This window comes from Zingiber officinale, chromosome 4A (assembly GCF_018446385.1).
Source record: "Zingiber officinale cultivar Zhangliang chromosome 4A, Zo_v1.1, whole genome shotgun sequence".
NCBI classification, from domain to species: Eukaryota; Viridiplantae; Streptophyta; class Magnoliopsida; order Zingiberales; family Zingiberaceae; genus Zingiber; species Zingiber officinale.
Genome location: NC_055992.1, coordinates 161,468,985 through 161,612,384, shown reverse-complemented (window position 1 = coordinate 161,612,384; position 143,400 = coordinate 161,468,985). Strand labels below are relative to the sequence as shown.

The window sequence follows — 143,400 nt, the reverse complement described above, 5'->3', positions numbered from 1 at the left end:
GAGAGCCGAGCCGATCGGCTATAAACATCCGCGCCGACGAGCACCGTCGTTAAAGATCGAGAGCCGCGCCGATCGGCTATAAACATCCGCGCCGACGAGCACCGTCGTTAAAGATCGAGAGCCGCGCCGATCGGCTATAAACATCCGCGCCGACGAGCACCGTCGTTAAAGATCGAGAGCCGCACTGATCGGCTATAAATAACCGCTCCGTCGAGCACCGACGTTAAACATCGAGAGACGAGCCGGCGTCTATAAATCCCCGAGCCGAAGACCGACGAGCACCGTCGTTAAAGATCGAGAGCCGCGCCGATCGGCTATAAACATCCGCACCGACGAGCACCGTCGTTAAAGATCGAGAGCCGCACCGATCGGCTATAAATAACCGCTCCGTCGAGCACCGACCGGCTATAAATAACCGCGCCGTCAACCACCGACGATAAATATCAAGAGACGAGCAAAGGATGGTTAATCGGAATTAAAGAGGCAAACAAGTTTGCGCGCTGAGCGGCTGATCAAGCGCGGAATGAGACATTAAAGATAATTCGCTTGTCTGGCATAGCGAGGTGCCGAGCGGAATGGTTATAAAGAATACTTAGTAAGTTCTTGCCACAATAAAAGGTGAAAGGAACAGAAGATCATCTACTACGCAAGCTAAAAAAGTCATTACAGAGATAGTCCGGGCCGAACGGCTGGAATACAAAAAAGTTTATAAAAATGCTCCTCAGACATCAAAATCAAAGAGAGCGTCGGGGATGGTGTCCATCACGCTCGCTATATCTTCGGGGGGGATGGTCAACTCGGCAGACAGGTGACCTTTGGTCTTTAGATATCCCACCGCCGCCTTGATCGCCTCCTCGAACGTGAGGGATATCTTGTCAGTGAACTTCTCTCCGAAGTCCTCCGAACAAAGGAACGCTTTCCTCACCTCGTCAGAGCGGGCCGACTCCCCCTCCTGGTATTCGTTGAGCGCGGCATGGGCGGCTTGGAGCTCTGCCAAATCTCCGTCGAATCTTTGGAGATCCGCCGAGCGGCCCTCCTTCTCGGTGGCCAACAGGGCGTCCAAGTCTTTGATGCGTTGTTCCAACCCCCTGATCTCCACCTTCATACGGTCCATATCATTGATGGCTTGTTGCTTCCGAGTAGTCGCCGTTTTGAGCTCCTTCTCTCGTTGCTTGATCATCGTTTCAAGCCGAACGACTTTGCTCGCCAAATCGTTAGCCCTTTTCCGTTCGGCATCCAGCGATTTTTTGGCCTTCGCCAGAGCGGCAGTCGACTGCCCGTTACCCCCCGCGGTTTTTTGTTTTTTCAACTCGTCCTCCAGCTCGGCCAATCGATCGCTAATAGCAATCTACTCCACCCAGTTCTACCAACAAATGTCCACAGGTTAGAAACCTAATTCGAATATGCAAATAAAGAAAAGGAGAGCATACCCCGGTGGCCTGTTGAAGGTTGCTATCGCCGAGCTGCCCGGGAGTCATCTTGGCTATGCGACGCCGAGCATCTATCCAAGCTTGAGCAAGAGGGCCCGTCAGAGTAATCTACTGCTCGGGGACCATTGGCCGATCAGCAGCAGCCATGTACGCCTCTGAGGGGAGGCGCAGAACGGTCTTTATCAAATTCTGGCCGCTCGGCTCGCTCTGAGAAGCAGCGGCCTTATCGGACGGCCCACCGGTAGAAGAGGAGGGAAGCTCACCCATACGCCTGATACGACGCGGAGTTGGGGTACTCTCGAGGAAACCGTCCCGGATAGCACCGGTGCGCCCGCACTCCGCTCGGGCAGTGGCTCATCAAGGTTAGCGCTCCGCTCGGGCAGTGGCTCATCAAGGTTAGAGGCAGGGGCAGATTCTGGTCTTCGGCGCTTCCGAGTGCGTAGCGGCACATCATCGGCCGAACGGCCCCTACCTCAGCCTCGGGAGGAGGTTCCAGGTCACCCGCGGCCTCATTGTGAAAGGCAGGGACATCTGAGGCTTCGGGGACAGTTGGTGCCCCCTCACTTTCTCCACCGGTCGGATCGGATGGAGCAAGGCCCCGCTCGACGGCCTCCTTGTTCGTCACCTCCTCAATCTGAGCAGTTCAGTTTGAGCTTCTCGGTAGCCTTGGCACGCCACATGACTTCAGCTGCAGAAACAAAAATAAATCAGTTAGAACAAAAGGAAACTTACTCATGCTGTAGGGCAGATCGGTGGGATAGAAGACAAGCCGAATATATGCATTACTCCCGGAAGGAGCATCTCGTCAATATGATAGCGCTGACCGACTAGCCGCTCGGCTGCATGGAGATAGTCCGCATCACCTCTAAACTTGCCGAGCTCCGGTTGCGCGGGCATAGCCGTCTGCCACTTGGTGCGGAAAGTCGGCCGCTCGGGAAAACGTATATAGAAAAAATGCTCCTTCCAATGTTTGTTGGAGCTCGGCATATGATCAAAAAGCACGAAGCCTATCCTAGACTGGAAAACAAAGGTACCCCACTCGGCTTGCTTGGGATAGTAAAAGTAGTGGAATATTTTTGGGTCCAAGGGGATGTTGTTCAGCTTAAACAAAACTATCACTCCGCTCAGCAGCCTAATAGAGTTGGGAACTACCTGGCCGAGCGGAATGCGGAAATAGTTGCAGACTTCTAAGAAAAATTTGTGAGGTGGAAAACGCAGTCCGACCAGAAATTGGTCTCGGAAGAAAAGCACTGTGCCGGACGGCGGTTCATGAGGCCGAGCGGCTGGTGTGGCTAACACTATTTGGTGGTCGGTCGGCAGGTCATAAGTCCGAACGAGACGCAAGGCGTCTTCCTCATCAAAACGGCTCTCCATGGTCGTGTACCATAGACCTGGAGCGCCGCGAGTCGACTGTGAAGTGCTAGTCATGGTCAAGGGACGAGAATATAGGATGCCGAGGGAAGGGGTGAGCAAAGAATGGAGCAGAAGCCGATTGAAGGAAACAGGTAACAAAAAGAAGAAAGCGCTGGGAACAAGAGAAAAGGCCTTACAAACAAAGAAGATGATCGACGAAGGGCCGAGGTTTGTCGAAGAGTTGAGGGGCAAGGTTGCCGGAAGAGAATACGAGTAGAGAAGTGCCGGAGGAGAATGAAGCAGCGAGGCGGCGGCGGAAGCGAAGCCGCAAGCTTTATATTGCCGCCCGGAAGCAACCTCCACCGTCCGATCCAGGTCGTCGATATCGAGGTTGTCATCGGATCGTCCGTTTCAAACGGCGGCTGTCCCATCGGAAGTGACGTAACCGCCATACTCTGACAAATGCACGGTCGCCACGTGTTTGCCGGTTACTAGCCGCATTTAATGAGCTCCCCTTACCGTGCGCAGAGCACGTGATGGGTAGTGTGGGAGAACAACGGACATCGATTCCCAGAAAATACAAGGCATGGACAAAGTGTCGCCGGACAGACAGATATCGCCGCACGGAGGAGCATCTTTATGCCTGGCCGAGCGGCCTAAGGCAATGATCATTGTTCGACAGATCGGCAGTCCAGTCAGTCGGACTTTGCCTCCTTCGACTAGACTCGAGAGGAAGGCAAGTGATCCGGCGGTAAAAATCCGGAACCCCATAAGGAGTCAACGCCGAGGGGAGGTCAAAGGGTCCAGTGGCTCGCCGGAAAAGGGCGAGCCGACCGGACTCAGAAGAAAGGGAAATCTGGTAGTAAAAGGCACCCTGGTAGGGACCAGTGGTCCGACGCTCAAATAAAGAAGTGCGTAATAACCGAGCGGAAGGAGGTGCCGCCCGGACGGCGCAAAGAATCAAGGCCGTCCGGACGACGTTCATCGCCCGCTCGGCGGGCAGGCACCCCAGTCAGACGGTGGGTAAAAGACGGAGACATCTTCTGACAGCCGTCAAGTCGTATGGCTGTGCCATACTTCTAGTCTGACAACGGGTGGTCCTGCCGTCCCATCAAAGAACATGCTCGGACTGTGGCAGCATGGTGTCAGGTAAGCTCTCTGACAAGTGCATACCGTGGTATGGGTTGCTGACACATACGCACCTCGGTGGGCGTGCATCAGTTCCTTCTCCGTCTTATATAAAGAGGCTATTACTTCGCCAAAGGTACGCAGAATACGAATTTGGCAGCCACTTTCTCCACCACTTACCTGACTTGAGCGTCAGAGGACCGTCGCCGGGACACCCCTCCCGGCTCGGTTTTGTTGCAGGTTCGCCGGAGCACTCGAGGATCCAGCAGAGAGCGCCACGTGCCCAGCGTCCACTGACTCTTGATTCGGACAGGATCACTCAAGACTATGGAATGGGCAAGAATACCATGAATAGTGGGGTGTACGTATCGTCATCCAATGAAGGAGGTGCAAGCAATGATTTTTATGGTTTGTTGGATGAAATTATAGAAGTAGAATACCCAGGGCCACAAATGCAAGTTATATTATTTATGTGTCGCTGGTTTGACCCTTTTAGAGGGATGAAAGTGCATCCACATTATAATTTAGTTGAAATAAATCATAAGAGATTTTATAAGAGATATGAACCATTTGTGTTGGCACAACAAGCAATTCAAGTATTCTATTCTTCATATCCGAGTTTGAAACGCGCTAAGATTGATTGGTGGGTTGTTTGTAAAACTAAAGCACGAAAAAAAATTGAGGCACGTTGGGAAAACATTGCATATCAACAAGAGGAAGTTTCAAACACCTTTCAGATTGAGGAATATATTATTCCAACTTTACGAGATCCCAACGGTGTAGTAATCAACGTGGATAGAAGTGAAATTGATGATGAGGAGGAGGAGGAGGAGGAAGAGGAAGGAGAGGAGGAGGAAGAGGAGGAGGAGGAGGAAGAGGAAGAGGAGGAGGAGGAGGAGGAGGATGATAATGACAATGATGACTTTGATTTTTGATGATGGGTAAGTTTTGTTAGCTTATTTAAAGAAATTTTCCATATTTTATTGTATATACTGTCTCTTTTATAATTTGTTTTACTTTATCTGTTAACACATTGTATTTGTTCCTACAGGTCATCAGAGGTCACATTTCATAAATTTTCCCTCCCCCCTTTTCCAGAATCTTTACATAAAAATTGTAAGTTTTTAATTATCCTTTGTTATATATCAGATCTGTAATTAACTTTATTAAATTATTAAAATTTCCAGCATATATTTCGACGTGGTGGACGTAGACGGTGACCACAAGACCAGACACATCCATCACCTACCAGTGAACCTATGCCACCCCCTACTCAGGCAGGACCATCCCATGTGTCTTCTCCACCGGCATCATATTCCTCTGCCAGTGTACCTATGTCACCCCTTCATCAGCCGGGCCCATCTCATGTACCTTCTGCACCAGTTTCATATTCGCCGCCGCAAGTATCATACCCAGAGCAGTTACCTGTCCACTCAGATCCTCCTGACTCAGCAAGAAACTCATTTGCTGAGTTTAGGAATGATAGAGCTCCTTTAGTCCCCATCGGTGATTCGTAAGTACTATAAAATATTTTATTTGCTAGGTCTATCTTAATTATTTAACATCGTTATTTTGTAATTTAATACAGATTTGAAAATCCGACAAGTTGTTCGAGAAATAAATAGAATCGTGAACAACCATTGGGGAGGGGATTCTATGACATATTCAAGCACTCCACAGACTACAAAACAACTTTGGTGGAGCGAGTTCAAAGTATATTTTCTTGAATTTACTTCAATTTTACAGTTATTATATAATAAAATAAATTTCTATTTCAGCGCTTAAATAATTGGGACCCGAATGACGAAATGGAGATACGAAGAATATTTAAAAAGAAATGTGGCGATCACATTAGACATGTATTAAGTCACGCAAAGAGTTGGGGGAAAAAGCCAAACTTCATCACTGAAGAAAATTGGGATAGGATCACTATATTTTGGGCAACGGAGGAAAGTAAACAAAGGAGTGACCTAAATAGAATGAATCAATCTCACAATTCTGGTGACTCAAGTGCTATATATGCGGGAGACTCCATTAACATAGATGAGCATAGATGGAGAATGGTAATTTTTTCACTCTTTCACCAATTTTTAATATATATCAAATTATTTCATTATTTGAAATAATGTTTTTTTAGACCAAGGAGATAGGGAAGGAGCCTTCTATCATTGATACTTTCACCCGCACTTTTAAAAAAAAAAGATAACACATGGAGTGGGGCGAGAGCAAAAGCAGTCAAGGTTGGAATTAATATTTATTTTATCTTAATATATGGTTTAAATTTAATTAGTTACGTACCATTATTGTCTTAATATTATATGTGTTTCTATTATATCTAATCAATATCGTATGTGTTTTACAAAACAGGAAAAATATGATCAACTCGAGCTAGCCCAAACATGCTCACAAGCTGGTATCGATAGTCAGGGGTCTGAGGAGTCTGTTGGCAATAATTTGAGTTTATAGTTAGAGGCCAGTGGAGGACCAAAAGGGGGAAGGATATTGGGGATGGGTTCCTTGAGTAGAACCCAAAGATTAGTTGGAACTTCTTCCTCCACATCAGCACTTACGACCCAAATAAATACCTTGACTGATGAGGTTAGCCATCTGAAGGAAATAATATCGCAAAGAGACCAAGAAAGGGTGCAAAGAGACCTAGAACGGGCTAATTTGGAGAAAGATATTAGAGATATGCGCCGACAACAAGAATTAATCATGCAATACCTTCAGTTGAGCTCCGCTCAAAGTCAGAATCCTCCCAATGATGACGATGATGATGCCTATGATGATAACGATGATGGTGGTTGATACGGATAGATTGAGAGGGGCTCAAATGTGATAAGGGAGAAGATCAAGGGTATTTTGGTCTTTACACTTGGTAAGGGTTTAGAGGTTATAAGGGAAGCACTGTTCATCTTCGCTTAGGGGTTTTTTTTTTTGGTTCGGGCAGGGGGCCGCCGCTAGGAACAGGGCGGGCTTCCTCTCGCGTGTCTTTTCGGTGCCGGCGCCGACGGACAGCCGCTACCCTCCTCCTCTCCACTATCCCTTTCCTCCAGCCTCTTAGCGTCGCCGCCGCCACCATGAGGCGGAAGGGCTTCCTCGTGACTGAGTTTTCAGCCGCCAGCGAGCGGAAGGGCAAGCTAGGGGGGGGCTTCTTCGTGTTCGGGAAGTCGCACTCACCCCTCTCCTCTCTTCCTCTCTCCCTCTCTCTGTAGACGCTGATTTACCGGAGTCGAGCTGTCTCCTCCTTCGGTCTCCCGGCGGATGGCGACGAGGAGCACCGCCACCGCTGCCGCTAGCGTGCGCCGCCACCCCCAGCGGGCACCGCCATCACCTCTTGCGACCATCGTCGCCAGCAGCCACCGCTGCCTTCTCCCGCGGCCACAGTCGCCGCCGGCAGCCATTGCTACCTTTTCCCGCGGCGACAGCTGCAGCCACCCCCTCCCGCGTCTACTGTCGCTATCTTTAGTGGATATCGTCACCTTCTAGGTAGCCGCAGCTTGATACTATTTGAGTAATTCTGGCCATCGCGCCGAGGTATTTTACTCTTTGCATCGTTATCATCATGGTGGATTATTGGGTTTATCCGACCCCGTGTGTCGTGTTCCGGCTTGCGAGCCGTTGTGGTATCCCGACCTACGTGCCATCTTTTGGATCCATGCCGCATTGGATTCCGAGTTACCACCCGCGGATTCGGCTCCCCTACCGACTTGCATTCATCCACCTTGCTGGAACTAGCTCACCGCTCCATCCGAGGGTGCCCCCCCCCGGGGCCAGGGTACGTTACCGTACCTTTCCTACATTTATTTCACTATTCTGTTATTAGTATTATGCTGCTTATATATTGGTGGGATTCGCCTCGAGCACCGAGGTACCAGAGGTCGGGGCGACCCGGTCGCTGGATACAGGTACTGCCGACCGGAGGACATCTGATGACTTGGTCAACATAGCTGACAGATCACCATCCGGGTCATGGAGAGGCGGTCAACATTCTGGACACAACATTTCGGCAGGTTCGTCTTCTCAGCTTCCCGACAGGAACAGTGGTGATGATTTTTGATGATTTTAATAATGTATGATGAATTTTTTTCTCATGTTTACTGTTTTACACATTAATCAATGATTTTTTAACTTATTGGAATATAATATTCCATATGAGCATATAAACCCAGCCATAGGACAACATTAACTGATTCAGTAAAAATTGATAAGATAAGATGTTTCTTGATAATTGACATAGGATATTTTAACAGAATTTATATGTAAGAGTTTACATAGTTACCATGATTTAGTGAAAGGAAAGCATGCAATAGAAGTGCAAATAGATATACATGAAATTTATTGGGAAAAAAATCATGTGCTCACTAGTAAAGTCAACTCTGTCATTTGTAGGTTAAGTCCGTTGTCTTCTTGCACCGTTCCACTGTCAATGTATGAGATGGCTTATCTTTGACGTAGACTAATCTATATGATTCTTAGTTGTGTACCAGTAACAAAATTAAAGCATAACTAGGCAACATGAATGGAGTCTCTAATACTCTGACTTTATTTTTGTCCTGAATTGATAATGTTGTTTGTGCAGGTCTCAATTTGGTGTGATCTCAGTGTAGTTGAAGACAACTGTATTTGTTCACCTCTTTTCGGTATTCCTAAGTTCATTAATATGCATTTACTGATTTATATATAAAGTTAGCTTTAAATAATTATGTTATAGTTGTTTAATTGTGTTCCTTCTTTTTGATAAGCTGCTCTTTGTTGTTTTGTCTTCAATGATAACGATGCATAAAAGTTCTGAATTTGATCTATGTACAGTCTCAAAACTATATAGATACATAAAAGTTCTATATTTCATCTAGAATTACATCACACTATTCTAAAATTCTTTACTAGATAACGATGCATCCTCCTACCTTAATATTTTGCAAAGAGTTGTTAAAGATGTGCTAAAGCTAATCATATGAAATTGTCAACTAGTTAACACAATGAAAGGAACAACTATTTTAAACATCCTTTAGTTTACATTAAACCCCAAAACACAACTACACCAAAGACAAAACTATAAATTCAGCAAATTAAAATGAAAAATAAAATTAACTAAGTGAGGAAATTTGAACCCTAATACCATACTTCACAAGATCTCTCTCTCTCTCTATATGATGTGCCAATTATATTAGGTTGTATCATAGTTACGATACTTGTACTTAGCTTCAAAATAATTCTTATAATTTTATTTACCGTTGCTATGACATGGATGGTTCATATCGTTGGTAAATAGGGCATTTATTTGAATGTTTAAGGAATTTCACAGTTATGTCTTGTTTCCAATCATTCTTGTTATATGTCCATATCGTATCATATTTACAATCTTTCTTGTTACACATGATCTGGTTTATTTGTTTGTTGTTATGTAAGCAAAGGAGATTTGATGGGGAGTGGCAGACGAAGATGACTTGATGTATTCTTAGTGTATTTACCTTCTTAGATGGATGATGGACTTATAAAACATTAGGTTGTTGAACTTTGTATCATATTTTCTAGCAGCTTAAACAAGATGGATCTTATAAACTTTGTTGAAATCTTTATATTTGTTGAATTATGAGTTGAGTTCAATTATTAATATTGTATGTTAAATTAGGATGTGTTGAATGTATATTATTTGTTATTTGATGATGGGTGTTTATGTATTTATGGAGTGTATTGCAGAAATAAATTGAATCTGGAAAAAATATTTAATATAGGGACGAATTTGGCGACGAAAATGATTTGTCCCAATTCTATCGTAATTTGGGACAAAATTATTTTCGTCCCAGAATTCGTCCCAGAATCTGGGACAAATCCACAAAATTCGTCCTAAAATTCGTCCCAGAATCTGGGACGAATTCTGGGACGAAAAGTTATCAAAGAATTTGGCAACGATAATTTAAATTGTTGGCAAGTTTTTGTTGCCAAATTCGTTGCCAGTTTTACAACAAATTTATTATTCGTTGCAAAATTAGGAACAAAAATGGCAACAACAAAAATTTTATCACCGAATTTGTCCCCAAATTTGTTGCAATATTAGGGACAAACTTGGCAACAAAAAATAATTTGTCACCGAATTCGTCCCCAAATTTATTGCAAAAATAGAGACAAATTTGGCGGAAAAATTATGTGAATTCGTCCCCAAATTCGTTCCTAAGTTTGCAACAAAAATAATTTTCGTTGCAAATTTGTATACTTTTTTGCAATGAATTTGGGGACGAAAATTTTATTCGTCGCCAATTTCGTCCCCAAATTCGTTCCCAAATTTGCAACAAACCATAATTCATTCCAAAAGTTGGCATCAACCATTTTGGGATGAAAAAATTTTCGTCCCTGATTTTGTCCCAAAAATTTTTGCAACGAATTTTTTTTTAAAATTCGTCCCAAAGTTTGTCCTAGAATGCCTTATTTTTTGTAGTGCGAGCGTATAAAAGCTAGCAAGTAGCTATTACATATTGTAGAAGTTAATATATATCTCTGGACGAAGACTCCTTTTATAGGAGTGCTCCGGGCGCCTGAATTGTGACGTTGGCCCAACCAATCAGTGCGCTACACATGACGACGAGATAAGTTTTGCACTCCGAGCGCCCAGACCACCATTTTCCAGCACATCAATTTTCTGCAAGAAAATATTAGTCCGAGGTAAATACAAATTATACTATCCTGCAAAACAAAGTGTTAGCACAATTATAGTAAAAAGGGTAGTAATTAGATTCTGTCTCACCGAGACCAGAATCGAGTCATGATCTTAACTTAGATTCCCGAAATGGCTCTATGTTGGATCGATGCCTACTGTTCCCTCGAATGGGGAGCACGTCATCACCAAGTCACTCCCCTCTAATGACTTAACTTGCCTGCCAAACATCCGGACGCCTACTTCGTGTCAGCTATCTGGTCAGCCCGTCGACCTAGCTGGGCTTCGTGCCAGCTATCTGGTCAGTCTGTCAACCTAGCTGGGCTTCGTGCCAGCTATTCGGTCAGCCCGTCGACCTAGTTGGGCTTTGTGCCAGATATCCGATCAGCCCGTCGACCTATCTAAACTTCACACCAGCTATCTGGTCGACTCGTTGACCTAGCTGGATTTCTCCTGCACACTCAGTCAAAGTGTTAGATCACAACAAACCTAACTTAACATATTTTGTCATTCATCAAAACCTGAGTTAGACCATTAGTTTTAACTGCACCAACAGTACCTTCATCCCACACACTCACAAATGTATATCAAATACAACAATAATCCTAACTTAAACCTTTGCCCAAACATCAAAACTTAAAATCACACAAATTGCTCCAACAATGACCTCCTTTTAAATCTCATTAGAGGTGCCTCCTTTGAGCCTTATCAAATCTGCAACATCTGTAGCTTATCTGCACAAAGTCTGCTGCTTATCCGCACGAGGGCGCCTCCAATGTGATTTGAGGTGCTTCTAAAAATGCGTGAGAGCGCCTCCAACTGACTCCAGGGTGCCTCCTTGCAGAGCAAACTTTATCTCCTTGAGGGTGCCTCCAACAGGTCCAGGGCACCTCCAAGGCATCTCTAGTCAGCTTCGGGGGCGCCTCTGACATTGTTCATCTGAGGCTGATTTTAGCCATTCAACCCTGCAAGTTCATGTTAGTCCAATAATAAAAAATAACATGCAAGATAAAATTAGCATAATAATAAAATAAATTTATTAATTAGATTCACTCTTTCCAAGACCAAGATCAAATCATGCTCTCAGTTTATGTTTTCAAAATAGACATAAGCTAGACCAGCAATTATAATCTCACTAGGACTCGCCCTCACTGAATCACTCTCCTCAAGGGGCTTATCCTCACTTACTATTTGCAGTCACTTGACTTACCTTTTGGCCCACCAGGTCTTTCCACCAATTGTCAGGTTGACAGATCTAACTAGACTTCGACCAGCTATCATGTTCCGCAAATCCAGCTAGACTTTCTACCAGATATCGAGTCACACCTTGACCTATCTGGACTTCATACTAGTTATTAGGTCCTCAGACTTAACTAATTTTTATCCTGGTGTCAGGTTCTTTAGATCTATTAATAACTGTACACTCGATAAAGAAGTTAGATAAACATAACACCTAAGTTTAATCCATTTGTTATTCATCAAAATATGAGTTTGACCATTGGTGCTTACTACACCAACAAAATCTAGTCATGCTTCTACCAGTGATTTTATATATTTTAATTTTGCTTCTCTGAGTGATAACCTAATTTAAAATTATTGGAGTAAACGGTATGACCCTATATTTTAATATTTGGGCAAAGGTTTAAGTTAAATTATTTATTGTATTTGATATTGTTGGTGCAGGTTTCGTTGATAATTAGATTTTGATGTATGACAAATAGGTTAAAGTTGGATGTGCTATTTATCTAACCTTTATACCAAATGTGCAAGAATTGATGGCTCTAGAAATCAGAACACTAGGTTGAAGTCCAATTAGGTTGATAGCTGACACAAAATCCAAATTGGTTGAGATATGGCAGAAGGAAGTCCATCTAAGTTGATAGCTGACACAAAGTCCAAATCGATTGAGATCTGGCAGAAGGAAGTCCAGATTGGCTGAAATCGGGTAGGAAGTCCTGGTGGGTCAAGGGACCTGACATTAAGGAAGTCTATAAATGGTAAGGTAAGTCACTGGAGGAGAGAAATCCAGTGAAGACGAGTCCCGGTGGGACAATAGGCGCAATTCAACTTAGAGTCATTTGGGAAGTCTAAACTGAGACCATGACTAGATCTTGGTCTTAGGAAGACAGGATCTAAATTATAAATTAATCATATTCTTAATGTGTTAACTTTGTTTTGTAGGATAAATATATTATGATTGCCTGGGCTAACTTTTTTTACAAGAAAGAGAAAAGCGAGAAAGAGTGGTCCGGACTCCTGACATCTAGACTAGTTTCGACAAGGAGCGCCCGGGCGGGTGCCTAGCCAGGCACCCGAGCAGTCTAGTCACTCGGAGTTGCTCCAGGCACCCGGACAAGGGAAAGTTGATCTTCGCGGGGTGGTGGAACATAATGATTGGCCGGCCCACATCAGCGGTCCAGACGTCCAGTGGGGGTTTGGGCGCTCAGAGGTGGACAAAACTTCAAAGATGAAATTTCGACGAGAGCTCGCTATGTTAACACAGTCCAGGCACTTGAGAGGGGCTCCAGGCGCCCCGACGAGGCTGTAAAAGGAAGCTTCGACCAACAACTTCAGAGCATCAATTGCTATGACTTTTATACTCACACATTGCTCCAAAAAGGTCTCCGGGATACCTAAAAGCTGCACCAATAATTTGTGCTCAAGTTTTCAAAGTTGTATTATCGGTATAATTTAATTCCTGTAATTGTACTTAAATTCTGTAATTACTTTGTGATTATAGTGATTGCCCAACGAAAGCACTCAGTGAGTGCGAGCCTTAGAGTAAGAGTCGTCGAAGACTCCAAACAAAGTAAAACTACTTGTGTTAGTATTTGTGTTTTCATGATTCTTTTTAGTTGTGGATTCTTGTGACTTTCAAAAAAATGATGAATGCTATAAACCCCCCTCTAGCATCTTTACAATCCAATAGATATGCATTGTGAATATGCAAGATGCAGATACAATAAGGAAAGTCCAAGTGAGATCTTGGCAAAGGCAAAGTCTAAGGGTGAGTCTTGACGATGTAAGTCCAAGTATATAGTCTTTGCAACGTAAGTCCAAGTGTGACTTAACGAGGTTGAAGTCTCATAAGTGAGGAGCCTCTTGGTAGGCATGTAAATGAACCAAACGGTTCGTGAGTTATTCGGAGCTCGGTTAGATAAAAAGCTCGTTCGAGTTTGTTCGTTTATCTTATCGAGCGGAGCTCAAGCTCGATTTCGAGCTTTACAGTTTTATCGAGCCGAGCTCGAGCTTAAGGATATTCGGCTCGTGAGCTCGTGAACATGTTCATTTGTAGGCTCACGAGCTAAAAAACGAGCCTTAAATCGAGCCAAAGAACGAGCTCTAAAATGAGTCAAAAAATGAGTTCTAAAATAAGCTTTAAAATGAGGCAAGAAACGGGCTCTAAAATGAGTCCGAGCTCGCTTAACAAATTAGCCTCGTTAACTATGATAATCGAGCTAATAACGAACCGAGCTCGAACTGTTCGCGAGTTTGATAATTCCAAATCGAGCCGAGCTCGAGCCTTGTAATAAAAGTTCGATTTGAGCTCGAGCCGAGCTCGAGCCCGAATATAACTTAAAAGAGCTGAGCTCGAGCCTAATACTGTTCAGCTTGGTTCGGCTCGTTTACATCCCTACCTCTTGGCAATGAAAGATCTGACAATAAGGACAAGGTCGAAGGAAGCTCTAGAAAGTAAAGTGTGAAGGATGGGAAAGCATCTAAAGGGCGTAAGGCTGATGGAGGAGGCTATAAGACAAGGTCAAGGTTGTGTGGGTGAGGATGAGGATGAGTGTATAAGTGATTGCAGTCGGGGTTAAAACCCTAGTGTTAGGGTTTACCAGTCGACTGGTGTATGCCCCAGTCGACTGGTGGTTGAGAAATAATAAGTTCAGCAGTTGGACTTCTGTTTGCTCAATGATCAGTCGACTAGTCAGTCGATTGGTCCCAGTCGACTGGACCTGGCATTAGTCAACTAATATCGAGTCGTTGGAGGTGTAATAGTTAATTTTTCACAGAGGCTAGTCGACTGGTGACTTTACCAATCGACTAGCAGTGAAAAAATAGTTTAGATATTTTCTTCCAAACTCTATATAATGGAGCTTGGGATGGTGGCTTGGGTGACAAAATTGGATGTGGTTAATCCCTGATTAGAGTCTTCAAGCTCACGTGATCCAAGTGTGCATGATTGAATTTATAGCAAGGTTTCTCCATCAAGAAAGAGTCATTCACTTGCTAGAGTTTGTTAAGGATTGATCCACTAAAGGATCGCTGGGATCGTTCACCTTATGGACACGTCATGGAGTAGGAGTCATAATCTCTGAACCAAGTTAAATCAACATGTTAGAGGTGTAAGTACCCCGTAGTAGTTTTAATGTAATCAACCAAGTCAAGTTAGATCATGTTATGTTTGATCCTTGTGTCTAAGTGTGCAAAAACTTAGAAGCACAAGAAGTCGAGCAATAGATATGGCTAGAGAGAAGGATGGCACGGGAAAGAGTCGACAGGCTCGGTACGTCTAATGGATGAGGTGCTGCGGAAGAGTACGCTGACGGACGAGAAGAGAACGTGAGACGTTTCCGAGGGACAAGAAGCCGAAGCAAAAGATTGCTCAAGATGAAGGCCATAAGATGGGTTCAGGTGAGCCCAATTTTTGATGGTCGAGATCACCCAAGTGACCGGAGAAGGCGTCAGACTAGTCAGTCAAAGCTGACTGGCCCGGGTGCTCGGACCACCTGGGTGCCCGAATGGGTTCTTCAACACTGCGGATCAACTTTTGGGCCTACGTCAGCAATGGTCCGAGCGCTCAGAGAGGGTTGGGTGCCTAGAGAGGGTATGAGCACTCAGAGATGAATAAAATCTTATCACTTTGCTATTACATAGCCATTGCGTGGAGATAGAATTTTATCATGCTGAGGGCTCCCGAAGAGAGTCAGGGTGCCCCGATCATGTCACATCAGTAAATGGTCAATTCCAACCAATGAGCTATAAATAGAGTCCTGGTCTTCTTCATTTCAAACAACACATTTGTATTTTTTTTCTTGTTTCGAATTTCTATACTCTTAATGCTGTAAGAGGCTTCTCCGCCTTCATAAAAGCGAATTTACTACTTGAGCTTTAACTGTCTTGGATTAGCAAGTTTCCCGGTTGCAAACTAAGTAAACCCGGAGTCTTCTCTTACTTTTTATATTATTAGTTCTTATTAACTAATATGTGTTTGTCTTTACTAAAGTCGAAAACAAAAGAAAGTATAAATTTGATTGTATGACTATTCACCCCCCTCTAGCGGATCGCACGGGACCTACAATTGATATTAGAGCGTGAATATCTCAGAAGGCGAGAATATCTCAGAAGGACTAACCGCCAACTGAAACAATAAGATGGTCGGTGCTAGCATCTATCCCAACATTTGAGGGAGAGTTGACATTCTGGAGACGAAGAATAGAGGTAATTTTTCGAATTGACTTTGATATAATACTTTCTATGAAATTTAGTTTTGAAGTCCCCAAAAGAAAAAATGGAAAAGAACTTGAGGAGTATCTTTGGGCTCAGAAGCAGTGCGATAAATTCATAGCAAATTGTAAGGTCGAGTTCCACCTTATGAGGGGGTGTTTAGTTTAGGAGAATAACAATCATTGATTGTCTTGTTAATATTTGGATTACATTAATGGAAATACAACTAAGGGAATGAATCCTCGTAATTGGGTAATGACTCATTCCCATGTTTCCCCTTTAATGAGCCATTACTCTATTTTCAACAATCAAAATATTTCCTTATTTCAAAAATACCCTTGACCTAAAGCTAAAATTTCTCCCCTTAATATCAAATATCAAAATATATTTATTTCATTTTTCTTTCATATCACTTTCTCTCTCCTTATTCTCTCTCATCATATTTTCACTCTCCTTATTTTATTACACATTCTCTCTCCTCAATTTCCTTCATCACACTCTCTTCCTTTTTTTAATCATCACACTTTCTCTCTCATCATACTTTCTCTCCCCTCAATCGCTCCCATCACACTCTCTTTTCTCTTTGTTTTCTCACTGTACTTTCTCTCTCATCACGCTTTCTCTAAAATCACACTTTATCTCTCCTCAATCTCTCTTATCACACTCTCTTCGGTTTTTTTCTTAACATACTTTCTCTCTCATCATATTTTCTCTCTTATCAATCTCTCCCATCACACTCGCTTTCTCTTTTTTCTCATCATATTTTCTCTCTCATTATACTTTCTCTCTCATCATACTTTCTCTCTCATCATACTTTCTCTCTTCTCAATCATTCCCATCACACACTCTCTCCTCATTTTTTCATTGTACTTTCTCTTTCTTCATCCTCTTCCATCATACTTTCTCTCTCATCATACTCTCTCTCTCATCATACTCTCTCCCATTACACTCTTTTTCATCATTTTCTCTCATCACACTTTCCCTCTGTTCATTCTTTCTCATCACGCTATCTCTCTCACCATATTTTTCTCTCACATCTAATTTTTTTCTCTTATTTTCCTTTAAGGGTAAATTTTTTTTTTTTTGATTTATTCCGATAAAAAATATTCGACTAACCAAACATTGCTTTTAAGAGTGATATCCATGCTCATACCCATTCTCATTCCACAAATACTATGATTCTCATTCCAATTCATATTTCTAAAAAAGAACCAAAAACCACTGAGTGTTCTTCCTACTTAGGAACTTGACAAAATCAACAACTACCACTGTGCAAAAGAACTTTAGGAAAAGTTCTTGGAGCTCTACGAACAATCAACAGAATCAGAATATGATTCTGCTATAGATACCAATTCATCTTCAGAAGAATCTGGATCTGAGAGATTATCGAAAAAGGCACTAATTATTGAGTACCTACCCGAAGATGACGAAAGCACCTTGGAGATGAGCATTGATGAAGGGGGAGACATTACAGAAGAAAGCAGCAATGAAATGGGAGCATCTACCAACGAATATATAGTAAGTCAAGTAAGTAAACTTTCTCCAGAGCAATTATATAAAATTATGCAAATGCTAAGTAAATCTTTATATAAAAAGAGAACAAAGTATGTAAAGTCAAATAAAGAATATGAATGTCTAAAAGAAGAATTTGAGAAATTAATAGATGAAAATATAAAATTAAAAGATAAAATATAAATGCTAGAAAAGGATGATTCATGCTCAAATTTTTTTACTTGCTCCAGAAAGAAATTTCAAATATTATCAAAAACTTAATTGGTATTTCAAATATCATAAGGGTTAAATTAGAAAATTATCATAAAAATATATTTCTAGAAAGTATTTGATTAATTTAGTAGGAAGAAACTTATATTAGGTTTTAAAATCATGCTTAGATTAAAATTCTTATGCATGTTTTAATTTTAATTTACCTTAATACTTTTTGCATGTTTAAATTTGTATTTTTTTTCATAAATTCTTAACTTTTATGAAATTAATACTTAACTTTTCCCCCCCGAGAAATAGGATTTCATTACTTCTCTATAGAAAAATTTTTAAAATTTTTTTACCGTTGTATTATTTTTTATGATTTTTTTTAAACAAAAATCATATTTTCAATTTAAAATTATTTCACAATGTTATTTTTAAAAATTTTATTTTTCTGTGATAAAATATCATATTCTCTATAAAAAAAATATTATCAAAATTTTTTACCGTTATTGAATTTTCTATAATTTTTTTTCAAAATACTAATTTTTAATATTAAAAAATCTCGACCATTTAATTTTTGACAAATTATTTTTTATGAAAAAAATTTGTTATTTTACATTCTAAAAAAATGTTGTGATTTTATGCTAAGAAACTATTTTTAAGAATTTTGTAAGATATACCTTTTTCTATAGAAAATAATTTTTTACTACTTGTATTTATTTTATTTTTTTGTGAACATTTTATCACTGTTTTGGATATATCTGTTTAACCATTACAAAAAAATTTAGAATTTTTTAATAGTTAAAAAAATTAAAATTATTTCTTCCAAAACTGGTTTATAAATCATAAAGATTCATATTTTTGAAATTTAAACTTCATAATTTTTTTAAATGTTAGTTACTATTTTTATATCCGTTAATTTTTTTTTTCAAAGTTATTTTCAAAGAATACCCCTATTTTTAATATGATTAAAGGAGGAGAATTATAGATTAAGTATAAGGGCAGATACATTTTGATTTTGGATTACATGACATATTTATTAATTGTAAATTATTTACATGTAATTTTACTATTTTTGTTTTTTAACCTTAAATTAATTTGGGTTGTTCACATCAAAAAAGAGAAGATTATAAGTAACTCATGGTAGTTTTGATGTGATCAACCAATTCAAGTTAGGTCATGTTGTATTTGATCTTTGTGTTTAAGTGTGCAAGAACTTAATGTTGGTGCAATGTCCCTCAGGTCAAGGTTGACCTGGTTGACCAAACTTGAGTCTTGGTTTGGGTTGCAATGTTTGACAATACAAGACTTCGATGATGTGGACAAATGCAGGTGCAGTTGTTCATTTGGGGAGATTATTTGGTGCAATTCCCCTCTGATCAGGGTCTGATCAGGTTGGTTGAAGAAGAGTCAAGTAGGTCAATGTTAACCGGATACTTGACTGGGAAGTCCTAACTGGGATGTTGGGCAGAAGGAAAATCTTGGTGAGTGAAGTCAGGTGAAAGATCTAGTGAGTGAAGCTAGGCAGAGAGAAAATCCTAGTGAGTGAAGCTAGGCAGAGAGAAAATCCTAGTGAGTGAAGCCAGGTGAAAGTCCTAGTGAGTGAAGGTAGACAGTTGGAAGTCCTGGTGAGTGAAGCCAGGCAGATGAGAAAGTCCTAGTGAGTGAAGCTAGGCAGAAGGAAATCCTGGTGAGTGAAGCCAGGTGGAAGTCCTAGTGAGTGAAGCTAGGCATTGAGAAAATCCTGGTGAGTGAAGTCAGGTGGAAGTCCTAGTGAGTGAAGCTAGGCAGTGAGAAAATCTTGGTGAGTGAAGCCAGGTGAAAGTCCTAGTGAGTGAAACTAGGCAGTTGGAAGTCCTGGTGAGTGAAGCCATGCAGATGAGAAGTCCTGGTGAGTGAAGCCAGGCACGGGGAAAATCCAGATGGGTCAAGGTTGACCAGACATCTGGTGAAAGTCCAAGTAGGTCAAAGGATTGACCGGATACTTGACACGAGAAGAAAAATCCAAGTAGGTCAAGGGAGTGACCGAATACTTGGCATGACGAGGAAAAGTCCAAGTGGGTCAAAGGGATTGACCGGACACTTGGTGAGGGAGTCCTAGTGGTCAAGGGTGACCGGATGCTAGGCATGATGAATCAACAGGTCATGGATTGACCGGATGTTGGTTTGGGGGCTTGGGACTTGGTTTTGGGCAAAAACCAATGTCTAGATCGATCAGCCGATCGATTGGCATGCCCAATCGATCGATCGATCGATTGGGAAGGTCCCCGCAATAAGCCTCGAGTGGGCAAGTTGCAGAGCGCAGAGAACGTCTCTGGATCGATCGGTCGATCGATCCAGAAACCCCAATCGATCAGTGGATCGTTTGGGGTGGCGCGTTTTTACGCGATAAAGGCTAGATCGATCAGCCGATCGATCCAGGCATTTCCCGCAGAGCACAGAGGCACTCTGGATCGATCGACTGATCGATCCAAAGCCTCCTCGATCGATTGGGAGCAATCTAATCGATCGGGATCCGATCGTTAGCGTCGATTTAAGTCGCAGATGTTCGATTCCTTCGGTAAGAACTTCACCGATCCATCTCAACTCCTCGACAACAACTCCACAGCTCTCTCTAAGCTCCAAATTGCCAGTTCTTGAAGGTTCTTGGAGGCTCTTCCAAGTCAAGAGGCGAATCAAAAGCAAGAAGAAGAAAGCTAGGGTTAGGGTTTCTTATATTCATTGTAAGTGTTGCTTATACTTTTGTTCCCTTTCCTTTCTTTCTGTATTGAGAGTCTTGTAGGATTTCTCTGCCTTCAGTAGTTACCGAAAAGGAGTGATTTCTTAGTGGAGGGTGTGTGAGTAGGTGTGGATCCTTGGACTAGTCACCTCTTGTGAGGTGGATACCAAGTAAACCCTCCTTGTTAGCATTGTGTAGTTTGTTTCTGTATTTTCCACTGCGTATTTCTGAAGAAACAAGCTACAACGAGCACCTAGCACGCGACGAGCTATTCACTCCCCCTCTAGCTACATTTCGGTCCCAACACTTAAGAGTATAAGAAGTCGAGCGAGGGACGTAGCTAGCGAGCTAGCGAGAACGATGATACAAGAAAGAGTCAACGGGCTCGGTGCGTCCGAGAGACGATGTATTGTGGAAGAGTACGCTAGAGGACAAGAAGGGAATGAGCGACATTTCCGAGATATGAGAAACCAAAGTGGAAGATTGCTCGAGAAGAAGGCTGGAAGATGAGTTCAGATGAACTCAATTTCGGATGGCTAAGATCACCCAAGCGCCCGAAGAAGGCACTGGACCAGTTAGCCAAAGCTGACTAATCCGGGTGTCCGGACCACCAGAGTACCCGAATGGGTGCATCGACGCTGCGGAACAACTTGTGGGTCTACTTCAGCAACGGTCCGGGCACCCGTAAAGGGTTCGAGCGCCCGAAGATAGATGAAACCTTATCACTTAGTCGTTACGTGTGTTGGGACCGAAATGTAGCTAGATGGGGGGGGGGGGGGGTTAATAGCTCTTCGCGCTCGTCGTGCTCTTCGTTGCTTGTTTCTTCAAGGATATGCAGCGGAAATACAAAAAATAACACATACAATGCTAACACATAGATTTACTTGGTATCCACCTCAAGAAGAGGTGACTAATCCAAGGATCCACACACTCACGCACCCTCCACTAATAAAACACTTATTTACGGTAACTACCAAGGGCGGAGAAGCCCTACAAGTTCACACTACAAGAAGAAAGGGAAAGGAAACAAAATATAAGCAAAAGCTTACAAGTTTGCACAAGAAACCCCTAACCCTAGCTTTCTTCTTCTTGTTGTAGATCCGCCTCTTGACTTGGAAAAACCTCCAAGAACTTCAAGGACTGGCGGTGAGAACTCTATCGAGAAGCTGTGGAAGCGCTGTGTAGATCTGAGATGAAAATCGTGAGCTCTGTTAAAGATGAATGCACGCCAACAGCTATATCCTGCGCCAACGGTCCGATCCCAATCGATTGGCTTGCTCCCAATCAATCAGGGAGGCTTTGGATCGATTGACCGATCGATCTAGAGCGCCTCTGTGCTCCTGGGAATTGTCTGGATCGATCGGCTGATCGATCCATCCCTTATCGCGTGAAAACAGAAGATCCCAATCGATCACCCGATCGATTGGAGGCTCTAGATCGATCGACCGATCGATCCAGAGCTGTTCTGTGCGATCGCGCGATTCTCCCAATCGATCCACTGATCGATTGGGAGGGGCCTGTCGTAAAGACTCGCCCAATCGATCAGCTGATCGATTGGGCATGAGCCAATCGATCGGCTGATCGATCCAGCTCATGATTTCCCCCAAAATCAAGTCCAAAGCCCCCTAAACCAACATCCGGTCAACCATAACCTGTTGGTACATCATGCCTAGCATCTGGTCACCCTTGACCTGCTAGAACTCTCTTACCAAGTGTTCAGTCAATCCCTCTGATCCACTTGGACTTTCTCCTCGTGCCAAGTGTCCGGTCATTCTTAACCCACTTGGACTTATCTCCTCCAAGTGTCCGATCAACCTTGATCCACCTGAATTTCCCGTGCCAAGTATCCAGTCAATGTCTTTGACCTACTTGGGCTTCCCAACACCAGATGTCTGATCAAACTTGATCCATCTAGATTTCCTGTGCCTGGCTTCACTCATCCGGACTTTCACCTAGCTTCACTCACTAGGATTTTCCTTCTGCCTAGCTTCACTCACTAGGTCTTCTCATTTGCCTGACTTCACTCACCAGGACTTCTCATACTGCCTAGTTTCACTCACTAGGTCTTTCACCTGGCTCCACTCACCAGGATTTCTCAGCTGCCCGGCTTCACTCACCGGGACTTTCACCTAGCTTCACTCACTAGGATTTTCCAGCAGTTGCCCCGCTTCACTCACCGGGACTTTCACCTAGCTTCACTCACCAGGATTTCCCATATGCCTGACTTCACTCACCAGGACTTTCCTTCTGCCTAGCTTCACTCACTAAGACTTTCCAGTCAAGTATCCGGCAACCTTGACCTACTTGACTCTTCTTCACAATCTATCCACATGAACAATCACACATGCAATTTTCATGTGTTGTCTACATGTATTGTCAAACTTCGAAACTCAAACATCAAGACTCGAGCTTGAACCAATTCAAGCTCAGTCAATCAGGTCAACCTTGACCTAGGAAATATTGCACCAACAACGTGTAGATAGAGTTTTGCCATGCTAGGGGCGCTCGGTGAGGGTTCAGATAATGTCACACAAGTAAAGAGTCAGTTTTGACCAGTGGGCTATAAATAGAGTCTTGGTCTTCTTTATTTCGAACAACACACTTTATATTCTTTCTTGTTTCAAACTTCTGTACTCTTAACACTGAAGGAGGCTTCTTCGCTTTCATAAAAGGAGAACGTACTACTGGTGTTAGGAAGTATACTAAAAGACTAGTTTTTGGTATAAACATTTATCTAGAAATAAGAATCACATTGGTCAAATGTCTACATTTATGATAAATGTAGTTGTTCAATTAATTTATATTGTAGATAACATGGTGTGTGGTGTCACACACAGAGGATCATGTTATCAATACCTTATAAATTATAAACAGTAGCTCACGACCAAGATGGAAAGGAACAAACCATTGGAAGGTCGTAGTGTAATTAGGTATTAGTTTATCTTAACTATATAATTACACTAGTACACTTAGAGTGTATTGAATAGGACCATTTGAGGTCGTTTCTTTTATACTGACTTTATAAAGGAACAAAGACCTCAGTTATTATGGAAGTGTGTGCTCTTAATCCTAATATAATAACAAGCACATATATTTGATATTTATTTCTTTAATTTATCAATGAGTGAGATTTAGTTCGATAAATCAATAAGCCCTATAAGTTGGGAAATGATATCACTTATAGTGTGTGTTGTTGATTATAGAAGGAAACTGTGTCCTAGTGATCTAGGTTGAGAATGTCCTCAAGAGGAGCTCATAAGGATTGTCATGTTAAACCCTGCAGGTGGACTTAGTCTGACATGACGATGAAGTTGAGTGATACTACTCTTGGAGCTAGATATTAATTAAGTGAGTTGTCAGTAACTTACTTAATTAGTGGACATTTATTATCTTAAACACAGGGAGACTAACACACTCATAATAAGAAGAAGCCCAAAATGTAATTTGGGATTGGTGCGGTAGTTCAATAATAGTTCTTTAGTGGAATGAATTATTATTGATGAAATTAAGTTGTGTGTTCGGGGCGAACACGGGATGCTTAATTTCATCGGGAGACCAAAACCAATTCCTCCTCTCGGTCTCTATCGTAGTCTCTTGTATATAGAGATTTATACCCACCACATACCCACCTTCTTACCCATCCAATTGGGTCGGCCAAGCTAGCTTGGAACCCAAGCTAGGGCCGGCCAAGACCAAATGGTTGAGCCAAGTTGGTGGCCGGCCAAAGCTTGGGTCCCAAGCTTAGGTGGCCGGCCACTAGAATATTAAAAGGGTTTTTTATTAAAATTATTTCTTATGTGGATATCATGATTTAAAAGAGAGTTTAAAAATTAAAATTTCCTTTTATAGCTTTCTACAAAAGATTAAGAGAAGAGATTAATCTCTTTCCTTATTTGTAAATTAAAAGGATGGGTTTAATTTTTATTAAAAAATTTTCTTATTTGTAAATCATCCACATGTTTAAAAGAGAGTTTAAAAATTTGAAATCTTTCCTTATTTGTTGATTAAAAGGTGGATTTTAAATTTTAAGAAAACTTTCCTTTTTAAACATGTTCATTATTTAAAAGAGAGTTTAAAAATTAAATATTCTCTTTTATAAGTTTCTACAAAAGATTAAGAAAAGATTTGATATCTTTCCTTATTTGTAGATTGAAAGAGATTTTAATTTTCTTTTTATCCACATGTTTAAAAGAAAGATTTTAATTTTATAAAATTTCTTTTTTATTAACCACCATGAAGGGAAAAATTATTTGAGAAATTTTTTATAAATTTCCGGAAGCAAATTAGGAAGTTTTAATTCTTGTGTGAATTAAAATTTCCTTGATTAAGGGATTAAAGGTGGCCGGCCATTATCATGATGAAAAGAAAATTATTTTTAATTAAATAAATTTTCCTTTTCAATGGCAAAAGAATTAAGGAAGTTTTTATTAAATTTTCCTTATTTGCCAAAGACCAAGGATTATAAAAGAGGGGGTAGAGGAGGCTTTATGATGGTGAACTCTGTTATTTTTCTCCCTCTTTTCTTCCTTGGGTGTGGCCGGCCCTTTCTTTCCTCTCCTCTCCTTTGTGTGGCCGAAACCTTCTCATGGTGGAGATAGCTTTGGTGGCCGGAACTAAGAAGGAGAAGAAGGAGAGAAAAGAAGCCTCTTTTCTAGCATCCCTTTAAGCATGGTGGTGTTGGCCGAACCTCTTCATCCTAGGAGAAGTTTTGATGGCCGAAACTTGTAAGGAAGAAGAAGGTGTTTAGTGGTTCTCATCTCGGAAGATCGTTGCCCACACAACGTCCGAGATTAGAAGAGGAATACGGTAGAAGATCAAGAGGTCTTTCTAAAAGGTATAATTAGTATTTTTCCTTTCCGCATCATACTAGTTATTTTTTGAAATAATACCAAATACAAGAGGCATACGATTCTAGTATTTCGAATTTGTTTTCGATGTTGTGTTCTTTGTTTTTTCTTTTCCTTGTGATTTGATTGTTCCTTTCGGTTAACCTAAAGTTATTTTAGGAAATTAAATATTAGCTTTCCTTAAAAGGTTTTGTCTAGTAGGTGGTGGTTGCTCCCATCTTCAAGAAGGCCATGTGCCTCGCCACGTCAGTACTGGGAACCAATTATGAAAATTAATATTTAATTGAATTAATAACTTAGGTGATTTGGATCGAACGTGTTAAGTTCCGCAGAAGATCCAAGTCAAAACCTAAAAGAATAAATAAATTAAACTTTGGATCAAACGTGTTAAGTTCCGCAGGCGATCCAAGTTTAATTTAAAAGAACAGATGATAGCTAGGAAAAGGTTCAGACCTTTGTACAAAATTTTTGTACAGTGGAACCATTAGGTTTTCCGAGTATCAACCAACAACTGGAGCTTTAACTTTCTTGGATTTGCAACTTTTCCGGTTATAAACCAAGTAAACTCGAAGTCTTCACTTACTTTTTAAGTTATTAGTTCTTATTAACTAATGTGTGTTTGTCTTTGCTGAAGTCGAAAGCAATAGAAAGTATACATTTGATTGTAGGACTATTCACCCCCCTTTAATTGACCGCACGAGACCTACAAGAGGTTTGATTGTTTTGTTTGTTGCCTCTAGGTTTTAGTTTTCCTTTGTTTGTTTTGATATTCCGCTGCGCTAACAAACATAAGAAGTGATTGAAGTGGGTGATCGGCTATTCATCCCCTCTAGCAGGGCATCAAGGTCCCAACAAAAATAACATTTCGATGAGGAAAACAAATGATGGGGACTTCATAAGGGTGTCCAAAATGAATTTAATCTGTCAACCCGACCTGAGTCGACTTGAAAAATACCAAGTTTGTGTTGGGAGTTTTTGGGTTTGGGTTGGGGTTTTTTTTCGATTGTGTTAGGATCAGATTCAGACATACCTGAATTTAGGAGTTAGTGAGTTTTTTAGGATTAAATCAAATTTTATTTTAAAAATTAAGATACTTAGGTTAGCATGATAATGATAAAGTATTGAGATTAAAAAATTAATAATTATAATAAAAATAGCAAAAAAAACTTTTTAATAAGGTTATTCGAGTTTGGCGGACTATTCGGTTTCAAATTCAAATTTAGGGTTTTTGGGTTGTGTTCAGGTTATGATCAAATTCGGGTTAATTTTTTTTACATATAAAATCTTTGCTTCAATCCGACCCGAACCCAATCAACCCATTCGAATTGACACCCCTAGGACTCCATGACACTCATTACATTTCAAATAAATATTATTTGATCACGATCGACCGTGTAGAAGTTATCATATATCTCTTATAACGATAACTTTATCATTTTAAGTTTGTTTCTTTGAGTGATAACCTGATTAAATAATATTTCAATGAGTAAAATAAATGTAGACTTTGTGACGCTTATTACATTTCAAATGCAATATAATCTAATTATGATCGAATGCGTAAAAGCTAACAAGTAGCTATTACATGTTGTAAAAGCTAATATATAGCTTTGATGGGTTTAGCGAGGGGTAATGTAATAAAATTAATAATATAGTGTAATTTAATTAATATTTCGTTACTACATTTGGTGAAAGAGTTGTATATTATGTATATGTGATTAATTTTTGTTTTTAAATAATGCAATTTATATTATTATAAAATAATAAAAAATATCTTGTGATCTCTATCATCGTCGACACCCCATGGCGACGTACGACAACATCAGTGATCGGTTAGTGTAGGAAATAGATATATTTAATATTTAAATTTTAATTAAACATTGAGTTTAAAAATGTAATTGGATTACATGTTATTGGTCTTATAATCAATATTATAAACTTTATTATTTTCTTAATCCTAATTACTTGAAACAAAATGATCAATATTGTAATATAATATTGATTTATATTATAAGATTGATTAATCTACATGTTATAAAAGTTAACAGGTAGTTTTTAGTTTTTACAAGTTAAGAGTAAATTTGATTTTGTTTTTATAAAAAAATAAAAGTTTACATGTGGCAAAAAGCGATTCGCTCATCCAAACGTCCATAGGTCAATACGGAGGAGGTAAATCACGGGTGACTACTAACCATTAGTGTAAATAGTCAAGACATGGGAGAGATTATGCTCGGTCACGTCGAGTTTTGACCCCAAGACCTCATGTGACAACACTCCATATCTTAATCATCGTATCCGTCCCGAGGGGAAAAAAAAAACTTACATGATGTTATTAAGGGGTGTCCTTTTAGTTTTTGCCCTTAAATGTTTTATTTTATAATTTAATTTTATTAATAAATTTATTAATTAACTTCTTTAAAATTATTAATTAAGCTCCATAAAATTTTAAATAAATAAGATTGAACAGGCTAATAAATTTTATTTTCATCACTATTCTTTTAAACGAGTATAACTATCTCATAAGAATAGAAATTAATATTATATTTATATATAAATGACTCACTATCCTAATTAAGCAACAATAAAATGGAAATAAATAAATAAATTTATTTATTTATTTTCAAACAAAAGCAATCAACACATAGAAAATACGTAAGAAAAAAAAGAGGAAATTTATTTGTTTTTTAATGTACAATGGAATATTTAAGGAATGAATTATCTATTTATAAGGAATAAAATAGATATAAAATATAAAAGATTATTTTCTATATTTTAAAAGGTACGTATTTTTTTGGAGGTTACAAGGAATATTAAATGTGATTGATAAATTATTGTAATTAATGCTATTTATTGGAAGCGTATCCAAATCGTTATTTGGTTACCATTCGAGGATGCTTCCTCCCCAATAATTAGCCCTAGGAGTCAACAATAATTACGAAACATACCCTTTGGCACAGGGTAATTATTAGCGTTTTTAGGGGTATTAAAGTCACATAAAATTACCAGCGGCTTCCCGATGACTCGTCGGTCGTCACTCTCGCGCGCCTTCCTTTCTCGCCTTCGCTCGCTCTCCATATAATTGATCTCCACCTCCGCCGCGTTCCTGCGTCTCTTCCTCTTCCTCTCCCTCTTCGTCTTGGTCTCCCTCCGCCGCATCCAATGGCCGTCGACACTGTGCTCGAAAAGTCCGTCCTCCGCCTCGTCAGCGGCGGCGGTTGGCGGGCGGTGCTCGTCTTCGTCGCCCTCGCGGCGTCAGCCGCCGTGCTCCTCGCTTCGTTCTCCACCTCCACTAGCGCCCCCGCATGGTTCTCCATTTATTCCTCCTCCTCGATATCCTCTGCGTCGGCGCGTCCACCGGTGACGACGCCGGCTGCCGTGGAGCCCTCCGGTGGCGTAAAGGTTGCGCCTTTGTGGGCTTACGGGGTAGGTAATTAAAGCTCCTCGCTTCTTCCATGGATACAAAGATCGAATCTTTTTTGCTTCTGGATATTGATCTCTCGCTATTTGATCTGTGTTAGCCTGCAAGTTCCGATTCTTCCTCTGTTTCCATCGTCCATAAGCCGCCTTCTACTAGTTCCCCTGCTCCTGCTCCAATTGAGAATCCTCCTGTTCCTGCTCCTGTTCCTGCTTCAATGGAGATATCTCCTGCTCCCGCGCCTTCTCTCCCATCACTCTGGAGCGAGGTAGAAGATTCGAACATCTAAAAGTTTTTATTTTGCGTGTGCAATGATTGATTTCTTATAGCAATCCAGACAGATCTCCAGCTTCTCGACGCGAAGGAACAGATCGCACGCGCTCCTCCTCTTCCGAACGACTCCGATCTCCACGCTCCATTGTTCTTGAACGTCTCTGCTTTCAAAAGGCGAGAAGAAGAAATTATCACCTCTCCTCTAGTTAAAGGGCAACCCTTCACGTCGTTGATCATTGCAGGAGCTACGAGCTCATGGAGAAGATCTTGAAGGTCTACGTCTACAAGGAAGGAGAAAAGCCTCTGTGCCACACGCCTGAACTGACCGGCATCTACGCCTCCGAAGGATGGTTCATGAAACAGTTAGAGGAGAACAAGCAATTCGTGGTGCATGATCCAGACAAGGCTCACCTTTTCTACCTTCCCTACAGTTCGCGCCAGCTCAGAACCCATCTCTACGTCCCCGATTCTCACTCCATGCAGCCATTGTCGATCTTCTTGAGGGACTACGTCAACTTGATCGCCGCCAAGTTCCCCTTCTGGAACAGGACAAAGGGCTCAGACCATTTCCTCGTCGCTTGCCACGATTGGGTACCTCGATTTCTCCCCTTAATTAGACGTCGAGGGATTACTTTTCCGATGATCTTCCGGCTGTTGCTCTTGCTTCAGGGAACCTACACCACAAAGCTCCACGAGGAACTCCGGAGGAACGCGATCAAAGTGGTGTGCAATGCGGACGTCTCCGAGGGGATCTTCCTGCGCGGGAAGGACGTTGCTCTGCCGGAGACGTACGTGAAGACGCCCAAGGATCTGCACAAGGACGTCGGGGGGAGGCCGGCGTCACGGCGGAACATCTTCGCCTTCTTCGCCGGCCAGATGCACGGCCGCGTCCGGCCGGTCCTCGTCCAGCAGTGGAAGGGCAAGGACAGCGACATGAAGATCTACGAGAAGCTCCCCGCGGCCGTCGCCCGGCGGATGTCCTACGTCGAGCACATGAAGTCGAGCCGGTTCTGCATCTGCCCCATGGGCTACGAGGTGAACAGCCCCAGGATCGTGGAGGCCATCCACTACGAGTGCGTGCCGGTGATCATCGCCGACAACTTCGTGCTGCCGTTCGAGGAGCTGCTGGACTGGACCGCGTTCTCCGTGGTGGTGCCGGAGAAGGATATCCCGAACCTGAAGAAGATCCTGAAGGGGATCAGCGAGAGGCGGTACAAGAGGATGCAAAGCAACGTGAAGAAGTTGCAGAGGCATTTCTTGTGGAACTCCAAACCAGTCAAGTACGATCTCTTCCACATGATCCTGCACTCCGTTTGGTTCAACAGATTGAACCAGATGAACACGAAAGCTTAACAGATTGTTTATTTAATCAATTTTTAGAGTAAAAATCGATCCTCGAGAAGCTGATGATTTGATATCCCACCACGAATGTTGACGTTGGATCAGTTATTTTTTTTTTCAATTAATCCTGAACAATGTTTAAGGTGCGGACATAGACTCCAATTAGGTCACAAAACATTAGTTGACACTTTTTTTTCTACAACTTAAGACGAGATTGACATTGATGATGTTACCATAAATTTGACTTTGATAGGGTTACGTTTAGTTGTTTTTGGTTAGGCTCATCTCTGTGTAGTGATTTATGGCTCGTATAATCATATTAGAGGCATTGCAGAATTGTGATTTGGATTATAGAATTGCATACTCCTATCTGGAAGTACCAAATTGCTCCTCGATCGTTTGAGATCTTCTTTTACAGTGGAATTAGAGCCGAATATATCACGTAGGATCAGTAGAATCAGTACGATCTTACGCTACAATGATTCTATACATTGTTTGTTACGGGTGCATTGTTGGCTTTTAAACCATGTTATTTTGTGATTTTTGTTTAGGACTATAGGTCCTATTGATACAAACCTGACCCTAAATCAATTATGTATAAGGTCATTGGAGAAAAAAATAATATCACTCACCCTAAATGCCCTAACATCATCAATCACACGATAAGATACATACAGTTAAATCATAAGAGACATTTTGTCCTAATAGGATAACATTTTACATGTGAAAGGTTGGCTCTACAGTAAGATATGTGTAGCAGTGTAGGAGTAATTCAACTGATCCTTAAAAAAAAATAAACATCCAATAAAATATAATAAAATATTTTACATTAATTAAGAATTGATCCTAAAAAATACTAATATATAGATATTAATTACGTCAGCCTGGGGCAACTATGAACTATGCTTTCGACAATCTAAGACGGGACTGACATGGATGGTGTAAGAGAGAAATGTGTTGAAGTTGTTGGAGTGTCCCTGAAATTTATCCTCGAAGCATCCAACCAACCACCTTACTTGAAGTGCAAACTTTTGGCCTTATTTATCGCTCAATTCCTCATGGACCTCTCCATCCGAGACGCTAATTGGCACTGCAAGAATGGATGCCTTGTGGTGCCTCTGTTTCATAGCGCTTGCTGGAATCCGCGTCGCCGGCGCGCAAGCTCCCACGGCCGGGCCGTCCCGGCAACCGCCCCCCAAGGCCTCTACGACCCCCTCTGTGGCTCCATCTTCCCCCGTCCAAGCCGCCCCGCCGCCACTAACTCCGCCGCCAGTGACGCCCCCTCCAGTGACGCCCCCGCCAGTGACGCCTCCGCCAGTGACGCCTCCGCCAGTGCTTCCGCCGCCACCTGCCACACCTCCTCCGGCGTTGCCGCCAGCACCTGCGTCGCCGGCGCCGCTAGTTTCTCCGCCTCCAGTAACTCCCCCGCCGGCGCAAGCGCCTGCGCTGGCTCCAGCCGTGCCTTCGCCGCCGGCGCTTTCGCCGGCCGTGATACCTCCCGCTTCCGCACCGTCGAAGAGCAAGAGGAAGCACCGTAGGAGGCACAAGAAGAAGAAGCACGCGAAGGCGCCGGCCCCGGCGGAGCTAAGCCCGCCGGACCCGACCTCGCCGTCGCCGCCGGAGGCGGACGTCGTCAGCCCGGCGCCGGAACCTTTTGATTTGGTGAGAAATCAAAATTATAATTAATTTAAAATACGATCTAATTCTTTATGATATTAAAAATTATTTAATTTATTTTTTCTTTCCATTTTCCAGAGTGGAAACGGCGTGAAATCTGAAGTGGAACGGTGGGCGAGGATTACGCTGACTATTTTTTATATTTTCATGCAATTTTATTAATCGAGGCTCCAAATAAATAAATAAAGATTATTTTTAATATATATATATATATGCGCACAATTGTTTTTTGATTAAAACGTCTGGAATGAGAGATGCTTGTTGTTGCTTTGTTTCTGTAATGAGGAAATTAATATTTTCTTTTTATTAGATGGATCTCTAATTTTATTTATTTTCATTGAGCTTTATTTAGTCGGAAGAAGAGAAATTAAAAGTTACTAAAAAAATAAAGAGATTATCCACTAAAAATTGGTGATGGTAAATATAAATTAACACTTGTGAATAATAATTTGGGAAATATTTATGATTTACGAGTTAATTTTGAAATTAACTTGTGAAATATTTGAGATTAAATATTGAAAATTGGAGGACAAATCCACACATTATTTTTTTTTAAAAAAGGAAAAAAATCATTTAGATAAAAGGAAATACAAATTCGTTTCCCTGTTCTAAATACTAAAGGCACGGTACGGTTACCGCACTCGGTTTTGTCGTACCAGAAAGCAAGCTACCGACGGTAAATTGGCTCACGCTATCACCGTCCATTTACTATTCAACGGTCATGGTAAGCAGGTTTCGGATCCGAGGTAGTTCCGATGATTCCTGTAACATATAAGGGAGCTCTCACCTCTTCTCTTCTCTACGTTGTTTTAGTTTCGAGCCCTCTCTGCTTCCCCGCTCGCTCCTCTTCTCCTCGTTCTCCGTCGGTTGTCAGCGACGACGAAGAGATCGTCGCCCTCTCTGTCTCTCCTTTCTGGGTTGCACGGCGCTGGATTCTCTTCTCGTGCGGCCTCTCTTCGCATCGAGGCTTGATCCCCTCGAATTCCTGCTCTGTCATCGGTTCTATCGTAATTGGAGGCGCCAGAGGAGGAAGATCGAGGATCGCGTTGGTTGCGGGTTCGATTGTTGACTTATCGACACATTAGGGTAGAGAGGAAGGGGGATTTTTGTAAGCGTGCTACTTTCTTCGCTTTGTGAAAGGGCCGGGGAAGGAGGCTTTTATGGGTTCGCAACTGAAACGACCTAACGTTTCCCGAGCGGATCCGTGAGTTTCTTCCAGTTCTACATATCATTAACTTGTGAGCGATTTGTTTTCTTGAGATTAAGTCTAGTTTGTTCGTCGTTTGGTTGGTTGGTCTTGTCGGCTGATTTCAATTTTTCTGTATTTTTTTTTGAACTGCGGAATTCAATTTTTTAGATCTTTGTTCTCTGAGAAAGTAGGATACGCAGGAAAAAATGAGTATTTTTCCTGTGCAAGTAGGTTTATTTGGACCTTGATCATTTTGTTATGATAAATGTCTCTTGGACGACCATCCTTTCACGATTTCTGTTCGGATTTGGCAATCCATAGGCATAAATTTGTGTGGATCGTGAAAGGTGGAAGAACATAAATCTTTCACTTCCATTTTAGTTATTGCTTCCTGTACTTTCCTTGCCTTCAGTCATTGCCACTTATGAGTTAGGAATGGTATGATACTATGATGTGGGCTTCAATCTGCTAGAGTTGAAATGATTTTGATGTTTTCCCACAGGTCTGGGCAAACCCATATGGCGCCAGCAGCTAATAGCACTGCTCCCAAGCTTACGACCAATGATGCCCTAGCCTATCTGAAGGCCGTGAAGGATATATTTCACGACAAAAGAGAAAAATACGATGAGTTTCTTGAGGTCATGAAGGACTTCAAGAGCCAGAGGTCTGCTATTTATCCTATGGTTTAATGACATGCTTATGTATATATGCGTATTTTACTATGGACCCTTGCAGGATCGATACAAATGGAGTTATTATGAGGGTGAAGGAGTTATTTAAGGGGCATCGGGATCTAATCTTGGGGTTTAACACCTTCTTGCCAAAGGGATATGAGATTAAGCTACCAGAAGAAAAGAAACCAATTGAGTTTGAGGAGGCAATTGATTTTGTTAATAAAATCAAGGTACATATACAATAAAAGGTTATTCTAGAATTATAATTATTGAGCCACCCACCTTGATGCATTTCTTCTATTGCAGAATCGTTTCGAGAATGATGAACATGTTTATAAGTCATTCTTAGATATCCTGAATATGTACCGTAGGGATAACAAGTCAATCCATGAGGTTCATGAAGAGGTATTATTCTGGTAGTTAGTGTTGTATTTTGTATCTACAACCAAGTGTGATTTGAACATGTTGATTAAATATGTTACCAGGTAGCTGCCCTTTTTCAAAATCATCAAGATTTGCTTGAGGAATTCACACATTTTTTGCCTGATGCGTCAGCAACATATGCATTGCATCATGGATATAGTGGTCGAACTTTTTCACGTCGGGATGACAGGAGCTATATGATGCCTACATTAAGGCATGTTCATGTGGATAAGGTACCTGCATTCATCACAAATTCCTATCCAGTTGAATTATTGATTTCTGGAAGTATTTTTTTTAAGTGTTTCCTTTTGTATATTAATTAACACTTGCACTTTTGGTGCATGTGCACGTTTTTCTAAGAAAGATATTAATTTTGTCCACATCAATTTTTATACTAAATTAAGTTCATCTTGGTTTCTAGAGGGACAGGACTCATGCAGCACATGTTGACCGTGACTTTAGTGTGGATCGTTCTGATACAGAGCATGATAGAAAGAGAAGACGTCGAGATAGGGAAAAGGACAGGAAGGAAGATAGTGACAGGAAAAATCATGAACGAGACGAGGATTTGGAGCTGGATAGTGGTGATTTAGATAACACACAGCATAAGCATAAACTTTCTTCTCAAAAAGCTGATGACTCTACTGCTGAACTGATGCAACAAGGAGCTGATGGCCCTATCCTGTATAGCATTTCGTCTTCAACATTTGATGATAAAAATGCTTTGAAGAGTAAGTCTCACATTGCTGGTCTGTTGATTGGGATATTTAATTTGGTTAATTTTCTTATGCTTTTATATTTTACCTTGTTACGCAATGTTATTGTTTTTCTATCTTCGACATCCGTGAGCAGTGCCATGTGATTAACCATGCTTGATTCTTATTCTTCAGACATTTGTTGTTTAATTCACTTGTAGATTATTATGGAGTGTAAATTCTGTTTCACTCATTATTGTCTCAATGAAAATTGAAATAATGTAGTTTAGTAGGTAACATGCCTCTCTGGATGGAACTGAGATTTGAGTGTGTGCTTTGATGTCATAGTCCATTTGCTTAATTTTGGTTAAGTCTGGCTTGATTAGGCCTGAATTTGAAAGAAAAAGTGACCAGGTTGGATTTCATTTGAGTTAAAGATGCTACCTGACCAATGCCTTACTATTAGGTCAATGGTATAATGAGACTTTATTGTGCTTACTAAAATCACTTGATTATTTTTTCAATTAGTTGGATATCTTACACTTGTCTAATTATATGTCTATGTAACATGTGGCAGGTGTATATAATCAAGAATTTAATTTCTGTGAAAAAGTGAAGGAAAAGTTGCATCCTGACACCTACCAGGAATTTTTGAAATGCCTTCACATATACAGCCAAGAAATAGTAACTAGAACGGAACTAAAGAATCTGGTAAGTAGTTGATTTTGGAAGTAACAATATGTATGGTCTCGATGCCAGTATCAGAATGCCTTAGACATTCAACAATTTTGATTTTGTAATACTCTGTCAATTGCTGTAACCTATGTCTCTCTCTTAGTTTTTAATATTTAAACTACTTGTTATCACGGTTGGCTCTTAAAAATGGCTTCTTAAAATAATACAGTGCATAAAATAACTAGAGACTATAATATATACTTGTCATCTCAATGCTTTAAGCAGATAAATTACAAATTTTACCCAACATAGAAATATTGTATGGCCCAGTCTGTGGAGGGCAATTAATGGTTGTTGGGGTAGAGATCACTTTAATCTATTTGATGTCTACCTATCCCGATATTCTCCTAATAACTCTCTTTTTATAGCCACAGTTTGTACCATCTCCAGAATTACTGTCATCACTGTATAATGGCTGCACCACTTGTCCATTGTATTGGCATATTTAGTTCACAAAAGATGTTTGTATTTGAAAGATCTCTTAGCAAACAATTAGCATCATATGTGCACCATCCTGTATGTTATACTTCAAATTCTAGCTTGTTTTTTGAAGCTCATTGTAGCTAATCCAGTAAAGAGAGAATCTAGTACATGGCAAATAAATTATTTTGTTGTTCCAAATACAGGCGCCTCTCTAGTAACTGACTTCGGTTAACTTTTATGTTGTACAAAAATGTGTATCATGCTGTGCATATACACAAAAATAGATACATATGTCTCAATTTTTTTTTGCTAAAGAATGAAAATAAATAATATAATGATAAATTTTTGGAAGGACAATAATTTTATTTTATGACTATCCTATTATGCTTGACATGCTTGCCAATATTATATATATGTTTGTTGTTTTCTCCAACGACCCTTAGCACTTGAAAAATACAGTAATTCATATCTTAAAACTTAATGCTTGTTACAGGTAACTGACATCCTAGGAAAGTATCAGGATCTCATGGAAGGTTTTAATGAATTTTTAGCACATTGTGAGAATATAGGTATCCCTGCCTATACATCATTCGAATTCCAGTCATCTAGCTATTTAGTGTGTGTTTTTTCTCAAGATATTCTGGTAATTTCCTGCAGATGGATTTCTAGAAGGTGTGTTCAACAAAAGTATGTCTAAAGGTCTTATTTCTTTCTAGTGTCTATTGAAATTATTTTCTTTCTTTTGCTGAAGAACATTTTTATGTCCACCCAAATTCAGGACTTTCGAGTATATGTTTTTCTTTCAGTTTATTATTGTTTCTAAATTATATGTGTGCAATGAAGGGCATATGGGTAGACCAGCTAAAATGGAGAATAGAGACAAAGAAAGGGATCGTGAATTTGTTGAACGAGAGAAAGATCATGAAAACGAGAGACACGCTGAAAGAGAAAGAGTTGATAAAGGCATCTCACACAAGGCTACTCTATGCTCAAACAAAGAAAAATATAATTTATGGAAACCAATTTCAGAGCTAGACTTCTCAAATTGTCAACGATGTACTCCAAGTTACCGCCTTCTTCCCAAAAATGTAATTTTTATATTGAATACTGTGTTTTTATTTATGCAGTTTATAAATGAGTTCATTTTAAATTATTGTTGAATACTTTGATTTATTGCTTGCCAGTATCTTATACCCCCTACTAGCCACAGAACTGAACTTGGAGAATCTGTACTAAATGATCATTGGGTGTCGGTGACTTCTGGAAGTGAGGATTATTCTTTCAAACACATGCGAAAAAATCAATATGAAGAAAGCTTATTTAGATGTGAAGATGATAGGTACTGACTTAAATCCTTTCCAAGTTAGTTTCTCCTTTATCTCAGTTACTCTTTTGTAATTATAAACGATGGCTTGCTACTATGACTATATTTGTTCTTTGCACCTTCTTAATTCTGCACTTGGTCTTTCATTGACTTTCATTTTCTTTATGAATTATGATGCACATGCAGATTTGAGATGGATATGCTATTGGAATCAGTGAATGCAACAACTGAACGTGTTGAGGAATTGCTGGAAATAATGCATGATCCTGCCAAATCAGATAATCCTATGCACAGTGAAGAAAATCTTACATGTTAGTATGTTACAATTTTGTGGATATGTTACCTGTTATAAAGTGGCTGAAGTTTCATTTAATCATTTTACTGCATTACTTTAACTACATGCTTCTTTTTTCATTGATCTGAATCTGTCTTTTTTTCCCTCTTAACTAGCTCTAAATTTGAGATGTATCGAACGGTTATATGGAGACCATGGTCTTGATGTCATGGATGTGCTTCAGAGAAATGCTAGTCTTGCATTGCCAGTCATATTAACTCGTCTGAAGCAAAAGCAAGAAGAATGGTCTAGGTGCCGTTCAGATTTCAATAAAGTTTGGTCAGAAATATATGCCAAGAATTATCACAAGTCACTTGATCATCGCAGTTTCTATTTCAAGCAACAGGATTCAAAGAACTTGAGCACAAAAAGTATGTAATCATTTTTTCTTTTAATGGTTATTTTTTGAGTATTTTAAGAAATATTTCATTCAGAGGAGTCTCATACCTCATTGAAGTGATAACATACATGTAAACCTTCTATATCATTTTGTCTTTCTTTTTCTTCAATCTTGTTAATGCATTTGTTTTATTGCTTGAACAGCTTTGCTGGCTGAGATTAAAGAAATAAATGATAAGATGAAGGAGGAGGATGTTCTTCTTGCTGTTTCTGTTAAAAATAAGCACCCGATTATTCCCAATATGGAATTTAAGTATATAGATGTAGATGTCCATGAGGATTTATATCGAATCATAAAATATTCAAGTGGAGAAGTGTGCACATCTTCGGACCAGTTGGACAAAGTCATGAGGTTATGGAGTACTGTTTTGGAGTCCCTGTTGGGTGTTCCAAGTCGAAATCAAGGTGTACGAGATGGACAAGATATAGACTCAAAGAGTTTTGTCAAAACCGGCATCAGAGAATTGGCTGAAAGCAATGGGAGTCCTGGAGTAATTAAGCAAAATAAAACTCAAAATAATATTCTACACGAACAAGCAGGTTCAAGCAAGGTCGGCTTAGTAAATGGAGAAGTGATCGCTGCTGAAAATCATTCTTATGATGTAGATTGTGCCATTTGGCATGGTGAAAATCTTATCAATGATCCACATCAAGGAATTGTGCAGGCTAGTGCTCCTATTGTTGATGAAATTTCTCCAGCAACTGTGCATGCAGAAGAGTTGCCGGATGGTAACAATGTTGCAAGCACTGTCGAGGAAGTCGACACTCAAACAAATCCAGAAAATATAACAGGTATAAGTGCTACTTGCAGTGACCAAAGTTTGTTTTAAACATTTCATTTTGTCTACCTTTTTCTTATTTTCTGTTTTGTATTTGGAAGGGAGTACTGGTGCATCTTTGAGAACTGTCAATGTTGGAACAGAGCTACAAGGTGAACCTCGTTCAACCAGTGAAACTTTACCTTCGTCAGAGGTATAAGTTTGTTTTTTTGTGCTTGTTTGAGTCCAAATATATGGCACTGTGCTACAAGAATAGGGCAGTATGCTCCATGTTTTGCCAAGGTCATATGCCTGTTGTCACTCAACTGGTGCAGTATGAAACCTTTCAGCTGAGTTAGCAGATTCACATTGTGGAATTTAACATTAATGGTTATCCTATCTTAATTGGAAGACACAAAGGTTACTCAATTTGTTGCACTAATTTTCAACGCAGAGTATCGATAAGAGTTACTAAAAGCTGATAAATACCAATATTGTTCAATGGTAGCTCATTGACTGTTCTGTTATGTTTTGGTAAAACTATGTAAGAATAGAACAGGAATGCATAGTTGTGAAACTGTCATTGTAAGGGTCTATTTCTGTTCTTCATTAGGTCTATGCCATGGAAAAATATTTGCAAATATTAATACAGAACAATAGATCTTTTTTCTTGTTATAAAGTATTTCCTATTTTGCTTCTAATGAGCTTTCTTTGGGTATCTTATTCAACATCATAACTCTTTAATCGCCATTTCCTTAGTTTGCATGCCACCTTATTTTTGGAAAGTGCTAATGTCCTTTAGACTTTTCTCTCATCCATGCATAGCTCTTTTCTCTGAATCCCCATCTCTTTTGCAAGTGCAGACATTTACCCTTGCAAACTCACCCCTTTATGCTAATACATCTCAATTGCTGTAAAATTCTGGCATATAACATATGGGTTCTTTCTTTGTTGTCTGAATAATTCCTTTTATAAATTAAGGATCCTTTTGCAAGAAGGAAAAAGAATAAATGCTTTAATTAATTTAACTCTTTTTATTTATTTGACAATATCTCTGTAGTCTTCATTGGAAAGTTGATACAGACACCTAAGGATTTGATTTTTGTTTTTTTTAGCATGTTATAGTTGTCAGCCATTGTGGGAATTTCAGATCTACCCGAAATCTGAAACAAATAGCTTTTGCTTAGTTTTGCCTTTAGATGATATATCACATTGGTCAATCTGTCAGCTATTTTGTTCAATAAAATGAGGTTCTTGGACCAAATAACAAATCTATTGTTCTTCAATATATATATGGATTCTGTTCTTTTGAAAACACCTGCAGGAACTGTCAACATTTGACTTACAAGTTTTTCCCGTTGACGTTCTGTAAATTTATCATGGCATTCAAAATAAATTAAATTCTTTGCATGTACTCCATTATGCATGTGGAAGGCATGTGGAAGTACATCCTGTCCATATTAAGAAATATTTTAAATTATTATATTGATAAAAATGCATAACACAACCAACTGTAATGAAATATAATATTTCAATGATGCATCTATAATCCTACATAATTTATTGCCGTTTATAATTCCACATAATAAAATTAAATACCAATCTATGGTCAATTTATTATAGAAATCCATATTGATTAACCTAAGTGATTCCTGATACTTAGACTATTTTTATATTTTCCCTCCATACTGGATTTTAAATTATGGTTTACAAGAAAGAGTAAAGCAAGAAATGAAGTGGATATTGTTGTAGATAGTTCATTAAAAGATAAAGTTATAGGAGTAGTTAGAAAAGATGATAGAATTATAGTCTTTAAGATAATAGTGGCGAAAGAAACTATGAACATAATTAGCGTATATGCACCGCAAGTAGGATTAGATAAAGCTACCAAATCAAGGTTTTAGGACGACTTAGATGAAATATTACAAAACATTAATAAAATGATTTTAATAGGAGGTGATCTAAATGAGCACGTTGAAGTGAAAAATGAGGGATGGGAAGCAAAGTATATTTAAAGAGAAGGTAAAAGTACAAATATTAGATAAAATATACAGTGATTCTAATACAACATTGGATAGGATGGTATCAAAATTGAAAATAATAGCTAAGAGTGTACTCGGTGAGTTAAAGGGGCATGCATCATTAAGTAAGGAATCTTGGTGGTGGAATGAGAAAGTACAAGAGAAAGTGAAAGAAAAGCAAATAGATTATAAGGAATTATATATTTGTAAGAACGGAAAAACTTAAGAAAATATACAATAGCCAAGAAAGAAGCTAAGAGAGTAGTGAATGAAGTAAAGAATGAAACTTTAGAACGATTATATCAAAAATTGGATACAAAAGAAGGCGAAAGAGATATTTATAAAATAGCTAAAGTGAGAGAAAGGAAAACAAGAGATCTTATCCAAATAAAATGTATTAAAGATGAATGTAATAAGGTACTAGTAAACGATGGAGAAATAAAAGAACAGTGGAAGAGATGGTTTCATTAACTTTTTAATGAAGGTTTAGGCGATCAACTTAACTTAGGTAATTTAAGTAAGTCAAATGAACATAGAAATTTAAATTTTTATCGTAGAATTCAAATTTCAAAAGTAAAACAAGCTTTAAATGGGATGCAGAATGAAAAAGTTGTTGGACCATATGATATTCCGATGGAGGTATGGAAGTGCTTAGGGAAATAAAGTATTGAATAACTTATAAAATTATTTAATATAATATTGAAAATGAAAAAAATATCTGATGAGGACAAATACTCTAGTTCCCTTATATAAGAAGGGGTATAAAATTGTGCAAATTATAGGGGTATTAAACTAATGAGTCATACCATGAAATTTTGGAAAAAAGTAATAGAAAAAAGATTAAGGAGACTACGGTGATCGAAAATCAATTTGGGTTAATGCCTGGAAGGTCGATAATAAAAATTATACATCTTCTTAGACAATTAATTGAAAAATATCAGGAGTAAAAATAAGATCTACACATGGTATTCATTGACTTGGAAAAAAACTTATGATAAAGTCCTAAGAGAAAATATATGGAGAATTTTAGAAAAGAGAGGTGTTAGCGTAACATATATGGAACTAATTGAGGATATATACGAAGATGTAACGACTAGAGTAAAGAGCGGAGTAACTGAAGTATTTCTAATAAAGATAGAATTACATCAAAGATCAGTTCTAAGTCCCTAACTTTTTACACTAATTATGGATGAACTCATTGCACACGTTCAAGACACAGTATCGTGGTGCATTTTGTTGGCAGATAATATTATTTTGGTAAATGAAACATGTGAAGGAGTAAATGCTAAATTAGAATCTTGGCGGGAAATACTATAAAGGAAAGGTTTTAGGTATAGTAGAATAATGATAGAATATATGGAATTTAAGTTTAATAATATTAGACATAATTGTTGGATCCCCAAGGTTGTTTTGATGTAATCAACAAGTTAGGTCCTGTGGTGTTTTAACCCTGTGTCTAAGGGTGCAGGAACTTAGGAGCACAGGAAGTCGAGCGGAAGACGTGGTTAGCGAGAAGGACGATATGGGGAGAGAGTCGACGGGCTCAGTGCGTCCGAGGGACGAGGTGCCGCGGAAGAGTACCCCGACGGACGAGAAGGAAGTGTGCGTTGGTTCCGAGGGACGAGAAGCCGGAGTGGAAGATTGCTCGGGGAGCAAGAGACGCAGCTAGGCAGAAGGTCGGCACGGGAGAGAGCCGACGGGCTCAGTGCGACCGAGGAACGAAGAGCTGCAGATGAGTACGCTGGCGGACGAGAAGGAAGCACGTTACGATTCCAAGGGACGAGAAGCAGGAGCGGAAGTCTGCTCGAGAAAGACGGAAGTTGGGTTTGGGTGAGCTTTATTCCGGATGGTCGAGATCACCCAAGTGAGCGGAAGACCCGGACCAAGGCGAACGGAGTCGGAGCAGAAGACTTGGGCTGACTTTCCCCACCCGGGGCGCCCGGAACAGTCCGGGGCGCTTGGAACCATTCCGGGCGCCCGGAATGCTGATTCTATCCAGAATGACGTGGACGCTGACCGTTGCGTCGGGGATAAAGCCCGAAATGCTGATTCTATCCAGAATGACGTGGACGCTGACCGTTGTGTCGGGGATAAAGTTTTATCCCCTCCCAGGCACCTGGAACCCTTCCAGGCGCTTCGACCAAGGCTATAAATACAACCTTGGTCCAGAAGCTAGAGTACAGACAAGCAATTAGCATTTCCAACACTTGTGCGCTTCATTTGTAGTTTAGCTTCTTTATTTTATGTGCTTAAATGCTGTAAGAGGTTTCTCCGCATGAAAGAGATAGTTAGTGCGCCTCAACTTCATTGGATTAATCACTTCCTCGGTTGTAACCAAGTAAAATCCCTTTGCCTCTTCTTTCCTGTTTTATTTGTTTACTTTATTTATGCAAGGGTTTATTCGAAAGATCGAGAAGGGTTATTTTTATTTTTTACAGGGTTATTCAACCCTCCTTCTAGCCGGCCAACGTGGTCCAATAATAATGAGATAGTTGTTAATATTGGAGATGATGAGTTGTTTGGAACCGAGAGCTTTGGATATTTAGGATCATTTTGCAAAATGATGGAAGGATTGAGAGAGATATCTTACATATAATACAAGCAGGATAATTGAAATGGAGAACATCGGGTGTTTAATGCGACCGTAAAATACTTGTAAAACTTAAAGAAAAATTCTACAAAACCGCAGTTAAACTTGCTATGTTATATGAAGCTAAATGTTGGGCTATGACTTGAGCATATGAGTAGAAGATGAGAGTTGCAGAGATGAGGATATTAAGGTGGATGTGTGGACATATAAGAATGGACAGAATAAGAAATTAGAGAGCATTAGAGAGAAAGTCAGAGTTACATCTATTGAGAAAAAACTCCGAGAGACACATTTAAGATGATATGAGCATGTACTTAACTACTAATAAATGCTCCAGTTAGGCGATGTAAAACTATGATAAACACACACATCAAACGAGGAAGAGGAAGACCAAAAAAAGATTTGGTTAGCAACAATAAAGATAAAATTTATTTAAGTATAGATAATGATATAATAGGAGATAGAGCTCAATGACGTAAAAGGATCCATATAGCCGACCCCATCTAGTGGGATAGAGTTTGGTTGTTGTTGTTGTTATACCGGTTTTAGATGCTAACACTCTGACATTCTGAGTTGACACTCGATATTTTATTAATTGTGTTTGCTTTTTTAAGAATAACCATGTCAAATACTTGCATCAGCATTGGATACTCATAGCCAAATCTGAGTAAGATGGAGATTCATATTTATTTTTGGAAGGATGGACAAATTGGAGAGATCTATGGTTTAGGCAGACACGTAGGCATCACTTTCCTGAAATATTGTATATGTAGCTGTTATTTGGCCACCTAAACCACTTTTTTTAGAATACGGTTTGTTTTGTGAACCATGTGTATGCGTGAATCCTTGTGATATTTACACTTATAAGAGAACTTTGATGTTATACTTATAGATGATAATTTCATCTGGAACTCAATAACTAGGGTGGACACTCTTCAAGGCCAATTGAATCTGCAAATTGTGGTGGCAGTTTTGGGTGTAATAAAGATTTCAAGCCTACTGAAAGTTCTATTTTCGTTAAGAATTCTAAGATTGAAAGAGAAGAAGGTGAATTGTCACCTACTGGAGATTTTGAGGATAATTTTGTAGCTTATGAAGATGCTGCTGTAACTGCAGCTGCTAAGCAGAAAGATATTTCTACTAGCAGACAGTACCAAGTCACGCCTGGATGTGGTGATGCTGCAGGTGAGAATAATGCTGATGATGAGGATGAAGAAAGTCCTGAACGATCCACTGAGGCCAGTGAAAATGCATCAGAGGCTGGTGAGGATGTGTCCGGCAGTGAATCTGGTAATGGTGAGGATTGTTCCCATGAAGATCATGAAGAGGATGATGCAGAGCCAAAGGCTGAAAGTGAAGAGGAAGCTGAAGGAATGACTGAAGCACATGATGTTGAAGGGGAAATTACATCATTACCATATTCAGAACGATTTCTGAACACTGTGAAACCTCTTGCTAGGCATGTACCTGCTGCATTGCATTATAAGCACGAAAAATCTTCCAAGATATTTTATGGAAATGATTCATTGTACGTGTTGTTTCGGCTTCATCAGGTTAGACAGTCTTTATTATTCTTTTAGCTAATTTTTGAGATAGTAGATTAACATGCAATCTTCACTGCAGATATTGTATGAAAGGATACTCTCTGCTAAGACAAATTCATCTGCTGCTGAAAATAAATGGAGACATTCTAAAGATACAAACCATCCTGATTTATATGCCAAGTACTGTCACTTAACACTGCCACTCTCTCTCTCTCTCTCTCTTTTTGTGTTTTTAAGATTTCTATCCACGACGACTTAACATATTTCACTTTGCAGATTTATGAGCGCTCTATTCAATCTACTTGATGGTTCTGCTGACAATACCAAATTTGAAGACGATTGTCGTGCTATTATTGGGACGCAGTCCTATGTACTATTTACATTGGATAAGCTAATCTATAAAGTTGTTAAACAGGTATTCTCTTTTTGTACATATTAATAGGTGGTTATCAAAATAGTACATCTTCCTGTTTTAAAATAGATACATCTTTATTTCTTTCCAGCTTCAAGCAATACTCTCAGATGAGATGAATAATAAGCTTCTCCATCTCTACTTGTATGAAAAATCAAGGCGAGCTGGGAGGCATTCAGATGTTGTTTATAATGAAAATGTCCGGGTTCTTCTGCATGATGAAAGTATATACAGATTTGAAAGTGTGAGTTGCTTCATTTGTTTGACAAATTTCCATTTGCAATTTCATCCTTGGTTCATCTTAAGTTGGTTTGCAAGTGAATTTTAAGTGTCATATGTGAAACTATCCTTTGTAGCATTCCCTTTTGGTTAGAGAGCAAAAACATACGAAAACATTACTCTTTCAACTGCTATCTTCCTGTACTCTGTCACTAGTTAAGTAATTGCTTTCTTCTTTCAGTATTCACAATCTTCAGATGTAACCCGACTATCAATCCAACTTATGGACTATGGACATGAAAAACCTGATGTTACTGCTGTTGCAATAGACCCCAACTTTTCATCTTACTTGTACAATGACTTTCTCTCAAGCGTTCCAGTGAGGAAAAGATTGCAAGGTGTCTTCATGAGGAGGTGAATATCATCAACAACGATCTCAAATTCTTACCATACTCCATGTTCTTACCAAAAATTTTTGCAGGAATAAGCGCAAAAATGTGGATGGCGACGAGTATTCTGCTACTTCCAAAGCCATGAACGGGATTCGAGTTACCAATGGCTTGGAGTGCAAGATAGCATGCAATTCATCAAAGGTACTTGATTGAGCTTTTAGTTGAAATTTTTAGATTAATATTGTATCAATCATGTGATTAGTTTAGCTTTGTTCCCCTCCCCCTCTCTTCCTAGGTGTCTTATGTGCTAGATACTGAGGATTTATTGCTTCGAATGAGAAAGAGAACAAGATATTCAAGCAAAGAACCCACACAAGCAGACGACACTAAAGCACATCGATTCCACAATTTTGTTTCCAGTTTCATGTCCAGATCTTAATGCAATGCCAGATGAGGTAAGAGTTAAGCCACAAAGAAAAACAAATATTCCTCAACTCAATTTCATTACCCCAGTTATTAGAATATGACCACAGATCTTAATGCAATTACATATTTTTGCAAAAGATTTACAAAATAACTATAGTTTGCTCATTTACCTCTCAATTTCCTCAAAATTTTCCATCCTTCAGGTGGTGAATTAGAAATGGATCTTGATTTTTCCAGCAACCATGATGAATTTTCTTTGCTGGACTTCTGGCACATATGTCAGCATTGTACATAGATAATTCTATGGCTGTTGGCATTACAAATTTGTACATATGTAATCCTTAATTTTCTATCTTGTTCATACTCCTATTTTACAAGGGAAACTCTGCTGTAAAAAGAAAGTTATTAGGTTGTTTTTTTTTAAAAAATTTTAAAAGAATTTTTTTGTTAAAGTTAACTAGGATTTAGAACAATCAATAAGGGAAAATCACTTAGAAAGTTATGTATTCAATTGCCTTGTTATTTACTTGGGGAAAGCTTTTATTAGCCTAATCAATACATTTCTTAATTTTTTTAATAGATTTTTTTTCCTCTTTTTTTTTTTTTTTTGGCTAATGATTCAATCAATAGTTACTTTTGATAAAGATATTGAAACGATAACCATAAAGATAGATAATTATGATACAAGTTGATGAATTGCACAAATCATAAATGTAAACAACAAAAGAGTTTCTTGTCTATTAAAGTATTTAAATATTTTTTAAAAATATAACTAATTAATGTAGTTTGATCTAAGATGTCTTTTTTTTATTTAAGAAATAAATAGGTCAATCTAATCACGATAGCAAAAGGTGAATACGCTCGTCTTCATCAATCCGTCTCAGAGTCAACACGAAGGAGGTAAATTACAGGTGGTTAATAATTTTTGAAATAGTGATTAACACATAAGGGAGATATTTATTTTGACTTTGTCAAGATTTGAATCCTAGATTTTATAGTGATAACATCTCATGCGCTAGTCATTAGATCCATCCGAGAGAAAAAAAATAGAAAATAGGTCAATCTAATCATGCAACTATAATTATTAATTATGAATAATAATTAATGATTTTTCTTTGGAATTTTATCATTTCAACAAAGTTTCTCAAGCAACCAGAACCTTTGGTCAAGTTCAACTCATTGATTTAAAACTTCTACCAAGCGTAAATAGTTATGCCTTAATGCTTAAACTGCGATTAAATAAACGTTAAGTGTAATAAGGCTTTAAAAATATAGGAAGTGAATTGATATTTAGTAGGATTATTGGTTGTTGAAAAATCAAACAAACAGTTCACATAAGTGTTAAAACACGAAGAATAATAATAAATTCAAATAAAGATAATCTTAAGATACCGATTAGTATATCAAATAATAAAATTTCCTTGGACCTATTTATTGCTCATACGTAAAACCAAATAATCATCACCTATTTATCACCACAAGCAAATTTGCAATTCTGTTAAGTATTAACCGGCCGATTAAATTGCAAGTACACAACCTTTCATATTTTAAAATAAGTTAATTTCTACAAAAGGGACCACTTTGTTGGTATGATACTTTAATTAATTTGTCCTAAAATATATATTTAACTATACCAATATTCAAATTTAAAATTATATCAAATTTTATTACCGAATTAACAGTAGTAGTCGACTTATCCTAAACCATTTGCATGTGTACAGTTTGTTTTTTTCAATAATAATAATAATAATCATTATTATAATTAGGGTTTTACGATTATCCCGAATATTAAATCAAAATTAGAAATTTCATATTTTATCATATTCAAATATTTTCATATATGTGAAAAAAAATTCGCTAAAATTTTCATATACGAGAAAAATTCCATGTGCTAAAATTTTCATATATTCTAAAAATCAATGTGTCAATTTTCATATATAACAAAAACTCGTGCTTAAATTTTCATATTTGCAAAATATTTTGTACTAAAATTTTCATATATGCTGAAAGTCATATGTGTGAAATTTTTTCATATATGCCAAAATTTTCAAATATGCTAATTTTGTACGGGGAAAATTACGGTTATTTTCTATTTTTCCCTTTATGTCTCTACACCTGAAGGGTCATACCTTATTACATTTTGAAGGAAGCTTTGAGGGCCACACAAGCTTAGCGTAATAACAAGCGGAATGTTATTGTCATCAATCTTGGGGAGGTCACAGCAGAGTTTGTGGGATATTTTCGGAAGCTATTGGGCATAAATGAGCAGATTTTATCTCTGCACGGTAAGGGGCTATTAGGCTGCAAATTGTCTAGAACGCAGGGCCAATACTAGTTCAAGCGGTTATCACCGAGCAGATACGAGCTACGATCTTTAGCATTGGGAGGGACAAAGTCTCATGTTCAAATGGATACAATACCAAATTCTACACCTTCGCTTGGGACATAGTGAGTGCCGAAGTCATAAATGCAGTACAGAAACTTTTTCTACATGGTAACTATTCAAACAATGGAACCACACACTGATAACATTGGTTTCAAAATCCAATCATACATCCGGTATTAGTGATTATTGGCCCATATATTGTTGTAAGATTTTCTACAAAATGGTCTCTAAAATACTAGAGGGGCACTTAGAGGGAGTCATGGATTGTTTATTGGATCTGGCATAAGCAGCTTTTGTCCAAGTATGAGAACATTCATCTAGCTCAAAGGTTAGTTTGGAAATACGCACTCAAGCATATTTCTTCTCGATGCATGATCAAGATGGATTTGAAAAAGACTTATGATATTATAGATTGAGGTTTTCTTATAGAGGCTCTTGTTGGTCATGATTTTCCCCTACAATTTTGTGATTGGATCTACGAATGTATTACTATGGTTTCATACTATATTAGCCTTAATGATGGCTTATATGACTCTTTAGTGGGCGGCTTGGCTTATGGCAACACGATACACTCTCCTTTGTTATTCAGGTTTTGTCTAGAGGTACTCGTAGCAATTGAAGGTAGCATCAGAGCAAGAAGATTCTCACTTCCATCCTATGTATGAAGCAACCCATGCCACCCATTTAGCATATTCCGATGATCTTTTGATACTTATAAGAGTGGATGCATCCACCGTCTCTATGATCGCCAATTGTTTGAAGGAGTTTAGGGACAAAGCAGGGTTTCGAGCTAACCCGTTGAAATCCAATATGTACATGGTGGGTGTTGATGAAAGAACAAAGGTGAGTTTATACAAATTACGGATTTTAAAGAGGGTATCTTCTTCTTTAGGTACCTGATGTTTCTTTAGCTGTGGTAAACTTTGGATTGCAAATTATGGATTCCTTCTTGATGTAGTGACTAAGAAAATTATCTCTTGGTTGAAGCACACTTTATTTTATGCGGGACGCTGGGAGCTAGTTCGATCAGTGCTACAATGCCTTGAATGCTATTGGTTATCTATTATTCCCATTCTAAGTAGGGTGATTGACAAGCTCTATAGAATTTATTGATCATTTATTTGGTCTACTAAACATCCACTGATCTCATGAGTGACTATTGGCTTATCTAATGACAAAGGAGGCTACGATATTCAGGACTTACATGCATAGAACAATGATTTATTATGTTGGACATTATGGAACATCCAAACTAAGAAGGATTCGTTGTGAGTTTGTTGGGTGCATCACCATTACCTTAGGGGTGCGTTTGGTTGAGAGTTTTCTTTGATAACCTTGGTTAATTATCCATTCAAGGTTATCAATAAAAACTCTGTTTAGTTTAGGTAATCGATGATTCCCAATTAATGTTCCATGCCCAATACGTCAGCAAAAAAAGGCATCAACCCAGAATCAGAAACCCTTGAAAAATTGAGATTTTTCTTGATTCTGAGGTTAACAAATTTTTTTTACCAAAAATACCCTTTGATAAAAACTTAAAACATAGAAAAAACATAAAAATAAAAACATTAAAAAAATTAGAAAAACGTAAACAAATAAAAAAAACTAAAAAACTAAAAAAATAAAAAAATAGAAAAAAAAAGAAAAAACATAAAAAAAATATAAATATGTAAAAAAAATAAAAAATAAAAAAAATGTAAAAATAGAAAAAAATAAAAAAAATAAAAATAGAAAATAGAAAAAATTTTAAAAAATTTAGAAAATAGAAAAAATAAAAATTTAAAATACATAAAAAATAAAAAATTTAAAAACATAAAAAAATAATAAAAATAAAAAAAATCAAAAAATAAAAAATGTAAAAAAGAAAAAGTAAAAAAACACAAAGTAAAAAAAAATAAAAATAAGAAAAATGTAGAGTTTAAATAATAATAATAATAATAATAATAATAATAATATTATTATTATTATTATTATTATTATTATTATGTATAGTTGGTTTTGTAACTAAAGGTAATATAGTAAAATATTAAACTAAATTATTCATTAAAAGCTTCTAAACAACAAGTTTTTGTTGCATTACCTATGTTGAACCAAACAATATTTAGGGGGCGTTTGGTTTAAGGGAATATGAGTAGGGAATGGGAATGAGAATCATTGATTGCCATTGTTAATGTTTGGATTATAGGAATAGGAATACAAATAAGGGAATGAATCCTTGAAATTGGGTAATGACTCATTCCCATGTACCTCCCCTTCAATGAGTCATTACCCTATTTTCATCAATCAAAATATTTCCTTATTCCAAAAATACCCTTGACCTAAAACTAAAATTTTCTCTCTTAATATCAAATATCAAAATATATTTATTTATTTTTTCTTTCATATCACTTCTCTCTCCTTGTTCTCTCTCATCATTTTATCACACACTTTCTCTCTCCTTAATCTCTCCTATCACACTCTCCTTCCTTTTTTTCTCATTACACTTTCTCTCTCATCATACTTTCTCTCTCCTCAATCTCTCTCATCACACTCTTTTTTTTTCTTTTTTTCTCATCACACTTTCACTCTCATCACACTTTCTCTCTCCTCAATCTTTCTTGTCACACTCTCTCCTTTTTTTCCTCAACACATTTTCTCTTTCATCATACTTTCTCTCTTCTCAATATCTCCCATCACACTCACTGTTCTCTTTTTTTTCTCATCACACTTTCTCTCTCATCATATTTTCTCTCTCACCATACTTTCTCTCTCATCACACACTCTTTCCTCTTTTTTTCTCATTACATTTTCTCTCTCTTCATCCTCTCTCATCATACTTTCTCTCATATCGTATTTTCTCTCTCATCTTCTCTCATCATGCTCTCTCCTATCACACTATCTTTTCTCATTTTCTCTCATCACACATTCTCTCTCTTCATTCTTTCTCATCACACTTCCTCTTTCATCATACTTTCTCTCTCATCATTCTCTTTCATCATATTTTTCTCTCACATTCATCTTTCTCTCACATCTAATTTTTTCTCTTATTTTCCTTTGAGGGTAAAAAAGGAAATTTTGATTTATTCCGATAGAAAATATGTAACTAACCAAATATTGCTTTTAAGAGTGATATCCATGCTCATACCTATTTCCATTCCACAATACAATGATTCCCATTCCGATTCCTTTTAAGAGTTATGTTTTATTTCTCATAACCTTGGTTATGTGATTATCTGGTAATCATATAACCAAGATTATAAATGATAACTTGAACCAAACGTACACTAGGGGTACAGGGTACAAATTTTTGACAATTGCAATGCAAAGCGTCGACCTTCCTTTTGATCAAGAAGTTGATCTACATTCATGAAAAAATTGTGCAGTGAGAAGGAGGTGTTGAGCAATTTGTTGCCGAAGATATTGAAAAAATTACAGAATTAAAATTATATAAAATTAATTTTAATTTATTTGTTGAGATAATCTGAGTGGATAATCTCAGGCTACTAGCGGGGTTGGTTCTGCAAAGCTTCCGGTGGTTCGAGTTGCAGAGTTGATGCGGTACGTAGTAGAATTAGGAGTTGATCGTAGAATCAGGAAGAAAATTTGCTAACTAAGATACTGAGGCCTGTGTTCAACGCAGTTTCCTTGAAACAGATTCGTCTCACCTCCGGCTGTGCTTAGAGGTTCTCTCCGGTCGTCTGTTTCCTAGGATACAACAGTAAAATCACACACAACCAAGCACTGATTGTTCGTGGCGAACTAAGAATCCACCTGATCAACCATGTTCGGGAAATGGTTGGGTAATCATATTTTCTTTCGTTGCCCAATCACGAGACAACTTTGGAACAATGTTCGAAAATGGTTGGGTATCCGATCAACCATCTACATGGTGGGAAGTTTGTTTAGAGTTTTCCGGAGGCAATCCAAGGCAAAGATCGACTGACAAAGGCTCGTTATTTAGCTGCAACTTGTGTGATCTTTCTTGTATGACAAGCTCGGAACCGATTTCGTTTCGATAGTGAGGTGTCTTGCATTGAGAGGATGTTTCTCAAAGTCTAGACTCATGTCTACCATTTTGTAGACATCTAGTGCTGGTAACTTTTTTAGTTGGGATATGACTAGCTCAAATCCCGTCGATCGGACATGGTTCAGCCAACACTCATTTGGGTGACTACTCCCGATCGACAAGACCTGATCTTCTTGAGCGGTTATTCCAAGTCACTCGTTTAGGTGGCCACTCCCGACCGAGAAACCTAGTCTTCTAGAGCTATCAATCCCTAGGTCCCGATCGACAAGGTAAGGGCAGGTCTTTTCGAATAGTTATTCCGAGGCACTTGTTCAAGTGGCCACTCCCGACCGGCAAAGCCCGGTCAGTCAACTCACGGGTGACTACTTCTGACCGATAATGCTCGATCGTCCAAAGTGTTTATTCTTCAGGTCCCCGATCGACAATTCTTAGCTTGTCACCATTGCTTTACCTTAATTAATTAATAATAATCTCATTAAGTAGATAATCCATCTGTATAAAGAAGGGGAATTAAGTATGCTAGTACTAGCTCTTAATATGTTAAAGATAAATAATCAATGATATTAATTGTGATCTTTAACACACCAATTAATGATGATGTTTAACATCAATTAATGATAATTATTAACATACAAATAAAATGTAAAACTGTAAAGAGGAATAAATTGTCATTAATACATAAAAAAATAAGTAGTAATATGAAAAAGGGAGCTGATTAAAAAAAAAAGCTTTATTATTTATAGGTGATTTACTTTCTAATATTTTCATCTCATTAATAATCTTATTATTTTATTAAAAATCTTCCCTCTTTACTAACTAATTTTGTTGAAACCTAAAATAAATTTACGTTAATATCTTTTTTCTATTCATACTAAAAATAATATCTTTTTTCTATTCATACTAAAAATAATTCCAAGATTTATTAGTAATTTCACAAGCGAAACACTAAGTGATCTAGAGTTTGAGACTTAGCTGCGGCATATTATTATGAATTTTTCTTATCATTAATTTTCTTTGGTTGTTTTATATAAAAAAATATAGTTTTTTTTAGTCCCACATCTTAGAATTGACAATACTATGATCAAAAAAATTTCTATAAATATTTTAGGTTAAAAAATATACTTTTGGTTTTTTTTTACTAAGATAAATATAATATTAAATTAAATTAATTTTTTTTATAGGGAAATCGTAAAGATGACACTCAAAAATCCAGATAATTCAGATTTTTAAAGACTTAAATAATTCAATGATTTTACTAATGACTTTATTTTAATATTTTAATGTTAAAATATTTTAATTAATATAATTTTATTATAATAAATCAATATTAAAAAAATACTAATGATAAAGAATCCAATATCTGTTAGTTGAAATAGAAAAATAAGATGAGGCAAGATTCTTTTGAAGGTCTGTAAACTTTTTGGTCGGATGAATTAGACATGTCTATTTAATAGGTAAGGTATAGAAAATCCCACCAGGGGTCTAGGACTGACCAGCGTAACAGAGGATCCCTGCCCTGTGCCGTACGCCCTCTTCCCCGACGCTGTCCGTGTCCCTCCGCAGGCAGAACCCCGGCACGCCGAGCAGCGGCCTATGGAAATGGGAAATAGGATCATAGGCATAATTTGATCATTTCCTTACCAAAAAGTGCTTCCATCGATCCCATTTGCCGTTCAAAAATTCTTCGTAACTCCCTTTCCGAAACATTCGCCGGCTGAGCAACGTCGGCGTTACTCGACTCCGAACATGAATCATTTCCTCCTCCTTGCGCTCTTCCGCCGTTTCTTCTCCAATCTATGCGCGGAGGAGAGGGAGAGAGTGGGCGATTCTGCTCTGCTGGTCGATCGTGGTTGCGAGGATGGTTCGATCCGTGTGTGTCATCCTGTTCCTCACCTTCATCACCGTCGGCATGATCCTGGGTTCGTTTCCTTTTCCCTTTTCCCTTGTCCTACTGTTATCGTTTTTTGAAATCGTGGTCAGTGTGGTCAGAATCGCTATGTATGCTATCTTTCCGGTCCTATTTATAAAGAATGCCAAGGTAGAGAGAAGAAAGGTTCCAATTTGTACGACAATGTGAACCTCTGTTAGGTACAAAATTATTGGAACTTATCGTGAATCATGAATTTTATAAATGAGAATTAAGTTAAAAAGGGAGTATGACAATGAAATTGATGCTAAGTTTTTCTTATCTCTATTATGCCTTCGTAAAATGGACATATTGTCAACATGGCCAATCTTTAAACACTGATTTTGATGTGCTGTGCGGCTAAGAGATTTAGTGAAGGAATTTGTAAGTTGATCAACATAATGCATATGAAACAGAACAAAGTTACTTGTTTTGAATTTGAGACCGAATAAACTGAAAATCAATCTTAATGCACTGATGTGAAAAACTATAGTTTAACATGGATAAAGTTATGCCAATATTATTTACAACCAATTGTTGGTGGAGCAATCAGACAGAAGCTAAGTTCTCATAGCAAGTTCTGAACCCCTTGAGCTTAGCAATTGTATGACTACAACTCTTTATTCAGCTCCAGTGGAGAAATATACCACAGTTTGTTATTTTCTTGGAGGACCAACTAATGGGGTTGGACGGTAAGCTAATTAGCTTGGAGGCCCATGGATGGAGTTAGTTGAAGAAAGACATGGTTGATGGTTTCTTTAAGGTAGCAAAAAACTTTCTTTGCACTTGACCAAAGTCGTGAAAGATACTGTAGAGCACCAATGACCTGTGAATATTAAGAAAAATCTATAGAAGAAGAGCCAGTTACCGGTTGACATGGATGAGATTTGGACAGTGGGTGTTTGGGTTTAGGTATGATGTGTGACCAGCAAACTTTGGTTCAATTTCCAAAGTTATCACAAATTTTGACACTGATTTTTACCTCCATTGAAGTTTAGTGTAGGTGGATTACAATTAGGTAGCACCCTTATTGATGTAATTGCTAGCATATTGTTTACTAAAACTCAGTTGACCGCCACCTTGGTAGTTCTTGATTTTATTGTTATTATTGGGGCCTCTTTGTATCAGTTGTTGTTATTTGATCGCTAGTTCTATTGGGCAGTAATGGTATGTGGATCGCTGGATACCTGGATTACAAAAAACCAAAAAAAAAAGGTTTACAACGTATACCAAAAGCTTGAGTTGTTAGTAAATAGACCAATTTATATATCTATATTGTTAATAAAGGTTATATTGGGTTGAGGAAGCATGTTTCTCTTATCAAAGAATTATGAGATGGGTGATATTTGTGAAATGTCCAATTTTTGTGGACTTATGAAAAGATTTAACAGAAAATATGAGCTTTCATTCATCTATAGTGCCCAACTTGAATAACAACTTCATAGTTTTCCCTGTGTGGATCTAGAGATAGTTTTAGAATAAGATACAATGATCGTTATTAGACACCATCATGATCTAATAGAGTCACTCATTCTAGATATTTTCACACTTTGACCTTAAAGATAATGTATAGAAAATCTAGGATATGTACCTCCTTTAAATTACCACCCTTCAACAAAACAAATATCTTATGAGGAAGAGTTCACTTGTATCCATAGTTCTTCATGCTTGTTACTTATACATTGAAGGATATATTTTTCTTGTTACAAACTAAACACATTCATATGTTAGGTAGGATATACTTTTCCTATCACAAAGTAAACATATAGTCATACGTTTGATATGCTAGTACCCTTGGATTGTAAGCAATACATATAGTTAGTAGATAATCAAAGTATAAATCCATGCACTTGGTTTGTTTGACTTCTAATACAAAACATAATATATTATGTAGCCAATTTATTGCTCTACATTATACTTTGATCATCCCATTTGACTTGTTTCTTGTTTATTCTTGACATTAAATTGTTGGATTTTTCGGGCCGCGAAAACCGCTATTCGCGTCGCGGAAACTCCGAATCTCCCTAGCCAACGGATCTGTGCGAAGAATAAAATTCGAAAAACTTACGAGTACGAGTTTCAAACTCTAGATCTACAGTAGATAAGAGTATTACCCTTGTAGCGAAGCCCTTCGCGTTCCCACTCGTCCAAACGGTGCCGGATCTCAAGATTGTCAACGTAGACAATCCTCTAGAAGTATCCACACGAACAAGATGTGTTCTCTAACACACAAGGATGGAGAAGAGAACACCACAAGTGTGCTAGCACTTCTTGATGCTCTCGGATGGGATTGGAAGAAGAAGAAAGGAAAAGAAGAGAACACACTCCTCTAAAAAAAATCTCTATGTGACTTTCACTAACCTTTCTTCTTGGATTAGACTCACTCTCCTTTCTTCTCCCTTGCTTGAAACCCACGACCAAGAGAAGAGAAGGAGCAAAAAGAGAGCTTTAGGAAGAAGATGATGTGAATGTGAGTGAATGAAAAATTCATTCTCATTCAAAACCAAAAAGATAACCCCCATTCTCATTAAATGTGGCCATTAAAGAGAATAGATTTGTAACCCCCATGAGGTGACACACTTTGATGATGTGGCACATCATCATTAGTCCTCCTAATGCTAAATCACTAATGATGTGGCAAATAGTCAAGTCAAACTTGACTCTTCCTCTTCCTCTCAAGTCAAGTCAAACTTGACTTAATCTCTCTCATGGTTGATCTAATCCAACCATTTAATTCAAGCCAATTTAATATAATGAATCTAATTCATTTAATTAAATTGATTCAATGAGTCATAATCTAAATTAGACTCATTGAACACATGAATCAACTTGAGTCCAACTCAATTAGCCCAATTGGCATTACTCTTAATCCAATTTGATTCATCACATGAATCTAATCCTCTTGGTTCATCATATGAACCTAATCTCCATCCACTTGTTCTTTGTGTGTGACCCAATAGGTTATTGTAACGTTGGCAATGCCCCTAAACCCATTTAGGACCATAAGTAATGAGCGGTATCTAGCAATACATCATTACTACCCAAGTTACAAGAATGTTGAGATCCAACATCACCTTGTGACTACTAATTGTGACTCCTCACAATATATGACAAGTGTCCTTCTATCCTAGACATCTAGATTGATTAATGTGAGGCATATACCGTGTCATCCTCTAATCAATCTAAATCTTGAACTCCAAGTAGACTCACTAAATCAAATGAGCTCAATATCTCATATTGCTCATTTGGGCATGGCCATGCACTTCGTGGTCTCACTCTATCAAGAATACCGATGTCTCTCCCGTCATATAGGAGGGATAGATCCCATCTACATCACTCACATCCCTCCGCATAATTTGTTACATACCCAGTAATCGCCTTTATAGTCCACCCAGTTACAGGTGACGTTTGACGAAGCCAAAGTATGCAACTCCTTATGTAGGGAACCATGGTGATTTCAGGTCCAAGGACTAATAGTCATACTAATAGCCACATGAGAAAGTATATGACACTCATATAACGATCCATGATACTTTCTCATGGCGGGTCATTCAGTATACATTCTCTAATGCATACCCATGTGTCAACTTGATATCTCTATATCCATGACTTGTGAGATCAAGTCATCGAGTTGACCTACATGCTAGTCTTATTGCATTAACATTGTCTCTGAATGTTAATACTCGACTAGGAATGATTAAGAGTAGTGTTCCCTATATAATCTCACTATCGATTCAACCAATCGATTGATATAGGTAAGAACCTTCTACTCAAGGACGTTATTATACTTAGTTTATTTGGCACCAATACAAGTAAGTATAATAACCAAAAACCAAATGCCTTTATTTATATAGAATATGATACAACAAGTTCATAATACAATCATCAAATGATTGACTCTAGGGCTCTAGCTAACATAAATTTATCTCCTTGTGAAACTAGGAACCTAAATGTAAATATCATTCATATCAGGGTCCTACTTTTAATTTTTAAATTGATCAATGAAATATAGAGGTAGAGAGGACTACTTAATTTGATGAATTAGTGATAAGCTTTCATGAACGAGCTTGATAGTCCTTTTAAAAAAGAAACTAATCAAACACATTTGAACACTTGTGTGTTCAGTTCGTTTCATTAATGTTTATGAATAAAATTCATGAACAATTCATAAATGAACTGATTCATTAATTTGTCCAAAGTTCTATCATGATCTTATTTCTTTATATTTATATATATAAAAACATAAGGCATGTTTTAATTGTTTTAACGAATGTTTGAATTTCGTCGTTCTAGGTGACATAGATTGAATTTATCATTTTGTTCCTTGGATGAAACACAAAACAAGGTGATTCAAGTGAAATGTCATACTCCATTTGCGTCGAAATAGTGTTGCCCATGGCGAGAAGGATTAGGTAGTACAAATTAGTCTTAGTCAATACAAAGGATGACTGGATGAATCAATTATAGTTTATCCCATGAGTCTTCAAACGATTTAGTTGGTCATGCAGAGGGAAAGGAGAGGAAGAAGACACATTATAAATTGAGATGAAATTAGGAATGAAAGCATACCAACAACAAAAAAGAATCAAGGAGTTGGATGGAGGAGGGAGGTACTTGACAAAAATCCAAAGGAGGAATCAAGTGATATTAGTCACGGAGTTGTGAGGTAAATTTATAAGAGGGGTTTTTTGCCTCGTCATTAGAGTCAAAATTTGCAATCATGAGTCAAAATCACCACAAAGGCTTCAGCAAAGAAGTACATGTTTCTATTTTTTTATCTCTTCCTCATCGATAAATTGACTAATGTTTGGGTACATTTCATTTTAACCTTATATCTTAGAATGAATTTCACTTTACCCTTTGATTTTAGTACAAATTTCATTAACCTGGATTTTAGGCTAAATTTTATTTTATCTCTGGATTTTAGTTTAGGGTAAGTTTTAGTTGAACCTCAAATTTTACAGTAAATTTAATTTCAATCCTGGATTTTGAGTAAATTTCATTTTAACCATGGGTTAAATTAGGGTTTTATCAATTGTTAATTAATTGATTAATCAATTTTAATCAAACAATAAAATTAAGTTATTTTAATCAATTAATATATTTAATTTATTGTAATCAGTAAATTCTTGATAAGTTTATCAATTAACCAATTTCAAGAATTAGTTTTTACTTTTTAGTACTTTAATTAATTAATACTGTAACAAATAATTATATATAGATTCTGTAATTAATTAATATTATAATTATCCATATATGAGTTATGATTATGTTAAATGGACATTTATTTCTTTCCCCTTTTCCTCAATGATTTTGATTGGGGAGACACTCTTCATGTAAGCACTCAAAGGAGTTTCACTCTGTTCTTGGGGTTCCTAAAACAATTACTTTGTCTCAAGCAACAAATGATCTTATTGTTCTGTAACGTTAAGACAATAGAATAGCTGTTTTCGATCTTCTTAATTTGCATGATTCAATCTTTAAGTGATTTCATCCTTGTAATGCCTGCAGGTGCTTTCCTCCAGTTGTTACAATTCTGGAATTTGGAAAAGTCATCTGGTATAATTTCTTCTTGAATGGGCTTGCAGTTAATCTACTCTTGATGCTTTAATTGAAGTTCTCAGGGAGCATCCTTTGTTGTATTAAAAAACTCTTAGTTTAAATACTCCCTAATCTCTCAGGTAGAATTATTTTGTGTGACTTTAGTAAGATAACCATGTAATTTCTTAACACGTCCATGAAGTTTATGCTAGTTTTTAAAGCTAACACAAACCAAGTTTCTCTTCTACTGCAACTATATATTTTGTTATACAGCTTTCCAGTATCCAAGTTTTGTTCTAGAGTGATAACTTAGGGTGTTTCACACGCTTCCTAATTATGTTAGATTTCAATTACTAGATAAGATGACATATTTAGCTAAGGAAGAATGATGTGATATGCGTGGTAGTAGTTGTCTAACTTGTCTTTACCATGTACATTAACTTCAAACTATTTCCGTATTTGTATCTTAGTCAATCTTGTTTTTTTTCTCAATGATGATTTTTCCACTGTTGCGTGCTTTTCAAAAAAATTTTTTTTAGATGAAAAGTGTTGGTCACTGTTACATTAAGGTTTCATGTTATTTTCATTCAAATGTTTTTTCAAAGTCACATAATTATTGATATATATAGTCTAGGTAATATCTAAGAATTTGTGTCCACCTTCACATACATAAATTAGAGGAATGCAAAATCCTAGTAAGTGAAAGAATTTTGCAAAATGATCTTCGTTTTTCAATGAGTTGAAGCTTTTATTGATTTAGTATCATATACTATTAGCAAAGTTCCAATCTTTCTTAACAAACTCTTTGTCCTAGGCCCTTCTCCCTGGGTGCCCAATAAACAATCTGCTTTCCTTCATCTTGGTCTGGTATGCTTTAGTTTCCTTTCAAAATGATGAAATACTTATTCACCTTTTCTTGTTGTTTACTTTTATAAAATAATTTTTGTTAACATCATCTAGCCAACCCCAAATTTTTGGGAAAAAATAATTGGGACAAATATGATGATGATGGTGTGTTTTTCCTGACTTGCGAGTACTTTTAATGACTTTAGTTTCTTGCAAAAATGACCTTCACCTTGTGTAGAGCAGATGATAAAAAGCCGAAGAACATAGTTGGTTCTTGTTTAGATCTTTAATGGACTAGATTGATTTCAAGTTTTAGCATCCAATTTATTTCCTATAATGCACACTGTCATGGGGTTCATCCAGGTCTGTGAAGCTAACTGGACAATGACTTGGTTTTCCATAATTGAATATTAGAAGTGAAAATTCTGTTCAGGCCTACAAAATTAACATGGATATTTGTCTGTCTGCTTGCTTTCACTTGAAGAATGAATTAGCTGAAAGTTGCGAGGGATTGAGTGAGAGACTGGAGATAGCCATATTTAATTTATCTAAAAACGACCAAATTATTTGAGTATTGTTGATGATATAATCATAATTAAAACTCAATGATGGATAAGATTCATATAGCAGGATAGCTAGGGCATACAAGTTCTAGTCATTGCCCCAAGAGTCGTTAAAAGATTCAAATTATCCTCCTGTAAACTAGTTTTTCTTAATGGGTCATCTCAAACATGCAGTCCTTCGATTGAGTTAGTCATCTTTTGATTGAAGGTATTGCAACCATTAGTCCTACTAAAATTGATTGACTAACCATTATCCCAAAAATCTCAAGCTTTTAAGAAATTGACCACTTTATATCTTTATATTGTTAAGCCTCCCTCTTGATGTGTGGTGGGGCATTTGACTTGATTAACTTTGATCTCCCATTACATGAGTTGATTAGATATTCATTTTGACATAGGTGGGAAGCAAACCCCCAATACTTGATTAACTAACCACTTATTCCAAAATTCAAAGTATAAGAAAGAGACCAATGTGTACATTGTATTGTTAATAAGTCTCACGCATATAAGTGTAGTAGTTTATTTTGTCTATACATAACGAGGGTATTCCCATCCCAACTGGCTAGTCATCTTTGGATGGAATGGGCTTCACCCTAATTCAACATTATATTAGCATTAGATCACTACTTCAGAGACTCCATATTCATTAGTCCTACAAAGCTAAGTATGGTGGTTGATTATGTCTATATATTAAGAGGGAGTCCCCTGATAGAGCACATAAAAGAGAATAGAAAAAAAGAAAAGAATTTACTTTCTTTTTTGATTCAGGATTGTAGATTAACATGCTTATTTATACAAAATACATAGACAATATATGGAAGATATAACGATTAATATAGTAATAGTGAATATGGTACATAATCTCAATAATAATAATGATAATAATAATAATAATAATAATAATTGTGATAATGCTGGGCATGTTAAGTCTTTATAGTTGGAATCAATTTGCGATTATGGACTATTCTTTTGTCGTCATCCTAAATCACTAGTAATTTTGGAATGGAGTAGGGCCTTCACTCCAATTCAACATGCAGAGCCAACACTACCATGCCTCTCTCATTTGATACAAGTGGAGTATATGCAGACTATCTAAAGTTGTGTAGTTCATCTACCCTCCAACATTGAATGAGACCACATTGAACTGTATGGTATGGAATGTTGAAAAATAACCACTAGTTAGAACTATCTATTTAAGATAATATGAAAAAAAATCAACAATAGAAGGAAATGTCACGATATGATATATTAAACAATTTTCTTCATTTGGATCTTGTAGTTTATTTTTCATGCTCAACTACCTAAGCTAAGAGGTGTTAGGTGATGAATAAAAGAATTTAACAATAGATCTTAGTGTTTGCTTGGTTAAGAAACCCTAACTTACTCATGGAGTTGCAACATGCTTCTACACTTATAAGGAATGATTGGCTATGACAAACAATTTTCTAAGTTACTGGCAATCTGTGGGTGTTGGACAATCTATATTTTTTGAAAGCTTGTGGTAATTTTAACATGTCTAAGCAATTGGCTAACTTGTTCTCCAATTTTTAACAACTGAAATTGTCTTTTTGACAGCTCCATCATCTTGAGTTTTATACATTTTTCCAATCTTAAAGGTTATTTAGGTCTGAGCATTTAGCCACTTGGTGCAGCTAGCCCAAAATGCTTTCTTATTATCAGATGTGTGCCAATTGTCTCAATTAGAGCTAAATTTGGGCCATAGTTCTTCTTATGGTCTTGTTTGTAATACCTATTAAATTACATTGATATTCTTATTTGTTTATTTAGGTAAAACCTGAAATTCTCAGCTGGTCACCACGGATTATTCTTTTTCGTAATTTCTTAACCATGGAGGTATCACATTTCCCTTCCAAGGATGCTTTTTTTCTCAATAATGTTTTATTTCATCTTTTGTGTATATTTAAATTTTAGATTTTCTTTTCTTTTAGGGGACGGAAATGGGATGGGGCATAGCATGTATGGTGTGCATTGCTGGTGTTAGAATTTTTTTTTCTTTTGATCTTTGTCCTTGCCAAAGTTACCAAGTTCCTGTAATCATAATCAACTTGGTTCACTAATTTCAGAAGTTGGTATTTATCCACTGTGTTTGTCCATCCCTTGTGCTATATTCTTGAAAATAAAATAACAGTATTAGATCTGGGAGGAAAACATATCTTCTATATTTCCACCTCTTCATTTCTTTATGCATTTCTGCATTTTGCTTATAAATTTTAACAAATATTATATGCATCCAATATTTTTTATGTAAATTCTTTTATTATAAGGTTTTTGTGTACACCTTGAATGGTTGGTCTCTCATTGCTTCCCAACTTAAATAGGACTTTGCCATTATTTTTTTTTTATGTAAGGTAGAAAGGCAAAAAATTAAAAGGGCACCCCTAATTATTCTTATCGTCAAAAGAGTGTCTTTCTTTCATAAATTATCAAGACAACGCCTCACCCATAAATTGATGCCCAAAATACTCCTGTGTGCTTCATCTTGGAGCGGCTTTGGCAAAGCTGCTCCAACATGGTGTAGCTTTGGTCAAAGTTGCTCCAGGTGGGTAGGTAAGATATTGTGTTTATAGATAAGAAAGAGATTTGTGTTGTTGAGGTTATTTCTTTAGTCAAGAATGGAGATGAAATTTTAGATATTATATACGTTGGTTTTTATTTTTTAGTTTTTTAGTTTTTGTTTCCTTTTCCTTCTTTTTCCTTGTTTTCTCTTCTAATTAGTGTATCAAAAAAAAAAAAAAATAGAAAGAAAAAAAAACAAACAAAAAAACAGTGGTACAATTTTGACCAAAGTTGCACTAGTTTTGATCAAGGCTGCTTTAAGGTAATGCAACTTTAACCAAAGTTGCTCCAAGGTGGAGGACGCAAGGCTAGTTAGTTCGGGAATTAAATTATGGGCAAGTACTCTTTTGATAACTTTTGAAAGAGGGGCATCCTTTTGAATTTGGATGATATGGTCAATTAGGGATGCTCTTATGATTTTCGGTCAATACAGAAATGGATATTGCAAGTCTGATTGAATTGACTTGAAGGTTGTCATACATTTCTCAGAGCTGTGTTGTTACTCTTACAGGAATGTGATTATCTTAAAACAATTGCTGAGCCTCATCTCCAAGCTTCTCAAGTGCATGATACTAAAACAGGGAAGGTAAGTTTTCATTCTCATAAAATATACATGAAACAGGACCTTCTTAGCCTTTATTTAATTTACTTTATGCTGTTTTATTCTAACACTATCTGCTATTGTATTTACTATTTGATTCTTTTGCATCATTCATCATACTGTTTTAACATTTGAGGATAGGTTATCTGCAGAGGTGGTTTAACTTCTAGATCTGACTTGAATTATACAAATATATACACATGTACATATATAAAAATGTGTGTGTGTGTGTGTGTGTGTGTGTCTTATTACTTCTTGAATGAGAAACAACTTGATAATATCAGCACCATATTCTCCGGAAAGTGCAAGTGCTGATAGGTCATGACTATAAATGTGTGGAAGTGCTGATAGGTCAATGACTATAAACACGCTTGCTGGTCTTGTCAATTTTATTTTAACAACATTTTACCCACGACATTTTTTTCAGTTGAAGTCACTAATTTTATATGTATATGGGTGTCTAACAATAAGTAGCATGACTTTCTGTTTGTTTTCTTCCAAATACTGATGTAATCTTATTTTAATTTTTTCTAATTCATACTGGCTAGGATGGAAGGATCTATGTTTTACCATCCTTGGATTCTTCATTTGCCCCCTTTATTCATTTGCCTCCTTCATACAATGCTCTTAGCCAAATTCTAACACTTTATTGATTGTGTGCAAATTTTTTTAAAAAACATCCATGTTTGCCACACATCAATACATGTATTGGATTTTTATAACCGAGTCTTGGTAATAGAGATTTTTTAATATTATTTAGTGTAAGAGTTACATATGCAATTTTTCCCATTTCTCCTGTTCTTTATCAGGATTATTTTTTTAGTAGGTTGACTTGAACATTGTTTATTGATTTATTTTGTGTACAATGTCTGAGGCCTTTTTTATTAGGTCTATTTTCTAATAAACAAATTTATGAAAATAAGAAGCCATAAAATAAGACTTCCTATGTCAATGTGTCGTTTATATCTGTTTAGGTTGTGTTGTTGAAAACCTATCAAATGTTAATGTCAATGTGTCATTTATTTCTGTTTAGGCTGTGCTGTTGAAATCCTATCAAATATTTATTTTTTAAAAGAGAAAACTATCAACCATTTATTCTGCTCCTGTGAATTTGTCTTGAGAAATTGTTCCATGTTTCTTACCTCATTCTTGTTGCTTTAGGCAGTTACAAGTGATATTCGAACAAGTTATGGTACCTTTCTAACACTTGGACAAACAAAATTCTCAATGATTCAGGTTGGTATTACTTGGAATTTTTTTCGTCTTTTAGTTTTAGGACTATCGGTCCTTAGAAATACAATTCCTCTTCCTATTGAATATGTGCTGGTAATTCTAACTCATAGATGCTTGATTATTTCACTAATAGTGTGATGGGGTATTCATATTGACCGGAATATGATCCGAAAGCTCTTTCTAACTTGATTGAATTTTGTTATAGGGAATTATTCATCACACAACCCTCTAGATAGACTCACTTACCTATAGATGTTATTAAGGAATATAGAATATTACAAATACACCCAACTTTCCTATTACATGTGGCAAAAAGGCGATTCGCTCGCCCCCAGCGCCCCCGCCAACCCGTCCCTAGGCCAACACGGAGGAGGTAAATCACGGGTGGCTACTAGCCATTAGTGTAAATGGCTAAGACATAGGGGAGGTTATGCTCGGTCACGCCGAGTTTCGACCCCAAGACCTCATGTGGCAACACCCCATGTCTTAACCATCGCACCGCCCCGAGGGGACAATAAAAATAATACCAACTTTCCTATTACAGATGAAGGTTTGAGTAGTAGATTGGTCTTTGATTAGAATGATATAGTTTTGATGTTGTGTCATGTTGTGTCAGTATAGGTTTGATACTTATTTACTTCCCGGTATAAATGCATACGAATAAAAAAGTTATTTGCTTTAATAGTTAGTTATTGCATATATATATATATATATATATATTAGTTGCATTTACTTACATGTTATACTAGTTCCATTAATGAATTATATGGTATTTATTAATTATATATTATAGATCTACTTAATTATACAATATTAATTATAAATACTATTAATTAATTGTATACAATCAATTACATATAGTTATATATAATGAAAGCATATAGTTATATTATATATGTGTAAAATATAATTATTAAAATATAAGATGAAAACTTATGAAGAATTTCATGTTGATAGGAATGATTGTAAAGAGTGAGAGAATATGCTTTATTAGTGTCATTGTGTAGAACCTTGATTATGGTGCCAAACTTGTTTTTCAATGCTGAAAGAAGAAAAGATAGACAAAGTTAGCGACACTCTTTTGTTAAAAACCACCATGTTATTCGAGAAAATTCATCTATGGAAGTTACAAACCATCTAAAGCTAAAAGTAGAATTGACACGACTTATGTTTACACAGCCGAATGAACTGAAGCAAAGGGTGTAGGGGCATGATTATAAACATTTCTATAATGCAGGATGTGTTTGCATGGTCAGAAATGAGAATTCAATAATGTTGGCACTTGCAATTGCATGACCCAAGATAGAAGCAATCTCAAATTACTCTTATAACTAATTAATTAATTATTGTAGTGGAAGCTTATGCAAGTGTTAGAGTTTTTTGATGTCACTTTACCCCGTGGAGGTGCTCCTCAGTAATTTGTGTTTACTTCTTCGACAATATGCTGATTGACATACATAAAAAATTCATAGATGTACAAATTTTCTTGGGCAAAAATTAAAAGGGTACCCTTCTTTTGATTTATTATCAAAAGTGTGTCTCACCCCATGTAAAACAACACAATTGTCCTTCACTGTAAAAGTTGTAAAGTTGTAAAGTTTATTCCCTTTATTATCTCTCCTATTTTTTTTCATGCCTAAATCAGCGTGTTATGCAACTACGAACTTATTATAGCAGCTATGGTATCGTACCTGCTATAATTGAGCTGCCACATAGTTGTAGCAGCTACGGTTTCATAGCTGCTACAACATGGAAAAAAAATTAAGACTGAAATTGTTCAGAGCTTCTGAAAAAAATTTAAACTATGTTTTTTTTTACTTTGAAACCTGATTGTTATAGGTTCCACCCCATAATAAGTTGTAGATATCTGAACAAATTTCGATTTGATATATTATGTGTCCTGTAGTTCAACTTGAATAAAAAAGTTGTGTTAAATCTTAAACTTTAACAGGTTATAACTCTTTATTTAGGTTGAACTACGGGACACACAATATATCAAATCGAAATTCGTTTAAAGATCTTCAATTTGACATGCGCGTCCGGTGGTTCAACATGAATCAAAAGTTTGGACCTCTTAAAGTTTGCCCAGCATATACATTGTACCAGTTAGGAAATCGTAACTGCAACAACTGTGTGGCAATGCAGTTGTAGCAGCTATGAAATCGTAGTTGCTACAACTACAAGTTTAACTTTAAGAGATCATAACTTTTGATTCAAGTTGAACCACAAGATGCACAATATATCAAATTGAAGTTCATTTAGAGATCTCTGATTTGATATGTTGGGCGTCTCGTGGTTCAATTTAAGTAAAAAAATTATGTTCTCTCATAGTTTATCCATTATACACGTTGTAGCAACTATGAAACCGTAGCTGCTGCAATTACAAGTTATAATTTTGAGAGGTCATAACTTTTGATTTGGGTTGAATCATGGGACGCATAATATGTCAAATCGAATATCTCAGAACGAGCTTCGATTTGATATATTGTGCGTCCTATAGTTCAATTTGAGTCAAAAGTTATGATCTCTCAAAATTTAGGATTTAACATTCACGTTGCAGCAGCTATGATTTCGTAGCTCTTACAAAGTCATAGTTGCTACAAGATAAATGTTAAACCTTAAACTTAGAAAGGTCATAATTTTTTACTCGGGTTGAATCACGAGACGCAAAATATATCATATCGAAAATCGTTCAGATATGTACAACTTGTTATGGGATGAAACTTGTAACGGTAAGGTTTCAGGCTAGAAAAAATATCGTTTAAATTTTCCGAACAATTTTAGTCTTCAATTTTTTTCCCCATGTTATAGCAATTTCGGAACTGTAGCTGCTACAACACGCCGAGTTAGGCGGGAAAAAATATGAGAGAGATAATAATGAGAATAAACTACTACTTTACAGTGGAGGATAGTTGTGTCATTTATATGGGGTGGGGCACACTTTTGATAATAAATCAACATAAGATGCCCCTTTGATGATTCGTTAAAAAAGGGGTGCCTTTTTAATTTTTGCCCAATTTTCTTTGCCTCTTTATGTAGTTCAACTTTGATTCGAGATCTGACTTATCCTTAACTTACCTTTGATATTTTGGGTACTGAAAGGCTGTTGAAAAGCGGATTGCTATATTCACTCAAGTCCCACAAGAAAATGCAGAGCCGCTTTATGTAATTAGGTAACAGTAATTCAAAATATTCTTGTAGAATGGATTGGATATTCATGGATAAATAATAATCAGGAATGCTCTGTTGCACAGGTACCGACCCACCGAGTATTACTTGATACATCATGATTATCTGCCCGAAGATGTAAGTATTTTTTTTTGTCAAAAAAGAAAATAATAATAATCTACATGTCAATTCCTTAATTTCTCCAAGGATTACTGTTGCATTCCAAATCCTCAATGCAGACACTAGGGAAGGGAGGCCAACGTGTAGCAACGATGCTTATGTATTTAAGTAATGTGGTAGAAGGGGGCGAAACATACTTTCCATTGGTTAGTTGTGATGAATTATCTCTCATCATGTTTCTGTTTGGAGAATATTTTTCTGTAAAAAATAAATTCTCTTACACACTGAAACCAAACTAATGTTAACCAAAATTTTCCACTTCTAGGAAACCAATTTAGATCCATCTTCTTGCTTTCAACAAGTTCTCAATCTAAATTTAGACCTTGAACTAGGCTAGTTCCAAGACTGTCGACCCATCTAATCCACCATTTAGTTCTGGATCTCAAACTACTACTGTTTTCATGAAACTTAAACACTGTGACCTTTGAAAAGTCTTTGCTGGGAGCTTCAGTTATGATCTAATCTCCTCCTAGCTCATGCATCAATCTGCTGATGATTCCTTTTCTTTTTCAAAAATTTTCCTCTTCAGGCAGGATCTGGCAACTGCAGCTGTGGAGGTGTGACTGTGCAGGGACTGTGTGTCAAACCAAACAAGGGAGATGCACTTCTTTTCTGGAACATGGTCCACCTTCTCACTCGTCTTTCATGACATGATCTACTTGTCAATGCAATCTATCCTTTTATCTCGTTGCTACAATAGCATGAACTCTGCAGAAGAGACATGGGTGCCTTACTTTTTTTTTTTTCTTCTAATTGTAGGGGCTCAACGGGAAAGTAGACCCAAAGAGCCTTCATTCAGGCTGCCCCGTTCTTAAAGGGGAGAAGTGGACAGCCACGAGCTGGATGAGACAGGGTACGTTCTTCGTCAGACCATAATGAACATAAAACGTACCTTGTTGAGTTGTAGGAACTGAAAATGTTCATGTGGGCATACATACATGATACATCAACAAAATTGATGCTGATTATTGAACTTGTATAATGTTACATTGTTACATGACAGGAAGTGCGAGGGGCTTTTGGAATACCATGAAGCCATGGACTTCTGATGCATTCAAACGATCCTCTACGGCAAATTAGTAGTGCTCAACGTCGAGCAACTCTTTGCTTAAACTCAATATCTGATGAAAGATCCACCATGAGTCAACAATATAATAGCAACTTTAGTCATTGCCTGGCCTTCTTCCACTCAAATAACAGGACATCACCCAATAGCTAGCTAGGTAACTCCTCTACGGAAAAAGAAAGAATACGAAGTATATATAATTTGTTTTTTTTTAATATTATTATATATTCAATAGATTATTAAATCATTTGATTGATGATTTAAATATGTCATACTTTCCAAAGCATATATAATTGTGTTGTCAAGACTTCTTGTTTGACTTGTTCTCTTGTCTTTGGTGAGAAAAAGAAGAGAGAAAAATACCATAGGGCCCTCATCTTTGTTGACCAACACTTGGAGCTGTTTAGGACAAATGAGTTTTGGATCGAAAAATTGCTCTACAGAGAGAGTAAGTCAACTCCTCTCCGTCAGTTTACTAGTCTACAAGGAGAGCTCCTCAAAACTAGAGCTTTCCTCTCCATCAACAAGAAACGACACACAGGACGGAACTTCAGGTTCCTGGAGGTACAGAGCTAACTGAAGAGAGATCTGCAGTTCCTTATTATCAAGCTCGTGAATAGTTCGATCTCGGCTTGTTATTAGCTTGATTATCATAGTTAACGAGCCTAATTTGTTAATCGAGCTTGGGCTCGTTTTCGGGCTCATTTAGAGTTCGTTTTTTTTTGGCTCGTTTTAAAGTTTGTTTTAAGGTTCGTTTTTGAACTCGTTTTTTGATTTGTTTTAGAGTTTATTTTTTTGCTCGATTTAAGGTTCGTTTTTTTGGCTCGTGAGCCTACAAATGAACATGTTCGCGAGCTCACGAGCCAAATATTCTTAAGCTCGAGCTCGGCTCGTTAAAATTGTCAAGCTCAAAATCGAGCTCGAGTTGGAGGTACAGAGCTAACTGAAGAGAGATCTGCAGTTCCTTACCCTCCCTCCACAAGAAGCTCTCAGAGGTGGCAACTTGAAGAGATCATCACCAGCTGTTGCCTCGCCATGGAATTGGCACCCTCGGACCAGCCCAGGCCAGCCTGCGCAGCCGACTCGAAGTACTGAGTGATGGGGAGATTGCTGCACTAGTCCCAGTTGCCGAAGGGTGGAATGCTCTGCCTCTTCACCACCACATCCTGCAAAGACTCGTCAAGAGATTCGAAGTCGATGATGAAACTATTAAGTTCACATACCTCCATTGATGTTTGGACAGTACCGCAGCAAGGTAGAGTAGCTAAGCAAGGTGATCTGAGTGTCAACATAGAGGAGGTACAGTTGACAGTTCCCTTCGCTACTTGAGATTTCATGTCTGTCTATCTATCTATCTATCTTCTAAGATCAGGGAAGATCCCCATTCCATGTGGGATCTATGAAAGCCCTGCGAATGCGATGCCATAAACGCCAATGGCAAAGGCTCCTCCCATTCATTCCACTTAATGCGACAGTACATGACTTACTCTGCAGTGCATTTGAGGAATTCTGGATCAAATCGAAGGACTGAACTAGGAAAACAACAAAACTGGTGGTCAGTGTTGGTAGTTTTGAGAGCATGAAAACTTAAACGAAGTAATTAAAATAATAATGCAGAAACCATAAACACTCACATTGATCTCCCGAAGAACCGCAACCGAAGACGCCGGTCGATGAAGTCGCCGATGAACCGCCGGAGACGTCGCTGCTGCTGTCGCCGAGAAGATCACCACACGGAACCTTCTCGAACTCTTCCACAAACCAAATCCCGTCCCTACGGATGTTCTCCCTTTGCTCACACGATCACATCCACTGCTCTTCTGCACACCTCTGATCGTCAGAAGCTATCCTCTGCTCACCTCGAACGCACACCATCTTCAGATTGCCTTGGACGCCACCATTTATATCAAGCAAGACATCGGTTACCAACCGATGCCTTGATGACAGCTTTAAATGGAGGAAGACGTTGCAACTGATGCAACGTCTAACATCTCCCACTCGTCCAAGTCAATCCATATGGTCACATAGATCATGTTAGTCACATAGACTACAAGGTGATCAAGTCACGAAGACCGGAGCGAAATTAGTCACAAAGACCAAATAAGTCATGAAGACTTTGTGAGGATTAAGTCACGAAGACCAGAGTAAAATTTAGTCACAAAGACCAAATAAGTCACGAAGACTTTGTGAGGATCAAGTCACGAAGACCAGAGCAAAATTTAGTCACAAAGACCAAATAAGTCACACAGACTTTATGAGAATCTAGTCACAAAAACCAGATCAGAACATCCATTCCATACATTAGGGAAAATGATTCGTGCGACAGCAAGCACAGTGAGCATTCAATTGCTAAGAAGATTGTCACACCTTACTTAGCTGCTCCATAGAACAAATCAGAGACATAAATGTCCATAGAACAAATCATAGACATAAATGGCTTGCCTTTACCCCAGATTAAATTATTTACATCATCATGAACATCTCTAATCCCTCATATTGACCATATGTCAAGAGCATGTTCAACACCTCCAATCAAACAAATTATTCACAATTACATTTTATGTACTGAACTAAAAATGTAACCGGTACCAGTGAATAAATGTCGTAGATGTAAATCAATCTTAATCTTCCTTTTTAGCTAGAATCCATTCACTCTAATCAGTTGCTTTCCTAGTTATGCTCCATAGACCGAATTATCCATAGTCAATAGGAAACATGCTAAAATAGCAGACACTGATCAGAACTTCAAGTAGACAGCTAAATAGTCACTTAGGGTAAAATCGAGATTAACTTATAATCTCAAGGGTCTCACATAGTAGAGAAGCAGGGATCCATTCTCCTACAACCCTTCTTGTCGCCATAACACATGTGGTATGAATCACATGCTACGATGTTATTCTCTTTACCAAAAAGAGCGCATGTTTTTCCCAAATTTAACATCGTACAGATTTCGATCTAGACATTCCCAATGTCTAATCCTGAATTCAACATATGAATTCTAATCTGGCTTCAAGCAGATTCAGTAAATGGTGGGTGCATTTACTCCAATCATTACACAAATGATCTCATCTTGACCCAAATATCAAAGCGACCTTAACTTATGGGTATGTCTCTATTCACAGCTACAAAAGCTGTCCCATAAGCAACGATCTTACCTCTATTCGTACTTAACAAATAGAGATGATTGTCCTTGTGAGTGGACCAATCCCAATCTGCCAACATGCTTATCGAGACTTTTATTCGAATGTAACCAAGACATATACACTGAATAGATCATGGAATTTTTTATTTATCAAAATGTCTGTACAATTGTTACATTCTCCGAAGTCCCAAAGACTTCATATGACCATGAAATGACTCTTTAGTCAATGACTTAGTAAAAGGATCAGTAAGCATATTCCGTGTAGGGATGTACTCAAGAATAATCTTTTTCTTGTCAACAATATCCCTTACAAAATTATACTTAATTTCTATATGCTTGCCTTTGCTGTGATATTTGGGATCCTTGGAAAATGCTATCGCAGCTTGACTGTCACAGTACACAGTAACAGGACTCCCACTCCTCAGATGCTTCAGGAACCTTCTTAGCCAGACAACCTCTTGCACAGCCGCTGCACAAGCCACATACTCAGCTTCCATTGTCGACAAGGCTACACAAGCCTGCTTCTTGCTGTTCCATGAGATGGCGCCATCATTCAGCAAGAAGACATAGCCAGATGTGGATTTTCTGTCATCAAGATCCCCAGCCCAATCTGCATCTGAGTAGCCACTTAGGCTCATATCTGATCCTTGGAAACAGAGGTAATAATCAGCTGTTCCTTTAAGATATCTGAATATCCTCTTCACCGCTTTCCAGTGTCTCGATCCTGGGTTTGACTGGAAACGACTAACTAAGCCAACAGCATAGCTTATATCGGGACGAGTACACAACATAGTGTACATCAAACTACCAATAGCACTGGCATATGGTTTCTTCTTCATTTCGGCTATTTCCTCAGGAGTCTTGGGATACATACTTTTGCTCAAGACAGTACCTTTCGCAATAGGCGTCTGTTCAATGTTGCAATCTGACATATTGAAGTGTTGTAGCATCTTAGTGATATAAGCTTCTTGAGACAAACCCAAAAGCCTCTTTGATCGGTCTCTAACGATCTTCACTCCTAAGATGTACTCTGCTTCTCCCATATCTATTATGTCAAATTGTGATGAAAGCCAACTTTTGACTTCTATCACACACTTTATGTCACTTCCAGCTATTAGCATATCATCAACATATAATGATAAAATGACAAGCTTTCCTTTTTCCTTCCTTAGGTAAACACAATGATCCTCATTGATCATTTCGAAACCATAAGATAATATTACTTCATTAAATCTTATGTTCCATTGTCTTGACGCTTGCTTTAGCCCATATATAGATTTCCGAAGTCTACATACTCTTTTCTCTTGGCCTTCAGCAACATAACCTTCTGGTTGTACCATATAGATTTCTTCGTCAAGATTACCATTAAGGAAAGCCGTTTTTACATCCATCTGATGTAATTCCATGTCATAGTGTGCTACTATAGCTAGGATGACACGTATTGACACAAACTTTACAACTGGGGAGAATGTCTCTTCAAAGTCAATACCCTCCATTTAGAATGAACAGTGTTTCTTACGAAGCACTGGAAAGAAAAAAAAACCATCAACTGAATCGATTCAAGTATCCTTGAATCGATTCATGCGAAAAAAAGGCATAAACAGTACTTTTGATCAAGCACTGTAACAAAAAACGTGAAGAGAAAAAAATAAATTAAAATTATGCATGCATTTTTTTCTCTTCACGTTTTTTGTTACAGTGCTTGATCAAAAGTACTGTTTATGCCTTTTTTTCACCTGAATCGATTCAGTTGATGGTTTTTTTTTCTTTCCAGTGCTTCGTAAGAAACACTGTTCATTCTATTTTTTCTTCTCTTCAATCGATTCTTCAATCGATTGAAGTAGTTTCTTCTTCTCACTGTGCTTCGTAAAAAGCACTGTTCTTCCCGCGATTTTGAATCGATTGAAAGACCATTTCAATCGATTCAATCTAATTGAATCGATTGGTTAATCGATTCAATTGATGAACAGTATCGTCTTCTTCGCAACAGAAGAAGAAAATGCGAGCTTTTTCGCGTCGATTTCCATGCTTTCAAAACTATACATGCTCTGATACCATTGTTGGTAGTTTTGAGAGCATGAAAACTAAAACAAAGCAATTAAATAAAGCGGTAACTACTCACTTGGATCTCCCGAAGAACCGCAACCGAAGACGCCGAAGTGCTGTTGAGGACACCGGTGGTCGACGAAGAGGTTGCTGCTGTCGGAAGCACGATCACGGAGCAATCGGAAAGCGCTTCAAATTTCACAAGCCAAATCCCAGCCGAATACTCTCCCTTTGCTCTCACATGATCTCTCGGTGCTCCCTGATCACCTCGCCAAAAGCTCTCCTTCTCTCGATCTGCACTTGGACGCTTCTTATAAGAAGACTAAGGAAGACGAAGGGGAAAGGACGCCCCTTCGTCTCCTTGGCGTTTACAGTAAACTGCCGTTTGCGGCAGCGAAAGGGACGAACCCTTTCATCTGCCGAGTATAACGCCCAACATCTCCCACTCATCCAAGTCAATCCATATGGTCACATATACCATGTCAGTCACATAGACTACAAGGTGATCAACATCTCCCTCTGATCCTTCAGGATCCATCTCTAGAACAGTGCTTTTTGAAGGATCAGAGGAGGATCCTCAGGAGTGTGTAGAAGATCCAGAGATGGATCTGATGGATACATCTGAGGCTGATCCACCTATCATAGAATCTGGGATAAACGGGATGCAATTACCCACTGCTCTAGCATTTATCCTAGTGGGAGTAGTGCTAGCTTATCTAGTTTATTAGTGTTCTGTTACTGTCGTTATGTACGAACAGTGTAAGCTCATCTAGTTTTTGAGTCATGTAATAATTTCTGTTGTTTTGTACGAACAGAATTATATAATAAAAGTTAAGTTATATGTTAACTAACTTGGAAATGATTAGTTCATTTCATGATATGATTAGTTCATATAAATATGATTCGTTCATATAAAATGATTTTTTCATTAGTTGGGATATGTGTAATATAATTGATCAGTGTTGATTAGATTAGAACATACAAATGATGAGTGGAAACAATGTTATCACTTGATTTTGTAAACTAACTCTAATTTACACTAAGTCAATAAATAGTTGCACATATATGAATTACACTGAAATAATAAATAATTTGTTTATTTATGTAGATCATGGCAACTAAAAACATCATAGCTGAACTCAATAAGGGTGAAAAATTATATGGGGATAACTACAAAATCTGGCACCTCAAGATACAATATGTTCTTGAGGAACAAGAAGTTCTGGAGGCTGTAAACCAAATCATGGAGGAACCGGTTGAGGGTTCCACAGCACAGCACAGACGTGACCTTGATGCCTATAAGGCATGGAAAAGGAAGGACTCCATTGCTAAGGGCATATTAATTAGTTCAATGGTAGATGACCTAGTATTTGAGTATGAGTCATTACCATCGGCTCATGCTGTCTGGGTAGCCCTTAGAGAGAAGTACAGTGGAGTCAGTCTGAGTAAGCTCCGTCAGCTGACTATCAAGTTTGATAGTTGTAAGAAGTGCTCGAATGTTACCATGGCCCAACATCTCAGGGAGATGGGTAACATGATTCGAGAGCTGAAGACTGCATGTTATACGTTGACCGATGAACAACAGGTTCAAGCAGTTATCCGTTCCCTTCCTGATTCTTGGGAAACGATGAAACAGAACCTGACCCATAGTGAGAATATCAAGACTTTCACTGATGTCTCACGCCATGTGGAACTTGAGGCGGAGAGGATTGAATCCGCAAGGATTTCGGGTCAAGCTTTTGTACCTGAAGGTTCTGGTTCCAAGAATAAGAACAAGTGGTTCAAGAAAGGAAAGGGGAAAGGAAAGGAGGTTAATGCTGTTGTTGCGAAAAACCAAATCAAGAAGAAAGGAAAGAAATATGGACAAAAACCTAGGAGCAAGTTGACCTGCTTCAACTGTGGCAAGAAGGGCCATTTTGCTCGGGATTGTACTGAGCCTAAAAAGGTAAATCCATTTTTATCTTCTTTCCACGAGCAATATGTTGCAAGTACAGTGTTGTTAGCTGATTCGTATCCTTTGTGGATTGTAGATTCAGGAGCAACGAACCACGTAGCTCGTGATCGAGCTACATATGTGGAGTACCGTCGGGTACCAGCTGGCAACAAATGGATATATGTAGGAAACAATGCAAGAATAGAAGTCAAAGGAATTGGCACTTGCAAGCTCAACCTACGTGGTGGAGGCACCTTGTTTCTACATGATGTCCTGTACGCTCCTGAGATTCGACGGAATCTGGTTTCCGTTATTTGTCTTCTTGATTTAGGTTACAATGTAAATTTTTATAGCCGTTGTGTGGAACTTCGAATTAACTCTGTGTTAATTGGATATGATTATGTAACAAATGGTTTTATGGTTCTTGATGTAGAATCAAATAATAATAGTTATTTTTCAAACATTGCTCTTACTAGTAATGCTGATGTTAATGATGAAATTTGGCATGCTAGATTGGGACATATAGGACAAGAACGAATGAATAGATTAGCTAAGGAGGGCCTATTAGGCACTCATGCTAAGATTAACTTGTCTATATGTGAGCATTGTCTTGCTGGAAAGGCGACTATGAAACCATTTGGTAAGGCTATTAGGGCTGATTCACCATTGCAATTAATTCATTCGGATATTTGTGGTCCAATGAATGTGAAGGCTAGAAATGAGAGTTCTTATTTCATTACATTTATTGATGACTTCACACGTTTTGGTCATGTGTATTTGATTTCTCACAAATCTGAAGCATTGGATTGCTTTATTCGTTACTTGAACGAAGTTGAGAATCAATTGGAACGTAAGGTTAAAACCTTGCGCACTGACCGTGGAGGAGAATATTTGTCTGATCAGTTCAAGACAATGTGTAATGAGAAAGGGATTATTAGACAGCTAACTATCCCTGGAACTCCACAGCAAAATGGGGTTGCTGAAAGAAGAAATATGACTCTTCTTGAAATGGTTAGGTCTATGATGGCGCAAGTTAATTTGCCAATCTCCTATTGGGGAGATGCATTGCTAGTAGCGACCTATATACTTAACAAAGTGCCTTCAAAGTCAGTTCCATCTACCCCACATGAACGTTGGACAGGCAGAAAACCGGATTTGAGTAATCTGAGACCTTGGGGGTCAGCTGCCTACGTTCATGATAAGACTCACGAATATGGAAAACTAGGACCCAGAGGTAAGAAGTGTATCTTTATAAGGTACTCTGAGACCTCTAAAGGTTATGTTTTTATTGGTGAGCGACAAGATGGAACCATCTCTGAAATTGAGTCAAGAGATGTTACTTTTCTAGAAACTGAGTTCCTAACACGAGGTGAAGTTGATAAGATAATTCCTCTATATGAGATAGAGGAGGAGGATAATGTTCCTTTATCAACAAATCAGGAGATGCCTGAATCTAGTCAACCGATTGGGAGTAATTTGTCACTGAATGAGTCAGTTTCTCAACAGTCTAACCTTCGAAGAAGTAGTCGTCAGATTATTCCACGAAGAAGGTTTGATATTGAGAATGAGGCATTAATGGTTCTCCCAGTTGACGATGAGGAACCTCGAACAGTTGAGGAAGCTATGAGCAGCTCAGTTAGAAAAGAATGGAAAGTTGCAATGGATGAAGAAATGGAGTCAATGAGAAAGAATCATGTTTGGGATTTAGTCGATCTTCCTCCGGGCCGAAGGGCTATTGGGAATAAGTGGATTCTCAAAGTAAAGAGGAAAGCAGATGGATCGATTAATCGATACAAAGCTCGATTAGTTGCAAAAGGATATACCCAAATGGAGGGTATTGACTTTGAAGAGACATTCTCCCCAGTTATAAAGTTTGTGTCAATACGTGTCATCCTAGCTATAGTAGCACACTATGACATGGAATTACATCAGATGGATATAAAAACGGCTTTCCTTAATGGTAATCTTGACGAAGAAATCTATATGGTACAACCAGAAGGTTATGTTGCTGAAGGCCAAGAGAAAAGAGTATGTAGACTTCGGAAGTCTATATATGGGCTAAAGCAAGCGTCAAGACAATGGAACATAAGATTTAATGAAGTAATATTATCTTATGGTTTCGAAATGATCAATGAGGATCATTGTGTTTACCTAAGAAAGGAAAAAGGAAAGCTTGTCATTTTATCATTATATGTTGATGATATGCTAATAGCTGGAAGTGACATAAAGTGTGTGATAGAAGTCAAAAGTTGGCTTTCATCACAATTTGACATAATAGATATGGGAGAAGCAGAGTACATCTTAGGAGTGAAGATCGTTAGAGACCGATCAAAGAGGCTTTTGGGTTTGTCTCAAGAAGCTTATATCACTAAGATGCTACAACACTTCAATATGTCAGATTGCAACATTGAACAGACGCCTATTGCGAAAGGTACTATCTTGAGCAAAAGTATGTATCCCAAGACTCCTGAGGAAATAGCCGAAATGAAGAAGAAACCATATGCCAGTGCTATTGGTAGTTTGATGTACACTATGTTGTGTACTCGTCCCGATATAAGCTATGCTGTTGGCTTAGTTAGTCGTTTCCAGTCAAACCCAGGATCGAGACACTGGAAAGCGGTGAAGAGGATATTCAGATATCTTAAAGGAACAGCTGATTATTACCTCTGTTTCCAAGGATCAGATATGAGCCTAAGTGGCTACTCAGATGCAGAATAGAAAATCCACATCTGGCTATGTCTTCTTGCTGAATGATGGCGCCATCTCATGGAACAGCAAGAAGCAGGCTTGTGTAGCCTTGTCGACAATGGAAGCTGAGTATGTGGCTTGTGCAGCGGCTGTGCAAGAGGCTGTCTGGCTAAGAAGGTTCCTGAAGCATCTGAGGATTGCTGAGGATAGTGGGAGTCCTGTTACTGTGTACTGTGACAGTCAAGCTGCGATAGCATTTTCCAAGGATCCCAAATATCACAGCAAAGGCAAGCATATAGAAATTAAGTATAATTTTGTAAGGGATATTGTTGACAAGAAAAAGATTATTCTTGAGTACATCCCTACACGGAATATGCTTGCTGATCCTTTTACTAAGTCATTGACTAAAGAGTCATTTCATGGTCATATGAAGTCTTTGGGACTTCGGAGAATGTAACAATTGTAAAGACATTTTGATAAATAAAAAAAATTCTTGAGAGCATGAAAACTTAAACGAAGTAATTAAAATAATAATGCAGAAACCATAAACACTCACATTGATCTCCTGAAGAACCGCAACCGAAGACGCCGGTCGATGAAGTCACCGATGAACCGCCGGAGACGTCGCTGCTGCTGTCGCCGAGAAGATCACCACACGGAACCTTCTCGAACTCTTCCACAAACCAAATCCCGTCCCTACGGATGTTCTCCCTTTGCTCACACGATCACATCCACTGCTCTTCTGCACACCTCTGATCGTCAGAAGCTATCCTCTGCTCACCTCGAACGCACACCATCTTCAGATTGCCTTGGACGCCACCATTTATATCAAGCAAGACATCGGTTACCAACCGATGCCTTGATGACAGCTTTAAATGGAGGAAGATGAAGGATCGGCCCCCCTTCATCTTCCCGACGTTGCAACTGATGCAACGTCTAACAGTCAGAGTAAGTGACAAATGGAGGGCTACGTACAGATTAAAAAGAGAACCGGTAAAGAGATCTAGGAATTAAGAAGGTCCTTGTGTGTTGTCACAGAGCGAGGGGGAAAGAGGAGCTAGGATACAAAGAGCTGAACTGAGAATTCATGTCATTTCAGGGCTAAGGATTAGATAGATTGTGTTACTATAGAAGATAATATTTTTCATGTTTTAAATATAACTTATTAATTATTCGATATGTTATGCTTATTAAGTTCGGGGAAGGTAAACAAAGACAGTAGCACTCCGGTTGTTCGTTGTTGTGAAGATGGATCACAAGAGATTTTACTGGAACTGTCTAAAGTGTGTCATCAAATCCGCTACGATTTGATTTTCGAAAAAAAAAAATGAACTATGTTGTTATGATTCCTTTGATACGACTGTGTATTTTATGGGATATGCGATCTGGTAACTATAAATTATGTTCTACGTTATTTTTCAATTTTTTGATTCCTCTTTTGCAATAACTAGAGATTTAGAGGTGGTCTTGCAATTAAATTCTAGAAAATAATTATGAGTTCTACATTTTGAAAAAAAATAATAAATCATAACAAACACTCTAAATCATCCGTCCTTCTACCATTTCATTACGGACTAGAATCTCTAAAGATAATATATTATACTTGATTACGATTCCATGAAAATCATAAATCCTAAACATATTAACCCAAATTTAAAATTTTTAATATATATATATATTTATTTATTTTTTAATGGACTCGTGGGTTGGCTCGCCTAACCCATACTTGTCATGGGTTGAGTTAGATTAGAGATTTCCTAATCTGTCAAGATGACGAGTCGGTCCACCCAGCCTCACCCCACTAAATGGCCAGCTCACCATGAGCCAACCCCCCACAAGCCAACCTGCCCTACTATGTGTTGGCCCGTTTGACAATTCTAATTATAATGCGGAGGATTAGTGAAATTTTTTATGCGTTGCGTTTAACCAAAAATATTCAAAGAAGATGTAAGACCTCATGGAGTCATAATAGGTTGCTTTCTGTTTATAGAATTAACATATGGTTTTTCGATGTTTTATAATACATCAAGGCCTGATTAAGTTTGATTAGAGGTTGATTTAAACATAATTTGATATTTGAAAATAAGAAGTTTAGTTAGGTCAAGATTGATCGGATCACTAACAGAGTGAAGTTTAATCAGGTCAAGGTTAACTAGATTATTAATAAAGGGAAGACTTGGTAGGTTAGTGAAAAGTGAATGTTAGACAAAAATTTAGTCATGTAAAAGTTGACTGAATGATTAGCAAGGGAAAGACCTAGTAGGTTAGTGAGAACCGGATGTCAGACAAAAGTCCAGACAGGCCAAGGTGACTAGATGTTTGATAGGAATGAGTAGTCTACTAAGGGACTAGTAAGTCCAAGCAAATCAAAATGACCAAATATTTGGTAAAAAACAAATCCTAAGGAGGTGAACCTTAGGTAGTAAAGTTTTGGAGGAAGTTCAAACATGAAGCATAGTAGGTCGAGTAGACTAACAGGAATGTGACTTGATCCTAAGTGAGTGACCCTTAGGTGATAAAGTTTTAGAGGAGTGACCTCTAAGTAAAAGGTAAGGCTAATATATCATATAAACTTATAGGATTAAACTAGGTTGCTTGTTTATATATGTATATTTATCTTGCAAGAACCTAGAGCTAGAAGCAAGACTGGGGGAGAAGATAAATGCAAACGAGAGGCAACCACCCGGATTGGATGGATCCGGGTGACCTAAGTGGGTCTAGGCGCTAGAACCAAGATCTGATCAAGTCGGATAAGGCATGGCTGAACTGGATAGGATGAGGCTGACATCTAGGTTCCTTGGGCATGTCTAGGTGCTTGAAGAGACTCTATAAAGAATCTTACGAATAGGGCCTTAAGAAACAATGCTCTACTACTCTTCAACTTTGTACTCAAAGAAAAACTAATGAGACGTTGCTTGTGACCGGGGAGGATCTAGGAGGGATGCACTGCTCTTAGGACTTTTGGACTGCGGCTATGAGTTTGTTGCATTAAACATTGTTGTTATCATTTTTTTTATTTATATTGTGCTCGATCAAATTGTAAGCAGTTTCTCTGCTTACAGAAATGTTCCAGAAAGGAGAAAAATTAATGGACGGGTACCTCCTGTTAGCCTTGGACGTACTGACCTTGTGGAGTTAGAAACCAAGTAAATCATTAGTGTTCTTTCTGTCTTTAAGTTATTTTATTATATTTCGCTGCGACTAACCCTGATAGAAAAGAACGAATGACGAAACGTGAGCAAACGAAAAATCGATATTCACCTCCTTTCTATTGATCGCACCGATCCCACATTTTCTTCACCATTGAATAGGTTGGTTTCTTCCTAAGGAGGGACGAAGTCTTTTAGTGACAGATGTTGGTGCTGACTGCTGACAAGAAGTCTGAGTAGGTTGCTTTCTTCAATATCTCAAGAAAATGTAGCTTGACACACTTTAGAATGTTAACTAGGATTTAGAACAATCAATGAATCATTAAGGGAGAAATCACTTTAGAAAGTTATGTATTCAATTGCCTTGTTATTTACATGGCGTTCTTGCTTGACGCACTTTAAAAGTAAAAACTCTTTGAATGTTCCATAAGTTAGGCTTTTAGGCTTGGTTGATTATTTTTGTTTAGTTTATAATTTTGTCTTCAAATGACTTAATAAGTTAAGTTCGAGTTTACTTTCGAGTTTGAAAATATTATCGAGTTGAATTCGAACTTAACAATATTTAGTTCGTGAGCTCGTGAACATATTTGTTTAGAGGCTCACGAACATATTCGTTAAGAGGCTCACAAATTTATTCGTTAAGAGATAGATCATATAAATAATAAATATAATAATTTATTATTAATTATTATAATTAATTAGCTTAAATAAGCTCAAATAAAGCTGGAGTTATTTAATTTTATTATGAGTCATGCTCGAGCATAGAGATAACGAATCGAATGACTGTCGGTTTTTTATTATTTTATTTGTTATGGAGAAATATATTTAGAAAAATAAATGTGCTATTTGATAAATATAAATTTTTTTAGTGTCTCTTTAAATAACCATCCTAAATAATATAAATAACAATTCAATAAATATTACCGTTACATTATGTACTATTTAGTAGTTAATAACATTTGATTGATTCCAAGAGTTTTTTTCGGCCCGGTTCAGTCCAGAGGCCGTTTGCGGATGAACCGATCGAGTTGACCCGTTCCGGCCGGCTTGACACACCGTATTACAAATTCGGTAAGCTTACTGGAAGCAGTTCGATTAGTTCGGAGTCCAAACCCGATGCCTTAGATCCGCCGTCCAAGGTAAGATCCAACGGTCGATACAGGATAACTGAGAGACGGGTGGGTCCGGTAACCTTCCGGATCTCTATAAGAGAACTCACCGCATCGCGCAGTTTTCCTCCGTTTGGTTTCAAGCCCTCCGCTGGCATCTCTTCTCGCGCTCGCTTCCGCAATCCGCAGGAAGAGGAACATCGAGAATTCTCTCCTTGGTCCCTTCGTCGATCCGTGGATTCTTGCAAGAAGAGCGGAAATAAGGGATTTTTGTTAGAGTGTTCGGTTTTCTTCCGGCAGTTGTTTCATGGACGGATCAAAGGCGGTGCGGGATGAGGCTTTGATGAGTTCCCAGCTCAGGCGGACAAACTCTCCTCGAGAGGATAGGTGAGTTCTTTACTCTTATTCGTAATAGTTGGTTCGTGGATTGACTATCTATCGGGGATTTCTCTCTTTACATTAGTCGACTTTGTTCGTCGTTTGTTTGGATGCTCTTGCCGGTTTCAGAATATTGCTTGTGATAGTTTTCTCTATATGTTTCTGGAACTTTAAGATCCTTGTAGTATGGGAAAACTGGATACTGAGGAAAAAATGTTCTTTTCTTTGCTAGTAGGTTTATTTTCTCGCATTCTTTTTGTTCAGGAATTCTGTTCTGGTTTGATCATTCAGTATATGAATTTGCCGTTCTCACCGAAGGTGGAAGAGGAACAAAAAAAAATTGCTCCTGTATTTTACTTATTTCTTTCTATTTTTCCCTCCTTTCCTTTTGGTCGTTATTGCCTTTGACGAAGAAAGGGTACGATATGAACTTAGATCTTTTGAAATTCTTGCTATTCAGCGGATTTTGGTGTTTTTCTATAGGTCTGGGCAAAACCAGATGGCACCTGCACCAGCAGCATTTGGCACTACTTCCAAGCTCACGACCAATGATGCCCTAACCTATCTGAAGGCAGTGAAGGTTGTATTTCATGATGAAACAGAAACATATGATGAATTTCTTAAAGTCATGAAGGACTTCAAGAGCCTGAGGTCAGCACGATATCCTTCTAATTTTATTTTTATCTTAAATTGCCTAACTCATTGTTCTATTAACATATCTTTTGTTGTGAACTCCATGCAGGATTTGTACGAATGAAGTTATTATAAGGGTAAAGCAATTATTTAAAGGTCACTGGGATCTGATCATGGGGTTTAATACCTTCTTGCCCAAGGGCTATGAGATTAAGCTACCAGAAGAAAAGAAACCAAAGTATGATGAGGCAGTTGATTTAGTTCATAAAATCAAGGTATGCATGCCATAGAATAAATTCTAAAGTTGTTTTTTTTTTGCCCATGCCTTATGCATCTCTTCCATTGCAGGATCGTTTTGAGAATGATGAATATGTTTACAAGTCATTCATAGATATCCTGAATATGTATAGAAGGGGAAATAAGCAAATTCATGAGGTCTATGAAGAGGTATTCCTTCTCCCTGTTAATGTTGTATTTTGTCAGTGGCCATGTGTTATGTGAAAATCTATACTGTTTTTGACCAGGTAACAACCCTCTTTAAAAACCATCAAGATTTACTCAAAGAATTCACACACTTTTTACCTGTTGCCCCTGCAATATCTCCTTCACATCATGGATATGCAAATCGAGAATTTGCATGTCAAGATGAAATGAAGCCTGCAGCAAGACATTTCCATGAAAAAAAGGTTTATATCTTGTCATCGTAAATTTCCTATTGAACCTGAAATGCAGATAATTCTATTGATTCACCTTTTGGTTCAGTGAGGAACAATGTATTCATCCCTGTAGCCTTTTATTTTGTTTTGTTGCTCTTTTTCCCTATGTGAATTCAGATGTGTTTCTAAGAGGAGTCAGTATTAGATTAGATTTGTAAATACCATTTTCTATATTAAATTAACCTTGCCTTGTTTTCTAGCTGGAGAGAGCTTATAGGCCACATACTGAGTGCAACTCTAGCATTGACTGTCCTGATATAGAACATGATAGAAAGAGAAGGCGTTCAGAGACAGAAAGAATTACAAGCGTAGTTACTGACAAGAAAGATCATGAACGAGATAAGGACTTGGAGCATGGAGATTTAGATAAAGCACATCATACCTATAAATCTTCATCTCAAAAGCCTGATTACCCTATTCCTGGGAAGATGCAGAGAGGAGCTGATGGCACTGAGAACATTGGCATATGTAACATTCTATTTTCAGCATCTGTTGATAAAATTGCTTTGAAGAATAAGTCTTTTATCCACTGTCATTTGATTCAGATATTTGTTTGGTTAATCTGCTTATGCTTGCATATCAAATTGTATTTTCTCCAAATGCAACATTTCTCCAATACTTTAGTCGATGGTGCTTAGAACATTGGCACATGTAGCAATACATCTGAATTCTGATGAGAACAGCTGTTTTGAAAAATAGGCACTTTTGTCATTTGCTGTTTGATTCCTATGTCTTGCATATTGAACTGTGTAGTTACCAAATGCTGCGTCGCTTTTATATTGTTATTTTTTCCGTCTTCACTATCATTGGATTGTGATTAACCCTGCTTCTTGCTTATGCTTTGTGCGTGCATATTGAATATGCTTGTAGGTTACTAAGGAGAGCAAATTTGCATTTCATTAACAACACAATTCAATGATGTCATACTGAATAAGATAAATTTATTCTCATTAAGCCCTTCCCCCCTTGTTTTATAAAATATAACTTATTACTCCCTTATGAAGAAAATGAGTTTTTTTAGTTATCTTGGGTTTGCTAGAGCATATATATTCTTAATGCTTTTGGGAGTCGTTTTGTTGAAACATATCCCCACATTTGAAGATAGGCTTCCGTTATCATTATTTTCAGTGGCTCTTCTAGTCATTACATTTTGGAAAAACATCAATATTTTTTGTAATGGTAAAGTAAAAAATTTCTTAATTAAGAAATTTATCTTTGGTAAGATTAACTATTGGAATGAAAAAAGAAGTGCTTATAAAAACACTTCTTTTCTTTCATTTCGAAATTATTATAAATATCAATTAACTCAACGTTTGGATTATTTGAGTTATCGTGTCATTAGTTTAGGGTTTACCTTTTTAACCATAGGAATTCTTTGTGGAGCAGTATGGGCTAATGAAGCATGGGGATCGTATTGGAGTTGGGACCCCAAGGAAACTTGGGCATTTATTACTTGGATCATATTCGCAATGGCTTTAGTTAGACTCAGTACCATGGAATTTTATTATGCTTGTTGCAATTTTTTGGTTAATTTTTTAGCTGGATGTCTTCTCATTCTATAATTAGATGTTAGTGTAGGACACAGTGGTGCATCTGCTGTATCTTTTTTGGCTCATGTTTGTTTCAACTTATCTGATAGGTGTATATACTCGGGAATTCAATTTCTGTGAGAAAGTGAAGGATAAGGTGCACCCTGACACCTACCAGGAATTTTTGAAATGCTTGGATATGTACAGCAAAGAGATAATAATGAGAACAGAGCTAAAGAATGTAGTAGGTTACTGATTCTTGAAGCAACCTTTTTATTAGAAATCCAACAATTTTCTTCTGCAATAACCTGTTGAAATGTGGTAATATCTTCCTCATATCTCCATCTTATATCTCTAAAAATGAAACATATCATACTTGCACCTAATAGCTAATATATTTTAAAAGTGTGAGACTTGATAAGAGTTACTGCAACTGTTATACTATTTTAACTTTAATGAATTCTTATTCTGTTAGTTATATGTTTGTTAGTTGTCAGAGACTCTTGACACTTGAAAAGCTATAGTTGTGATATCTTATGAAAGTTATGTTTTAGTTGTTACTTTAACAAATTCTTATTCTTTTAGTCGTATATTTGTCTGTTGTCTTCTCAATCAGAGCCTGTTGACACTTGGAAAGCTATAGTTGTGATATCTTCTGAAAGTTATGTTTTAGTTGTTGCTTTAACGAATTCTTATTCTGTTAGTCATATGTTTGTTAGTTGTCTTCTCAATCACAAGCTGTTGACACTGGGAAAGCTATAGTTGTGATATCTTCTGAAAGCTATGTTTTTATTGCAGGTAAATGATATCCTTGGAAAGTATCCAGAAATTATGGAAGGTTTCAATGAATTTTTGCTCAATTGTGAAGATATAGGTGAGCATATTTGTCTTCCTAGTGCCATATGCCCATCTACTTGTTATGCATCATATTTAGAAGTTCGTATAGGTTTGCTGAGTTTTCTATTTGAATCATTTTTCTGCAGATGGATTTCTGGAAGGCTTCTTCAACAAAAGTATGTCCAAAAAGCTTTTCTTATTCCTTACTAATGTTATCTGAAATTGATAAATTTGTTTTATTGGAGAAGAGAATATATATATTTATTAAACAAATTTAGGAGTTCAAAGTATATATATAATATTGATATTTGATTATGTTATTGCTTATTCTAACACTAGTTATCCGATGAAGGATACTTGGTTAAGCATGGTAAGATAGAGGATAGAGAAAGGGATCGAGAAGTGGTTAAATGGCATAAAGATCATGAATGGGAGAGGAACACTGCAAAGGAAAGAGTTGAGAAAGGCACCCTGAAGGCTACTTTTTTCTCTAACAAAGAAAAATATGACATGTGGAAACCAATTTCAGAGCTTGACCTCTCAAACTGTCAAAGTTGCACCCCAAGTTACCGCCTTCTTCCTAAAAATGTAATTTTTACCCAAAATGAGCATGTTTCATTACTTTTGCAGGTTGCGTCTAGCATGACTTCATTTTCATGATAAATATTTTTTTGTTTTTACTTGTCAGTATCCTATACCTTCAAGCCACAGAACTAGACTGGGAAAGTCTGTACTAAATGATGATTGGGTATTAGTGACTTCTGGAAGCGAGGATCGCTCCTTCAAGCACATGCTAAAGAACCAACATGAAGAAACTTTATTTGTTTGTGAAGATGATAGGTATTGTATAGATCCTTCGTATTTATCTCCCCCTCTTTTGCAGCCCAATATAGGTTGAAAACAACCTTTTCTTTCTAACTCTTATGCCGCTTTGTTAGTTCTATGTAGTTCTTGTTATTTGTGTTGTATTTCCTCTTATTGCCATCTCCGGACTTTAGTTATTGGGTCTTTCATTAATCTCCATTTTCTCCATGTGATTTCTGTAGATTTGAGATGGATCTCTTATTGGGATTGGTCAATGCAACAACTAAACGTGTGGAAAAATTAGTGGAAATGATGCAAGACCCAATGACATCGAAGAGTCCAATACACATTGAAGACCATCTTACTTGTACATGTGACAGTATTGTGGATATCATACCTTTTACAAAGTAGATTTCCCCCCTTCAAGTATGTATGTAGCTTTGACTAACTGCATTTTTTTCTTGTTTGAATTTCCCTGTTTTGCTCTCCTCCAATAGCTTCGCATTTGAGATGTGTTGAACGATTATATGGGGACCATGGTCTTGATGTTATGGATGTACTCCAGAAGAATGCTAATCTTGCATTGCCAGTTATATTAACCCGTTTGAAGCAAAAGCAAGAGGAGTGGTCCAGGTGTCATTCAGATTTCAATAGAGCTTGGGCTGAAATATATGCCAAGAATTTTCACAAATCACTTGATCATCGAAGTTTCTATTTCAAGCGACAAGATTCTAAGAACCTGAGAACAAAATGTAATTGTTAATTTCTACAACTTTTAGATACTACAGAAGTATTATTATTTTAAAAGAAGGGATTCTTGTAGCTTGTGGAAGTTATAAGATATATTTTAGGCAATACCTTTCATTCTATTTTTTTACCCTATTTAATATATTTGTTCTGCTTCAACCAGCTTTGCTGTCTGAGATTAAAGAGATCAATAACAAGCTGAAAGAAAATGATGTTCTCCTTGCAGTAGCTGCCCACAATAGGCACCCAATCATTCCCAATATGGAATTTGAGTATGGAGATGTGGGTATCCATGAGGATTTATATCAGATGATAAAATATTCTAGTAGAGAAGTTTGCACATCTTCAGATCAATTTGACAAAGTCATGAAATTATGGAACAATTTTTTGGAGCCTCTCTTGGGTGTTCCAAATCGAAGTGTTGTAGATGATTATCAACATGTGAGATGTGAGAGTCATGCTGTCTATGGAACTCCTTGTCAAACCAAGCTAAGTCATGGTGCTGAGAGCATTCTACATGACCAAGCAGGTTCGTGCAGGACTGGGTTTACAAATGGGAATGCAACCGCTAAAAATTGTTTCCACCATGCAGAACAAGTCACTCACTGTGTTAAAAATTATTTTGATAGTCCACTTCAAGGAAGAGTTCGGGGTAGTTATCATATGTTTGATGAAGTTGCCCGAGCAGCTGTGCAAAATGTACCTACAGAACATGTGCCAAATGGTAACAATGATGCAAGTAGAGCTGAAGAAGCTCATGCTAAAACAAGCCCAGAGAACACATCAGGTATGAGTTCTGTTGCAGCTTTTTTAGAAATATAAAAACATAGAATTTGATTACAATTGTTTGTTGACCGTTTATTATCATATGCTATTTTTCTTTATGAAGGAACTAATGGTGTATCCATAAGAACTGTCCATTTTGTCAAAGAGACAATAGTTGAACCTCAAGCATCCAGTGAAACTTTACCGTGTACAAAGGTACTAATTATACCTTTATCACTCTTGTTTCTGCTTAGATTACTGCTTATGAGTGACAATTGGGGTGAAATTTAAACACTATCAAAAGGGGCTCATGTTTTGTCAAGGCCATGCTAGATTTGTGCATCATTCTGGCTTGGCATATATTGTTCTTAGCTGCTGTGTTGTAAAATTAGATAGGCTTTTTTTCCCTACATTAAATAGGATGGAAGATTTTAGCAACATAGCTAAATGAGCTTTGATACAATATGATCCCAACTCTTTTGTGATGCGTTATTTGTGTTTTATATTGCCTTATTTTTGGATTACGGTTCATAAGGGTCATCAATATTTGTCCTGATAGATGCATTTCGAAGCTATGATATTTGTATCATTTTTTGGTCTTCAAAAGTCTGATTTTGCGGCCATTTGAATGTTAGAACACTAATACTGTCTAAATCTGTCATTATATCTTTGCTCTGGACTTCTAAGAGAACTCTATTTGGACTTCTTCTAGCCCTATCTAGCAGAGGCTACCTAGTTGGTTGTTTAATTAGCTCTTTGCTTGTTGACAAGTTTTAAATTGCTTTTAAACTTCTCTCTCTATTTATTTGTTGCCATTTTGTTTAACTACATTTTCTCTCATGAGGAGCAACACTGTTATCTGCAAGTCGTCAACAATTCATGCTAATTTTGCATTTATCTGAATTAGTTTTAACTTGATTCCTCATCATTTTGCTTGGTTCAGTTATCCATCTAGCAACTAACAAATCTGTTTACAAAAAAGGCATACGGAGAGTAGTTTTCTTGTTCTGTATAAAGAACCTATAGGAAGTTGGCTATGCCTGGCTTAAAATTATGAATTGAGTTCTTTAATTAAATTCATCATGTAACGAAAATGAAAATTTAAATTATACTATGTCCTTGTTCATGGCCTTGTTAAAATGCAAGTGTTGTTTATCCTTGCAAGATAACATTTCATCTAAACTTGCCCTGTGTATTTCATTTTCTACCTAGAATTCAGAAAAGCCATTTCATCTAAAATAGAATTTTGTTCCTTTCACTAGGTTGGACATTCTGGAAGGTTGATTGCATCAGATAATGATGGAATTTCTGAATATATCAGACCTAGTGAAGGTCCTGCTTCCATTAATAATTCCAAGATTGAAAGAGAAGAAGGTGAATTGTCACCGTCTAGAGATTTTGAAGAGGACAATGCTTATAATGCCAAAGCTAATGATGAGGATGTAGGAAGTGCTCCACGGTCTAATGAGATCAGTGAAAATGCATCAGAGTCTGGTGAAGATGTTTCCATCAGTGAATCTGGCAACGTCATGGAATGCTCCCATGAAGATCATGAGGAAGAGGATGATGCAGAACATGACAATCAAGATGTAAAGGATGAAAGTGAGGGTGAGGCTGAAGGAGTGACCAAGGCCCATGATGCTGGAGGAGAAATTACAGCAATACTTGATTCAGAAAAATTTCTCAACACAGCAAAACCTCTTGCAAGGCATGTGCCTGCAACATTGCATGACAAGCATGATAAATCTTCCCAGATATTTTATGGGAATGATTCATTCTATGTGTTACTCCGGCTTCATCAGGTCAGCCAAATTTCAGTTGATTTTTATGGCCCATTTTTGCAACAATAGACAATAGATGTTGTATCTTTACCGCAGATATTGTATGAAAGGATGCTCTCTGCCAAGATAAACTCATCAGCTGCTCAAAATAAATGGAGTTCTAAAGATACAAAGTCTCCTGATCTATATGCCAAGTATTATCGCATGACAACCATGAACCATCTTTTCAGTTTTCTAGTTTCCTATGCATAAAGGTTAATTCTAAATTCATGATTGCAGATTTTTGAGCATTCTATACGATCTGCTTGATGGTTCTGCTGACAATACCAAGTTTGAAGATGATTGCCGTGCTATCATAGGAACTCAGTCTTATGTGCTTTTTACATTGGACAAGCTAATCTATAAAGTCGTTAAACAGGTTTCTCTTTTTGCAGATTATACTCAACAATTATCAAAGTAATGTGCACGCTTATTTTTAATAATATGCATATCAATTGTTTTCAGCTTCAAGCAGTAGCCTCGGATGAGATGAGCAATAAGCTTCTCCACCTCTATTTGTATGAAAACTCACGCCAAACAGGAAGGTCTTTTGATATAGTTTATCATGAAAATGCTCGGGCACTACTCCATGATGAGAACTTATACAGATTTGAATGCGTGAGTTGATATATCTTTTCCTTCATTATAAGCACTTGCAAAAGACTGCTGCATGAATTTTAATATCGATTCTCAATCAATTATTTCTCTGTTCAGTTTTCACAACCTTTAGATGTGACAAGACTATCAATCCAGCTCATGGACTATACACACGAAAACCCTGGAGTGGCTGCTGTCTCAACTGATTTCTCCTTTTCTTCTTCCCTGTACAGTGATTTTCTCTCAAGTGCTTCAATTAGGAAAGGATCATTGAAGGGTGTCTTCCTGAAAAGGTAAATATTATCGATACATCATGTGTTCTAGCTATCACCAATTTTTTGATTCCATAGTGTTCTGCAGGAACAAGCGTAAATATAACAGCACTGATGAGAATTCCACTACTTGCAAGGCCATGAAGGGGATTCAAATGTTCAATGGTTTGGAGTGCCAAATATCTTGTAGTTCATCAAAGGTACTTCATTGGAGTTACTCTAAGCTTCAAGTTTAGCCTCTACATGCTAATAAAGCATTGTTGCTTTTCTTCAGACACGGTATGTCGTAGATACTGAAGATTCCTTATTCCAAATGACAAAGAAGAGAAGACATCCAAGTGGAGATACCTTAGTTAATAACCAAGCACACTCCGGACAAGTACACAATGCTAAAATACAGCGATTTCATAGTTTCATTTCCGGTTTCTTGTCCAGATCCTAGTGCAATGGTACTAGCGTAAGATTTTCCTTGCAAGGCTAAATAATATTCCTTAACATACTTTTCCTTTCAATTTCTTTAGTGTCCCATTGCACCAGTCAACACAATGATTTCTCTGGACGGATCTTTAGAATATGGCTTAAATTTGAGCTACACATCTGTACAAAGAATAAGCTGCTCTCATCTTTCGCAGGTGTAGTCTCTGACAGATGAACCTGATACGAGAATAACCTTGATGAATCTGCTTTGTTAGGCCACTTTTGCGTCGTCATTGCCATCTCTCGCCTACACATTTCCAAATACTACATGGATGGATGTCTGGTATTTGCGCCGCCATCACTCAAACACTGTTCTAGTGTTTTTTTCCCCATTGCATATTTGTAAATAGGCAAATCTCTCATTTTGTATTAGATTTTTACTACTTCGCCGGAGCAAACATTTAAACTTCAGATGTAATATGCTTATTCTTATAACAAGTGGGCTTCACTGTTGATCATCAAGTTGTTTTATGTTAACTTATTACGAGTTTAAGTCATTGCCACTTATAAAGGAACGTACGTATATTTTCGGGGAAATTTTTTTTTCATGACGGTTGATTATAAGTTGATCTTGTGATTTGCTACGATATTATGAAACTTATAAGGCCTTACATGACTATCCATTCCTCTGTCATCAATTAATATCACTTTTATTCAATAATAAATCTTTTTTTTTTGTTTTCTCAATAAAATGTCTCATATATTCGACATCCCCAATTAATCCAGCACCTTTAGTCATCGCAAATAAAGCTTAAACCTCTATTTAAATAGCCAAGGATGGATCTTTGTCTTAGAATAACTTTGTGTGCACCTCATGAGTTCTAAGTGCAAAATATTTGATCAGGCGAAAATTTTTGATCAGTTTAACTTGTTAAGCAAAATATAAAACCTTATAGAATTCCAACCAAACTCTGATATTATTGAAATTATATATAAATGATGGATTTGCTATAAATTCAATAAAAGAAATTTAGTTTAGTTCATTTATTCACGGGAGCAAGTGATATCGCTCATCTTATATTGTCCAATATCAACAGTTTCTGATAAAATACAGATAGGCTAGGATTAATTTATATATATTTATTATAGCAAAAGTTGATTATGCTTATCCTATACATTCCTCATAGTCCCTCTCTAAATTATAATATAAATCACGAGGTCATTTATAATCAACTATTAAATGACTATATTAGTTCATTTATTTTTGATGAATCAGATAACATTAAATTTAAGATGTCCAATCCTACCTTAAAAATTTTTTCATAGGTTGTCAGAATAAATTAGAAAATACTTATAATGGAAAAGCTAGAAGCCCGATATCTAATGATGGTAAAAAAGATACTAATAAATATAGTTCATTTATTCATGAACTTGTTCTTATAAATTGTTAAGCTTATTTAATTACTTTATGAAGTTTTTTTTTTAAAAAATAATATTTTTAATATTTGGAGTTATAAATTTTTTAGATTATTCATTCATTTTGCCTTTAAAATTTAAAAATATATTTAATTTTTAAAATAAATATATATAAACTTGGGAGTTTTGGTGTAACAGGAAAGTTGTTATCATATATGATAAAAAATTAGGGGTTCAAATACTGATTTTTTTTTTGTTTTTTAAACTTCATCAACAAATATGTATATAACTTAACTAATATTAATTGTATAGAGGTTTATTCCTTAATTAGTAAGATCATTAATTTATTTATTTTCTTCAAAACATAAAATTAACATTTCAAAAATGTTAAGATAGTGCTGAAATTTCAAATTGTAATTATAGCTTTAATTATCATTATCAACATATATTAAAGTTGGTCTTAAAATTTTATCGTAGATCTAAATTAAAAATAATTAAATTCATAAATGTATTTTTAAAAAGATAAAAAAAAATATTTAGATTTTTTGTGTGTGTGCCTAATATGTAATTTCGATATAAATTTGTTAAAAAATGCTTTTAATATGTATATATATCAAAATCATATGTATATCTATATATAAAATATTTTCCTATTATTTTTTGACTAATAAGAAAGCTGCTTCTTAATTTGCCTATATAAACAACGCTAGAACATTTGGGCGAGAAACAGGAAGAGGAAAGCGGACGAGGGTTCGGTTTTGTGACCTCCTCCTTCTTCCAAATCCAATCTCCATCTCTCTCTCGCTTGCTCGCTCTCTCGAACTCTTTCCGGCGTCGGCGATGGCAGCGGAGGCCTCCAGATCGGGGGCGTCGGCGGACTCCTACATCGGGAGCCTCATAAGCTTGACCTCCAAGAGCGAGATCAGATACGAGGGCATCCTCTACAGCATCAACACCGAGGAATCCAGCATAGGCTTGCGCAACGGTATAGTTTGCTTTATGCCCAATTCCTCGCGTCTTCGCTTTTCTCCACTCCCCTTCGCGCTGTTCCTCGTCAAAGGGAACACTTTTTCGAGCATTTTTGGCTGGATTTTGGGTTTCTTGTGTCCGAGGGATTGCCGCGTCACGAAATTTTATCTGGAGGAGGCTTCCAGTTTTCGTGATTTTATTATTTTATTTGGGATTTAGGTCATAATTCTGGGTTTTAGTTTTCTCTATATCCGTGACAATTTTCATGTGCAAGTGTGGTATCCGCGTAATACTTATGCACCTGTAAGCATGAAACTGCATTTTGTTTGGGTTGTTCATTATTTCGTTCTGCTGATTTCTTGTTATGTTTCATAAAAAAATTGTATCTAGCAAATGATATTTTTGTTTGAACTAACAAGATATGAACCATGTGATGCCTCTTACTGGTCATAAACAGAGGCTCTAGAAGTTCATATGAGAGTATCAGATGTTATGCATGGAATTTTTCCGTGACCTGAGCATTACACTATCCCAACAATTAAATGGATTGAAATTTTACCTTATTTTCACAAGGTGAAACAACTTCTCTTTGGTTCCATATCTATGCACATGGAGAGCGGTGATAACTGATGATTAGTTGGGTGAAAGGAACACTCCATATAAGTGCTTAGTTGTTTTGATCTGATGATTTCCTTTCCTTGTAAAAAGTGATGTAGTGTGCATAGTATAGTGAATTCATGGGCGGGTTAGCATTAATTGAAGAGAATATATTGAGATGATTGCATGACAAGTGCACATCAGGATATGCAAGTACACCTTTTAGTTCCATTGACAAGTGTAGGAGTAATCCATTGGTTAATAAGTTGGAGAGATCACCCACATTAAAGTTACTACTAAATTTTGTGGTGAGGATATTTGGCTAATATATGTTATGACTTTTGAACTTAAATTACTAGATACTCAGTAACAGCAAACTTGTGAGCCCATCCTCTCACCGGTTCCCATTATCAAACTTTTGGGCTTCTTTATTGTTGTCAATGCTATAGGCCTTCCAGTTTCATGTTCCATTATATTCTGTTGTGTACTTAACAATGTTTTTGTTGCTCTTTTGAGGAAGATTTAGTTCTGTAATTTTGCTAAACTATGGTTTTGCACCCTCCTATTTGAACTAGAGGAAATTATTATTCCTTTGACTTTTCCCTGTAGCTACATGGTTTGCAGTGATGTTTAGTGCATGGACTACTTTGCAGTGTTTGTTCTCTTCAACTTTTTTTTTATGGTTGCAGTACGCTCTTTTGGAACTGAAGGCCGAAAGCAGGATGGGCCACAAATTCCTCCTAGTGACAAGATATATGAGTACATACTGTTTCGTGGAACTGACATCAAGGTAAATGAGTGATGAAATGGCACATTTTCCCCTTCCATTGTTATACTGAACCTTATGAATTTTAATACATGATAAAGGCAATTAATTCATGGAGAACATCTTGGATTTAATGTACTTTATATATCAAAAGCAATGCCTTTCCAGCACATAAGCTCATTTTTTTTCACCAATTCAAATATTTCACTTTTAATCGGGATGATATTTAGGAAGAATCAGCCTCTTATGCCGTCCTTTGGTCTTCTTTTACATACATTGAATCCTAGGCAACTAAATATTCGAAGCAGAAGGTCTACTCCCTGAATATATTTAAAGTAATCAGCATTTTAGCATCTCTAAGAATGCATAAAATTACTTTGACCTTGCAAAAGGAAACTTTTAAGTTGTACTTTATTTTCTTAATGATACCATCAATTTTGCTCATTTGGTTTACATAGATAAAATTTGAATCTAGTTATAGTCTAGTTTAGTCTCATGGATTTAAATGTCTGACACGAAGGTTTCTACAATGGGATTGTCAAGTGTTGAATCAGTGTCCAAGCATGAGTATGAAGGTGGTAAATGTAGAGTTCAAGTATTAGAGTCAATGTTTACCCACCGAATAATAAAATATACATAGTGAGAATAAGACAACAAACATTGTAAGGATTATTGTTAGGCAAAGTGAGTCAATGGGGAAGCCAATTCACACTCAAAAACATTGTTGACGAACAATTTTGAATTTCCTCAGTGTCAGACACACTGTCATGTAACAGGAGTTTAGAATTCAAAATTTTCCTTTGAATACTTTACATATCATGAGTCCTTACATACTACATGTTTGATACATAAGGTGTCATGATGTTTGTGTAAGAATTATCAGCTCTGTAAATTTAATCAGTATATAAATAAACTTGATTACTTTTGGTCTCTTTTGTTTTATTATTTATTATATTTGAACCTCCCACTCATTTTGGAATCAAGTACAAAGAATTTGAACCTAGTGGTAGGTCAGTTGATATTAAAGATGGTTTTTAATAGATCAAAAGTAAACAATAAAATAGAAGAAGCATTAGGCATATGTAATATGTAACAAGCAAACTCAACTATCTTACTACAGTTATTTTCATTCTTTATGGGTAAGATTAGTAGATAGCTAATAAGCAATACATTAAAAACTATCGAGATCAAAGTGTAGGGTCACTAGGAGAGATAGACTAAGATGAGATAAACTCTGTTCAGAAAGTCTAGTACTTCTCATAGTTGAAAAAATAAATCAGAGTTAAAGATACACAAAGAATACATATAAAATATTATTAACCAAAAGAGATCTAAATTACTTAGGCATTATTAATGGCATGTCTTATGTGGTAATCAATGACTAAGCGGTGCAATAAAACCCATATGCCTACCCCCTAAAGATATAATCATGTAATGAAGCTCAGTTGCCCCTAGTTTGTTAGAATTGCTTATTCATGGTTTCCATGACAGTCCCATACAATGTATATTTATACAAAAAAGAATTATTAGAATCTTGAAAGGGTCACTCCATCCTTAAATGGAACCACTATATTTTTCGTTGAAAGGGTCACTCCGCCTTCATGGCTAGATTGCATATAAAATGTTAGATCATGCATAATAACACTCTCTCTTTCTATCCAGATATTATTTTTTGAAATGGAACCGCTATCGTTATCTTGACTTCAAGTTTTTACACAATGCTTTCTATAGGATTGTGCTTATTTTGGCATGATATGTTTTCTCTGTTGCTATGTTTTTGTTTTTCTTCTTTTTGCTTAATTTTGGATAACTTTGGATTCTTAAATTGTTTTTAGCCAGACATTTTTTATTGTCAAACATTTTGTGGTGTCAGTGTTTTCTGCAAGTATTACATGTATTCATGAAAATATTCTTTTGCAAGAACCATGTTATAATTTTGTTTTTTGACATAATGCTTTGCTTATTATTTGTTGTTGTCAATTATCAGATTACTAGAATCACGCTAAATAGAATATGTGAGGAAAAGGAGGGAAACACTCACAAAGTCAATTCCCCTCCTTTTTCTCATGTCTTCCATCTTAGTAATCAGACATTGAAGTACTTAGTGAACTCTTATGATGTGAAGTTTGCGTGCAATAAGTTTTTTTGAGACCATACAGCAGCAAGAATTTTTTTTTTGTAACTTTAATTCTTTTTTTTGTTTTTTCAAGATAATAATCAACTTAAGCTAAATGCAAATGTTAATCAACATAAGCTAAATGCAAATATTGTTAACTGTCAATCTACCTTTTTCTGCAGCTGTTTGATTTCTTCTGCTACTTGACGATTCCTTAACCTTATTTGAATGTGCTGGTTTTCTTTGTTCTCTAGATCTCTAGAATCACAAATAAGCACTTTTTCCTTTTTATTTGTTCACTGATGCAGTTAATGTAAAATGGTTGGACTTTTAACATTTCGATATTAACATCTTATGCATGCTCTACCTCATGTATTCTTAATGGTCAAATGCTTGATGCTCGTTTTAAATTTTTGCTGCTGCAGGACTTGCAAGTTAAGTCTTCTCCACCACCCGCTCAGTCAACTATCATAAACAATGATCCTGCTATAATTCAGGTAGGAAGATGATTTGCATATTCATAATTGTCGTCTTTAAAGTCTTCACTGATGGATATCTTAAAATTATTAACAGTCACATTATCCTCATCCTGCCTCTACCTCTACAAGTGTGCCTACTGTTGGCAGTGGAGGTGCAGCAGATGTTACTTCCCATTCGGCTCAGTTGGGACTTCCGGGCCCAACATATCAGGGCAGTTTACCCCCTTATCAGCCAGTTGGTGGCTTAGGGACTTGGGGTTCTTCACCCACCCCTCCGACTGCAAATGGCTCTGGGCTCGGAATGCCGCCAATGTATTGGCAAGGATATTATGCCCCATCTAGTGGGCTACCACAGCTTCCACAAACGGCATTGCTTCGACCACCACCAGGATTGCCTTTTCCTCATTCCATGCAGCACCCTTTTCAATATCCTGGAATAAATCCCTCTTTACCATCTGGAGCTCAGAGTTTGCCTGAGCTTCCTCCTCTGTTTCCACAAACCAATTTGAACTCAGTTCTGACATCTACTACATTGCCGTTGACATTGGATCCATCATCAGCAAGCTCGTTATCACCAGAAACATCATCCACTCTTCTGCAAACTAAAACTCCTGTTGCAACTATGGCTGTATCAACTCTTGGCATTAGTTTTCCTCTAGCCTCACCTTCGATTACTAATTTTGAGAAAGTTATACCTCCAACTACATCTGTTTTTACTGCCAACCCTATTGTTGGACATGGTTCTGCGATGCCATATTTATCTGTTTCACAGTCTGAATCTCCTGCTGCTGTTTCATCAAGTTCTAGTAAAGTTGAAAAACCAGTAGCCTTAGTGACTCCTGATAAGCTGTTGCCACCTAGCACCTCCATGCTTCCTTCTTCTCAGCCATCGCAAACAAGCAATAAAGATTTTGATGCTAGAATCGTTGACGAGAAAACTAAACCATTACTTCCTGAACCAACACTTGGTGCACCAACAGAAACCAAGGAGCCAATACTGCCACTGCCAAAATCCAACGTGCAAAAGGTATGCTAGTGTTTTGTATTTAGTTGCACAGATTTAATGTATAGTGGATTGTTTCGCTGATCCAGCTATCATTCTTGATTTGTAAAAATTATGAGAATCTATATTCAACTGTGTATGCTTTTCCAATTTTGTTTGTGGAACTCACACAGTCAGACTAACTTTTGCATTTTCTTTTCTTGATAGCTTTAATTTCAAAATTTTCTTCACTATCATTTTAGTTGATTTTAATGCATCTTTTATTACATTCAGCCAAATGGGGCTACCTCACACAATTTCTACAATAGGGGGCGTGGAAGAGGGAGAGGAAATGAGGTACTGAAGTAATTCACTTTGAGTTATAATTCATCAATATCCAAAAAATGTTTAAGTACGTTGCCTTGTAAAGTTTTTGATTTCATGCTCTTATAACCACTTGTGGGTGATTCGAGTTTGTTGTGGCGTGCAGCCACGCCATGTGACTAAGTTTACTGAAGACTTTGATTTTATGGCAATGAATGAAAAATTCAACAAAGATGAAGTTTGGGGCCACCTTGGAAAAAATAAAGCCCATTTGAAGGATAATGATGGAATGTTTCAAGAAGATGAAACTTACGATACTCTGGAAGAAGATACTCTAAAGCTCGCATCCAAGGTGTGTATTTTCAACAGAAATTCTTTGGTTTGGCTTGCTAAGAATATATTTGTCACTTCTCTCGTCAACTTTTGTCTATTCCTTTCCTTTTGAAGCCTATGTATGTCAAGGACGATTTCTTCGATACACTTTCTTCCAACACTCTTGATCGAGGAACTCACGGTGGGAGGACAAGATTTTCAGAGCAGTTGAAAATAGACGCAGAGGTAAACTAGTAGTCTCTTCTGAGATCTTGTTGCCTTCATGTTTGACTTTTGTATTTATTTCCGCACTGCAGACTTTTGGGGATTTTGCAAGACATCGTCCGAGTAGAGGTGGTGGGCGTGGCTTCCGTGGTGGAGGACGTCGAGGATCCTACTATGGAGGTGGCTATGGCTACAACAACAGGGGCCGGGGTTATGGTTACTCACATCGCACTTCCTAGGGAAGGAACTCCCTCTAGCTTTCATGTTTATGCAAGAACACTCATTTCACCGTTAATCAGAATGTAATAGACTGATCACTATAGGGTTATGCCTAGAACATCTTCGGAGTCTGTGTTTCATTTGATCTGACTGTCGCTCGGAGAATAAGCATATGCAACCTCAACCTTAAAATACTAGGAAAACTTCTCAATGGTCCATCGTTATATGTTTCTGCATAGTTTAGCTTCATGTTACTTGAATGCAAAGCCGATCGATACGTATCATGGTTCTTCGGAACCAATCTCATGTAAAACAGTAAAAGGAATTGCTTCTCCCCAATCTTGCGACTTGCTTAATGGAATCCTATCAGGTTGTTTTGGTTTGTTTTATGTTATCTTTAGTTAGAATTACTTTCTGTTACCCTTTTTGCTTGCAGATTCTGGGCTATGATGGTAGTAATCATTGGCTTTTGCTTCCTGAAGTGGCTTTATAGTTTTGCTCTTAAATTTTCTTAAATTGAGTGAAACAGATGACTGAAGGTGAATTTATAGAGTTCTTCATAAATTCTGCACTTTGGCATCTAATCTCGTAATACCTTTCGACTGTGATTTCATTCTAAAGATCTTCAATTTTGAACTCGTAAGGTTATATAGAGAAATATAATACTCCATTGTTGACCTAGAGCTGATTTATATCTTTTATAGTCCTTTTCTTTTCTTTTCTTTTCTTTTCTTTGTGGTGTGTTTAATTGAAGGAATTCAGGGAGCAAAGTCCTTCGTGTTATATTTACATTTCCAGGAATAATCGAGAAATGTACTATCACTAGGAGGGAATAAGTGCAAGTTGGTGTAGGATGGACTCTTAACTTTGCTTTGGCTTTCTCATGGGTGCCAAAGTGCAGAGCAACCATGATGCCGAAAGAAACCTTGTCTCGGTCCCTCTGCTTTATATATTCTCACAACCCTTCACTTTGTGGTCAGCCATGGATACTTTAACTTTTAATTTAGTTCATTTTGATTAATACTGAACAATTATTTTGTCTTCAGATAAATTCATCAATTCCTTTTTGATAATTTGCATGGTCAGTTTTTATATTTAGCCGTTTTCTATTACGTTTCTCCTTTATCACCAATTTGCTAAAATATCTCAAACACGTGTCGATTTCAAAAACTTGTTTATGAGGTATCTAACGCTATCAACGTGATTTAGTTAAAATTTATTGATGATGTTAACAATCTCATAATCACACTAAATAAGGGTCATTATACTCTTGGAAATTTTTTAGGTGTAACTATACGGGCTATTAATGGCATTGTCAGGATTTTCAATAGAGGGGGCCAAGGCTAAGGTCACACTGTTGAGGTCACACTCAGGCCTTGCGATCTCGTTCCGAGACCGTGGCTAAGGCGAGACCTCGCTGCCATGCTGCCGCCAAGTCATCGTAAGAGAGGAGAGGGAAGGGGAGAGAATCAAGCATATTAACAGGATGCATGTTGATACCAGAGATCATAAAGGAGAGGAGTGTGCTGGAAAAAAAAAATTAATCAGGTTGGGTAACGTTGAACCTAGGATGACCAGCCTGGTCCCACGAAAGTTTTTCACCGGCCACCAGAGTAAATCGGAAAGCGCTCACAATCGAGGGCCCAGGAGTCCAACATCCTTTAGTTGCGTGCCCCATTTGGAGGAAAAAATCCTACAATACCTGGGGCTCAATCCGTGGGTGTCTGGGTGACAACCTGAATGCCCTGCCGCTGCACCATAGCCCCGGGGGCGGAGAGAAGTGTGTTGGAGATCGAGGAGTGTGCTGGAAAAAAAAATTAACTAGGTTGGGTAACGTTGAGCCTAGGATGACCAGCCTGATCCCACGAAAGTTTCCCACCGGCCACCAGAGTAAATCGGAAAGCGCTCACAATCGAGGGCCCAGGAGTCCAACATCCTTTAGTTGCGTGCCCCATTTGGAGGAAAAAATCCTACAATACCTGGGGCTCAATCTGTGGGTGTCTGGGTGACAACCTGAATGCCCTGCCGCTGCACCATAGCTCCGGGGGCGGAGAGAAGTGTGTTGGAGATCGGAGAGATAGTTGATCGGAGAGAATCAAAAAGGAAAATTTTAGAGTGTGAGGTGAAATAATCGAGAATAAACACCGGAATTAGAAAGTCAATTAGCAACAAAAACTTAATTTCGTTGCTAAAATAGTAATGAACACTTAATTTTGTTATGAGTTTAGCAATAGAATAAATTTCTATCCCTAATTAAATAGGTAGACAGAATTGATGACATAATTTATTTTTTATCGTTAAATTAGTAGTCGTAATTTATTTTGATTGTTAATTAGCGATAAAAATTAAATTTCATCGCTAATGTGGATTTTCTTATAATCGATGAATCTATCGATACAATAATGATATGATTCAATTGATCAAACTTTCGAATGGTCGTGAATAAAACTGATCACATTCATATAACAAACCAAATATCAAATGCGCGGAATATCTTAATATCTATAAATACTGAAATACTTGACTAGCAAATAAAAGCATCAACATCTAAAATTTTAGCATTACTTTTCTAACACTTAAATCCGTAATTGATAGAGATTAAGAAAACTTCACCTTAATCAAAAGATATTTGCTGTGGAGCATCAGCGAAGTGACGATGGCGACACTGGCAGTAAACGATGATAGTGTTGGTAACTATAACGTGCAGTGATAGAGATATGGTTGGCAACGACAGCGACGTTCAATGAGTATTATGATGGCTAAATTAGAGATTTAGAGTGAGGGAAAAAAATAAGAAGGGGATTAGGAGAGGTAAAAGAAAATAAGGAAAGGGAAAGGAGAAAAAAGGAAAGAGAAAAAATATTCAGTTGGTGGAGTTTTAATTGAATTTTTTATGAAAGAGTCTAAAAAATTATAAAATTTAGGTCTTTTCAAATTTCTTTTCCTAGCGTTTTTTTTTTTAATTCTAAGGGTGCGATCGTACCCGGTCCCAACGTAGCTACGTTGAGGGTAGACATGTGACATATTTCCTTCAATTTGGGTGAATAAAAAATATCCAAAAAATTGATCCAAGATGGATTAATAAATTTATTCATCTATTATTTAATAATAAATAAACAACGCAAAGATTAGTAATTCATCATTTCTCATTAAAATAAACATAAAAAAAACCTTTCCGCTCAAAAAGTAAACAAGCCATTAGGTTTGGCGAGTTAATTTGATGCTGTAAAAATGTACAGAAGCTTCGCTGGACTCCGTAGGACCGTTGGTGGCTAATTAAAAGGGGATTGAATAGATCTTGCATAAAATTAAATAAAAGAATCTTTCTCAGATAAATAATTTAATTAAAGAACACTTGCATTGAATAATAAATAAATTGAAATACAGAGACTTAGAAATTTTACTTGGTTACAATTGAGGAGGTTCTTAATTTAAGGAATAGAGTAGTACTAGTTTCTCCTTTAGACGGAGAAACCTCTTTACAGCAGTAAAAGCACAGAAAATAAGAAGCTAAACAAAAACTGAGATGTGTACAAGTGTTGTTACAAGAATGCTTGTTGTATTTAGCTTCTTGGACCAATGCTGTATTTATAGCCTTGGTCGGGGCCCCTGGAAGGTTTCTAGTCGCTTGGAGGGGGATAAAATTCTATCCCCTTCTCAACGGATCATGGTCAAACACAATCCGGATAAAACTTCGTTCTGGTTCCAGTCCAAGCCATGAAAGTCAATCACGTTGACTTTTTCCAATCCGGGCCTTCCGCTCCGGTTCTGCTTGTTTCGGTCAGGGTCTTCCGCTTCGACTCCGCTCGCTTGGGTGATTTCGGTCATCCGGAATAGGGCTCACCTGAACCCAACTTCCGGCCCTCTCCTCGAGCAAGCTTTCGCTCTGACTTTTCGTCTCTCGGAAACGTCGCGCGCTTCCTTTTCATCCACCTGCGTACTCTTTCACAGCACCTCGTCCCTCAAACGCACCGAGCCCGTCGGCTCTCTCCCGTGCCGTCCTTCTCGCTAGCTGCGTCTTTTGCCCAACGCCCTGTGCTCCTAAGTTCCTGTATACTTAGACACAAGGTTAAATATAATATGACCTAACTTAACTTGTTTGATCATATCAAAATAACCTTACTAACATATTCATGTTAATAAATATATATACACACGCTACCATACGAGGGATGAGGAACTCTCAGCTATATATATATATATATATATCTCCAAGCTTTTCCAGTCTAATAATTAACTTTTTCTAATTCTGAATGTAAAAATTAAAAGAAGGAAAAAATTAACCATCTTATTAGATCTTAAAATTGATATAAAGTATAAGGTCTTATATAGTTAAGTTAAGAAACCCTAAACTCTATAAAAAAAAAGAAAAAGTCCAAATTTCCCTAAAAGCTATAAACAATATATAATCTGACATCTCCTCTCAAACTCACGATGCTACAGCTAGAAGCATTGAGAGTTTGTCAGATAAGAAATGAAAACGTGAAGTGGAATATGCCTTCGTAAATGTATCAGCAATCTATAGTTTTAAAGAAACAAAAGGCAATGTGATGGTGCCAATTTGAAGATGGTGACGAGTAATGTGACAATCAATTTCAATATGTTTCGCCCGCTCATGAAAAACTGAATTGCGTGTAATTTGAATAGCATTCTGATTATCACAATATAACGGAGTAGGTTGATGAAGAGAGACACCCATATCCGCAAGCAACCAACGCAACCAAACTATCTCACAAGTAGTTGAGGTCATGGCACGATACTCAGCTTCTATAGAAGATCTAGAAATAATATCTTGCTTTTTACTCTTTCAAGAAATGAGAGAATCATCAAAAAACTGCAGAAGTCAGTGGTAGATTTACGATCCGTAGGATCACCAACCCAATCCACATCAGAGTATGCATGCAACTCAAGAGATAAAGTAAAAAGAAATAAAAGGGTTTGAAATTGAGTGCCCCGAAGATACCTGATAATATGAAGAATAGCAGTCCAATGAACTGTAGTTGGTGCAGTGACAAATTGACTAACCACATGAATAGCATACGCAATATCTGGACGAGTTACGGTGAGATAAACCAAGCTTCCAACAATAGTTCTATACAAACTAGGATCCGACAAAGGTAAGCCATCAGATGGAGAATATCGAGCATTAATCTCAATAAGAGTATCAACAACTCTATTATCAGTAAGACGAGCACGGTCAAATAGATCAGATATATACTTTGACTGAGATAAAAGATAACCTTTCAGGGAAAGCAACCTCAATGCCCAGAAAGTAGTATAGTATACCCAAGTCTTTTATAGCAAAATAATGAGTCAACTCAGACTTCAAGGAAGCAATTCCATTAGAATCATCAACAGTAATAATCATGTCATCAACATATAATAATAAAACAATACGACCTGCACTCGTATATCTGATAAACAATGTTGAATCATGATTACTGGGATGAAAACAAAACGAAGTACTCACTGTAGAGAACTTCTCAAACCAAGCATGAGGTGTTTATTTGAGATCATAAAGTGCTTTACGAAGCCAACAAACTTCACCATGTTTGTGTGAAATACCAGGAGGAGGTGTCATATAAACTTCTTCATGAAGATCACCATTTAGAAATGCATTTTTGACATCCATCTGAGATATTCTCCATCGACAAACAGAAACAACAACAATCAGAGTATGAACAGTTGTCATTTTTGCAACAGGAGCAAATGTTTCTTCATAATCCATGTCATCCTCTTGAAAATAACCTTTAGCAACAAGACGAGTTTTGTATTGTTCGATAGATCCATCAGATTTAGTCTTGATCTTATATACCCAATGAAAACCAATAGTATGTTTTCTTGGTGGCAATAGAATCAAATCTCATATATGGAACCAATAGTAGTTAGTTTCTCAGCCATAGCACTTTGTCAAAGTGGGTTACAAACAGCTCCTCTATAGGATTCAGGCTTAGAAAGATAATGAATAGATGCAACAAATGAAGCAAAAGAACGAAAATAACAAGAGTAAGCAAAATCTGGTAGTTTAGTAGACTTACGAACACGAGTGGATTGATAACGGTGGAGAGAAGGATCATCCGTAACCTCAGGAGATAATTGGGTAGTGGCAGAAGGAGAAACATGTGGAGCGGATATCTCGAGAGCCAAAGTATCAGAGGATTTGTGGGTGAATCTTCCTTAGTATCGGTATTGAAAGGATCAATGCAAAGCAGATCTGACTTTATCATATTATGTGAACTAACCGGAATAGAAAAGAATGGAATATGCTCAAGAAACACAACATGACGAGAGACATACAATTTTTGACTAACATGATCAAAGCAACGATATCCTTTTTGACTAACATCATAACCCAGATATACACAAAGAGCATACCGAGAGGTTAACTTATTACGCTCGGCATATGGACGAAGGACAAAGAAAGTACAACCAAAAACACGCAAAGAGGAATAGACAGGAGCATACCTATACAATTTTTCAAAAGGTGACAAACCTGAATTGTGTGAGGTTGGAATTCTATTAATGACATGAGCAGCAGTAAGGATTGCTTCCCCACAAAAGGCACTAAGAACACTGACGGACAATAAAAATGAACGGGTTGTTTCAACAAGATATCTATGTTTTCGTTCAACCACGCCATTTTGCTCAGAAGTATCTGTACACGAGGTTTGATGAATAGTACAATCAAAAGCAAGTAAATGTAAAAATTGATTCGAAATGTATTCACCCCCAAATCACAACGAAAACACTTTATGACACTAGAATGTTGAGTTTTCACAAGGGCTCTAAAGTTATTGAAAATTATAAGATAATTAGACCTATGTTTCATAAGATAGACCCAAGAATAATGTTTCTCCTTTATCAGCAATTTGCTAAAATATCTCAAACACATGTCAATTTCAAAAACTTGTTTATGAGGTGTCTAACGCTATCAACGTGTTTTAGTTAACAATTTATTGATGATCTTAAAAATATCAGAATCACACTAAATAAGGATCATTATACTCTTGGAGAGAATCAAAAAGGAAAATTTTAGGGTGTCAGGAGAAAAAAAATCAGGAATAAACACTGTAATTAGAAAGTCAATTAGCAAAAAAAAAAAAACTTTCGTTGCTAAAATAGTAACAAAAACTTCATTTTATTGTTATTTTAGCAATAGAATAAATTTCTATCCCTAATTACATAGGTAGACGGAATTGATGACAGAATTTAATTTTTGTTATTAAATTAGTGGTTGTAATTTATTTTTATTACTAATTCACTAATTATGGATTTTCTTATAATCGATGAATTTATCGATATAATAATGATGTGATTCAATTGGTCAAACTTTCGAATGATCATGAATAAAATTGATAATGCCCCCTCGGATGGGTTTAGTGGCTACGCATGAGGTGTTGCCACCATGAGGTCTGGGGTTCGAATCTCGGCAAAACCGAGGTAAATGTCTCCCTTATATACTAGTTACTATTCCAAAGGCTAGTAGCCGTCCGTGATTTACCTCCTTCGTGTTGACCCTGGGACGGATTAGCGGGGGCGCTGGGGACGAGTGTATTCGCCTTTTTACCACCATGAATAAAACTGATCATATTCATATAACAAACGAAATATCAAATGCACGGAATATCTTAATATCTATAAATATTGAAATACTTGACTAGCAAATAAAAACATCAACATCTAAAAATTTAACTGTGTTTTTCTAACACTTAAATCCGTAATTGATAGATATTAAGTAAGAAAACTTCATCTTAATCAAAATATATTTGTTGTGGAGCATCAGCGAAGCGACGATGGCGACACTGATAGTAAATGACAATAGTGTTGGCAACTATAACATGCGGTGATAGTGATATGATTGGCAACGACAGCAACGTTCAGTGAGGATTTTGATGGCTAAATTAGATATTTAGGTGACGTTTGGTTAAATAATAAGAATGATTATGGGTATGAGTTTGATGGTAAGGTGAAATGAGAATGAGAATAAAACTCACCTAGTTATATGAGTTTAATTGATTCCCATAAATCTAGAAATCATTCTCAAATTATAATTTCCAAACCCACAATCTAAATATTATTTTTTATTATCATTCCATTCTCTCATTTCCAAACTCATTAACCAAATATCCCCTTTTGAGAAAGAATAAGAAGGAGATTAGGGGAGGTACAAGAAAATAAAGGAAGGAAAGAGAGAAAAAATTATGAAGGAAAGAGAAAAAATATTATGAAAGTGGAAAAAATATTCAGTTGGTGGGGTTTAAATTGAATTTTTTACGAAAGAGTCTAAAAAATTATAAAATTTAGGTCCTTTCAAATTTCTTTTCCTAACGTTGTTTTTTTAATTCTAAGGGTGCGACCGCACCTGGTCCCAACGTAGCTACATTGAGGGTAGACATGTGACAATGGAAGGAAATTCATGTTTCCTTCAATTTGGGTGAATAAAAAATATCCAAAAAAATTGATCCAAGATGGATTAATAAATTTATTCATCTATTATTTAATAATAAATAAAATAAACAACACTAAGATAAGTAATTCATCCTTTTTCATTAAAATAAACATAACAAAAAAATTCTTTCCGCTCAAAAAAGTAAACAGGCCATTAGGTTTTGGCGAGTTAATTTGATGGGGAAAAATATACATAATTCTTAGGGAGGTAAATGAGCCGAACTGAGCCGAACCGAGCCGAACAGTATTAGGCTCGAGCTCGGCTCGTTTAAGTTATATTCGGACTCGAGCTCGGCTCGAGTTCGAATCGAGCTGTTATTACAAGGCTCGAGCTCGGCTCGTTTTAGAATTATTAGGCTCGCGAACAGTTCAAGCTCAGCTCGTTATTAGCTCGATTATCAAAGTTAACGAGCCTAACTCGTTAAGCGAGCTCGGACTCGTTTTCAGGCTCGTTTAGAGCTCGTTTTTGGCTCGTCTTAGAGCTCACTTTTTTGCTCATTTTAAGGCTCGTTTTAGAGCTCGTTTTTTGGCTCGTTTAAGGCTCGTTTTAAGGCTTATTTTTTTGACTCGCGAGCCTATAAACGAACATGTTCATGAGCTCACGAGCCGAATATCCTTAAGCTCGAGCTCGGCTCGATAAAACTGTCGAGCTCGAAATCGAGCACGAGCTCGGCTCGATAAGATAAACGAACGAACTCGAACTAGCTTTTTACCGAATCGAGCTCCGAATAGCTAGCTCGCGAACCATTTGGTTCATTTACATCCCTAATAATCCTCGCTGGACTCATGTTAATAAATATATATATACACACGCTACCATACGAGCGGTAAAATATTCAGGTTGTCACCCAAATATTCATGGTTCGAACTCCAGTTACGACGTATTTATAAAAATTTTTTAACCAAAGGATATTAGGTTTCTGGACTGACCACCATGTGTACTTTTCAATTTATCCTGATGATCCATTGAAAAATTTTATGAGACCAGATCGATCACATCCAGAAATAGTCAAAGAGACTAACTGTTAACCTTTTCTGATTCTGAAAACTTTACATTTTCTATCGACACTGATAATCAAGCTAAGCAGCATCTAAATTTCACAAGTGCCAAGTTTTACAAGCTTTGCGAATCTATCAAATAGATATTCCTAGCAGCAATCCGAAGTGATCACTGCACAAGACAGGGTAGTCTTTCTCCCTGTATTGGTGCACCAGTCCTGGTATGATATCCTTGCCAATTATATCGATAGACGCCAATTCATAGTCCTTCAGTTTGCACAAAAACCTATCCAGTCTCCTCCGCAACCATCTCCTTCCTTGGATCATCAGGTTCGACTTGGTGTCGTAAGTCCACCCCTTCTCGCGGGGTCTCAAATGCTCCCAAGCATCCACCCACCCATCCGGCAACGGGAAGCTCCCATCCACCTCCTCACTCCAGTTCATGTCGCCTCCGAAGATGACATTCTCATACTCTCCGAGGATGGTCATGGCCTCATTTGCTTGAGCCGTGCGCTTCATCGTGTGCGACCTGTCGGGTAGATCAGGTTTCTTTAGGTGACCATTGGCCACCACCAACCTCCTTCTCTTCCCCGACGCTTCTATTTCAACCACAATCAACTTCTTCTTCTCGATGGAATCCTTAAAGTGCACCCAACCCAGATCCTTCACTGGAAACTTGCTTAACTACCAGCAACAAATTAAATAATATAATGACAGTTACTATTTGTTCCCAAACATTCATCAAGGAAGGCATACATACCAGCATACAGTAATGTCTCGTCGTTGCTGTTTTGTGAGACACACATGTGTATCGTTGCCACCATTTGAACCCTTTAAAAAGTTTGTGAATTTTAGGTGTTACCTCCTGCCAAGATAGCTAATTAGTCACTCATATCGATAGCAAAGTCACGAGAGATTAATCGATTCGAGCTAGGGATGTTACTTGAAATAGAATTATGTCTGGCATTTTCACTTGCATGAGTACCCCAATAGCTTTCATCCTCTCCTTCAGTTTCACATCGTCTTGCCAGATGTTGTATGTTACTATCGTGATGACTCGTGGCATCTGAGTACCACTGATCCATCTTGGAAATTCTTGGAAATTAAGGCAAAAAACATATAAGATGTGATTTAAACTATATATGAGCCATAAGATATAAAAGAATTTTTATGTTGAATTTGAGGTACCTTCACTGCCGCTCGCATGTGTCTTGCCTGATCTCAGAGTCACCGACGTTTCCTCTGCAATCTTGTTCCTCCCAGAAGCTGCCGCCGCCGCCGGTGCAGTGGGAGTGGAAGAAGCTGAAGCAGAGCTCTTTTTAGTGGATTTGGTTTTAGATAGAATTAATCAGTAATGGTTTACCTTCACTGCAGCTCGCATACGCATCTCTGTTTTCCAGACCTGTCTTACCTGATCGCAGAGTTACCGAGTCTTCCTCTGCCAACTTGTTCCTCCCAGAAGCCGCCGGTGCATCGGGCGTGGAAGAAGGTGAAGCAGAGCTCTTGTTAGTGGATTCGAAACGCAAGGCCTCTGTAGGATTGATGGATAGTAGTGAGGTTTAATTGAGGATGTGGTGAGAGTAAGATGAAAGAATTCGTCACCGTCGTTGGAGAGGGAGTTCAGTAAGTGCGAAGCACCCCAGGCCAAAACAGCAGCGCCGGCGACAGCGATCGCCTTACCGCCGGAAGAGCTGACGGAGTTGCCCATTATCCTTGTTCCTTTCCTTCCCTCGCACTTCAGGTCCTCCTCTCCTCCCTCATGAGTCTTACTTGATCATTAAGGCAATTAAATTAGCTAGAACATGTCGTACAAAGTTTGGAAGACTTTTAAAAGAATATGATGAGTAGAGTTTACACCCAAGAGTGTGAACTGATGGTTACGACCACTGTCGACAGGCATTCCTTTTAGGAACAAATTCAAAAGGATGTCGACTTTGTTATTTATTATCAAAATAATACTAATTCATCCCAATTTAATATATTTTTATTTTTAAAAATAATTTTATTTTAGAGTTGTTATAGCATGACAAGATCATACCTACTACAACATAAACACTTCATCTCTAATTATTAATGATCAATATTATATTAAATGATCTGCTACAACATAAATAATTTATTTTTAGTTAACATTGGTGAATATTATATTATTACAATAACAAGATCGTAGCTTCTACATAGCAATATTAATCATCTATCTATTAATATTGATCAATATTATGTTGCAGTAGTAGTTATGGTTGCTATAATATAGACAATTTATTTTTTGTCAACATTAGTTAGTATTATGTTGTGTCAGTTACAAGATCATAATTTTTATAATTGTGTAGTTATAACTGTACAGTTGTAACAAGTAGAAATATAGTTGCTATAATTAGGTAGCAGCTACAAGATTATAAGTATTATAACTATGTAGTTGTAGTATGTATGATATCATAGTTACTATAACATCATCGAAAATAAATAAATAGACTTAGGCGAGATGGGATGTTGTTTTGATAATAAATGAAAAAAGAGCATTTTTTTTCATGAATCCAAATAAAGGACATCTTTTCATTTTTAACATTTCCTTTGCTGTATGAATCTTATCCTTATCTTTGACAACCACTCTCCTCGTAAGCTTGATTTATGATTGTTTTTTCTTTATCCCTATGGGTAGCATTGGGTGGTAGATTTGTCAGATTGGGTACGGGCCGATTCTCGATTATTTCATTACCCTAGATTATGTTAGTTCCGATTCGATCGATAAGAGAGGGTGAATTATCTGTAGAAATAAAATAACCTCTTTCTCGAGCTTTGGACTTTGATTAGTAAGCACAATTAATTTAAAATAAATTGAACAACTAAAATAAAGAAGAGGTGAGGAATTATTTGGTTACAACCTAGGTGGTTGTTAATTTAAGGCTTTGAAAATGCTCCACTAGAAAAACTCCTTTGTTTAAGGTAAAGTAACCTCTTACAGGCTTTGACATCTCACAAGAAAGACTAGGAAGTGATTATAAGACTTGTAGTTCAGTTATTATTCAATTCCTAACTCCAGAGGTCTTTTTATAGCCCCTGGAAAAACCTATCAATTGCTTGGAGGCGTCTCCAAAAGGATCCTAGGTGCCTCCAAGAGGATAAACTTTTATCCTCAACTCAACAATTGTTGCTAACGAATATGCTCGATTGAAGGCACCTTTGCACTATTCATACGGAGCGCCTCCCAAGCCATTGGAAGCACCTTCCATGAAGCAGATAAGTCTTCCAGACAAAGGAGCGAAGGCGCCTCCAAGCCTCTTGGAGGTGCCTTCCATGAAGCAGATCAACCTCCAAGCTGATTTTGTTCGCGTAGGTGATGCTCCGGTTAACCAAAGTTGAGTTCACCCAAACCTAACTCTGACCTTCTCCTCGAGCAGACTTCCTCCCCTACTTCTCTTCCCTCGAACATCATGCATGTCATTCTCGTCCACCAGTGTACCCTTCCGCAACACCTCGTCCCTCGGATGTATTGATCACTTCGACTCTCTTCCCATGCCACCCTTCTTGTCTGGTATGTCTTCTGTTCGACTCCTTGTACTCCTAAGTTCCTGCATGCTTAGACATAAGGTATCACGCACAAACATGACCTAGCTTAACTCGGTTGACCACATCATAACTACCACAGGGTACTTATGAGTTATGCAAGTAAGGATCAAAAGGAATTTAGATATCTCCACAATGACATGATATTATCTACTTTAGGCCTAAGCCCTCATGGTTTTATTTTTAGGCTCTACCCAAAAGGCGTCATACGAATGACCATGTATTTTCAATGTGGGATTTTATTTGCAAGCTTACAATCCAACAACCCCCTCAAACCAAGGTCATAGGCTTTCGAAGTCCGATTCTCAACCCACCAGGTCTTCTTGCCCCTCGGTCCACCCGACCTACTAGGACTTTCTTGCCTAGCCGCAACCAGGACGTCCTGCCTAATGTCCGATCCTCTTGATTTGGATATGAGAGTCTCCACTTCTTTTGTTCAAGGTCAATATTTTACTCATATAGCTCAATTAGACCATAGCTCTTGTGCATAGTCGACGATTAGACATTTTAGTAGTCCGGGTTTTGATACCAATTGTTAGAATCAAAAAGAATTTAGATATCTCCACAATGATATGATATTGTCCACTTTGAGCCTAAGTCCTCATGGTTTATTTTTAGGTTCTACCTAAAAGGTCTCATACCAATGGAGATATCTTTCTCTTATAAATTCATGTATTTTCAATGTAGGACTTTGTTTATAACTTTGAAATCCAACAAGGAGACCATTGTGTATCGTGATTTATTTACCTATATCTTTCCATGGAATCAACGATATTAGGTTATTTGAGATGAGCGAAATCATCTTTTTTATCGGATTGATTTATTTATTTTTGGAACCAAGACCTAAAAAAAGGGTAGAATGCTACAATTTTGATTTCAATATTCCTAAAAAAAGAAAAAATAAAAGGGAAGAACAAAGGACAGAAATAATAAGGTATATAAAAATAAAAATTCTGAAGTATGTCAATTTAAAATAAAAAAAAATGAGATATGTCAAGATTTTGAAATTCTGAAGTATGTTTTGATTAAGGCCTTAAGAATATTAGAAATACTTCAAACCGACCATTCCACTCCTACGAGCCTCTTGAATGTAACCATATTCACAATCTAAATTAAGAGATGTGAGTTTTTGAAAGGTGTATCAAATTATCTCAAGGTTGCAAATATTTCAAAAGCTCATATCTCTCAATTTAGACTACGGAATCCAACTCAATTTAGGTCGTGGAATCCATCTTTGAGTGCATGGTTATATTTGAGATGCTCCAAGAAGTGTAATGATTTTGGTTTAAAGCGATTATAATGTTCATAAGATCATTAGCAAATTTTGGTCAAAACCTGTTGGTGACCCTACAATTTTTAGAATTTGAAAATCTTGATATAGTCTGAACCAGAGGAGTTTTAGGAACTCTTTGATAGTATTGATGAGTAAGTATGACATGCATAGACCTTTTAATGAGTTTATACCAAATTGTCTCATGGATGTGGAGATTTAAAATATCTCATAGCTCTCAATTTAGACTATGAAATTTAGGTATGAGGGTATGATTATACTCAAGAGGCTCCGAAGAGTGTAATGGTCCTAGTTTAAAGTGATTTTGAGATGTCTAAGATCATCCATGAATTTTGGTCAAAACTCGTTGATTAAACACTTAAGAAATACTTCAAATAAAATTTATTCTATTCCTTACAACATCCTGAGTATAATCATATCCTCAAATATGAATTTTATAGCCTATATAAAGAGTCGTGAGTCTTTCAAATTGCCACAATTTTTTAAATGAGTGGCAGCTTATTGAACTGTGTAGCTAGGTTTACGTAATATCCAAAATGCATACTCAACTTTCATATTTACCAAAATACAATCATTTTCAATTATGCCCCCTACTTTTTGAGTAGTCGATTGATGATGCATCATCTGACTGCTATATAATCAAATTTTGTATTTATTATGTTCATGATCAGCAATTGACGGGCCATAACTTAGTAGTTGACTATTAAATTTTAAATGCTCTCATTATATGTCATGACAAAACATACTGATAGCTCATTTGATGTGTAATAGATTGATCAGCATAGGGCTATGCCTAGAACATGTTTAGAGTATGTGTTTCATTCGATGTGATTGTCGCTCTGAGAATGAGCGCATGCATCTTCCACCTAAAATACTAAAACTTCTCAATGGTCGATGGAGATGCATTTTCCATTGTGATGGTTATTTGCCACCGGTGAACCTATGTTTGTTATAGTTTAGATTCATGTCACTTGAATGCAAAGTATATGTATCATTGTCCTTTTAAACCAATCTCATGTAAAAAGGAATAGCTTCTCCCCAATCTTGTGATTTGCTTAATAGAATTCTACCAGGTTGTTTTGTTTTGTTTTATGTTATTAATACAGCAGTATTTGAGGCTCACAACTGAGTAGTTCTTGGATATTGATGGCCGAGCACTCCTCGTGTTCTCCATATCAAGTAGAGTGATTCCTTGCTCAAGGTCAATACGTAATCAGAGGGTGTCAATCTTGTCCCAGCAAGATCTCTCGGATGTTCAAGTGAGAATTTGACAGTAAAGAATAATATAGCGGAAAGGATAATTGTATCAGAGTTAGCTTAGCTTCTGTTTAAATCATCAATTTCTTTTATAATTCTGACTTTGTAACAGTGTTAATTATGACATTAATGCAGCAATAGTTGTTAACCACTGATCTTGATTGAAACCGTCAACGAAGAAGCCACGGGTGATATGTCTTAGAGGTTGACCAGTTTTCTGAACTCCGAGGAGGAACTTGGAAGAGGGAGTTGCCAAAGGTGGAAGAAAGTATCCAGTCAACAATGCTTGTAAGGTTGTGGAGAAAGAGAGAAAACGAAGAATTAGAAGGAAGGCCAGGAGTAGGGTGTGCCACTTTGATCAATCAGAGCATTGACTTAGGGCGATGGCCTTCAAGAGTTGAGTGGACAATTAAAGTGTTTGTTTATCTTTGAGGAGTTAGGGGAGCTGATCTCCTATAGTCAGATAGACAAACTGGAGAAATCAATGGAGCTTTTGGCTGAGCAAAGTGTAGAGCTCCAGCAAACCGGCTGACACAAAGAGTCTGGACTAGCTGAGTGGAATGTGGGGTGGGGGAACTAAGCCCCTAGAGTCGAGGAAGTTGAACTCTTGGAGTTGAGCATACCAACTAACTTAGAAGAATTTGAACTGACTGAGTGGAGATACGCTGAGTGTTAGGTCGAGGCCGGGTGGAATCAATCGTTTAATTGACCACCTCTTTTGTCTCAGATGTCCACCCAATCTGATAACCTGATCGGGTGTGTTGGTGCAATATCCCTGGGACAAGGTTGATCAAGTTGACTGAACTTGAGTTGGCTCTAGCTTGAGTCTTGATGTTTGAGTTTCGATGTTTGACAATATATGGAGATTGCAGGAGCAATCGTTCGATTGGGAAGATTATTGGAGTAATTCCCCTCTGGTCAAGGTTTGACCAGTCTGATGTGAAAAAAGAGTCAAGTAGGTCAAAAGATTTACTGGATACTTGACTAGGAAAGTCCTAACTGGAGGCTAGGCAAGGGGAAAATCCTAGTGAGTGAAACTTAGTGAAAGTCCTGGTGAGTGAAGTCAGGCAGATGGAAAGTCCTGGTGAGTGAAGCCAAGTAGATGAAAAGTCCTAGTGAGTGAAGTTAGGTAGATAGAAAGATCTGATTAGTAAAGCCAGGCATGAGGAAATCCAGATGGGTCAAAGGTGGCCGGACATCTGGTAGAAGTCTAAGTGGGTCATGGAGGACTGGATACTTGGCACGAGATAGTAAGTCCAAGTGGATCAAGGTTGACCGAACACTTGACACGAGGAGAAAAGTCCAAGTGGGTCAAAAGATTGACCGAACACTTGGTAAAGAAGTCCTGGCAGGTCAATGTTGACAGGATGCTAGGTATGAGGAGTTCCAACATGTCACGATTGACCGGATGTTGGAATTGGGTGCTCTTGAGCATGAGTTAAGCAAGTCAAGGGTGGTTAATCGATCAGCCGATTGATTGAACCGAAGCTCAATCGATCAACCGATCGATTGGGAGAGTGTTGTGATAAACAGTCGCCCAATCGATCAGTTGATCGATTGGGAGCTTATATCGCGCAAACAGAATGATTCTCAATCGATTAGTCGATCGATTGGGCACCGCCAATCGATCGATCAATCGATTAGGGAGCTGGAAATCGCGTGAGTCGTGATAAAGGCTGAATCGATCAATTGATCATTTCAGGCATTTTCTAGCAGAAATCAATTTCATCTGATCGATTCAAAGCTCCCTAATCGATTGGTTAATCGATTGGGATACGATTGTTGTGCAAAATGTAGATTTTGGACGGCCAAGATTGCTGGGATCTGACGTGGCAATCGAATGGGAGGAGCCCCAATCGATTGGAAACCTTAGAAGTGCAGATATAAAGGCGATGAAGAGTTCAAACGCTGCAACCCTCTTCTCCAGTTCACGCGATCCTCTTCGACACTCACCACCAGTTCTTGGAAGCTCTTAGAGATAAGTGCTGCTACACTTCTAAGGTTCAAGAGGTGATCAACTACAACAAGGTCAAGTAAGAAGAGGTTTTTCCTTTGTGTACTTGTATTTTTCTTCTTACGTTGTGTTGTATGTTGTGTGAGTCTTGTACGAGGTTTCTTCACACCCAATAGTTATCGAGAAAAAGTATTTTTCACAGTAGAAAGCGCGTCGTGTGTGGATCCTTAGATTAGTCACCTTTTCTCGAGGTGAATATCAAGTAAATCGTTTATATTAGCGTTGTAAGTGTATTTCGTGTTTCATTCCGCTTTAAATCATCACCATGAAGTAAGACAATAAGTACGACGAGTTATTCACCCCCACACCCCTCTAGTTACAAATCGATCCTAACATGATAGACCTATCCAGATTTTAACCTCCACCTCAGTGAGACAATTGATTAGCCTACATCGATATTGTCTGTATCAACCACCATGATTGCCTTTCTGTTTAGCAACGACCTTGCAATCTTTTCTTCATATAACGCCCCATGAATAGAAACGCCTATCTTTTATCAACCACCATTTTTGCAACTATCTTCCTCCTAAAACTTCGCCCCCATACTGGCATTTAACCCTGAGCCAATTTCCCGAGCATTGGTCATTCAAGTCAAGTTTTATTTGACTCCAGACTTACTCCTGAGCACCTCATGACTCTGACTTTGATTCTCGGGTGTTCTTAGGCTCCGACTAGGACCCCTGAGTATTCTCTGGTTCCGACTCGATTTTCGAGCACCCTCTGATTCTGATTCTGATTCTGATTCTGATTCTGATTCTTGAGCACTCTCTGCTCCCACTCCGATTCCCGAGCACCTCCGACTTTGATTTCCAAACACACTCTGGTTTTGTATTCGAGCATCAAACATGCTATGTTTTCCGAACTTGACCATCAAGTTATATCTGTATTTCCAGGAACCATCAAGAAATGCACTATCACTGGAAGGCAATTTGTGCAAGTAGGCGTAGGATGGACCCAAACTTTGCTTTGGAATCTCATGGCATTGCCGAAAGAGACCTTGTCTAGGTCCCTGTTTTATATATTCTCACCACCTGTCATTTCATATTCCAATTTCCTTTTTGTCATCGTATGAACAAATCTGCGCGAGCGATGGCACTGTTGCACCAACTCTAATGAAAATAAAAAACAGAATTAAATTCTGTAATCTTCCTACTGGTGGTGAAGGAGCTCCATGGCTCTGAGAAAGACAGGCCGGAACCTGTCGACGTCGAGCCTCACGTTCTGCTTTCCCAAGTAAATTTCCGCCATCTCGTAGAATCCCCGGCGGTGCACCGACTCCGGCTCCGTGAACACCGGGTGCTCCCTCGGGTACTCCTCCAGCAGCGTGCTCTCCTCCACCGCGATGCTGTACTCCAAGTACCGCACGCCGGCGTCCTCCGCCGGTCGTTTGAAGGTGTGCGCCGCCATCACCTCCAAACCGCAGCAAGGGACCACCTGCACCAGCACCGCCTTCTCAGGCAGGAATAGGAAGTTGGTGAGCCCGGCGCCGTGCACGCCCACCATCACGTCGCAGGAGTTCACCACGCCGACGAAGGCCGCCACATCCCCGAACTTCGCGTCCCCCCGCACCACCTCGAACCCGACCCTTTCCGCCGCCGCCGCGATCTCCGGCAAGTTGACGAACCGCCGCGTCCGATTGCGCGCCACCAGGAGGAGCCTCGGCCTCGGCGCGCGCTCCGCGCGCCCGCGTGGCAGCCCGTAGGCGTCGCGGAGGAACCCGGTGAAGTCGCGCATGGCGAGCCCTCGCGGCGCGCGCGGCGGGTCCACGACGAGGTCGTCGTGGAAGCGAAGGCCAACCATGACGCGGGGGTGGCAAAACACCTGGCCGGCTCCGGCGGCGCCGTCAAGGTCAACGATCTCGTAGCGCGTCAGGCGGCGGAAGAGCGGGCGGTACTTGAGGAGCCACCACGGCTGGATATTGGTGACCAGGAACTGGACCTCGCCGTCGAACTCGCGCGCGGTGAGGAAGAGCGGGAGCAGCAGGTCGGTGAAGTCGTGGTAGTAGTTCCCGGTAAAGCCGCCGAGGGCGAAGATTATGGCGGGGACGTTCCGAACGCTGGTGCACCGGGGAGCGGCGAGGGAGTCAGCGGTGGCGAGAACAGACACCCTGGCGATGTTCCGCATGTGCTTGCGGACGTAGGGGAGGACCTGCCACCGGGACTCACCACGGCGAGGAGAGACCAGCGTGACAGCGGAGGAGTTCCCACCGCCGCGGACGCGGACGTCGCCGACGATGTCGCAGAACTCCGATCGCGGGTTCACGACGTCGCAGATTGGCTCCTCTCTCTTCTGACCACCAACCGTTTCATCATCAGCAGGAGCATTCGCGTTGGTTTCTGACAGATCCTCCGTCTCTTTCCCTGCAATTTCTACAAGAAAGAGACAGTAAAAAACCATATGTTTCTTCTTCTCATCGAACAGAGGAAAAATCAAAATTTCTCACCGAGAGTCTGTTGAATAATTTGGGTTTCAGCAACTGCGTCTTCTCGCACCGTGTAGGACGCATACGGTTGCCGGTTCCCTGCAGACAAAAAGCATACTGTTGAATTTCACGCTATCAATTTCTGTAAGAAAAACAGAGAGTGACAGAGGACGGAATGAACCTGTGGTATCAGACATGGAGATGAAGTAGGTGAAGATGACCACGCAGCATCCGGCAAGCAGAGCCAAGCCCAGCTTTCTTGCTTCGATCCGGCTCATCAAGTTGTGAGCCTTGTTCTTCTCGTTCCCCATCGCGAACTAAAACTCGATCAACTTGCTGTTGTTCTTCTCCTTCATCACCTTCTCTGGAGATGAAGTTGCTTGATGAAGCCAAAGCATGTAGCTGACAAGGATGACTTTGTCAGTTTAGGAATGCAGCCAGGAATAGGATTCCTCCCCCTCAATAATTGAGGCATCATGGTCCATGCATTTCATAAAAAAACAAAGTCAACCAGACTGTGTGCTTGATGGATAAAAGAATTAAATGCAGGGTCTTCCCGCAATTTGTTCACCTAAATGGATGCTTGATCAAAGGAAAAGACTTAAACGTAGGGGCAGGGTGCAATTTGTCAACCTAACTAGATGCCTGTGAAAAAAGGGACTTGGGGACCTTCATGCAATTTGTCTACCTAACTCTGGAAATCATGCTTGATGGCTGAAAAATAATAAAGAATGTAGGGACTGGCTGTTTATCTGATGAACAGATGAATCAGTGGAAACTTGTAAATTTACCGCTAAAGATTAATAAATTTCAATTGGCAGTTGCATAGAAAAATATATAATTTTTAGCTCAGCACAAGTAATGGCAGGATAACTTACTTTGATGCAATTTGGTAAATTGAAGCACTCAAATGGCTTTAAATAAATATCCTGTCATTATGGAGGAAATATGGCCTCATGACTTTAGGATTTCTTGGGATGAGTGTTTTGAACTAGTTATGCAAGTTGAACAAGTCATCTAATTAATTAATTGATCCAACAACTGCGCTGATATTTGATATGAGAAAAGGACGTGTAATAAATCATGAAAATATATAATCCATTGAAAAAAAAAATCAATTTCTGTTTTTACATGTTTGATGAAGGTAGAATAAAATATCAGACCATACTTGGCTCTATGCCTTTGGATTCAATGTCCCTCTACCTTTAGGCTAATAGGGTATAATCTATTTTATAATATAATCAGGATTGTGTTACAAATTGATTATTTTATTTGACTTAATTTTAAACATATAATATAATATAATCTAATTATAAAAGATAATGAAATTTTATAAACTGAATTACAAATGTAATCTGAATACATTATGAGATTATTATTTCACCAAAAATTAAATATCAAATATATCCTTAATCTGCAACTGGTCGTCGGTTGCTGGTGGGCTGTCGATTGCTAACGATAGCGGTCGACGGCGGTCGATGGCAATGGCCGGTGGTTGTCGGCGACGGTGGCCGTTGATTGTCGGTGGCTACCGCAAGCTCCGGCAAAGGTATGATGACAGCTGGTAGAGGTCGTAAGATATTTTTATCATTTTATAATAGTACGAATTATATTCCTTATAAAAAATAATTGACACCAAACAAAAAAATATAATCAAATGTTACATACATTATATTACCAAACGTAATAATTTAATCGAGATTATATTATATTACATTATAAATTTAATTACATTACAAATTAGATTACATTACACCCAATAAAATTTAGTCTGAGTGTATCGTCGAGATTTTGAATTCAGCAATACCAAGAGCTAGTCTCACTCGTAGATGAGTTAAAAGTTTTTTTTAGATAAATAATATTTCAGAAGAATGTTAAAACTTATAACGAGTGATTTAGCTTAACAGTATGTATCCAATGGAATAATTTATACAGAATTATATTAATTATATACAAACTCACTTGACATAGTCAAACCATAATATGATAATATATGTTATTTACGGATGATATTATTTTGATAGATGTAATATATGAAAGATTAAATGTTAAATTAGAATCATAATAGAAAATGCTAGAAGTGAAAGATTTTATGTTTAGTATAGTAAAGACAGAATATATGGAATTTAAGTTTAGTAATATTATATGTAATGAAATAATTATTAAGATAAGAAATAATGAGTGGAACTAAGGGTTTTAAATATTTAGGATTATTTTTATAAAACGATGGAGTGATTGAGAGAGATGTTTTACATAAAATACAAACATGATAGTTAAAATAGAGGAGAGTGTTTGAGTGTCTTATGTGATTGTAAAATACCTCTGAAACTTAAAGGAAAATTCTACAAAACAATGATCAGGTACCTGCATTTACTTCTCTCTATATCCGTGGGACCGAGTCCAGGAGGTCGTTGATGTGACGCCTCTACATTTATGTGATATGATGCTAAATATTAGACTATAACTTAAACACATAAACAAAAGATGAGAGTTGTAGAGATGAGGATATCAAGATAGATGTGTGGACATACGAGGATGGACAGAATAAAAAATGAGAGCATTAAAGAGAAAATCAAAATTCCATCTATTGAGAAAAAACATAGAGAGACACATTTAAGATAAAATAAATATATATATATATATAAACAACCAATAAATACTTCAGTTAGGTGATGTGAAACTATAATAAATATATATATTAAACGAGGAAGAATAAGATAAAAAAAAAACTTAATTAATAAAATTTATTGAAGTATAGAAGAAAATATAATAAAAGATAAAGTCTAATGATATAAAAAGATTTATATATTTGACTTTTTTTTGTTATGGGATAAGACTTAGTTGTTATATAATTCCATGAATTCCATGTGAATGCTATTTAAGTCCTTTTACAACTAAATACTTCTAGCTAAGAATAATCAATTTTGTTTGTCCAAGCACCACGTGACGGAATAAGATGGTACATTTTAATAACGTAATTCAATTTATAATGCCTTAAGAATTTAAAACTATAGCAATTGAAAAGTCTACCTTCAACTCTGGCTAAATGAAATATACTGACAAAATTTAATTGACGAGGCGATGAGCACTCCTACCAAACTCGATAGATGACTAATTTGTTGTTTTCTATGAACATTGGGAATCATGAAAATAAGTGTGATCGTGGTCTGCCAAACTCAATAGTTTGCTAATTTGTTGCAATCTACGAAAGTCGACGACCCATAAAAAAAAAGTTTGTAGTCTTGTCAGTTTGGAAAAATAAAATGAAAAAGTTCTTAGGATCAGGCCTTCAAACGCCACCATTGTGTGGTCTTAGAAGTTAATTTGAAGACGTAGTGAAAGGAACAAACCCAGCAATAGATTGATATAAATACTATATATCCATGGTGAAGATACTGAAGAACGTGTTTCAATAAAGTCTGGACCTAACTCACGAAACTTGAATGGAAATATTTGATCTTTATATCTAACACAGGTACAGGAAAAATAGTAGATTCCACAAAACCAACAATGAGTTTCAGTAACATCTAGGTTCAAACCAACAAGTTATTTAACTTTGAACAATTTACCTCTAACTTACACCGACCACTATAATGGTAGACGTAGATCGCAAGGAAGGTGGTGATGTCTTCTTACCTGCATTAGCTACAATTCATTAGATGGAGTAACAGATTAGCTACAATTCATTAGATGGAGTAACAGATGTACAAGCGTATCTTTCTGAATGTAATTTATGTACAGTTGTTCTTTTACCCAAATAACTGGCAATCTAAACTATTTAATTTGTCAAGTGTCACCAAGGTTATAAAGTTATATTACTCACCATAGAGAACAACTGAACTTTATGAAAATAATAAATGAATAAAAATATTATGAAGCAAGAATACTACCTGTTTTAAATTATGCAAATCCGAATTGAAAATTCCCATTCCAGAACTAAATGAGCTCAGAAGGTCACACTACAGAGAACCTTTGAAGGTTCCTACGCCTCATATTATAAAATCATGTAAGTTGCCTAACATACAAAGATTCATCCAGGTTAATTGAAACGGTCAAAAGTCAACTATTCATATACAGGCAGCTTATAGTCATCATTCAAGATTTCCAGCTCGGGTCCTATATCTGCGTAAATGGGCTGCTGACAATGCATGAAAACACTAATTCAGCAAAAATTTGAGTCCGAGAGATTCATTCAGTCTGAAAGCCATAAATAATCAATAAGTCAACAATCAGTAATTTAGCGGGGGATCAAGTTTACATGGATGCTGCTATCAATTGCTTAAAAAAATCTAATTTTTGCTAGCTCCATTTGTCCCAACAACCATATCTGGCTCCACTGGAATATGATTATGGCCATGTTTGTGGTGGTCACTGCGGTGGTGAAGGTGGTGCCCATGCTTATGATGAGACTTTTTGTTATCCCTTGGCTTCCCAGTCTCATACTCTCCATCTGATGATTTGTCTAGGGAAGAACCCCTATTGTGTTTGTAATCGTCATAATCAGATGATACTTCAGCACTTGACCTGCGTTGCCGCCGGTGCCTTGAACTTCTTTTCCTTATTTTAGAGTCCGAACTAGAATCTTCATCACCTGACTGATGATGGCACTTGTGGTGCTTAGAATGACTTTTCCTATTAGATCTTTTTTCATCATCTTCGCTGCTTGTGCTGCTGGAGTCCCTTGTGGACGACCGTCTATGCTTCCTCCTGTGAGTGTGCCTCTTCCTACATGAATCATCCTCACCGCTATCTTCATCACTAGAGCTTGAGTTCCTTTTGTTGGATCTGTGTTTCCTTTTCCCACCACCTTCTGCATCAGACTTGCCATGCATCCTGTGCTTCTTGTGAACTCTTCTTTTTCTATGCTTCCGATCGGAGGAACCGCTGTCAGAATCACTGTCACTGTGTGATTCAGAATAGGACCTTCTTTTGTGCTTTGTTGAAGCCTTTACTTTCCTCTCCCTTGCTTCTGCATCAGCCTTTGCCATAGCACCAGCTTCTAGTTTCTGCTCCCATTTCAAGGGGGCCTCTTTCCTATCCAGAATTCTCTTCTTCTTATCTTCAACCAATTGCAAGAACTTTTTGCAGTCCATTCAATACTATATAAGAACAACTTGAAACCTGCACATCCGTGAAATGATGCAAGGAAGTGCATCTCACAAAAGAGAAAAATCGATGTTAACTCCTTTATATCTCATGAATCATACACTAAGAATTTCGTGTCTCATAAAGCACATCATATCATAGCTAAAATGTAACTACTAGATACTGCTCAATTCTCATATCATATATGCTAAAGATCATTTTCAAGTAATTCATTCCGCAGTGGCACACCAAATGTGCTTAAGCAGTGAGAAAACCAATCATCAACGCAATCATATTGCTATGAAAATTTGTGTAGAACTTTCCCAAAATTTATAGTTGACAAAATAACAGACCTCCTCAAGTACATGTCTACTGAAAACAGTGCCCCAAATCCAGTAAATTTTGTCTTCAAACTGTTATCATCTATATACAACTTTTTGAAGAAGTGGCATGGAATGAAACAAATAGATGTGTTACATAAGTATTGCATACTAAACAATTCATCAGAAGAAAACAATTCTAAGAAAGAAGTTCATGAGAAGGAAGAAACATAGGGTCAAATTTTTACCTTATGCGAATGTGAAAGGCACAATTGATCAAATGGTCAATTCACTTCTTCGAGAAAATCAATATGAATCTCTGTCACACAAATATTCATATTTAAAAATTTAAGGTTTCATGTAAATTTAACAAAATGTAACAAATCTGAAAGTGCACTTAAAGGAAGAGCTGTTTTGTCCAACAGATACTCGGAATACTTTCATGTATATGTAGATTACACTTTGGAAAAATACTTACTAGCGTAAAATTGCATTCAATGTCATTATAGATTAGCTAAATTTTGAGCAATGAGAGGCTGTTATAATGCTAATAATAGAAAGTTCTGATAGTCATCTAGGGTCAAATAGAAAGCAACTAAGCAACGAGTAGCTATAACCTATTAAAAATAGATCCGAGGAAATGAGGGATCTTATTGTCATATCACTTAATAGTCCAAATACCTTTGCGTGAGAATAGTTTTATTCTGATCAACATTTGCAACCTATGATACTAAAGCCAGTTACTAAGAAGTGATCTTTATTCAGTATTACAATAACTCAGTATTATACGAATAATTATAGCAAGATGAATAAAGACCAGCAGACTATCTCCTATGGCCACATCTAAACTGCGCATATCCATGTGTAAAAACTAGAAATAATTTAAAACTATCAGACCATAGGGAAACAAACAGGTATATTAAACCTAAACCTCAACCACCACCAGCCAAAATAACGCAAAAACAAATTGGCCTAAGATGACCTTATGCACGAGAAAGGTCTAGAGGAGATCTCGAGAAAGCTAGCGTTGAAAACGCCAATCTTCACACTAGAAACAACAGATCGACTCCCTAAGGGTCGAGTCTGTTCCTCGTTTGAACACAGGAAGAAATCAAGCTACAAACAGTTCCGCGACAAAACCCTAAAAGTCCCGCCAGAACGAGGATCTCGAAGCCGTAAGGACGCCGTGGAACGGAAAAACCCCAACAACAATAGAAGAAGAAAGAGGAGAGGAGAGAAGCGGGATCTTACCGAGGAAGCGGCGACGACGGAGGTGCGGCGAGAAGGAAAGACGGAGAATCCCTCGCGAGGCTTCCTCCCCTCTTCGCAACTTTGTTGTCGACTTCCTACTGGATCTGCCTTTTAATACGGAACCGATGACGCATGGTGACCGTTGGATCTGGTGAAGCATCAACGAGAAGCTGCTCTCGAACCTTCGCACCTTTGAATTTAATTTTTACTCCCCAAATCAAATTAATTTCACATTTTATAATAATTTTTTTATATTTTTATATTTCACATCTGATTTATCTATTTTTTCACAGAAGCCCAGCCGTTTTCGTTTTCCCCTCTGCTTCCACCGACAATGTCTTTCTTAGGGGGTGCTTGGTTGGATGGTATGGGAAATGGGGAATGGGAAAGGAATGAAATATTGGTGCTTGGTTTGGGTAATAAGTGGTGGGTCCTATGGATTCATTGCTCCAAACATGGGAATGAGCCATTACATAGCATTTTGGGGGGTATGGAAACCTTTCCATTCTCATTCTTGACTTCTATCATACTCTTTCACATTCCCATTCCCCTCTAAAGACCAAGCACCCCCTTAGTTTTGTTCCCATTCCTTCATTCTCGGCTTTTCCTGCTCTTCCTGCTCGGCGATGAATCCTTAAGTCTCATTTGTAGCCGTCCTCTTCTTATCTGGCGTTTCGGGAATCAAGGCTTCAAGTTGATAGTGCATTTTCCTAAGGGGAGAATGATAGAACCTCCACGTATTTTTTACAAGTTAAGATATCTGTCTATGTAAATGGAGAAGTAGAGATAGATCAGTTCAAAGCAGGCCAATTAGGACGAGGATCACTCGACTGAAGGATGAGAATTGCTCGGCTGACCGGGAGAAGAATCGCTCAGCCGACTAGGACGAGGATAGCTCTGTCGAACGGGAGGATCGCTCAACTGACCAAGAGGAGAATAGCTTGGTCGATCGAGACAAGGATTGTTGGGCGTTACTGGAGACGAAGGGGTATAGTTTCCCTTTCATTACTCTCTTTGCTGCCAACAGAATCGTAACTTCCATAAGGCCAGAGAGACAACCGTCTCAGACCCAGCTCAATGAAGGGCCCATTTTTTTTAATTATATTAAAAAAATGAGAGACATGGATCTTAAATGACCGTTAAACCTATTCTCATGGCTCCGAGACATACACTTGTTGGTGCAGCGGGGACCGGCAAGAGGGGAGTGAATTGTCTGCAGACAAAAATTATACCCTCTTAAAGCTTTCCAACTCTTAAAAATAAAACAACACTATAAAATCAACTACAGAAATAAAAGGAGACAGAAATTAACCTGGTTTCAACCAAGAGGGTTGTTAATCCAGGGCAATAAGAAAAATGCAGTAAAAAAAACTCCTTCTCAGAAGGCGGAGAAGCTTTTTACACTTTGAAAGCACAGTAGTTGCTTAAACAAAGATTACTAGAGTTGCTATTTCGTCCGTATTCGTTGTTCTTCAATAGCTACCCGAGACCCCCTTTATATAGGAGTTCTAGAGCCTATCTATTAACCTGATCTTCGGGATCAGGTTTGACTTGAGAGGGATCGGTCGACCGATCCCCAGGTTCGGTCGACCGAACCTGCTGTACCTGTCCATCTTTCCGTCCAAGTGTAGTCTCTGTGGATCGAGCTCAGGTTTGGTCGACCGATCATTGTGTTCCGTCGACCGATCGGCCAACGGTCTTTCTCTGCGCTGGCCCGATCAAAACGCTCGACTAAGTCTCTGGATAAACGTTGGTTCGGTCGACCGATCAAGGGGTTCGGTCGACCGATCAGTCCCCCAACGGTTGGCTTGCTGACGTGGCTTCTGACGTGTCACCAGCGGTTGGTCTTCTGAGGATTGGGGTTCGGTCGACCGATCATGGGGTTCGGTCGACCGAACCGTGGACAAGTCAACTCCAGTTGACTTGCTCCGGTTCGGCTCCTTGGGTAATTGCGGCCATCCGGAATATGGCTCACCCGAACCAGTTCCCGGCCTTCTCCTCGAGCAGGCTTTCGTCCGGCTTCTCGTCCCTCGAACGTCGCGCACGTTCTTCTCGCTCCACCGGAGTACTCTTCCGCAGCTCTCTCGTCCTTCGGACGCACCGAGCCCGTCGGCTCCCTTCCCGTGCCGTCCTTCTCGCTAGCTGCGTCTTCCGCTCGACTTCCTGTGCTCCTAAGTTCCTGCACACTCAGACACAGGGGTCAGACAAAACGCAGGACCTAACCAACTTGGTTGATCACATCAAAACTACCACGGGGTCTAACAACACCGACGCATGACTCTTCTTGGCACGCAATTTCTTCTCCGGTGTTACTCTTCTTTGCACATGATTTTTTCTACAACATTCTTTCTACCAAGGCACGGATCTACCGAATAAGAGGTAATCATAATCTTCTTCGACCATCCTCTTCGTCTTGCAACACGTGGCACTAATTGTAACTTAATTGTGCAACAAGGATTATTTGTGCAACCTAATCACGTCGATTCTCGCACTGGTTATCTCACTCGACGCAGGCTGGTGGTTGGCCTTTGCTCGCGTGACCTAATTGCGTAGCACGGGGCTGTCGCACGCTATCTCAGTCGCTTATAGCAACTGCGACCTAATTGCATGGTGGTCACTACTTATCGCTTTGCTACTGCTTGCGGCCACTGCATTGGTCTCAATATTACAGGATATACTAAATGGACTATCGATATTATCGATTGAGAAAGAAAGAGTTCGACAATTGAATTATACAGATTTAATAAATATTTTTATCTTTAAAACATCTAGATGAGTAGTGTTTATATAATTATTTTAAATATTTACTAATTTTTCTATTGATGTAATATATTTATTTTTAGTTTATTTATATATTTAGTATATATGTTATTTGTAAATTGAACTTTATTATTAGTTATCGTAATAAAAGAGTCACTTTTTAATATGCGCTTCAGGCCCCGTCGAACACAGGTATGGCTCTGGCTGCCAACGTCAAGGAGACAAAAGAGCGTCCTTTCCTTTTCGCCTTCCTCAACCTTCCTATAAAAGGAGCGTCCAAGCAATCGGACGAGAATCAGAGAACGCAGCAGAAGGTGATCAGAGGAACAAGCGAAACTGTGAGGTGTTTTGGTCGAGCAAAAGAGAACGTCCAGAGGCTAGGATTTGGTTTGTGGAAAAGTTCGAGGAGGTTCCGAGTGGTGATCTTCTCGGCGACAGCAACAGCGACTTCTCCGGCGGTTCTTCGACGATTTCTTCAGGAGATCACTGTGAGTGGTTACCGCTTTAATTTCGTTTTGTTTCATGCTCTCAAAAAGACCAACAATGGTATCAAAGCATAGATTTGAAAGCATGAAAATCAACGTGAAAAAACTCGTGTTTTTTTCTCCTTCTGTTGCGAAGAAGAAGATGAACAGTGAACACTGTTCATCAATTGAATCAATTAACCAATCAATTCAATTGAATTGTATTTCAATCGATTCAAAATCGCACAGATTTCTTGAATCGATTGAGAAAAAAAATGCGAACAATGCTTTTTGACGTAGCACAGTGAAAAAAAACACTCACTGAATCGATTCATGAATCGATTAAAGGTAGTTTTTTTCGAAACACAATGAATCACGTGAAAAAAAAAGAGTTAATTAATGATACATTTTTCTTTGCATGAAAAAAACTACTCTATGTTAACTTTTGTTTAAATTTTAATTAAATATTTTTATTAATTAATAAATAAATATATAATTAATTTATGGTTCAATTTACTGAAATTGAAACCATACCAACTTGTCCGATCAAACCCAGGTCTGGTTTAAATTATTAGTTGATTTAAGCAGACCAGTTTGATTCAATGATACCTAAAGCTGATTCAAATTATTTGTTGGTTTAACCAGTTCGGTTTATTATTGAATTAATTAGGGTGATCTTGATTACAATAGTTGGGTTGATCAAATATGACCGGATTAGTTCTGTTGTGTCAGATTTGATCATAAAGATTAGATTTGTTCTAATGGATCAGACTTAATCCAATGGGCAATTGGATGAATCAAATAGACCTAAATTTGATTAATAAGTCTGAGATTGACTCAAATGAGTTTAAACAATAACAAAACATAGGTCAGAAATCCTTGTCCAATTAAATTAGTTCTAATGAGGACAATAGACTAAGCTTAAGATCCGGACTCCTGATTGACCGGTCCAATGGGTCAGTCGACTTAAACTCCTAAAAATTAAGAAGATTTATTTTTCTTGATTTATAATGATGGTATTATGCCTGTATGATTTGAATTAAACTGGTTTTGTACTGGTTAGTTAGTTTTGTACTGACTTGTTTAAATTCAATTTTTCAGATGGCACAGACTATTACCACATTGACTCGTCACGAAGTACGGTGAAACCAGCTCCGAGAAAATATTCAGGAGATAGAGTATAAGTCTGCTTATGGAGTCAACAGATATAGGGATGGTAATGGGGCGGGGCAGGGGCGGGTTTGTCATTCCCATCCCCGCCCCGTTCTCATTTTTTTGGGTTCGGGGATTCCCCGAACCCGAACCCACTGGGATCAAATCCCCATCCCCGCCCCCATCCCGCCTCATTCCCAAATTTAATTTATATTATTGTTATTATTATTTAATTATTATTATTAATGATAATATTAATATTAATATCAATATTAATAATATTATTATTAATAATATTTTCAAAAATTTTAATATTAATATTAACACTATTATTAATACTTTTTTTAAAAAATCATATTATTATTTATTAATATTAATAATAATAATATTCGGGGCGGGTTCGGGGATGGGGATAGTATTCCCATACCCGCCCCGAACCCGCCCCATCCCCGAAAAATCGGGGATCCCCATCCCCATTTTGGGTTTTCCCCGCGGGGCCCCAAACCCGCGGGGAAAATTGTCATCCCTAAACGGACATGTAAGAAGGCTTGATAGACTGTTCTGGAAACTTGAGCAAGAAGAGTTTCCAGTCCTGGACTATTATAGGATATGGGCATTGATGCAATCATTGTCAGAGTATCCTAGGGTAATAGAAGACTATGTATGGGGACGTCATGAAGGACGGGTCGCATATTCAGAACTGTGTGAGGAACTGCTTCACCATATGGGTGAAGAAGAGTCTGAAGAGGACCCGGAAATGTTCGAGGAAGATCTAGAAATGGATCTGATGGAGAATCCTGAAGCTGCCCCATATGAGATTATCCCAAATGAGTCCAGGTTAATAGGGATAATATTGGCTGCTGCACTAGTGTTTGTCCTAGTGGGAGCAGTGCTGGTCTATCTATTTTTTTAGTGTTCTGTTTACTATCGTTATGTACGAACAGTGTTAGCTCATTTAGTTTTTGAGTCATGTAATAATTTCTGTCGTTATGTACGAACAAAATTATATAATGAAAAGTTATGTTATATGTTAACAAACTTAGAAATGATTAGTTCATTTCATGACATGATTAGTTCATATATCCATATGATTAGTTCATATGAAAAATGATTAGTTCATTTTAATAATGATTCGTTCATTAGATGAGATATGTGTGATATGATGTATCAATGTTGATTAGATTAGAACATATAAATGATGAGTGTAAACAATGTTATCACTTGATTTTGTAAACTAACTCTAATTTACACTGAGTCAATAAATAATTGCACATATATGAATTACACTGAAATAATAAATAATATGTTTATTTATGTATATCATGGCAACTAAAAATATCATAGCTGAACTCAATAAGGTTGAGAAATTTTATGGGAAAAATTACAAAATCTGACACCTCAAGATACAATACGTTCTTAAGGAACAAGAAGTTCTAGAGGTTGTAAATCAAATCATGGAGGAACCGATTGATGGTTTTACAGCACAGCACAGACGTGACCTTGATGCATATAAGGCATGGAAAATGAAGGACTCCATTGCTAAGGGTATATTGATTAGTTCAATGGTGGTATTTGAGTATGAGCCATTACCATTTGCTCATGCTATCTGGGTAGCCTTTAGAGAGAAGTACAGTGGAGTCAGTCTGAGTAAGCTTTGTCAGCTAACTATCAAGTTTGATATCTGTAAAAAGCGCTCGAATGTTACCATGGCTCAACATCTCAGGGAGATGGGTAACATGATTCGAGAGCTTAAGACTGCTGGTCATGCGTTGACTGATGAACAACATGTTCAAGCAGTTATCCGTTCCCTTCCTGATTCTTGGGAAATGATGAAATAGAATCTGACCCATAGTGAGAGTATCAAGACTTTCGCCGATGTCTCACGCCATGTTGAACTTGAGGCAGAGAGAATTGAATCTGCAAGGATTTCTGGTCAAGCTTTTGTAGTTGAAGGTTCTGGTTCCAAGAATAAGAAAAGATGGTTTAAGAAAGGAAAGGGAAAAGCAAAGGAGGCCAGTGTTGTTGCTGTTAAAACCAAATCAAGAAGAAAGGAAAGAGATATGGACAAAGACCTATGAGCAAGTTGACTTGTTTCAACTGTGGCAAGAAGGGTCAATTTGCTCGGGAGTGTGCTGAGCCTAAAAAGATTCAGGAGCAACGAACCACGTAGCACACGATCAAGCTACATATGTGGAGTACCGTCAGATACCAGCTAACAACAAATGGAAATATGTAGGAAACAATGCAAGAATTGAAGTCAAAGGAATTGGCACTTACAAGCTCAACCTACGTGGTGGAGGCACCTTGTTTCTATATGATGTCCTGTATGCTCCTGAGATTCGACAGAATCTGGTTTCTGTCATTTGTCTTCTTGATTTAGGTTATAATGTAAATTTTTATAGTCGTTGTGTGGAACTTCGAATTAACTCTGTGTTAATTGGGTATGGTTATGTAACAAATGATTTTATGGTTCTTGATGTAGAACCAAATAATAATGATGGTTGTTTTTCAAATATTGCTCTTACTAGTGATGCTGATGTTAATGATGAAATTTGACGTGCTAGGCTAAGACATATAGGATAAGAACGAATAGATAGATTAGCTAAGGAGGGTCTTTTAGGCACTCATGCTAAGATTAACTTGTCTATATGTGAGCATTGTCTTGCTGGAAAGACGACAAGAAAATCATTTGGTAAGGCTATTAGGGTTGAATCACCATTGCAATTAATTCATTCGGATATTTGTGGTTCAATGAATATAAAGTCTAGAAATGAGAGTTCTTATTTCATTACATTTATTGATGACTTCATACGTTTTGATCATGTGTATTTGATTTCTTACACATCTGAAGCATTGGATTGCTTTATTCGTTACTTGAACGAAGTTGAAAATCAATTGGAACGTAAAGTTAAAACCTTGCGCACTGACCGTGGAGGTGAATATTTGTCTGATCAGTTCAAGACAATGTGTAATGAGAAAGGGATTATTAGACAGCTAACTATCCTTGGAACTCCACATCAAAATGGGGTTGCTGAAAGAAGAAATAAGATTCTTCCTGAAATGGTTAGGTCTATGATGGCGCAGTCTAATTTGCCAATCTCCTATTGGGGAGATGCATTATTAGTTGCGACCTATATACTTAACAAAGTGCATTCAAAGTCAGTTCCATCTACCCCACATGAACGTTGGACAGGCAGAAAGTTGGATTTGAGTAATCTAAGACCTTGGGGGTCAACTGCCTATGTTCATGATAAGACTCACGAAGATGGAAAATTAGCACCTAGAGGTAAGAAGTGTATCTTTATAAGGTACTCTGAGACTTCTAAGGGTTATGTTTTTATTGGTGAGCGACAAGATGGAACCATCTATGAAATAGAGTCAAGAGATGCTACTTTTCTTGAAACGGAGTTCCCAACACGAGGTGAAGTTGATAAGACAGTTCCTCTATATGAGATAGAGGAGGAGGATAATATTCCTTTATCAACAGATCAGGAGATGCCTGAATCTAATCAATCGAGTGGGAGTAATTTGCCACTGAATGAGTCAGTTTCTCAATAGTCTAACTTTCGAAGAAGTAGTCGTCAGATTATTCCTCGGAGAAGGTTTGATATTGAGAATGAGGCATTGATGGTTCTCCCAGTTGATGATGAGGAACCTCGAACAGTTGAGGAAGCTTTGAGAAGCTCAGTTAGAAAAGAATGAAAAATTGCAATGGATGAAGAAATGGAGTCAATGAGAAAGAAACAAGTTTGAGATTTGGTCGATCTTCCTCCGGACTGAAGGGCTATTGGGAATAAGTGAATTCTCAAAGTAAAGTGGAAAGCAGATGGATCGATTAATCGATACAAAGCTCGATTAGTTACAAAAGGATATACCCAAATGGAGGGTATTGACTTTAAAGAGACATTCTCCCCAGTTGTGAAGTTTGTGTCAATACGTGTCATCCTAGCTATAGTAGCACAATATGACATGGAATTACATCAAATGGATGTAAAAACGGCTTTCTTTAATGGTAATCTTGACGAATAAATCTATATGGTACAACCAGAAGGTTATGTTGCTGAAATCCAAGAGAAAAGAGTATGTAGACTTCAGAAGTCTATAAATGGACTAAAGCAAACGTCAAGACAATGAAACATAAAATTTAATGAAGTACTATTGTCTTATGATTTCGAAATGATTAATAAGGATCATTGTATTTACCTAAGAAAGGAAAAAAGAAAGTTTATCATTTTATCATTATATGTTGATGATATATTAATAGATGAAAGCAACATAAAATGTGTGATAGAAGTCAAAAGTTGGCTTTTATCACAATTTGACATAATAGATATGGGAGAAGCAGAGTACATCTTAGGAGTGAAGATCGTTAGAGACCGATCAAAAAGGCTTTTGAGTTTGTCTCAAGAAGCTTATATCACTAAGATGCTACAACACTTCAATATGTCAGATTGCAACATTGAACAGACGCCTATAGCGAAAGGTACTGTTTTGAGCAAAAGTATGTATCCCAAGACTCCTGAGGAAATAGCCGAAATGAAGAAGAAATCATATGTCAGTGTTATTGGTAGTTTGATGTACACTATGTTGTGCACTCATCTTGATATAAGCTATGTTGTTGGCTTAGTTAGCCGTTTCCAGTCAAACCCAGGATCGAGACACTGGAAAGTGGTGAAGAGGATATTCAGATATCTCAAAGGAACATCAAATTATTGTCTCTGCTTTCAAGGATCGAATATGAGCCTAAGTGGCTACTCAGATGCAGATTGGGCAGGGGACCTTGATGACAGAAAATCACTTCTGGCTATGTCTTTTTGCTGAATGGTGGCGCCATCTCATGGAACAACAAGAAGCAGGCTTGTGTAGCCTTGTCGACAATGGAAGCTGAGTATGTGGCTTGTGCAATGGCTGTGCAAGAGCTTGTCTGGCTAAGAAAGTTCCTGAAGCATCTGAAGATTGCTGAGGATAGTGGGAGTCCTGTTATTGTGTACTGTGACAATCAAGCTGCAATAACTTTTTCTAAGGATCCCAAATATCACAGCAAAGGCAAGTATATAGAAATTAAATATAATTTTGTAAGAGATATTGTTGACAAGAAAAAGATTATTCTCGAGTACATCCCTACACGGAATATGTTTGCTAATCCTTTTACTAAGTCATTGACTAAAGAGTCATTTCATGGACATGTGAAGTCTTTGGAACTTCGAAGAATGTAACTAATTGTAAAGATATTTTGATAAATGAAAAATGTCATGATCTATTCAGTGTATATGTCTTTGTTACATTCGAATAAAAGTCTCGATAAGCATGTTGGCAAATTGAGATTGGTCCACTCACATGAACAATCATCTCTATTTGTTAAGTACGAATAGAGGTAAGACCGTTGCTTATGGGACAACTTATGTAGCTGTGAATAGAGACATACCCATAAGTTATGGTCACCTTGATAATTGTATCAAGATGAGATTATTTGTGTAATGATTGGAGTAAATGCACCCACCATTTACTGAATCTGCTCAAAGGCCAGATTAGAATTCATATGTTGAATTCAGGATTAGACATTAGGTATGTCTAGATTGAAATCTGTACGATGTTAAATTTGGGAAAAACATGCGCTCTTTTTAGTAAAGAGAATAACATCGTAGCATGTGATTCATACCACATGTGCTATGACGACAAAAAGGGTAGTAGGAGAATGGATTCCTGCTTCTCTACTATGTGAGACACTTGAGATTATAAGTTAATCTTGATCTTACCCTAAGTAACTATTTAGCTATCTACTTGAAGTTTTGATCAGTATCTGCTACTTTAGCATGTTTCCTATTGACTATGGATGATTCGGTCTATGGAGCATAACTAGGAAAGCGATTGATTAGAATGAATAGATTCTAGCTAAAAAGGAAGATTAAAATTCATTTGCATCTGTGACATTTATTCACTGGTACCAGTTGTTGGAATCCCAAGGTTTTTTAATTTGCAGGACTAACCAACAACCCCCTTCTAGCCGGCCCAATGGTCCTACACCAGTTACATTTTTAGTTCAGTACATAAAATGTAATTGTGAATAATTTGTTTGATTGGAGATGTTGAACAAGCTCTTGACATATAGTCAATATGAGGTATTAGAGATGTTCATAATGATGTAAATAATTTAATCTGGGGTAAAGGAAAGTCATTTATGTCTTTGATTCGTTCTATGGACATATGTCTCTAATTCGTTCTGTAGAGCAGCTAAGTAAGGTGTGATAATCTTCTTAGCAGTTGAATGCTCAATGTGTTTATTGTCGCACGAACCATTTTCTCTAATGTATGGAATGGATGTGACTTATTTGGTCTTTGTGACTAAATTTTACTCTGGTCTTCGTGACTTGATCCTCATAAATTGTGACTAAATTTTGCTCCGGTCTTCGTGACTTGACCCTCATAAAGTCTACGTGACTTATTTAGTTTTTGTGACTAATTTTGCTTTGGTCTTCGTAACATGATCACCTTGTAGTCTATGTGACCATATGGATTGACTTGGACGAGTGGGAGATGTTGAGCGTTACTAGAGACGAAGGGGCATAGTTTCCCTTTCGTTACTCTCTTTGCTGCTAACACCAAGGAGACGAAGGAGCGTCCTTTCCCCTTCGTCTTTCTCAACCTTCCTATAAAAGGAGCGTCCAAGCAATCGGACGAGAATCAGAGAACGCAGCAGAAGGTGATCAGAGGAGCAAGCCAAGATGTGAGGTGTTTTGGTCGAGCAAAGGAGAACGTCTAGAGGCTGGGATTTGATTCGTGGAAAAGTTCGAGGAGGTTCCGAGTGGTGATCTTCTCGGCGACAACAATAACGACTTCTCCGGCGGTTCTTCGGCGATTTCTTCAGGAGATCACTGTGAGTGGTTACCGCTTTAATCTCGTTTTGTTTCATGCTCTCAAAAAGACCAACAAGGATAGCTCGGCCAACTCGGATGATTGCTCAACCGACTGGGAGGAGAATAATTCAATCAACCGGGATGAGGATAGTTCAGCCGATCGGGACGAATGAGGACAAGGATCTATCTTAAAGGCCCATTCGTGACTACTCCTAAGCAGTTATACCCTAGACCCTCGACCAATGATGTCTAGTAGGTATGCCTTTGATGTGAACTATTCCATCAGGCTGATAATTTATAAGTGTGCGATAGCATTCAATAGGTTGAAGATGATAGGTCGAGGGCATTAATGATCTTTAGGTGTTAGTGATAATCATCATTAGGTATTAATGATAAACCATTAATAACCATTAAAACATGTAAAATCGATAGGATTTTGACCATCACTGATATTTTGTGTCAGGCCCTCCAGAAGAAAACTCAAAATATTTTGACTGCAATAAGATTTGTCTATAGTACAAAAATTGTCATTTAAGGTGGCAAAAGTCAATTTGCTCGCCCCTAGCGCCTCCGTCAACCCGTCCCAGGACCAACACAGAGGAGGTAAATCACAGATAGCTACTAGCCTTTGGAATAATGACTAACATATGAGGGAGACATTTACCTCGGTTATGTCGAGATTCGAAACATAAACCTCATGGTAACAACACCTCATTCGAACCCTGTACCTGACTTTGATAGTTCTTATAGGGTTGGTCGTTCCCATGGACAAAAGTATCCTATAATTAAATATCATTATCATTCTGATATTTTCAACGAAGCAATAGATTTTCTTCTAAAAAGTTAAATATAAGATTTAACGAGACATTATTAGAACTCCTTTATCTTAGTTCAGCGCCTTAAAAATTAATTTGAATAATTCAATATAGATAACATTTGCAAGTTTACAAAAAAAAAAAAAATTACCCTCAGGATTTTATAAAATAAGATATTTATTCTTTAAGAAGTGAGTCTTGGTGATCCAATTCTCAAAGAATAAATATCTTATTCCTTGAGAATTTTTACGCTCACCAATATTATCGGACATTGCTTAAATAGATAAAATTAAATTATTATTTTTAATATATTTTATTAATTTTCTTCCTATATTTATCGTTTTAAAATTTTTAACCATTTCTCAGTCAATTCCGCTCTGTCCTGACAGCAAAGTCCAATATAGTCGTCAATAGTGTTGGTGAAAGATCACTTTTAATCCCACACAAATTAATGTGCCGTAGTTGGATTCGATTGGTGGATGTTTGAGAAAGTATTTGGAACCTTAGTTTTGTGAATCACACTTGTGATCTAGGATGGAAAGAGTAAGCATGAATGCCTTTTCTGGTCCAATATCTTCAGCTCCCTGACTAAATAAGTAATCATTAAGTACTTCGCCCAGTAATACGCGTGCATAGGGTAAGATGATCCTTAAAACTTTCGCACAGTAATGAATAGACCTCAAACTTATCCATCACAGTACCATTGCATGCCTTTTCGCTTTTACTTTTGTATGCTCCGTTGAGCCTCCGAAGTACGAACCATGTCCTTCGAATTTGTATCATATAAATTAATTATTTTATTCATTGTTGAAATGCATTTTAAAAAACTTGATACTAGAAAATAGTTAAACAAATATTCCTTCTTATTTGGCAAATAGATTTTATTATTTATTTTTCAAATAATGTAGTTGATTAATTCAAATGAGCAGGATGAACTAAACAATTAGTCTAAACAAATTAATAGAACTAGGCAGGTCAAGCAGCCCACACAAGATAGGTAATAAATAGATCGCTCTTGTTAGTTCATTCAATGTGGTCCAACAAAATGCTTCAAAAAAATGGATCAAATAAGACGAGCTATTTAGTTCAATCAAACCATCTAATTCAGTTAGATAAAATTGATCATAGCAACCCGATCAAGATGAGCTAGCTGTGATGAATCATTCTGAGCTAGCCACAATGAGTCAGTTGAGGGTAGAAGATAATGGATAGATCAAGGCATGCCAATCATGATGGGTCAAACTGGCCTCAATAGGCAAGATAAACCAATTGAGCTAAACAAGTCAATCAAGCTAAGCAAGTTAAAAGGCCAAACAAACCAGTTGAACAAATCAAATTAATCAACATAAACAAACACAATTGAGTGGGACATTTAGCTAATCAATATAATCGAGTCAACCTAGCTAAATGGTCTAATCAAATAGAATGTTCAATAAAATAAAACCAAATAAATGTAAATTTATTATGAAAATTAAGCATAAGAATAGAGTAGCTATACCAATTCTATTTGATGAACCATATTAAAGAATACATATTTTTTAATTTATTCTATTAACTATTCTATTGGGCGAATCAAGCATCAAAAAAGAGAATAAAAACTAATAAAGCTGAATTATGAGTTGTATTATTATAATAAGTAAAAACGTGTAACAAAATGAGAACACATAATGTGGAAATCGATAGATAGGGTTGTAAATGAACCAAGCGTTCGTGAATAAATTTGGTGTTCGGCTTGGTAAGAGCTTGTTTATGTTCATTCAATATACATAAGATTAATTAAACAAACAAGCTTGAATAGCTCGTTAAGCTAAACAAACAAACTTGAACACATATATGTTCAGCTCGTTAACGTTCGTGAACAACGTTCGTGAACAATGTTCACAAACCATATTTATTAATAAAACTCTTTCAATATGCTAAATAAATAATAAAATAAAATAAATAAATTTAAATTATTAATCTTAATAACTAATCAAACAATTAAAAGTTTCAAACAATCAAACAAGCTTGAATTGAGAGCTTGATAATATCTAAACGGACTAAGCTCAAACCAAGCTCAAGCCAAACTCGAACCAAGCCCAAGCCAAGCTCA

At 37.6% G+C, this 143,400-nt stretch overlaps 9 protein-coding genes across 20 annotated transcripts; 6 read left to right on the top strand and 3 right to left on the bottom strand.

Moving 5' to 3' along the window:
• The first annotated feature begins 28,388 nt into the window (after positions 1 to 28,388).
• Positions 28,389 to 30,635, top strand: LOC121973858 (probable glycosyltransferase At5g03795). 3 transcript variants are annotated; one of them, XM_042525207.1, is made up of 4 exons: positions 28,389 to 28,710; positions 28,806 to 28,970; positions 29,040 to 29,566; positions 29,645 to 30,635. In XM_042525207.1, exons 3-4 carry the CDS (start codon positions 29,231 to 29,233, stop codon positions 30,326 to 30,328), a joined length of 1,020 nt encoding a protein of 339 aa, XP_042381141.1. In that variant the 5' UTR covers positions 28,389 to 28,710; positions 28,806 to 28,970; positions 29,040 to 29,230; the 3' UTR covers positions 30,329 to 30,635. The 3 variants fall into 3 exon arrangements, with proteins under 3 accessions (XP_042381141.1, XP_042381139.1, XP_042381140.1); XM_042525205.1 differs by having other exon boundaries at positions 29,040 to 30,635; XM_042525206.1 differs by having other exon boundaries at positions 28,389 to 28,714; positions 29,040 to 30,635.
• A 757-nt stretch (positions 30,636 to 31,392) lies between these two features.
• LOC121973857 (classical arabinogalactan protein 9-like) lies at positions 31,393 to 32,299 on the top strand. The gene is made up of 2 exons (XM_042525204.1): positions 31,393 to 31,978; positions 32,072 to 32,299. The coding sequence occupies exons 1-2, from the start codon at positions 31,415 to 31,417 to the stop codon at positions 32,153 to 32,155; spliced, it is 648 nt and encodes a 215-aa protein (XP_042381138.1). The 5' UTR covers positions 31,393 to 31,414; the 3' UTR covers positions 32,156 to 32,299.
• Positions 32,300 to 32,796: 497 nt separating this feature from the next.
• Positions 32,797 to 47,029, top strand: LOC121972056 (paired amphipathic helix protein Sin3-like 3). 4 transcript variants are annotated; one of them, XM_042523655.1, is made up of 23 exons: positions 32,797 to 33,197; positions 33,685 to 33,846; positions 33,918 to 34,086; positions 34,163 to 34,261; positions 34,342 to 34,512; positions 34,701 to 35,010; positions 35,552 to 35,685; positions 36,626 to 36,701; positions 36,790 to 36,804; positions 36,976 to 37,220; positions 37,317 to 37,471; positions 37,643 to 37,767; positions 37,907 to 38,161; positions 38,334 to 38,981; positions 39,070 to 39,161; positions 44,483 to 45,112; positions 45,183 to 45,283; positions 45,380 to 45,518; positions 45,607 to 45,759; positions 45,976 to 46,148; positions 46,216 to 46,327; positions 46,422 to 46,581; positions 46,756 to 47,029. In XM_042523655.1, exons 1-22 carry the CDS (start codon positions 33,154 to 33,156, stop codon positions 46,563 to 46,565), a joined length of 4,152 nt encoding a protein of 1,383 aa, XP_042379589.1. In that variant the 5' UTR covers positions 32,797 to 33,153; the 3' UTR covers positions 46,566 to 46,581; positions 46,756 to 47,029. The 4 variants fall into 4 exon arrangements, with proteins under 4 accessions (XP_042379589.1, XP_042379588.1, XP_042379587.1 ...); XM_042523654.1 differs by having other exon boundaries at positions 36,790 to 36,819; XM_042523653.1 differs by having other exon boundaries at positions 36,790 to 36,831.
• A 7,384-nt stretch (positions 47,030 to 54,413) lies between these two features.
• On the top strand, positions 54,414 to 70,913 carry LOC121972055 (prolyl 4-hydroxylase 1-like). Its single transcript, XM_042523652.1, has 12 exons — positions 54,414 to 54,863; positions 60,362 to 60,409; positions 61,206 to 61,258; positions 63,589 to 63,654; positions 64,889 to 64,963; positions 66,140 to 66,214; positions 69,314 to 69,384; positions 69,466 to 69,517; positions 69,619 to 69,705; positions 70,089 to 70,181; positions 70,319 to 70,412; positions 70,563 to 70,913. Exons 1-12 carry the CDS (start codon positions 54,803 to 54,805, stop codon positions 70,637 to 70,639), a joined length of 852 nt encoding a protein of 283 aa, XP_042379586.1. The 5' UTR covers positions 54,414 to 54,802; the 3' UTR covers positions 70,640 to 70,913.
• A 13,898-nt stretch (positions 70,914 to 84,811) lies between these two features.
• Positions 84,812 to 94,725, top strand: LOC121972054 (paired amphipathic helix protein Sin3-like 5). Of its 5 annotated transcripts, none has more exons than XM_042523650.1 (23): positions 84,812 to 85,079; positions 85,554 to 85,721; positions 85,813 to 85,978; positions 86,052 to 86,150; positions 86,228 to 86,389; positions 86,620 to 86,887; positions 88,059 to 88,105; positions 88,747 to 88,822; positions 88,932 to 88,961; positions 89,138 to 89,373; positions 89,474 to 89,625; positions 89,832 to 89,956; positions 90,087 to 90,341; positions 90,500 to 91,123; positions 91,226 to 91,317; positions 92,364 to 92,903; positions 92,979 to 93,076; positions 93,162 to 93,300; positions 93,387 to 93,539; positions 93,636 to 93,811; positions 93,879 to 93,990; positions 94,065 to 94,239; positions 94,423 to 94,725. In XM_042523650.1, exons 1-22 carry the CDS (start codon positions 85,000 to 85,002, stop codon positions 94,230 to 94,232), a joined length of 3,966 nt encoding a protein of 1,321 aa, XP_042379584.1. In that variant the 5' UTR covers positions 84,812 to 84,999; the 3' UTR covers positions 94,233 to 94,239; positions 94,423 to 94,725. The 5 variants fall into 5 exon arrangements, 4 of the variants coding, with proteins under 4 accessions (XP_042379584.1, XP_042379582.1, XP_042379583.1 ...); XM_042523648.1 differs by having other exon boundaries at positions 88,059 to 88,192; XM_042523649.1 differs by having other exon boundaries at positions 88,059 to 88,192; positions 94,065 to 94,247.
• A 1,592-nt stretch (positions 94,726 to 96,317) lies between these two features.
• Positions 96,318 to 103,001, top strand: LOC121972053 (protein decapping 5-like). Its single transcript, XM_042523647.1, has 8 exons — positions 96,318 to 96,608; positions 97,879 to 97,979; positions 100,497 to 100,568; positions 100,645 to 101,577; positions 101,827 to 101,889; positions 102,023 to 102,208; positions 102,304 to 102,414; positions 102,486 to 103,001. Exons 1-8 carry the CDS (start codon positions 96,464 to 96,466, stop codon positions 102,630 to 102,632), a joined length of 1,758 nt encoding a protein of 585 aa, XP_042379581.1. The 5' UTR covers positions 96,318 to 96,463; the 3' UTR covers positions 102,633 to 103,001.
• Positions 103,002 to 112,058: 9,057 nt separating this feature from the next.
• Positions 112,059 to 113,888, bottom strand: LOC121973856. Its single transcript, XM_042525203.1, has 6 exons — positions 113,662 to 113,888; positions 113,423 to 113,590; positions 113,248 to 113,361; positions 113,003 to 113,154; positions 112,820 to 112,924; positions 112,059 to 112,743 (listed from the first exon to the last, which is right to left on the bottom strand). The coding sequence occupies exons 1-6, from the start codon at positions 113,765 to 113,767 to the stop codon at positions 112,195 to 112,197; spliced, it is 1,194 nt and encodes a 397-aa protein (XP_042381137.1). The 5' UTR covers positions 113,768 to 113,888; the 3' UTR covers positions 112,059 to 112,194.
• A 7,279-nt stretch (positions 113,889 to 121,167) lies between these two features.
• LOC121972050 (alpha-1,3-arabinosyltransferase XAT2-like) lies at positions 121,168 to 123,076 on the bottom strand. Of its 2 annotated transcripts, none has more exons than XM_042523646.1 (3): positions 122,789 to 123,076; positions 122,629 to 122,706; positions 121,168 to 122,545 (listed from the first exon to the last, which is right to left on the bottom strand). In XM_042523646.1, the coding sequence occupies exons 1-3, from the start codon at positions 122,916 to 122,918 to the stop codon at positions 121,335 to 121,337; spliced, it is 1,419 nt and encodes a 472-aa protein (XP_042379580.1). In that variant the 5' UTR covers positions 122,919 to 123,076; the 3' UTR covers positions 121,168 to 121,334. The 2 variants fall into 2 exon arrangements, with proteins under 2 accessions (XP_042379580.1, XP_042379579.1); XM_042523645.1 differs by having other exon boundaries at positions 121,168 to 122,554; positions 122,789 to 123,075.
• Positions 123,077 to 126,805: 3,729 nt separating this feature from the next.
• Positions 126,806 to 129,360, bottom strand: LOC121972049 (CAX-interacting protein 4-like). 2 transcript variants are annotated; one of them, XM_042523643.1, is made up of 3 exons: positions 129,264 to 129,360; positions 128,261 to 128,331; positions 126,806 to 127,762 (listed from the first exon to the last, which is right to left on the bottom strand). In XM_042523643.1, exon 3 carries the CDS (start codon positions 127,698 to 127,700, stop codon positions 126,897 to 126,899), a length of 804 nt encoding a protein of 267 aa, XP_042379577.1. In that variant the 5' UTR covers positions 127,701 to 127,762; positions 128,261 to 128,331; positions 129,264 to 129,360; the 3' UTR covers positions 126,806 to 126,896. The 2 variants fall into 2 exon arrangements, with proteins under 2 accessions (XP_042379577.1, XP_042379578.1); XM_042523644.1 differs by having other exon boundaries at positions 126,806 to 127,728; positions 129,264 to 129,347.
• Positions 129,361 to 143,400: the final 14,040 nt, after the last annotated feature.

Excerpts from the sequence above, each read along its gene's own strand:
- LOC121973858 (XM_042525205.1), top strand. The coding sequence starts at position 29,231 with ATGGAGAAGATCTTGAAGGTCTACGTCTACAAGGAAGGAGAAAAGCCT.
- LOC121972054 (XM_042523648.1), top strand. The coding sequence starts at position 85,000 with ATGGACGGATCAAAGGCGGTGCGGGATGAGGCTTTGATGAGTTCCCAG. Across the intron at positions 89,957-90,086 it reads CATTGAAGACCATCTTACTT|CTTCGCATTTGAGATGTGTT; the intron begins GTACATGTGACA and ends CTCCTCCAATAG. Across the intron at positions 91,318-92,363 it reads AAACTTTACCGTGTACAAAG|GTTGGACATTCTGGAAGGTT; the intron begins GTACTAATTATA and ends TCCTTTCACTAG.
- LOC121973856 (XM_042525203.1), bottom strand. The coding sequence starts at position 113,767 with ATGGGCAACTCCGTCAGCTCTTCCGGCGGTAAGGCGATCGCTGTCGCC. Across the intron at positions 113,362-113,422 it reads GTATGCGAGCTGCAGTGAAG|CTTCTTCCACTCCCACTGCA; the intron begins GTAAACCATTAC and ends GCTCTGCTTCAG. Across the intron at positions 113,155-113,247 it reads ACATGCGAGCGGCAGTGAAG|AATTTCCAAGATGGATCAGT; the intron begins GTACCTCAAATT and ends TTAATTTCCAAG.
- LOC121972050 (XM_042523645.1), bottom strand. The coding sequence starts at position 122,918 with ATGGGGAACGAGAAGAACAAGGCTCACAACTTGATGAGCCGGATCGAA. Across the intron at positions 122,707-122,788 it reads CTCCATGTCTGATACCACAG|GGAACCGGCAACCGTATGCG; the intron begins GTTCATTCCGTC and ends TTTTGTCTGCAG. Across the intron at positions 122,555-122,628 it reads AATTATTCAACAGACTCTCG|AAATTGCAGGGAAAGAGACG; the intron begins GTGAGAAATTTT and ends TCTTTCTTGTAG.
- LOC121972056 (XM_042523653.1), top strand. The coding sequence starts at position 33,154 with ATGGGTTCGCAACTGAAACGACCTAACGTTTCCCGAGCGGATCC. Across the intron at positions 33,198-33,684 it reads AACGTTTCCCGAGCGGATCC|GTCTGGGCAAACCCATATGG; the intron begins GTGAGTTTCTTC and ends GTTTTCCCACAG. Across the intron at positions 34,513-34,700 it reads GGCATGTTCATGTGGATAAG|AGGGACAGGACTCATGCAGC; the intron begins GTACCTGCATTC and ends CTTGGTTTCTAG.
- LOC121973857 (XM_042525204.1), top strand. The coding sequence starts at position 31,415 with ATGGATGCCTTGTGGTGCCTCTGTTTCATAGCGCTTGCTGGAATCCGC. Across the intron at positions 31,979-32,071 it reads CGCCGGAACCTTTTGATTTG|AGTGGAAACGGCGTGAAATC; the intron begins GTGAGAAATCAA and ends TCCATTTTCCAG.
- LOC121972053 (XM_042523647.1), top strand. The coding sequence starts at position 96,464 with ATGGCAGCGGAGGCCTCCAGATCGGGGGCGTCGGCGGACTCCTACATC. Across the intron at positions 100,569-100,644 it reads ATGATCCTGCTATAATTCAG|TCACATTATCCTCATCCTGC; the intron begins GTAGGAAGATGA and ends AATTATTAACAG. Across the intron at positions 101,890-102,022 it reads GAAGAGGGAGAGGAAATGAG|CCACGCCATGTGACTAAGTT; the intron begins GTACTGAAGTAA and ends TGTGGCGTGCAG.
- LOC121972049 (XM_042523643.1), bottom strand. The coding sequence starts at position 127,700 with ATGGACTGCAAAAAGTTCTTGCAATTGGTTGAAGATAAGAAGAAGAGA.
- LOC121972055 (XM_042523652.1), top strand. The coding sequence starts at position 54,803 with ATGGTTCGATCCGTGTGTGTCATCCTGTTCCTCACCTTCATCACCGTC. Across the intron at positions 60,410-61,205 it reads GAATTTGGAAAAGTCATCTG|GCCCTTCTCCCTGGGTGCCC; the intron begins GTATAATTTCTT and ends TCTTTGTCCTAG. Across the intron at positions 69,706-70,088 it reads GCGAAACATACTTTCCATTG|GCAGGATCTGGCAACTGCAG; the intron begins GTTAGTTGTGAT and ends TTTCCTCTTCAG.